This window comes from Marmota flaviventris, chromosome 1 (genome assembly GCF_047511675.1).
Source record: "Marmota flaviventris isolate mMarFla1 chromosome 1, mMarFla1.hap1, whole genome shotgun sequence".
Classification (NCBI taxonomy): domain Eukaryota; kingdom Metazoa; phylum Chordata; class Mammalia; order Rodentia; family Sciuridae; genus Marmota; species Marmota flaviventris.
Genome location: NC_092498.1, coordinates 43,967,098 through 44,088,993, shown reverse-complemented (window position 1 = coordinate 44,088,993; position 121,896 = coordinate 43,967,098). Strand labels below are relative to the sequence as shown.

The 121,896-nt window shown below is 37.9% G+C and overlaps 2 protein-coding genes across 2 annotated transcripts; both read right to left on the bottom strand.

The window, feature by feature from the left end:
* Positions 1 to 19,812: 19,812 nt before the first annotated feature.
* Cav1 (caveolin 1) lies at positions 19,813 to 52,383 on the bottom strand. Its single transcript, XM_027926483.3, has 3 exons — positions 52,275 to 52,383; positions 50,740 to 50,904; positions 19,813 to 22,050 (listed from the first exon to the last, which is right to left on the bottom strand). The coding sequence occupies exons 1-3, from the start codon at positions 52,302 to 52,304 to the stop codon at positions 21,709 to 21,711; spliced, it is 537 nt and encodes a 178-aa protein (XP_027782284.3). The 5' UTR covers positions 52,305 to 52,383; the 3' UTR covers positions 19,813 to 21,708.
* An 18,204-nt stretch (positions 52,384 to 70,587) lies between these two features.
* Positions 70,588 to 78,402, bottom strand: Cav2 (caveolin 2). Its single transcript, XM_027926485.2, has 3 exons — positions 78,061 to 78,402; positions 77,553 to 77,740; positions 70,588 to 73,018 (listed from the first exon to the last, which is right to left on the bottom strand). The coding sequence occupies exons 1-3, from the start codon at positions 78,208 to 78,210 to the stop codon at positions 72,868 to 72,870; spliced, it is 489 nt and encodes a 162-aa protein (XP_027782286.1). The 5' UTR covers positions 78,211 to 78,402; the 3' UTR covers positions 70,588 to 72,867.
* Positions 78,403 to 121,896: the final 43,494 nt, after the last annotated feature.

Below are 121,896 nucleotides of genomic sequence, written 5' to 3'. Positions count from 1 at the left end.
CCACTCCCCACTCCCGGCCCCAGAAGCACCCTTCCACCAACTTGAGAGCTGGCTATGTATACTTGTTCTCTGTCCCTTGGGTGGGATAATTCTGCCACATGTGGTCTTCCCCTCAGTTTTCCCATGTATATGAGCTAGCTGCTCCCCTTCATGTATCACTTTCCTAGTTCCCACCTAATATTCCCTTCTCTTCTCAAATGGACCACTTGCCTGTGGATCTTTGCTTCAGGGTCGGTTTCTGGAAGGATACAAACTAAGACTACACTTTTCCAGAAAATGTCCTGGGCTGCATGAGGGGATTATTCTTACACTTTAATATTTCCACAGGCAGATGTTTTGGGATCCTGATAAAATTTACTCCAAACATTTCTCCCTAGTTAAATCTTGATAGGTATGTAGGATTTTCCATTAGAATTTTATTACACTTTACTTGGGATCCAAAGAAAATTTATTTTCAAATAAATTATGGCAGTAGTCTAAATTTTTTTGATATTGTCTTTCGTACTAAATATGCTTTATGTTGCAATATTACACACATTGTGACTTGTTAGTCTTATTAAACTCATCCTATTACCCTTGCAATCTGGGATCTACTCAGATATTTCTCTCTTCTTTCTTCTTCCCTCCCCTTCTCCCCTTTCTTTTTAAATCTTTTCTCCTCATTTTCAGGTAGTCATTACCCAGTAAATCAATTTCACAATTCTATAACAGGTGCTGTGATCTAAATGTGTCCCCTCCAAATTTGTATGTTAAAATTTCAACCCTCAAGACAATGATATTAGGAAGCAGAGACTTATGGAGGTGATTAGGTCATAAGAACCCTCAAAATGGATTGGTGCCCTTATAAAAATGTCCTGAAAAAAAAAAAAAAAACTAGCTCCCTTGCAACCTCCTCTGCCATGTGAGGACACAGTGTCCTCACAGTGACATCGCCAGAAAAACTCCTGGTACCTTAATCTTGGACTTCTCAGCTTCTTACAAATTTTTGTTATTTATAAGACACTCAATTTATGATATTTTTGTTATAGCACCTGAATAGACTAAATAAAAAGTCAACACTCAGAATTTGATCAACATTAGATAAAGAAGACAAAAAACAGGGCAGCCAAACTGGATTCTCAAAGAAAGAACATTTTCAAAAAGGGAGTTGTAAAGTATTTTTTGTTTTTGGTCGTAGATATTACTGCATAGCACTGAGAGCTATGCTGTGATATTTATTACTATTCTCTGCTTCTAGAAGAAAAAAAAAAGTCAATACATTGAAGTACCAGGATGTTCAGCTCCCATCTGGGTATTTTTCCAACTGTCCCCATTCTGGGGAAAAGAAACTGGCAGATTGGAGGACCCTGAATGTTTGGAACAGCACTCCTGGGTCTATAGTTGTTCTTAAGGTTGGCGCATGTGTGTTCTGGCTGTCTGGAAAAACCAGGAGCTGGGTGTGTGTAAGCTGTGTACCCACAATGATTTTGCACGTGTGGTATCTAAAGTCGGCTTGATGGCTTGTTTGTTTGGGAGACCTAGAGGAAAGACAATGACGGGAAACACTGAACTCCAAGGTCAACCTCTGTATCCTGTAAGAAGCAAGAGTTCAAACCTTTCAGCCGTTCACAGGAAGAACTCTTCTGAAGGGAAAGCAGCCCTATTATATTCTCTGTGAACTATTTTATGATCCTTTCACACTAACAGAAAGCTTTGTGTGTGTATTTTAGAGCATACCCCTTTCATAATGGCTGGCGAAGAAGTTCAAGCTCCAGGGATCCTCAGCCAGTGTCTGCAGGAACTTAACCAGGCTTCTGATTATAACCCATTTTCGATGGACACAGAAAGTTTGCTGGGTAACAACCACAGATTCTAGAAGTAAATATTCATTGGTGAAATGAGTAGTGATAAACATATGTAGATTAGCAGGAAATATTATGTAGGCACTTCTGCCCTTGTATAAACACAGGGAGTATGAATCTAGGGAGAGCTTCCCCGACTCCTCCCTTCACTTGGATATTTTTGGACCTTGGCTTCATTCAAAAGTGCAACAGGGGAGCCTATGATTTGACTTCTGATCAGAATTCATCAGGATATTTATGCACTGCCTTGAGGAACCTTTTCGTGCATGATATTGCCTGGGACTCCATTGTGCTTACTGTTTTGGAGCCTACTTTGAATATTTGAACACATGACATCCTTGGTCTCAAATATGCCTTCTGGATAGTATGTCAACCAGTAATGAGATTGTGGAGGAGAAGAATTCTAATTCTCATCTGTTCCTAGCTGCTAGAGATGATCAACATTTGCCAGAGGAACCTAAAATTCATGAACAGAAAAATTTGCTTTAGTTGGTTCCCTAGGTACACTCCCTTGATCTAAGAAAAATTGCTTGTGAGTTAGAGAGAAACGCTGGTCTTTTGAACACAACCTAGCGAGTGTAACCAGACTTAGTCCTCCCAGTTCTACAGGGTTGGGGGTTGTGACAAAGGGTGAGTCAAAAGTCCACCTCATGATAGTTCCTGTAAAAAAATGTAGAGTGGAAGGCAGCCTGCTTTGAATCACAGTCATCAAGAGGCAGGCAATATGATTTTTCTTTTAAAACACAGGATATGAGTAATATTACATTTCTTTCCTTTCTCTAAATAAAATGAATATGCTGCAAGCCTTCATTTGGCCTGACTAGTGGAAAGGTCAAGATTTATCATGGTGCTGTCTTTCATGGTGCCATGAGGATGCCAATATCTGATCCCCAAAGACCACTGTTGAAGTGCTCAGACTTCAAAGCTGAACTCTTCTTTAAAGATGGAGGCTCAGTTGGGGCTTCCATCCTGGAACACTGAGGTTATTGCCAAGGCTCCATGGGAACTCTAGGTGGCTGTTTCCTACTGGGGTCTCCTTGTTTCTTGGGTTACTAAAAGGGATCAGGGCACAGGCTGCTAGTGCTTATGGAGTTCAGGTGGCTTTGTTGTCTTCCCAGTTTTGAAGGATGCTACCCAGATTGCTCTTTGGTCTTGCTTTTCCATTTCTTCCATTTATTTGAGAGGTCTTTAGAAACACAATGGGAACTGTTCCTCTCAGAAGGGTGACTGGGAAAAACACTAGGTCAACACTAGCTACGAAAAGGGTCTCTATGGTGTAATTCACTTGTGCTGACAGAACCACATAATTGAGTGCCCAGTGCTTTGTAGCTGAGAGCTATTTGGCAGGATGCAGGTTTATGGAGGGATTGGGCATTTGTAACCATTCAATTCAAACTATAATATGTTGAGCATCATTTTAGACTCTATTGCTCTGTGTCCAACATAGTAGCCATGAGACACAAGGAGTGACTTAAATTTAAATTAATTGAAACAAAATTTGTTTCTCAGTCACAGCCACATTTTAAATGCTTAGCAACCACATGTAACTGGTGGTTGTTATTGAAATGTGTATTTATAATCTAAAGAAAAAAAAGTTTCAAAAAACTTTCTGTTTCTTATAATAGCAATAGAGTATCTCCATTATCATAAAAAGTTTTACTGGACACCACTACTCCAGAGTTAAAATGATATCAAAGAACCAGGCTTGGTCCTTCCATTTGAAAAACTTGTAATTATTGTGTGCCTATGACAGAACTTAGTGTTATAATAGGGTGCCTTCTATATAGTGGTAAACTCTACAATAGGGTATCAGTTTAATTTAGCAAATATTTCTTCTGCCAGTCATTATACTAAGTTCTATGAATATAATTATGCCCAAATTCCGGCCTCTACCCCCTGGGAGTTTATAGTTCAATAGAGATAAGAATAGAATGTCTCAAGGCCTGGGGGACCAAAGCAACTTTCTTTGCCTGGGAAAGTTACAAGAGGCAAACACAATTATGCCCATTTCTTCCTTCTTCTCTGTCATCAACATACATGCCTTGTTTCTTGAACAACACAGAAAATACTTTAATAACTGTATTATGTAATAAGCAATTATTATAATTTTACATGGACATTCTCAAAGCACTGGGCTCCATTTGCTCTATTTTCTAAATGAGCGTGGACCACAGGGTGGGAACCGTGACAACTCCCAAATTTGCTTAGCAACATTAATCATAGGGCAGGCAATTAGACCTCATGCCAATGATGTTTCTCACTGCACTCTGTTGCTTAAAGCTGAGAGAACCTCCCTTCCGGCCCCTGCCCTCACCACAGGTCAGGTGGAGGAAACATTTATGCCTCATAATGGTCCCACAGTTCTCAGGGTGCCCAACAGCAATCTTTTATTGAAACTCTGGTAGCAGCTATTTTCTGTCTCTTCTTCCTTTAGCATGTTTCATTTGAATTGCACAGATAATGAAATAGTTATGTCATTTACAGTAGGATATCTCATTTTTTTTTTCTGAGTAGTGACTATTGGCTGTGTTTTCTTGTATGATAGAGACATCTATTTATTGACTGAATTATGGGGCCAAGGGGGAGCTCCCCATTGCCACGGGGGCTGGGGCCAAGGATTTAACCCTCAGGTTCCTTCCTCAATGACATTAATGTTCCTCTACTGGGTGGAGGTTGCTCAGGAGTGAAAGCAAAACTCTGTGGAGACAGAAGGCTATTTTAAGCTGGTTTCTTTCCTCACTGTAGTGATCTTGGATAGTTCCTTCTTTTCTTCATGTTTGTGCCTTTGCCTTCGCAATGGATACAGATGCAGCATTTATGCTACTTGCTATATAACTTAAAGTTTTTGCAATCTTGGTTGTTACAGAGAGACAAGACAGCTTAATCCCTCAACTTGAAGTTATTGCCTGTTCCACTACCGTCTCAATGAATTACCCTGGGTAGGTCATTTATCCTTGTTGACTTACTCTTCCCATCTGTAAAGGGGGTTAGGAGTTGTCCCTGTTATGATTTAGCTATGAGAGTCCCCCAAAATCTCACGTGTGAGACTATGCAAGAAAGTTCAGAGGTGAAATGATTGTGTTAGGAAAGCCTTAACCTAATCAGTGCATTGATCCTCTGATAATGATTATCTGGGTAGTAATTTGTAGGGCAGGCCCCAAATGGTCATAGTTATGCTCCTTCACTAAGGCTTCCAGCAGGCTGTTTTTAGTGGGTAGTCAAGGTCATAAACACTCTGATTCAGCATATGCAGTCAACGTCATAATCATTTGCTCGTGAGCATGTACACACAGATGTAAGCTGTTGGCAGTGTTCCTCCTTTGTCTGGAGTGTATATCAAAGAGGCCTATAGAAATGGCTCAAGTGGGGCTGGATTTGTGACTCAGTGATAGAGCACTCACCTAGCACATGCGAGGCCCTGGGTTCGATCCTTAGCACTACACAGAAGTAAATAAAATAAAGGTATTGTGTCCAACTACAATATATATATATATATATATATATATATATATATATATATATATATATATATAACTGAGGGCTGAAGCTAGAGCTCAGGGTTGGCTAGGGGTTATTATTGCCTCAGAATAAACCATGTTTATTATTCTAATGAGCAAACAAAAAAAAGTCTAGTCTGCAAAGAGAAGCATGAGAAAGGATTGGACATGTTACGAAAAATAGAAAAGTGACCCTGTTACTTTAGCCAGTGAGATAGGGTCAAGGAGTGAAGGGCTGCCTACAATGTTCTTTTTTATTTATTTTAAAAATTTATTTATTCTAATCTGTTATATATGATATCAGAATGTAAATTTAATTCATATTACACAAATAGAGCACAATTTTTCATGTCTCTGGTTGTACACAAAATAGAGTCACACCATTTGTGTTTTCATACATGTATTTAGGATAATGATGTCCTTCTCATTCCACCATCTTTTTACCCCCGTGCCCCCCTTCTTCTCCCTCTCCCCTTTGCCCTATCTAGAGTTTCTCCATTTCTCCCATGCTCCACCCCCATCCCCATTATGAATCAGCATCCTTATATCAGAGAAAACATTTGGCATTTGTTTTTTGGGATTTAGCATTACATTCTCCAAGTACATCCATTTACCTGCAGATGCCATGATTTTATTCTCTTTTAATGCTGAATAATATTTCATTGTGTATATATATACCACGTTTTCTTTATCCATTCATCTACTGCAGGGCAACTAGGTTGGTTCCACAATTTAGCTATTGTGAATTGTGGCTATAAACATTGATGTGGCTGCATCACTTTAGTATGCTGTTTTTAAGTCCTTTGGGTATAGACTGAGGAGTGGAATAGCTGGGTCAAATGGTAGTTCTATTCTCATTTTTTAGAAGAATCTTCATACTGCTTTCCATATTGGCTGCACCAGTTTGTAGTCCCGCCTGCAATGTATGTGTGTGCCTTTCTCCCCACATCCTCACCAACATTTATTGTTGTTTGTATTCTTGATAACTGCCATTCTGACTGGCATGAGATGAAATCTTAGAGTAGTTATAATTTGCATTCTCTAATTGCTAGAGATGTTGAACATTTTTTCATATATTTGTTGATTGATTGTATATCACCTTCTGAAAAGTTCAGTTCTTTGGCCCATTTATTGATTGGGTTATTTGTTTTTTGGTGTTAAGATTTTTGAGTTCTTTATGTATTCTAGAGATTAGTGCTCTCTCTAATGTGTGTGTGGTAAAATAGAGAGCCATTTTGTAGGCTCTCATTCACTTCACTGATTGTTTCTTTGCCTGCAATGTTCTAAGTCCCATATTTATTTTATTTTATTTTTTTTTAATTTTTTTTTATTTTTAATTTTTTATTGTTGGCTGTTCAAAACATTACATAGTTCTTGATATATCATATTTCACACTTTGATTCAAGTGGGTTATGAGCTCCCATTTTTACCCCATATACAGATTGCAGAATCACATCAGTTACACATCCATTGATTTACATATTGCCATAGTAGTGTCTGTTGTGTTCTGCTGCCTTTCCTATCCTCTACTATCCCCCCTCCCCTCCCCTCCCCTCCCCTCTTCTCTCTCTGCCCCCTCTACTGACATTCGTTTGTCCCCCTTGTATTATTTTTCCCCTTCCCCTCACTTCCTCTTGTATGTACTTTTGTATAACTCTGAGGGTCTCCTTCCATTTCCATGCATTTTCCCTTCTCTCTCCCTTTCCCTCCCACCTCTCATCCCTGTTTAATGTTAATCTTCTTCTCATGCTCTTCGACCCTACTCTGTTCTTAGTTACTCTCCTTATATCAAAGAAGACATTTGGCATTTGTTTTTTAGGGATTGGCTAGCTTCACTTAGGATAATCTGCTCTAATGCCATCCATTTCCCTGTAAATTCTATGATTTTGTCATTTTTTAATGCAGAGTAATACTCCATTGTGTATAAATGCCACATTTTTTTTATCCATTCATCCATTGAAGGGCATCTAGGTTGGTTCCACAGTCTAGCTATTGTGAATTGTGCTGCTATGAACATCAATGTAGCAGTGTCCCTGTAGCATGCTCTTTTTAGGTCTTTAGGGAATAGACCGAGAAGGGGAATAGCTGGGTCAAATGGTGGCTCCATTCCCAGCTTTCCAAGAAATCTCCATACTGCTTTCCAAATTGGCTGCACCAATTTGCAGTCCCACCAGCAATGTACAAGTGTACCCTTTTCCCCACATCCTCGCCAGCACTTGTTGTTGTTTGACTTCATAATGGCTGCCAATCTAACTGGAGTGAGATGGTATCTTTGGGTGGTTTTGATTTGCATTTCTCTGACTGCTAGAGATGGTGAGCATTTTTTCATGTACTTGTTGATTGATTGTATGTCCTCCTCTGAGAAGTGTCTGTTCAGGTCCTTGGCCCATTTGTTGATTGGGTTGTTTGTTCTCTTATTGTCTAATTTTTTGAGTTCTTTGTATACTCTGGATATTAGGGCTCTATCTGAAGTGTGAGGAGTAAAGATTTGTTCCCAGGATGTAGGCTCTCTATTTACCTCTCTTATTGTATCTTTTGCTGAGAAAAAACTTTTTAGTTTGAGTAAGTCCCATTTGTTGATTCTAGTTATTAACTTTTGTGCTATGGGTGTCCTATTGAGGAATTTGGAGCCCGACCCCACAGTATGTAGATCGTAGCCAACTTTTTCTTCTATCAGACGGCGTGTCTCTGATTTGATATCAAGCTCCTTGATCCATTTTGAATTCACTTTTGTGCATGGCGAGAGAAAGGGATTCAGTTTCATTTTGTTGCATATGGATTTCCAGTTTTCCCAGCACCATTTGTTGAAGATGCTATCCTTCCTCCATTGCATGCTTTTAGCCCCTTTATCAAATATAAGGTAGTTGAAGTTTTGTGGATTGGTTTCTGTGTCCTCTATTCTGTACCATTGGTCCACCCGCCTGTTTTGGTACCAGTACCATGCTGTTTTTGTTACTATTGCTCTGTAGTATAGTTTGAAGTCTGGTATCGCTATACCGCCTGATTCACACTTCCTGCTTAGCATTGTTTTTGCTATTCTGGGTCTTTTATTTTTCCATATGAATTTCATGATTGCTTTCTCTATTTCTACAAGAAATGCCGTTGGGATTTTGATTGGCATTGCATTAAACCTATAGAGAACTTTTGGTAATATTGCCATTTTGATGATGTTAGTTCTGCCTATCCATGAACAGGGTATATTTTTCCATCTTCTAAGATCTTCTTCTATTTCTCTCTTTAGGGTTCTGTAGTTTTCATTGTATAAGTCTTTCACCTCTTTTGTTAGGTTGATTCCCAAATATTTTATTTTTTTGAAGATATTGTGAATGGAGTGGTTGTCCTCATTTCCATTTCAGAGGATTTGTCGCTGATATACAGGAATGCCTTTGATTTATGCGTGTTGATTTTATATCCTGCCACTTTGCTGAATTCATTTATTAGCTCTAATAGTTTCTTTGTAGACCCTTTTGGGTCTGCTAGGTATAGAATCATGTCATCTGCAAATAGTGATAATTTAAGTTCTTCTTTTCCTATTTTGATGCCTTTAATTTCTTTGGTCTGTCTAATTGCTCTGGCCAGTGTTTCGAGAACTATGTTGAACAGAAGTGGTGAGAGGGGGCATCCCTGGCTTGTTCCAGATCTTAGAGGGAATGCCTTCAATTTTTCTCCATTCAGAATGATACTAGCCTGAGGCTTAGCATAGATTGCTTTTACAATATTGAGGTATGTTCCTGTTATCCCTAGTTTTTCTAGAGTTTTGAACATAAAGGGATGCTGTACTTTGTCGAATTCTTTTTCCGCATCTATCGAGATGATCATATGGTTCTTATTTTTAAGTCTATTGATGTGGTGAATAACATTTATTGATTTCCGTATATTGAACCAGCCTTGCATCCCAGGGATGAATCCTACTTGATCATGGTGCACAATTTTTTTGATATGTTTTTGTATCCGAGTCGCCAGAATTTTATTGAGGATTTTTGCATCTAGGTTCATTAGAGATATTGGTCTGTAGTTTTCTTTCTTTGAAGTGTCTTTGTCTGGTTTAGGTATCAGGGTGATGTTGGCCTCGTAAAATGAATTTGGAAGTTCTCCCTCTTTTTCTATTTCCCGAAGTAGCTTGAAAAGTATTGGTATTAGTTCCTCTTTAAAGGTTTTGTAAAACTCTGCTGTATACCCATCCGGTCCTGGGCTTTTCTTAGTTGGTAGTCTTTTGATGGTTTCTTCTATTTCCTCAATTGATATTGGTCTGTTTAGGTTGTCTATATCCTCCTGACTCAATCTGGGCAGATCATATGACTTAAGAAATTTATCTATGCCTTCACTATCTTCTAATTTATTGGAGTATAAGGATTCAAAATAATTTTTGATTATCTTCTGTATTTCTGAAGTGTCTGTTGTGATATTGCCTCTTTCATCCCGTATGTTAGTAATTTGAGTTCTCTCTCTTCTTCTCTTCGCTAGCATGGCTAAGGGTCTGTCGATTTTGTTTATTTTTTCAAAGAACCAACTTTTAGTTTTGTCAATTTTTTCAATTGTTTCTTTTGTTTCGATTTCATTAATTTCAGCTCTGATTTTAATTATTTCTTGCCTTCTACTTCTTTTGCTGTTGTTTTGCTCTTCTTTTTCTAGGATTTTGAGATGAAGTATGAGATCATTTATTTGTTGGTTTTTTCTTTTTTTAAGGAATGAACTCCAAGCAATGAATTTTCCTCTTAGAACTGCTTTCAATGTGTCCCATAGATTCCGATATGTTGTGTCTGTGTTTTCATTAATCTCTAAGAATTTTTTAATTTCCTCCTTGATGTCTTCTATAACCCATTGATCATTCAGTAACCTATTGTTCATTCTCCAAGTGATGTATTCTTTTTCCTTCCTTCTTTTATCGTTGATTTTCAGTTCCATTCCATTATGATCAGATAGGATGCATGGTATTATCTCTACTCCTTTATATTGTCTAAGAGTTTCCCTGTGACATAATATATCCATATTTATTTTAGACATTTTCATTGGCACCCGTCTAATGAGGTGGAAGCATTATGGCCACTGAGTTGGAGCACATAGTCAGTTCTAGGTCTTACGTAGGAGCACACAGCTGGTTCTTAAGTTGGTTGGGCATTTGATGATAGGTTCCTGCTTATAAGTTCAAAGTCTTTTCTGCTACACAATGGCTGATTGTTTGCTTTTTATTATTGTTTAAGGTTAAAGTTTGAAAATGAAATAAGATCTGAAGAAAATGTTCTAGTCCAATGTAAAGATGGAAGGCCGATACTTTATTTGTAATTTGCCTGAGCAATATTTAACAGCATCCCAGATATCTGTCTGAATGCCAAAGGGCTTGCTGTTAAATTTATTTTCTCCTCAGGAATGTAAATGACACTACCACGTTTTCCCTACTCATCCCACTCAAGTCATTACTCATTTCTGTTAGAACAAGAGTGTGAGAATTTGCAAGACTATCCTGTATTTTAATTGGTATTTACTCATGGTTTTAATAGATATTTTTTGTGTTTGGTCATCTACTCTGTTAAGCCTGTATCTTCAAAAAATATTAAAGTGTATTTGAGTGCTAATGATGAAAGCAAGCAGCAATGTTTTGTTTAAGATCTAAGGTGGTATAAAATATGCATTTTTTTATTTCCCTGGGTCAATCAGTGGTTTTCAAATTTGTTTGGCAATGGAACTATTTAGTCAAATAAAATGCAGTGCTGAAAATTAATAAGAAAATAATTTAAACAAGAACTTGTCTACTTAAGGGAAAATAGTAGACACCATTTCTTTGATCTTTACCCCTCATCACTTCTGCCTTCTCAGGGGATTTTAAAGTTACTATCTTAAACTATAAAATTTACTGTCAAAAATAGCAGAATATGAAGTCCATCCTGAAGCATATTCATAGTGCTTCACTGAACTCCACCAAGGCAGAGGCCTTTGTATTGTTCATCTTTATCTTATTTTTCTATTCCCTATAGTAATTGCTCCATATAAGTTCCTGTTGGAGGAATAGCATGAACAACTTTGTTAACAGCACCATACACTGGAGAATACATTATTTACTTGGCTTTTAACCACTTACTCCTCTTTTTTCCCCCACTGATGACATACAATGATGACTGTAAAATGGTGCAGTCCTGAGCACTTAGTGAGTATCCCTATAGAGAGGAGCTCTTTTTTTCCCATGTTTTTTTAGTTGTAGATAGACCTTTATTTTATTTATTTACATGTGGTGTTGAGAATCCAACCTAGTGCCTCACTCATGCCAGGCAAATGAGCTACCGCTGAGCCCCAGCCCCAGCCCCAAAGAGGAACTTTGAGTGTTAAGTGCATTAGGTAATCAAGAGTATGTTATTTAACCTCTCTGAACTTTTGTTTCCTAATCTCTAGAACAGAGCAATAGTATCCACTTGATCTAGAAAATAATATATAGGACATAGGGTTGTTGGTAGTAATATTTGTCAACTGTTTAACACACTGCCTGGTATATGGTCTGAGTTCAATAAATGAAAGGTTTTTTAATATATATTTTTAGAGCAATATGAAAGGCAATGAAGAAAAAAATCACTGTGAAAATGCTAAGTCTGTGTCAAGCCAAATTATATCCATCAATATACATACTGTATTATGTAGTCAGAGTGCTTGGTTGTGCTATACAGTCAACACAGCTTTCTGTTTTAGAGTTTTCAGGTAATTAAAATCTTACCTTTTCCAAGAGGTTGTGCAATGTGATAGGGAATTTAAGAAATTTCCTCTAGAAAGAATGTTGGTTGATGCCTGGGATAGTTATTATCTCATTAATAGTTGGCATCACATAATAACTGCAGGAAGAAGTAGGCTTCTTTGTTGGCCATTCAGAGAGCAGCTCACACTGCCAGCTGTTGCTTTCTTTTTTTTTTTCTTAATAACTGCCTTCTTCCTGTTGCAAATACCTTCCCCTTATTGCCAATTTTCACTTGTTTCACTGAAATTCTAGGTAGGTGTCCATTTTTTCCCCTTTGGCATATATATTATTCAACTTTCTATAGAATCAAATCTCTTCTCTGAGTAGATTTAATTTTCAACTTACTCCATGTCTAACTGTTCTCATTCCTCTCTCATCACAATAAAAAAAATTCCTACTTCCTTAGTTGTAACTTTGTAGCTCTGTGGAAGTCAGAGTGACTCATTGCATAGTGGAATTGATGAAGTCAACAGCTGCTGGAAAAACATCTTTTTCCCTAATAGCTGTATCAACATGTGTTTGCTATTATTCAAGTAAGAAAAGTACGTATATCAAACATCCATGTTAGTTCTTGCTAGAATCTTTGTTAGGGAAACTTATGTTTTGATTATAACGAAATATTCAGATGGGTACAATTGAGACACTCTGTTGGATAACAAAATTATGGAGAAATATTGTGATGTAGAAGAAGAAAAACAAGTGATAGATGTGTTGCTGACAATACTGCAGCTTATTTCAGAACTGGTTAGATGACTTTCTTCATGACATTATTAGAGGTTAAAGCAAAAATTCGACAGTTTGTGCCTGCATAGACCCTGGGTGGTCTGACTATCCATCCATACTTCTGTTCAACAAACATTAGTTTTTTGTTATGGTAAAATCTCTGCCTCATGGAGCTTAAATCCTAAAGGGGGAATAGACTAAAAGAATACAAACAGTCAAGTAAAATAATTGATATATTCTGTGATGGAAAAAAAAAGAGGCTAAGATACAGATTAAGAAAGAATGACTTGCTTCAGGTAAGGAAGACCTGAAAGAGCTCTGAGAGGTGACATTGAGGTTGGGCCTAAAGGATGAGAGGGAGCTAAGAAAGAGAGAAAGGTGAAGGAGCTTCTCAGTCACAGGGAGCAGCTGTGCAAAGTTCTGTGACCAGAAAAGGCGTAGCATGCTCTTGGGACTGAAAAAGGATCAGTGGGTCTGGTGTACAGATGGTGAGGATGTGCAAGAGAGAGCGAAGGGCAGAGACTGGACCACATAAGACTTTATAGGTCTTGGTACAGGTATTCAATTTTATACTGAGTGCAATAATATGTCATCAGAGGATTTTCTGCTATAGTATATGTCTGTGTGTGTGTGTGTGTGTGTGTGTGTGTGTGTGTGTGTACATGCATGGGGCAATTTATGTTTCTGTGTAATAAATGACTAAATGAGTTGGGTACAGAGCAAAAGTGGAAATAGACTAGCTAGGACAGACCAGGATTTGAATGACAAATGTTCACACTGAGGTAGTAGCTGTAGAAATGAGGCAAGAATGCCAAAGCAAGATGTGTCATGGAGATGGAACTAATGGAATTTGCTGGATTGGCAATAGGGATCATGGCAAGAATATTTCAGGGAAACTCCTAGATTTGGGGCTTGAGTAACTGCCTAGATTACCAAACAATTTAAAATTATGTAGAATATTTTGCAGGATGGAGGAAGCATCAACAAAATAGTTTTGAATAGGATATAGGAGAAATATCTGTGAAACATCCAAGGAGAGAGAGAGTCCAGAGGTCACATGGATAAAGGGACAGGAAAAGGTTTAGGATGAAGCCTGGGGAATTTTCAACATATATGGTAATGTAGAGGACCTTTGAGGAACAAATTATCTCAGAAAGAGAACAACAAACTGGATTACAAATACCATCAGAAGCAGACATATTTAGAACAGAAGGACCAAAAATTTGTATTGTCTAAAATGAACACTTTGAGAAAAGGAAATATAATAGAGTAACAGTATGAAATAATAAAAGAAATCACAAAATAATTATGTATAACATTAGAATAAAAAATATAAGAGTTGAAGAAACCTAATAGATCGGATAAAAGTGACATAAAATCAGGTTAAGAATGAATTAGTTCACTGTAAGACCAGATTGAGAGTCCTAGGAAATGTGAATGTTCAGAGGCAGAGATAATATAAGTACTAACTTGTTTGTTTTTGATTTGCGTTTTTCTTTTCTTTATTTCATTTTTTGGTCCCAGGAATTGACCCCAGGGCACTTAGCCATTGAGCCACATCCACATTCCCAGACCTTTTTATTTTTAATTTTGAAATAGGGTCTCACCAAGTTGCTTAGAGCCTCATTAAGTTTCTGAGGCTGGCTTTGAACTTCTGATCTTCCTGCCTCAGCCTCCCAAGAAGTACCAGATACTTTGGGAACCACTGAAGGAGAAAATATAAAAATGGAGAGAAGAAAACATTTGAAGAAGAAATATGGAGAAATATTTCTAAAAGAACAACTATAGACTGAAATAGTCTACAGAGGACTAAATGGGAAATACAGATCTCTTTTTTTTAAAAAATCACACATAGATACACTTTTTAAATCATACACTAAGATATAAAAATATCATAGACAAGGAGAAAATGATAAATGACACAAATGACCTAAGTCTTTTAAATAGTGATGCCAAATGCCAGATGCAGTGCAATAATCTTTTTAAAATACTGAAAGAATTTGAAGATAGAGTTTTACAAGTAACTAATTTGTCATTCAATGTGTGACCACAATAAAATATTCTGAGACATACAAAGCTTTCCAATCAAGAGACTCCCACTGAAAATACCTTTAGAGTAAGTGGCAAAAAAGAACAAACAGAGAGAGAGAGAGAGAGAGAGAGAGAGAGAGAGAGAGAGAGAGAGAGAGAGGAAGGAAGGGAAGAAAAAGAAAATACATCAATTAACTCAGGAAACCTTGGTAGACTTGCCATTTTCTGAAGGAAAAAAAAGCTAATATTAAGAAAATGAAGAAAGCATATCACTTCCCCATTTGGTATATTCAAAATATCTCTCAATTAAGCTTCTGGATAGTGTCAGCATGATTGGCATTGCTAGTGTAGGAAGGCCAATGTCATAAATGTGTGCTAAAATTCTCATATAATTAGAGTAATATATATAATCAGAAAGTATCAAAAAGAAAAAAAAAACTAGAACACTGGCAATAAAAATAAGAAAATAGAAAAAAATATCAATAATCTTAAATTTATTTATAATAGACTGAATTTACTACTTAAAGAACAGACTATCAGGATAAAATACACACTCTAACTTTGTACTGTTTATAAAAAACCCATAAAGCATAAGGAAGTAGGGAAGGTTGTGCAGGACCCAGATGCCATTCACCCAGCAGTGTCTCTGATTGGCATGCTGAGTGATTCGGTGTGTAGTGGTAGAGTACACTGTCAGTACTGCTGTGGATGACAGCCTTAGGGATAAAATACTGAGAAAAACATATTAGAACAGTGCTGATGTAACTAGAAGTAAGCTGATATAGTCACATAAATATCTAGGGAAATAAATTTAGGAAAAAGCAATTAATTAAAGATAGAAAGACTCACTAATCAATTCATAAGTAAGATACAATATTTCTGAGGAGGTACCAAGTGAAGTAGTTTATATATTCTCTGTATACATAGATATACACACACATGTTCATGTGTGCATATATGTGTGTATGTCACCATTGTAGTTATTTGATTTGGGGATGAATTCTTAGGTGTTAATGATAATGATAATTAAATAACAAAATAAAGAAATCAAATCAAATATAGCCTCCTGAGGAACAATAATGGTATTGATTTCTGATATACATTATGTCTAGGAACCTGGAGTAAAATGTTATTTTAAAAACCTAGGTGGCTTAAAAATATGATGCTAGCTAGGGTAATTTAATAATGTCTAGATAATGTCTACAGATAATTTTTCTAAGAAGTTTGCCTGTAAAAGAACATAAAGAAAATAGTTGATGATCAGAGAAGGGTCTGAGGACAAGAAAAGTATTTTTTTTAAAAGAGAAATATAGACACATGATGTTTGTAGGCAAAATCAAACAATCCAGAACACAGGGAGGGGTTGGTTGTAAAGAAGTTAAAGGAGATAACCAAGGGAGCAAAGATCTTGGGGAAATGAAGAATAGGACTTGGGTACCTATGAAAGAATTGGCTTTTGGTATGAGAGGGAATCATCCATTTTAGCAGAAGGGAAATAGACGATGGGAGCAAATCTAAGTAGATTGTTGTGCATTCTGGGAGGAGAGAGTTTGCACTGATGTTTGTATTATGGACTCAAGCAAGTTGGGTAAAAAATAACACCTACAGAAATTCATTATCATTCAAGGAATTGGCAAATTTAAGGTATGAAAGTCAAGTAAAGAACGGAGATTTCTAGAGAAAAAAAATAGCAGTTCTGAGTGTTAATGGTAAAATGGTTCTATCAGTTATCTGTTTTTTTTTTTTTTTGGTCTAAATAAATATAAACATTATGGTTCAGTTCAAAATGGGTGTTTCTTCTATCAGTGAAATATCTGCCCTGGAGTTTGTACATCAACTAATGTTAATCATTTTATATTCTTAGAAGTCATTAAGCTATGTGACAAAATATACACTCTTATGAAACATTTTTGTGTTGTAAAATCTTTTATTTAAATCTATAAATCAATGATTTTGATAAGTTTGTGAGCAGTTTTAGTTTTATATTCTAAATGTAAAATGTTTTGATTTGCATTTTAATTACCACCTATGTTTTTAACTATTACTTATTCTCAGTAGAGATACTCCTTGCTCTCTGCTTTTTGGCATTACCGCTAACTGTATGGTTTGGTATCCTGGTTCAGCTCCCAGACCCTGGACTTAGACTCCATGGATTCAAAACCCAGACTTTACTGGCTGTGTGACTTTGGGCAAAGTACTTGATTCCTCTGAGCCTCAGTTTCCTAATATGTAAAGTTGGAATGATAATGATAATACATATCATTTGAGGTTATTGGGAGGATTATGTGAATTAATACATTTAAAATGCATAAACTTGGCACTTAGAAAATATTACAAGTTTTAGTTGCTATTACTTCACTGTTGAGAAAGTTTACTCCAACTTTGCTCACACTACTTGCTTATTATACATTCAAAGTGGATGAAATGATTCTACAAGTTTGTGGGAACAGGAATCTTCATGAAGAGGAAGAAGGCTGAGAGCTCAGAAGCCACATAAAGTTAGGTGGAGGAGTGGGAGGAGCAGAGCATTGATACTGAACACACAAGTCCAAGACCACTTATTTATGAGAGCTGGTGACACAATACAACACTCTAAATCTTATTTGTAAAGTGAGAATATCAATACCTATTTTGAAATCTTACACACATACAATAATGCCTATAAAGTAGACAGAAACTTAGAAATAATTCAACAATTTAAAGCCCTACCCCATCCCCATTTTTAAGAAACAACAACAACAAATTAGTAGCATATTTCACATATAATTTTTATCTTTCCTTTTTTGGTTAAGATTATCAAGACTATATTTTCATGTGGTTATTCTATTACATAAGATACCAAAAAGCTAAAAGTAGTCTGTTAAGTTCATACACCAAAATTTATTTAACTGACTCCCTGTGTTTGTATATTTATGTTGTTTCCAACTTATTATACTATTGACAACCAAATAACAAACATCTATAATGATGAATCTTGGTATGCCTTTGTTACTTTTATTTAGTAAATAAAATTGTAATTTTATAAAAATTTAATTTTATAAATTTTATAGAACTTAACTGTCCACCAGTGACCTTCAAAAAAGTCATGGATGAAGGCATTGCCTTTCTCATCCTCACCAGTATGAACATTACCTTTATTTCAATCACTGCATACGTAGGTGAGAATAGTATCCCATTGCTCTGATGTTATTACCTCCTAATAAGGTTTTCATGTGATTGTCATGCATGTCCTTTTGTAGATTATCTTTTTATATCTTTGCCTATTTTTTTCTATTGACAACATCTTTTTCTTAATTTATGAAAACTATATTTTAAGTATATTATAATGCGTTGCATGATATAAGTTTCTCAAATGCTTTCTTTTACCACGTTCTATCATTTCTTTTGTATTTGTTTCTACAGTTTTTGGTATAGCAGTACAACATTTTTATGTATTCATAAAATGAATTTTTTATGGCTTAACATTTTGTATTATGTTAAGAGTGTCTTTCTTTACTCTCCCTTCTCTAATTTTAGCATGTGGATAACTTAAAAACCAGAACATTTGAATATCAGCACTCATATGCAGGCAAGTGAAAATCAGCTATTCAAATATAGCCCCATTCTGCTGAACTGATGTGTATTATTATGTTAACTGACATTTATTAAATGTGTGACGAATGCAGCTGTGATCACCAATACAGAGATAAGTCCTCCAAAATCACCTAATTATTTTTTTGTGCATCCAGAGTTGGAACTGTTTCCTGTGTATGGCTGAATCACAATATAAATAAGTCCTAATTTTGTTAATATATATTCATTTAGAGACTCAAGTAATAAAACCAAAAGAGAATCCTTGTTTATATTCACTTCACTTATTCTGCTTGAACTAGAGATGTAACTTCAGCCTGGATCTCAAATGCTGCCATGAGCAGAGACTCAGAGGCATGTCTTCATGTGCATCTGGAAAAGGAATTGTTGGGTAAAAACAAATCCCAGAGTGAGTTACCAACACAGAAGTCTCAGTATTTCCTTGGTAGTCCAGAGAAAGGATGAACTCTGTAAATTGTGTGAAATAAATTTCAGAGTGAGAGAAATTAGAAGATCTCCTTTGCAAAATTTGGTTTGGAAAACATTATTCTGGATATTTCTTGAGTGTGTTTTTGAGTGAAAATTACATTTAAATTGATAGACTGAGTAAAGCAAATGCCCTGCCTAATGTGAGCACACTTCACCCAAGTTGAAGGTCAGAGAAGAACAAAGACCAGCCCTCTCCCACGTCAGAACTTATGCTTCATTGCCCTCAAACTGGGACATCAGTTTTTTCCTGCCATTAGATTCAAGTGAAAAATAGGGTTTTCCTGGGTCTTGAGCCTGCCAGACTTTGACCTGGACCTTCAGTGTCAGCTGTCCTGAATCTTCAGCTTGCTGGCTTACACTGTAGATTTTACAGTTTGTTGGCTTCCATAATCCTAGAGCCTAGACTTAATACTAAATCTCTTGCTCCCTATTTTTATCTCGGTTGTTTCTAAGTTCTATGGGTTTTGTTTTTCTGGAGAACTTTGACTAATAACAGAAGTCCTGAATATAAACTTAGCCAAGGATCAAAATAAATGATTACCTTTTGATAAATCCCAGTTAAGCCCTGGCAAAATTCAAGGCATTGCCTCCTAAATGCAAATTGTGTCCTTAACCAAATGACTGTGTTAATATCCAACACACAAGGTTGTTGAGGGCTCATATTAGATAATAGATAATAAAACATTAAGCCAACTGCTAAAAAAGTCTTTGTTATTAATTACAATTTTATCTGAAGTAACTCATGAATGGCAATGACCTTAGCAAAAAGATCCCAACTAAATGATTGGTAATAATTGAAAAGTAGAAGACCATTACTTGCCCCCCTCCAATACAGTACTAGCATGTGCACATGCACAACACACATGCTCACTACATACAAACACACAGACACAAACACACTGACACACAAAACCCTGTTTTGAGGAAAAAATAAAGTTGATGGTTTAACTGTTAAATGTTTTTATTTGTGCAGATTTGTAACTTTTATAGGACATGCAGGATAAAAAAGTGTAAAATATATCAGTAAGCATATAAAATTTCAGCAATTTTTCAGACCAGCAATTAATTTGCATGAGGGACTAAGCCTCTATACAGAACAGACATGTCTTGGGATATACAGTATACAAACTGAATCATAAAGCCGTTTCCCAAATGATTTTCCTCAAATAAAGATAAAAATATCTTTACACTTAAAAAGTATGCAGTATAGTATATTTTTTCAGTTATGTACACTGCTTAAAAGAAAAAAAAAAACTATGTCCACGCCAGTGTCTGTTTTAAATGCAAACGATCATAGTAGGTAACAGATTGGTAATAAAACTGTCAAGAAAATTGGAAGAGGCAAAAAAAAAAAAAATCAAGCAGAGTTCCAATAAGTGTATGAAAATAAAAAATAAAAGCGTAACTGGAGGTTAAAAAAAAAATTTTCCAGCAGCAGAAATGCAATATGAGCAGGAGGAATAAAAAGCTTTTGGAGGTACCAGGCAGCTTTCTGTATGAGTCAGGTTTACAGGTGAAATTCCTCAGTTTGAGTTCAGAAGAACTTGAACTTATTCCAGCAAAATTACCTCAATCTTTTATTACTGCCTCCTCCCCCATCTTCTCTCTGAGCAAAATGATGCTTGGATTAGGTCCAAGGCTCCTGGCAGGGGGAGGGGCCGAGTGTCACAGCGTAGCAGATGGTTGCAAGGCTTTACTCAGAAGGGGTCATGTTTGCAGCCGCACTGACAGTCTCACACAATGGCCTCCATTTTGACAGCCCTTCCCCAGAGGCCCACTGATCAGCTGAAAAGGGAACACAATGTTGAGCCACTAAACCACCCTAGTGATGGATTAGTTTGGATTCAGGAAAGCGTGATTATTCTTGAAAATAAATGAAGCTGAATAGACATGCTGACCTCATTCAGCTGATGAGAGGCAGGGAAAGCTGGCGTCTACTCCTGCCAGCCCAGAGAGGGCTCAGCCCCATTCGTCCACTTTCATTCATTTTATCGGGCTAATGTTGACCATACTTGACATGGATAAAGATGCTACATGATCGAGTGCAGACAGGAGCTTCCCCAGGTTCTGCATCTCAGAGTCAGAAACAAGTATAGGGAGCTAGGCAATGGGTTTTCTTTCTAATTTTGGTCTTCAGGGAGGCTGCTGATCTAATGACAGTTGATGAGTTAGATCCTACTTGAAAAGGACCGTGTGACAAACAGGAAGGCACTTAGGTTTTGTTATCTCTACAACAAATACTGAGGCACAGAAAATTTCAAGAAGAAGGAATGAGTGGGGTCATGTCAATGCAGAAGATTATGCTTTCTAACTTGATAGGGATCACTAGATCCAATCGGATTACTAAGATGAATGGCAGCAATTCATTAACTCCTCATGATGGGGAGAAAGTGTGCTTAAAATCAGCCCACATACTTGTACACTCATGGCCACAGCCTGGAATTCTTTCCTCCTTATAAAATGATCAATATTTTAAGAATAGGCACTTGAGGTTATTGGTTCTCTTTTATCCCCTCCTGAGTTCTTCATATTTCTGTCAAATTATCTTTCAACAATATGTTCATATGTTAGCCAATAAACCAATGATCCACTTGCAAATCAAAAGGTCAGAAAAAAACTGGAATGGTTTTAAAAAAAATTCAGATCACCAAAAATAGATGAAATAGCTCAGAAGAGACAAATAACAGTTATGAAAACTGAGAAAGTGATTTCTTTGTTCTGAACCATGATAAATCATTCATAAATTGTTGCACTAGCAACTTGAAACTTGGGATTGGCACCAGGAAAATCACAAGGAAAAAAAAAGGAATAATGAATACTTTTATCCTTGAAATGTCATTTATATTTCTTTCTGCGTGTTGATGCGGATATTGCTGAATATTTTGCCAATGGCTTCAAAGAGTGGATCACAGAAGGTGTGGATGTAGATGGAATAAACACGGCTGATGCACTGAATCTCAATCAGGAAACTCTTAATGCACGGTACAACTGCCCAGATGTGCAGGAAAGAGAGAATGGCAAAGTAAATGCCCCAGATGAGTGCCATCGGGATGCCAAAAATGGTGGACAGTAAGCGGTAAAACCAGTATTTTGTCACAGTGAAGGTAGTGAAGCTGGCTTTCCAGATGCCATCGAAACTGTGTGTCCCTTCTGGTTCTGCAATCACATCTTCAAAGTCGATCTAAAAGAAAGACGTTAAAGAATATGAGCATGCGACAGAAGAAAACACTACTCAGAATTTATACACATTTATTAGTTCTGTTCTAGTCCTTTGTGAGACGCTTGAAAGCAAGCAGCAGCAACAGCATCACTTAGAACTCATAGGGAAAACATATTTGGGGTCTACTTTGACCTTATTGTAGCTATAGTGGAGCTTAATAGCATTTTAACATGTTCCCCAGGTATTATTTTACCATACCAAAGGTTGAAAACTACTACTGCTCTCGGAACAACCAAGTGGATGCGATTAAATATCTTGCTTAAAATTCAAACCCAGTGACATGGATAAGGTCACTGGGAACTCAGTAAAATACAAAGAACATGATTAATTAGTTTGGAATTAATTTATGACTCTTCAAACACCATTAGCAGAGTTCCTTCAGGAAATGAGATCATTGTGAGCTTCGAGGCACAGAAAAGTCCTCATGGGATGGTGAGACTTGAACAGGGCTTGGGAAGTGGGGTATGATTTGGAGAGGAAGGAAGAAGGGCCTTGGAAATGTTGTGAGCGAGATCCCAGGAAATAGCTAGGGTGAGGACAGTGAGCACCACAGTCAGAGTAGAATGGTGTGATCAAGCATGGAAAGACAGGTTGAGGCAGGACTTCATACTGTGAGGTCTACTGGGGATGTCGGACGGAGCAGGGAAGCACAGCCTCAGTCAGTGCAAGGCAGAGAGACTGAAGCAACAGCCAAAGTTGGGGACAGTAGGGTCGAGCTGGAAAATGGCCATAAAAACAAACAAATAAACAAAGGAAAGAAAAGAAGGGATTCCAGGGATATTGAGGGAAGAATTCATACGTCTTAGTTACTTCAAAGAGGTGGGTGGGACTCACATGAGCTTTGAGCTTCTGATCTGAGGACAGAGGCGACGTTAAGTAGTACATTAGAAAAAGAAGGTAGTCAAAAAAAGGGGGGGGGGGAGGGAAAAATATAACCAGAGGTTAACTTTTGAATTAAATAAATTAAGAGTGAAGTTTTGGATAATGAAAGATATGATTATCAGTGATCCACCCCTAATGAATCCTATAGATGTCCTTTCGGGTGGGCTTTAGGAAGTAAGGAAATGAGTTTGCAGTTGCAGGAAACTTAGAGCCAGTAAATTCTTCTCTAATGCATCATCTGCATGTATGTCTTCTGGGGTTTCAAACCCATCAGAGATGGTAGCTTATTGGAATTTTGTAAAAGAAGAAGGGCAAAGGCCACTTAAGCACACAGCAAAGGAGGAACTCAGAATAAAAACTTTCTCAATAGTATCCTCTTGTGGGTACCTAATCACCTATGCAATTAGTTTTTAGAATTTGTATTAACCAAACTAGAATTAACTAATGCAGAATTAAACACAAAATTATCAACAGAAATGTAGGGCAGCACCAGCTCAGGTACTTGTGGGTGGCAGCTATCTGAAGGGATCTAATGTAATCTGGAATCCAAACAAGTCAATGAGATCCAGTCAAGCTCAGGATTAGGGAATGAGGACTTGGATGACTCTAAGGAGCTGCTCAGTGCCAAAGAGTCACCTTTGATTCAACACAATAAAATGTCTTTTGGAAAAAGTACATGATGCTTACCAATTTTGAAGCTTTATTTTCTAGAACATTCTGTTTCTTGATCTATTGCCCAATTTCCTAATAGTGTAATATGCAAAAATGGTATGGTTATAATTCTGTACATGAAGTTAAATAGATTTATTATCATTCTAATATTTCTTTGTCCATTTTGATCAGATTTTTTATTTATTTTTACTTTTTTTTACTTGTGTTTTTTAAAAGGTTGTAGGAAACGTGGCAAATTGGATCAACATTTTAATGATATTTCTATGTGACTTTGATAATTGTCTGTAATGAGGTTTTGTTCTGACACTGCATTCTTCCCAAAGTTTTAAACAATAAACTTGTGATTTTCCTTTAAACCCTCACATTTTCATTTTTTATGAAATTATTTTGTAAGAGAATTTAATGAAGTCAAAATTAATGTATTAGAAGATCTTTCTTGACATGGGGTCACAGGATGAGCAATGGTTAATCACAAATACCCTGAGATGGGTATAGAAATTTTGAGTGTACAAAGTGAAAAGGAGCATTACTTTTATTACAGAATAAAGCAAACTACCAAAGAAAGCTAAGAAGTGGTTTACTGGAGAGAGGCAATTCCTTGCTTCTACAAAGCAGACTCTCAGCAGGTCTGCATTGAGAGTCTCTTGCAAGGAAAGGAATCATTCCTAACATTTGCTGACAGGTTATTAGAATCAACTGTTCTTGATATAACTCATAGAAAGTCTACAATAAATTATTTCCATTTCATAAAAAATGTGAGGTTTCAAATGTTAATGAATTTCACAGGCAAATAAGAAGCTTAAATCTGGTCTAAAATAAACCACTGCTTTGGTTAATACCACACTTTACAAAAACATTTTTTCATGTTTTCTCTAAGGTGAGCATGGTATTTCATAGTAATTAAAAGGCACACAGATTTTTAAAAAAAGACTTTGCTGGATTTAACCCTTTGGGAACTAATAATCCTTCTAGCATGACCTGTGAGGACAGTATTACACCTTGTACACAAATAATCCATGTCATATAAACATATTCAGTTTTTGAAGACATCTATGAACATATGAGGATACAAAGTATTTCTTGACAATAATTTTTCCAAACATAAATATAAATACTTCTTTCAATGATCATATTGGAAATTCAAATGCTTTCTTTTAAGTTACTTAGTAAACTTTGGGGTGTCTGTATTTTCAGTACTTTCCAGAAAGAGTTAGTGAGCATCATTTGTCTCAAAAATCCAAGTGAATTTAGAGCAGGTCTCCAGGGCTAGACAGCAATAAGACCAAAATAACATGTTATATAAATATATTCAGTTAGTTGCTGCTTTTGCCTTGAAAATTTGAGGTAGTTTAAAACAATATTAAAAGTACAGCTGGAAAAATAAAGCAAAGCAGCTTGAAGAGACACAATGAAGATAGAGGGAAAACTTGGTTTCACTCTACCTCCTTTTCCACACCAAAAGGTTTCTGTGAAGAGTGCAGGAGGGAATGCACATGAACTACTCAATATGGGCACAGTGCATTGCAGTATACAAAATGCCCAGTAAGTAGCAATGTTAACAATTACTTGCCCTGGATGCCTAGGTTTTTTAATGGACTGTATTTTCAGAGATTCTCAGTTGCAAAGCACACAGTGGCTTAGAATTCAACCCCATAACTGACTCAAGACCACTAACTTGCATCTGCAATCATCTTCATCTCAGTCCTCTGAGACACCTGTCATTATTCCCCTTTTTACAGATGAAGGTACTGATGGAGGTTAAGAAATTGCTCAATATCACCCAGATGCTAGGCAGCAAAGCTTAGCCTTGGCATATTTCAAGTCTCCACCTTTTGCTTCTGTATCCCTAGGGCCCTTACAATGATACTCATGGTTTAAATTTCACCCAGCTAGATGGGTTTCCTAAAACATCACATTTTTGATTATTAAAAGAATGACTCTTGCTAATATTTCCACTTTAAGTCAGGACACCTAGTAACTAGGATGTTTTGCAGTTGTGGTGCTGATCCTATTTCTATGGCTCTGCACAGTATATTCTCACAATCCTGGGCACTGAGCCAGGGACTCTCACTCTAATTGGCAGATATGGAAACTGAGGCACAGGATGATTAAAATGCACCAGACATTCTCAAGGTCCCAAGTGAGTCAGTGGAAAAGCTGAAATTAGAACTCACAATTCCCAGGACCACGTCCAGCCTTCTGCACCACATTGTTTCCTTAGGAACTCATTCCACCCCCTCCCTGTACCTTCTCTGCCTATCCCATTCATTTCTCTACTTTCTCATACATGTATTGTCTTTAAGGCATGGACTTGAAAGTTATCTCTGCACAAGCTTAGGAGTACTATTCTTTTCACAATGTAAACACAGGCATATTTGTACATCACCTAGAATGAAGAAAACTGGGAAGAATATTTTTAGAAATATTTTCATTGTACATTTTGATTTGCATTCAAAATGCACTGAACCCAATAAAGTTCTGCTAACTGAACACTTATGTCATCAAAGGCAGTTCCAAATCCCACCTCAATCAAAGCACAGTTATTTCAGTAGGTTCATAGATATTTAAAGCTAAAAGGATCCTTAAAGAAGTGGAGTCCTGTTTGAGATAGAGAAACTGTTGACCACAGCTGTCACTTGCCTGAGTTAAGGATACCTTCCCATTTAAAGGCAGACCCAAGATTGGAACTGAGGCTCAGGAACTCTCCTGTGCTTTCCTATTACTGCTGCTGTCCCACATATGCCCCAACAGTCTTGCTGCTATGTTCTGTGGACCACGTGAAAGGAAACTAGGTTTGCATCTGAACTTCAACATCATCTTGCTCTCAAGAGACCCCACAGGTCTATCTGTTGAGTGATTGATAGTGCCTCTTTTTGCCAGTCCCCAGTGTGTTCATTGCCTTACGTGCAGCATCAGCTTGATTAATCTCTCATCAAAACAATCATGATAAGTTCTGTTTCCTAGGGGACTCATTCCAGTTGCCTACAAGTTGCCCCCTGAAGAAGTACTTTCTGTTTACTGAGATCTGGAGTACAATAAGAATTAGAAATGTGCTTAAAAACAAAACAAAACCAAAGCCCAATAGGTGTAGATTCCTGTAATTTCTCAGAATGGGAATGGGATGCCTCCAATGAAGCTGAGCTGCTCTTCCCAAGAACTGATTTTCTGTTCCACAGTCTATGGAACAAGTGCTCTTCTGGCAAGAATCATTATGCAGACCTAAAGACCAAAAGCATGAACGTGCTTCAGTGATATTTTTGTCTCAATAGATGCTTTATAAGGAGGCAACAGTTTATATTACTAGATTTTTATAAATGATGTCAAATACCTTTGTACAGCACTGGCTTATGATGCTTCAATTTCAGAAACATAAGTTAACAAAAAAAATCTAGCAGCAGATGTCAAGAAAAGCAATCTGTCTTGTTGTGTTTTGATAATACTTGGCTTGTGCAGTAAATCTCAGAAGATTTCATCCTGTTAAATGTTATCTGAAGGCAATATTTTAAAACAGTTTATATGTACACAGGATTAAAAGAAGCACAGTCATTTTTTATCTCAAAATATGGACATTTTATTTCTGAATAAGGAATTTTCAAGAAGGAAACTTTAAATAAATCTAAGATTTCAGACACAGTGATGCTTACACATTCTGTTTCTATAGGTAAATATCTTTTCAGTCTCAGTGGAAACTGTGATTGTGTTGGAACATATGAAATGTATTATATTAGATCATAATTAAACACTTTTGGGCTGCACTGAATATATAGAACATATTTTTAAAATACTGAAGATATTTATTGAAGACTATCTGCCAGCATTCACATTCCCATTTCTGTGCTACAGATTCCTAATTGACTCAGGTAATTGGAATAATCCTTTGATCTCATAGGAAATCATGGCTGATTTATACTTAACATTGTCACTTAGTCCTTTTGGTGAATCATTGGTTCAGTGTAGACATGTGACTTTATTTTGACCGATGATATTTCAGAGTAAGACTGGTGGGTGGGACTTGCTTCCTTATGAAAAGAGGCTTTTTGCCCCTTTCTTTTTGCTTAGAATTGGGTGTGCTGCCTGGGTGAAGAAAGTCATCTTGTGACCATGGGGTGACTTTTTTGTATGATTAAAAGGATAAGAGATTAGAAGAATTGCAGCTTTTGTGATTATCAAGATACCAAAATAATGCAGCAATGTGGGTCCCCTGACTTCTTAAGTGACACATACACACTTATTTTTAGTTACCTGTGGCTGGAACTATTCCTAGAACACCCTTTCCAGTTGGTTAACATAGTGTACACCTCTCCTTGTTTAGAAATATGGGTCCCATTTCTGACCTCATCATTTCCTTCCAACACTACTAGACTCTTTCCTCACAATAAGCTGCCTAATCTGTATCAGGACATGTTTGCTTTACATAGTTTTAGGAAAGCATGAGTAGGCTAACAAACTATGTGTGAAACTGTTTAATATATATATTTTTTTCATCTAGAAAAGTACATTTAGATGTGTTAGGCAGCAACTAAGGAGTGTCTCAATGATTCCCTTTCCTGGAATTCATGCCCTGTGTAAAGCCCTCCCCTTGAGTGTGGGCTAGAATTAGTGATTTACTTATCAATAATAAAACATGGCAATTGCAATGGGGTGTCACCTCCAAGATGACATTACAAATGTCTGGGTATCTGTCTTGCTTGCCTATCTTGCTGTCCAGTTTATTCTGCTGGAAGCCAGCTGCCATGATGATGCCCTGTGGAGAGGTCCATGTGGAGAGGAAGTAAAGGAAGCCAACAGCCATGGAGTCACCAAGGCCCTCAGTGCTACTGCCTAACAGGAACTGAATCCACTATGTGAGGGAGCCCTGGCATAGTAAATCCTCTCTCAACTCTCCTTTGAGAGGACCCCAGCCTTGACACTTGGATTGTAGCCCTATGAGAGACACTGAGCAACTACTCAGCCAAGTCATGCTGATTCCTGATACAAAGAATATATAAGATGATGAATGCTTGTCATTCTATGTCACAAAATTTTGGGGATAAATTTGTTATGCAGCTAGAGACAAAGAATAGAATTACAAAACAAATCACTTTGATTATCATTTCTTATTTTCTATTTTATGTGCTTACAGAAAAGATCTGAGGCAAAGTCCGGAAATAAAAGGACACATAGCATTTTCAACTTTCTATAATTCACACCAAACATAATATTAGAAAAAATTTAGGCTATTTTCTAGTGTTTGTGTAGCACTGTTCACCCATATACCTCAAATAACTTGGTTTTATAACCAGATATGCTGCAAAAATTAAGAGCCACCTCCATCTAGAAAATCTATCACCAAATTTAGGCTCTTAAATATATTGCTCCTGAAGGCATAATATAAGGTTCTTACTTCTCAGGAATTCTTGACAAGAGAATTGTGTGACAAAAGAACCAGACAAGGAAGGATGTACGTTAAAAATGCAGATTCTCAGGCTTCACTTGAGACTCAACTCAGACTCTCTGTGGTGGGGCCTGCGGATCTGTATTTTTAACAAGATTTCTCTCCTTTCTCATGCAGTAGACTATGCTAGTGTATGCCATGGCTTTTCAGATTTAATGACAGTTCCTTTTTGTCTATGCCACTCTCTCTACTCCATGCCTCACAGCCCTGGGTTTCATCCTGCTTCTTCCTAGGACATCATTGTGTGCTGGATGGCATCTGGATTCTAATGGATAAAGGAATGGAAATGCTCTTGGAAAAGCTTTTCCTCATTTCAACCTACAAATGTTTGTTTTTGGACAAGGATAAACGACCATTATTTATTATGAAAAACACTCAGACAATAGAATTCCTAAAATAAATAATGATTTATTTTCATTATTCTACACTCAGTATAAACAAATGCATGTTTTTAAAAATCAAATATGTATTTCTAAAATCCTAATGTATGTACTAAACCCAGTCAAATGGAGAGAGGGTCTAAATCAATTTCCAATTCCTTTCTCTGTTCCCACACATATTTCCAACATGTTGAGCTGCCTTTGAAGCTGATGGAATAAATGTTGTGCAGGAGTGTGTGGGTGCAGGGAGCGTTGAGAAACAGCACAATTAAATGTTACCAGAACACAAGAACTTGGCTCTAAAACCCATGTGTTCTCAGGGATGAACTTTACTGGGCCAAACTGGCACTGTTGGGGAGAGGCTGCTGTGTTCTTACAGCTTGTACTGAAAGCAGGAGGCCTGGAATGAATTGTTTGTCCCTGTGAGTACAGAGATCTCAGTGTGATCCACCCGAAGTTTTAGGAAGGATAGAAGTCTGAGTCTGTTCACATTGATATGTGTTCTTGGACTTGAAGGCTGGCTACCTTGAAGTGGTAGATACTAGGCCACTTCATCCTACAGAAGATTGCTTCTTAGGGAGGAAGTGAGAAGGATCCTTTGCTAACTAGGGCTTCAAATAGAAGAGGGCAGAAAGGTGGGTATTTATCTACCTCTGTAAGCGAGTGAAAAGTTTTGGGGTGGGAGATGTAGGATGTGGAGGAAGCTGCAGTCTCAGGCCTGGGCCTCCCACTTGGGCCCAGTATGTCTCCCTTTGGACTGAGTTGTTTCTTGTTGCTTCTCAGTCATCATGGAGGCTTGGAATAATATTTTACATTTATAATGCCCAATTTCCCTTGTCTGCTTCTCTTTACAAACTTAATAAGTTCTAGGTTATCTTCACAATCCGAATGGTGTACAGCATCTTATTTCCCATTAAGACTATGGAAAGGTCAGAAGTAATAAGTGACTAGACCAAGACCAGGACTTAGAGCAGAGCCTGTGTCTATTGAAACCATCTGCTGTCTTCCATAATGCTTAGCAGTGCCACGTACATGGGAATTAGCAAATAAACATTTCTTGGTTGCATCATATTTTTTTTTGAAAAGATGAAGGGATACATGGCATTTCACTAGTCATATTATCCCTTAAGAATTCTTTGCCAGGTATCACAAATGTAATTTTATTTATCTTTTTATTTTTTGGATCCTTTTTTATTCCAAATGACTTTCTTGTTCACCATAGTTTTATACCATCACCATTCTCAACAGGAAATAGAGGTTGGAGACTTGGTCAGCCTGGGAAGCCCACACACAGAGAAGCACGTGATTTAAGCTCCAAGTGTCACCTTTAAGGAAAAATGATTTTGAAAATACAGATTAAAGTATGTTTTTAACTTGATTAGGTTTTGTCCCAGTGATCTGAATAATTATGATTGTGTAGCCCTGGCCTGAAAGCACTGGATTGTGAGAAGGATGGAGCCCCAGGGAGGAGGTAGAAGAAGCAGCCAGGCCCAGTCCTGTTGGGGAAGGGCTAAGGAAAGACAGTGAACTTGTCCTTTGGTGCCTTTAGCCTCCACTTTTCTTCACATCTTCTGTGTGTGTATGTGTGTGTGTGTCTGTGTGCGCGCGCATGCACACAAAGGCATGTCTGTATGCATGCATGTGACCTACTGTGGGCAAAAAGGTCCATAGGAAATTTGTACTTTAGAATGAATTTAGGTGCCTCTCTTCAGTCTTGTGCAGGGAAAGCAGAGGATCCTCTCTAGTTATCTTTTTGTGTCATTAATGGGCTGCAAGCAACAGTGTGGTGTATATACTCTGGGGCAAGAGAATTTTTCAGAGGTCTTGGAATTGCAATAATTTACATTATTAAGTACTATATGTCTCTAAGATGTGAATACCTAGAAGATAGGTCCTATTTTGTCCATTTTACAAAATGGACAAAACCCCCCAAATGTTGTTCTATTACTTGCACCTAGACTTCCCAACCAAACTAACAGAAAATGCATCTGCTGAATTATCAGTTGACTATTTCCACAGGAAAGGGCGTGTGATCATGCAGGAGGAAGGAGGAAGGGGCTGCTCTCAACCCTCCACTTTTAGCTTTACTTCCCTATGACCTCACTCTTCTCTGGCCAGGACTGTTGGATCATTTGACTTTGACCTTATTCTTAGGACAATGGTTCTCAAATATTATTAGCATATTGAAGAATTTTCTGAAGATACCTGTTAAAATACAGATTCCTGGACCTTGAGTTTGAATCAGTTGTCTGCGGACAGGATCCAAGTAGCTGTCCCTCCTTCCCTCTATGATCTGGATCTTAAATGATCCCAAAGGCTCACAGGCTAAAGGCTTGGGGGCCAACTTGAAGTGCTATTTGGAGTGGTGAAACCTTTAGGAGCTAGAGGCTACTGTGAGGAAGTTAGGCCCTTGAAGAGTGGGAAATCCCACTCCTTTCCTCTTTTCTTTGCCTCCTGGCCACCATGAGGTGAACAACCTCCTCTACCACATGCTTCCCACCATGATATACTGTGCTGCCACAGCCCCCAAGCCACAAGTCCAAGCGACCATGGAGTAAAATCACTGAAATCTGAGCCCCAAATAAACCTTTTCACCTTTAAGTTATTTATTCCAGTTATTTTGTCACAGTGATGGAAAGCTAACTAACACATTTCCCCATAAGGACACTTTGAGAAATGAAGTTTAGCTTAGGCTTCATTCTCTGCTAGGCAAAAGCATCTACAAAACCTGACTCCCAGATCTGAGTGAGTATGATATGTGACTGTCTTGCTTTAGAAAGGACTTAGAAATGCCATGTGAGCTCTTGGTTAACAGCGTAGAGCTGAGTTTGAATTCCTGCTCTGCAGTGCTCTCTCAGATAAATGACTAACCAATTTTGTGCCTTGGTTTCTTATTTGTAAAAATGTGAATAAAATGGTACCAGCCTCCTAGGGCTGGACTGAATTTTATATGTGTTAGCTTATGTAAACTGTTTAGAACAATGTCTGTGACACCAGGAGTTCTGACCCAAGAGCCCTGGCCAGGAGTAGTAGGGAAATGTCAGGCACTTCAGTAACAGTACTGGGAAAATGGAGAAGATATTGTGGAAAAAGAACCTTTTGGCATTCTTAAAATTCTTCCACATAGGTGGCTTCTTATTTTGTGTTCTGCTTTTAAATGAGCAAGAAGAATTAGTTTACCACCAGCAAGTCAATTACCCCTCTAGAGTTTGATACCATGAAGTACACAGTAGCCAAGTATGCCTCAAGGCAGAAGATGCTCTGGCGAATGATTGCACAGATGTGTCAGAGAAACTGATGGCAATACCAAATACATGGGCTCTCTTTGTTTTGGATTATTTCTCTTTCTCTCTCTCTCTCTCTCTTTTCTTTTTATCTTACTTCTTTTTTCTTTTTTCCTCTGCAGGCAGACATCAGATTTCTCCATCTTTTTCTTTTCTTAGGAGGGAGTATGAATTATTCTGGGGTTCAGAACACACTTTGAAAATTGAAGAGGGTTCAGAACACACTTTGAAAATTGAAGCTGAATCTCTCTGTTCTGATAACATGGATACACCTTCCTAGTTTTATATCCTATTTTGCATTGAATTGTGTTGCTGCCACAGCTCTATTGAAGTCCTAATCCCCACTGATCATGTGACTTTATTTGTTCACAGGGTCATTATGGATGTCATTTGTTAAGATGACATTATACTGAGTAAGGTGGGCCTTCACTTACTATGACTGGAATTCTTATGAGAAGATGGCCATATGAAAACACAGAGGAGAAGACCATGTGACAACTGAGGCAGAGACTGGAGTAGTGATCCCAGGCATGCCAAAGGTCCCTAGCAAACACCAGAAGCTAAGAGACGAGGAAGAGTCCTCCATAAGTTTCAGAGGGAGTGTGGCCCTTATGACCTCAAGATTCTGGAGTTCTGGGCATCCAAATGATGATACCAAAAGTTTCTGTGGCTCTTAGATACCCAGTGTGTGACATTTTGGAGGGAAGCCCCAGGTGATATATACAGATCCCCTTTGAAGTTGCTTGAACCTATCTTCATTGAAAGAGTTTTGGGGTTCCAGAGTATTTTTATGCCTCTTCCTGCAGGCTGCCCACCCTTTCTTAGGACAATCCTGGGTGGGAACCTAAAGCTATACTTGGTGTACTGTATACCAGCTGAGCAGGAGCCTTCTTTGGGAACTTGGTCCCTCTTGTCCACACAACTTCGGTTTTCATTATCACGAAAAATGTCCCATTGTAGATGAATCTGTATGAAGCAGGCTGCACATCTCTGGATTCCTTCTTCTTTTCTTTCTTTCTTTTTTTTTTCCTCCACAGCCTTCTGGTATCTATTTGGTGGCACTTGTTGATGTTGAGTGTCACCAAACAAGTGACATAGAACAGAACAGTGTAAAAATAGGCTGAGCGAGGGCCAGCGATAGGAACATGGAGTTTCGGTGATGAGTCAGTGAACTTGGAGAGAGAGAAGTGATACCTTGGTGGCACTTGTCTTTGCCATCCTTGAAGAGGAATAACTATGGCCCTTCAGAGTATTGAAGGTTCTGTCCCAGGGAGAAAATACTGCCTCATGTAATGCATGGAAATCTTTTTTTTGTTTTGTTTTCTAAATATGCAATTAAGGGATTCATCCAGAAGTCTGGTTTGCTCACTGAATTCTGTGTTTACACTTAGGAGTTTGTTATTCTTTAACCCTCTGGGCATGTCATGGACAGATATGAATGATTACCACACTGAAGAAAATATAAGCTGTATTTTATCAGAAACACAAGAAAATATCTTCACTATTTTCAAGCTACACATTGGTCTGCAATCACGTTTCTTTGAACCAGAGCTTTTTAAACACCATTAACATCTTTCGGTTTCTACATTACACTTCCTGGTGGCAGAGGTTGCTTCCTACCATTCAGTTAAGTGAAACTAGGGTTGTTAACAGCATTCGTCTTACCTCATTGCTGGGATATTTTTCCCTGCAGTGCTTCGAGTCTGTTTATTAAACAAATAGAAAATAAATAAAATAAATCTCTGAACACTGCTTGGAAAGAGGGGATAAGATATACACCAGGGCTCTTGCCATGTCTAAGCAAGGATAAGCTTGGCCCATTGTACAAGACTATCTGATACTCCATGTAAGGTGACTATTAGGACACAGTCCACAACTTCTACAGTACAGTTTCTTAACCTGGGCACTACTGGCATTTGGGGCCAGACAATCCTTTTGTTGGAGAATGAGCAAAGGGTCACTGTGCTGTGTGGATTCTACAATGATTATCAGCCTCTCTGGCCTCTACTCACTGGATGTCAGTCGCATCTTCCAAATTATGACACTAAAAATGTCTCAGCACTGTCACATGTCCTCTTGGAGGGGAGGCAAAATTGCACCTGGCTGAGAACCCTGCTCTAGAAAATCATAATATGATGTAATGAGACAGGACCCTATGTTTAAAAATATCTAGATCCTAGAATGATTGCTTATGTTTCACAGGGACTTTGGGTTTACACTATAGTGACCCTATTCATTCATTCATTCAATATTTGGAATGTACCTACTCTTTGGGGATGTAATAAGTTAGATAAGAAGGCAGGACCAGCTCAGGGTTGAAGGGCTGGCTATGGCTATGTTTTCACAAGGCAGTGCAAATAAAACAAAGATGGCTTTTGGCTTTTCAAACTCACCCAGGAATCATTACCATGGAGGGCAGGGTCCTCGGTCTGGGATGCATTCCCTTATTTTTTAAAAAATATTTTTAGTTGTGGGCAGTCACAATGCCTTTATTTTATTCATTTATTTTTATGTGGTGCTAAGGATGGAACCCAGGGCCTCACATGTGCTAGGCTAGTGCTCTACCACTAAGCCACAACCTCAGCAACATTCCCTTATTTTTAATGTAAGAGATGGAGTCATTTCCTTTTTAATTAGTTATACATGCCTGGCTTCACAAATCACTGCCTTCTAGAATTCTGACTGGAATCTTGAATATTCTCTCAGGACAATGCCGCAAGCCCTTTCCTGCCTCAGAGTTACCCACTTGTTCTAGGTTTGGCTTGGAACACTCCTGCAATGTTTCAAGCCATTTCTCCTCACCTGGCTAACTCTGAGTTATTTGTAATGTCTTAACCTAAATGTTCTTTCTTCACAATCTTTTTTCTAACTCCCACCCTCTTTTCTCACCTGGACCTTTCCTTTGTCCAGCCTATCACATATGTGATATATTTTTGATTGTGTGTGGTTATTATTTCTGTTAACAAATACACTTCTGAAATGTAGTAGTACTAAGTGAATATTGCTGAATACATGAATGGCTTAGTGAATGCAGCCATTTGTTAAGTTATCTCTACCTCTTTCTTCTATTTACAAGAGCACCATCCCGATAATATCTCCTTTAGGGAAGAGAGCTCTGAATGTGTTCTTCTCTGGCTCAAGGATTAATAATTCATTCCTTGATTGTATCTATTTTGTCTAACCCAGGCATGATTTTCATAAAAGAACGAATAAAGGGTGACTAATCACAAGGAAGATAGTCTACAGTTTTTGCTTATCATAAAATTTGTATTCAAACCTACAGATTTTTGACACAGCTTTGCTCGAAGAGATGATAGGTTCCAAAGAGTGTGCAGGAGGCCTGGAATTCAGACATCATGTTTACCTTCAGAATCATACAGCTGGGATGCTAAGTGATGTGATTAAAATCATACAGAGCCCTAAAGGCCAAACTTTATATGGGTCAGAGAGAAACAAATTTTACAGCTGGGCAATGGGAAAATGTGACTCAAAGTAATAGTGCTTCTGCCTGGTCGCTCTTAGTCATCTGATCCTATTGCTCACAGATGGGCTGTTAAAAGAACTTCGTGAACATGGCCACATGATCTAGGTGAATTTGACAACTGTCGTCATCTGAGCATTTTCTATTAGTTAGGCTTTTTTCAAACTATTGCTCTAATTGAAGTTGCAAGTAATTACACATTTCTCTGTTATGTGAATTAAGGTGAATTGGCAGGTTGCAAAAACAATAAAAATACTGTAAGTTTGTAGCCAGCTTTGGAACTGACTTTCTGGTCCTCTTGGAACTTAAACCTTCAATTTGAAGGCAAGGACAATAAAAGGAAAGACTACACAGTACTGACCTCAGATCAGAGGAGGAAATGGACTCCAGTGCTTGATCCTCTTTAGTGTCAAATGCTCACTTGTGGTACATTTGCATACAGAGGTCCATCTGTAAGCTCAGTATTTCAAAGATGACTTAATTAAATCCCACAGTCTGAATATTAAAAGTGAGGAATGCCAGCCAGTAAAATGTAGGAAAAGAGTAATAAAAAATGCCATTGAGGAGAAGTCCTGTCATTCTCCCTGTGTGGGTCCAATGCACTTTTATGCTTCCATCTTTTATGAACACTGGTCCAGTGGAATCCATTTTAGAAATGAAAGCAACTTGGAGATTGTATACCTCTGCATTTTGATTGTTGTGAGTGAAGACACTGCTGTCTAGGGAGTACACATGACTTTTCAAGGTCCAAGGTAATCCTGGAGATCTGGCCCAAGAGGGGACTAAAATTCAGATTTACTCTGAGGCTCGGTTTCCCTATCTGTTCTGAGGAGTGATCCACATCAGTAAAGTACTTCCCAATGACATGGTGTCGCTTCTCTGCCAGGTACTAGACAGATGAGTGACAACCTTCCTGTTCCTGAGTTCCCCAGAACTGCTGGCACTGCAGGGATTTTGCAGCACCTTTAGGAGAAAAACCAGTGCCTATTGCCAGCTTCATTTCCAGTATCCCTGATGCACGAACACAGATATGCCAAGTGGGTGGGTTGAACCAGCAGAACTTTTTCTTATGGAGAATAAAAAGAACAGGGAAAGATAAGGGAGAAACAACAGAGCTGGATCACAAAGGTAATATGAGCTTTATTCTATATACAAAGTATCTTTCATGCAGTTGCTACAGGAGAGTTCCAGAAATTATTTTTCAATAGGAATCTGTGTGACAAATATCAAATTCCAATGAAAATGCTAAGACCACCCCCTGCCCCGTGAGGACCTAATAAAGTAATAATTACACCCCACTGTGATTCTTATGGTCCTGAAGGTCTTATCATGATACAGTTTTATTATTTATTTATCATTAAATTATTATTATTTTATCAAATTATTATTATTATTTATTTTATTATTAATTTACTATTAAGAAATTCTGACTGAGAGTCTACACCAAATTGAATTCTGGCTTTATATTTGCAGTACCTGGGAGCTAAAAAAATTAAAATAAGTGAATCTGGGTCCCACCATAGACAATTACATCAGAGCTTCTAGGGATAAGTATGCATAGCAGTATTTGAAAATGTTCCCCAGATGATGTGCAGGCAGGATGAGGAGCCACTAGTCTAAATTTGCAGAATGGCCACCCTTTGCAGAAACTACAATCTCTCACGGGTTTATATCACAATGGGGTTTATACAAGCTGCAGAGTCCTGTGAATATGTAGTGTGTAGGAGGAGTGGATGGGCAGGCTTGCCATAAAGATAACGTTTCATGCTGACCTTTCAGTACATACAATGCATGTATTTTTCAGCATTTTTGTTTCCAATGTTTACCACTAGCATTCTGAACTGCTGATTAAAACAGTGCTACATCAACTCTCCTTTGCCCCCTACAAACCAGATATCCTGCTGGATTAGAGAAAAGTGTTCATATGCATGTCTGTGTTTCATGAGGGTGTGTGTAAGGGTTGCTATAGACTGAATAATAACTGGTAGAAGTGTTGGGGAGTTGTACATGTAAGGAAGTTAACACTCAACAATTACCAAACAACCTCTTTTGACTTTTTCTGGATTAACTACTCTTGTTACTTGAAAGAATTTTCCCCACATAACAGTACTTTTTTTTTTTTTTTTTTTAAGTTGAGTACATTAGCCCTCCCCTTAGTTCTTATCCTGAATGGTGACTGTGTCAGAGCAATGTTTTCTTGTAAATCTTGTGATAACCTGGCAATAACCAAAGGCAGTTGTTGGTCTGGTCCACATTCCTTTGCAACCCTTGCAACAAGTCATCTAGACAAGCAGTGTTACCCCAGCGCCACGTGGGGATTTCTCTATCACCTGCACTTTGTTCTCCCCAGGGCTTCTCCAGAATCTCTGCCTTCTCATAAGATCAAAACAGAAGCCCATTTATAATGAGTCTGAAGATAGCAAGTTGGAGAACCTTGTGTGTTACATTATTTTTTAGATTCTTCATTGTTTTCTTTAAAATATCAGTAGCCAGGCTCTGGAGTATATGCTTGTAGTCTCAGCTAAACAGAAGGCTGAGGATCACAAATTTGAGGCCAGCAACTTAGTGAGATACTATCTCAAAATAAAATCTAAAAAAGGATGAGGGTGTATCTCAGTGGTAGAGCACCTCTGGATTCAATCCCCAGTATTGTAAAAATAAATGAATGAATTAATTAAATAAATAAAGTATCATTCTATTATAGAGATTAATGTTTAAGAACAATGACAAACTTAGTTTGGGTTTCCCATTGTCTAAGGGTTGTGCGGTGGGGATTCATCTAAGGATTTATTTACAATAGTGCTTTTCAACCCAGAGATCTTGGTTGTTTGGAATTATTATAAAGAGTTTCCTTTTCTATTATGTTCATCAGGTATCTTGGTTTTCCACATTATAGGCTTTCTCCAAAATGACATTCATCTCTTGATATTTTCTTATTTTTTATGTTTACCTATTTATTTCCTACTTAGCATCTATATATTTTATTTCTAATTCTTTAATATTACTGCAATTTGTATGGGTCTTTATCTTATTTTTAATGGGCTATTTATAATTCATAAGTCACTTTGATATTATTTTTATCGTAGATGTTAACAAGGTCATGTTAATTGGTGTCATTTGTAAGTTGAGAGTCCTCTTAACTTGTTCACTCTGGTCTCTGATAAAATAGTAAATGTGCTAGGACTGTGGTCCTGGCTGTATGTTAAAAACCAAGTCACACCTAAAACTGACATTACACATCGTCACTCTTTTCTGATGACGGCTTCCTAGTCCTACCTATTCTTGACTGAATAACAACCCAGATATTTATACTTAGCCTGTTGATAGGGAAACTATTTGAGGTCAAATCTTTGAGTCTTACTTGTATACACATTATAGTGAATCCATTCCTATCATAGGAGAATAGAGAAGGAAGCCTTCTGGAAAAAGAGCTAACATTCATTTCAGTTGGCACAGACATCAGTAATAAATGAAAGTTATCTGATCCCTTCTAGAGACACTTAAATGTTTTGCCTGCCTTGTTTTTCTTGTCTTTTTTCCCTAAAAAGAGATCTGAGATCTGTAAGAGACCACCTTGGAGGTGGAAAGAAGCCTCCCAGCAAGTAAAATCTCAGATGTCTGTGTACTTAACATTTAGAAGTAGTAAAGCCAAAGAGAAAGAAGAAGCTTGCATTTTCCAAAACAGTTTTCTCCCCTAGGTATGGAAGAGTTTGGAATTTTCTTTAGGGCTGTCGCCTAATCTAGTCATTTCTCTGAATCTTGCCATTTTGGAGGGACAGATAGTGTATTCCATCAGGGAGTCCTTCCATCCCTTTATGACAAGTGAGTTCTCAGGTGGCCTGAGATCCAACCCCAGCCTGCACACATCTCATTCTAGTCTCATTAGATGGACAATGCTAAGCCAGAGTGGATGGCATCCTGGGAATTTACCACAATACTCAAGAGATTAGCTTTATCTTCCAGGGCCCCAGGAGCTTATTACCAGAAGGCTGAAAAGAGATGTACTTGGGTCTTCTTAAGACTGGGGATTTAAAAACAATTTAAAAAATGAATATTCTAAATATATAACACACACGAACATGCTTTTTCCCTTATGTATGTAGAGTGAATATTCTTTATATTTTTATTTATGTTTTGGATTTTTAAAAAGTCTTTAAATATGGCCAATAGAGAGAAAAAAAGCAAAGGAAATGATTCAATAATGTAGTCTATTGAGCCCTTTTGTTCACTTACAAAGCAATTTCAGAATGTTGATTCAATTCAGACTCCATTTTCTGATGGCTACCTCCATGGGATCCTGGGTTCTCCTGTGGGCACTGGGCAGCTACAGAGTAAAGAAAAATTGTCCCACTAGGAAGGACATGTACAGAAGTAGGGAGGGAAGGGGGAAAGAGGAAAGTGGATAATGAAGGACAATAAAGCAGAATAGCTGGATAAATGCTACAGCCAAGATAAAATCCAAATGTAGTGGGAAAAAAATAGAAGAGATGGCTGATTCTGAGGAGGCCCAGATAGCAGAGACCAGCCTGGCAGATGGCTGTGGCTTCGAAGGTAGGACTCATGACCTGCTCTGTGACTAATAAGGAATCCATGTTTCCTAAATACCGGTTGAGTCCATGGCCCTACCAACCTGAATGCCCCCAATCTCATCTAAATACTGGTCAAGTGTATTCTCTGAACAGTGCATGGGAATGACCCACATTCTCAGACCTTCTTAACTAGACGAATAAAAGCTAATCCAGGGATGGGGTTGTGGCTCAGTGGTAGAGCACTTGCCTCATATGTGTGAGACACTGGGTTCAATTCTCAGCACCTATAAATAAATGAATAAAGTAAATGTCCATCAACAACTAAAAAACATATTTTAAAAAAAAAAGCGAACCCAAAGTGGTTCGGTGCATCAGCGGCACATCACAATTTCTCTTCCTATTTAAAAGCCTGATTCTCAGGATCAAGTGAAGAAGAAAGTGTTGTTGAGATAACAAATATTGTTAGTGATGAAATCTGGTGAATACAATTCCCATTCCTTGACATATTTTGGTAGGCTCATTTCTACCCCTGCATCACTGCTAATAATGTAGAAAAGGCAGGCAGTAAGTTATGATTGATGGAACTTTTCAAGTATTCTTCTGAGAGATTAATGATGCATTATGAAATGCACTGTTCAGTCTGTCTTTGCTTCTGGTGTTTGTTTTTTAGAACAAATATGTAATTTCTAGGGAAGAAGTCTTGGAGAAACTGCTTGAGGGATTCAATAGGCCTTTCTCTCACCAGCAGAAAACTAAGGTTTCCCCCAATTGCTTCCTGTTTTTACAATGGAAGGTTTGGTGGCAAGAATGTCTGTAGAAACTGAACTGACAAACTGAGTACATTCAAAGAAGCTGATTAGTTCCTGTTGGGACCTGCTGTGTTCCCTCACACTTACCCTCCCTGCAACCCTGCAAGATCAGCCCCACCCCAGATGCCCGGACCAAGCAGGGTGATCTGGGCCCTTTAAAGAGTCAGGTAATTCATGTGTCACTTAGTAACTTATCTGGTTCCTCTTCTCATCCCTGAGACACACCCCATTCTGGTCTGTGGAACTTATCTTCCCAGCCTCTATTTTCCTTGACATCTGGGGTTTTACGTTGGTCTTTCTCCTCCTTCCCCACCTACCTGCTAGGATGTGGAGTCTGATTCTAGGCTCACAAACCTGTTTCTCCCAACACAAACCATGGCGGGAATCCCTGCTGCCATTTGCTGTCTGACGAATGTGAGAGCAGTGGTACATCTTTTAGCAATCTGGACTGTGCCTCATTACAGGGAGTTATGGTCAAGAAGCCGGGCTTTCAAATTTCACTGTCTGAGTTCAAACCCTGCTTCCCCCACTTTCTACCTGTGTAATTGAGCAACTGGCTAATCCTAAGTTTCCAAACCTGCAAAATGAATAGGATGGTGATGCTAATAATAGTACCCAGCACATGGGCCCACTGAAGGAGTCATTAAACAACCTGTGTTACCAACCCAGCCTGTAGGAAGTGTTGCAGGAAGCATCCCACGTCCTGTCTCACTCCACTTGCACTTCTAACATCATACACTGAAGCTGGTCATTGAAAGGCTGTATCCCTTCTGGACACTCCCTGTCCCAGAAACCCCTCAGGGGGTCACTGCTGCCTACAAAGAGACAAATGCCTTGGCTGGGCAAAGGAGGTCTTTGCTGATCTGGTTCCCACTTGTGTCCCTGACATAGTCACTCTGACCTGCTGCTAATATTCAGCATGTGCCAGGCTCCCTTATCTTTCTGGTTGCTCCTGCTGCTCTTTCCACTGGGATCACTTTCTTTGTGAATATATGTTTGGCTTTGAAGCTGAAAACTCTCTGCCTTGTGCCCAATTGGGGCCCATCTTTTAGCTGCACGATCTCATTCAGATTTATTTACATGTATGTTTCCCCACTAAATTCTAAACCCTATGGGGAGTAGGAGCTGTAATTTAACTACTCAGTCTATACCTGAGTCTGATCAGGTCCTTGGTCATGGCAGAAGTGTGCAAAGAAATGGAAGAGGTTGAATCCTGGAGTTGGGATGTGTGTAGCCCAGTACAGCACAAAGCAGATAGCAGGCCAGGGACAAGGGCCTCATGAAACTTTCTTCATCTTTGCTTCTTTGCTTCCCAATCTCCTACTTTTTCACTGTTTGGGCTCAGAATCTTTTCATTACTCATTGTAAATGAGAAAATGTGATTGTGTTTGATAGCTGTGACATATATGACCCAGTGCAATCTCTAGACACCATTTATCATTTTACATAAAATCCATCAATGTCCATCTGTATTGCAAAGGCCTTACTTGGATCAGAAAAGGTTTATATACTGAATGAAATTCAGCTTTTAAAAGTTTAACTTTTAAATTGCTATGAAATAGAATATTAAGCATATTTAGTTGCCATCAAAATTCACTTAAACCACCTCAAAAATTAAAAATGCCTGGCTCTTAATTGCCAAAACAGCTAACAATGGTTAAGGGAAAACTTGGTTGGTTGTGTATTTTGGAATATTTACTTCCCTGTCATGAAATAATGACCAAACAAGAGACAACATCTCAAGATTCAATAAAGAAAACAAGATGTATTTTATATCTGAACCATCAACACGTTTCCTGTGAGAGGCAGGAAATATGTATTCTGTGCAGGTGTAAATCTGTTCTACCAACTAATTCCCTTGGTAGTTGCATAGTACATGGATCATGCAGATTTCCTTTAAGACAGAACACTTCCCCCACCGTGAACAATGGTTCATGTGAAAGCATGCCATTTTATGTTTCCTGGACTCACTGAAAAAAAAATAGTTAAAACTATTTTAAACATTTTAATCTTTGATGGAGTAGCTGACAAACATGAGATGGAAGGATGTCAGTCTTATTAACCCTGTGTTTCAGGGAAAGAAACTAAGGGTGGAGGGTAGAGTAGACAGCCTGATTGCTGTGATGAAACATCCGAGAGGGTAGCACTAGAGAATGAGGTGGGGAAGAAAGAGGCATGTGGTGCCTGGTACATGGAAATTCTGTAGCTTCTTTCTAAAAATGAGTGTGAGTAGAGATTTCTGGTGTGCTCCAAGTGCAACAATCAGTAACAGGTCATTCATTGCCAATCCACTTGTGACCATTATTTTTTCTTCCAAACTGTGACATTTCTGAATGTGAAAGGGGCACTATGGGAGTTACTTGGTGCCTATATGGAACAACCTAGAACATATGGCCACCCTACTCCTCAGTCACCCTGAGGCTTCAAGCCTGCAGTTGGCTTTAAGCCCAAATGGCCTAAGAGATGGAGGACCATTGAGCAAGATTGATTTGGGAACCCTTCATGGTGTTTCAAAATTCTCTGGAGGATTTAAAATAGTCCAACCCTCAAACCGTGTTCTGGCAGGGAATACAGCTATATCTCTACCATATGACTCATCTGTTCTCTTAGAGTGGAATCCACAGGGTGTGTATCTTTAAACCAACCTTGGTACAATCATTTCTAAATCTACATGACTACACTTAAGTGTCATCATTTAATGAATGATCATTTGAAGCTCTGAAAAATAAAGATAATCAGAGTCCACTCTAGATCTTCCAAACTAATAGATTTGGGGTAGGCCCCTGAATCCATATTTTTTAAAACTCCTTTGGCCATTCTGATTCCTAGAAAAATTTAAGAATCCTCTTGGGTTTGTAAAGAGGTTATGGGGTTTAAAAAGGCTGCAAATTTCAAATTGTCAACGGGAAGATAAAAGGTTGATTAGAAGAAAAAGTATTTTTTTCTTTTAATAAGCATGGATGCATGTCATTATTGACTAAATTTGAATACGGAAGAGAAAATATTAAAGGAACTGAAATGTTTCCCACAATTTAATTACAATTTTTATAGAACTAAAATAGGAGCAAATTGTTTAAAATAATAGAGGTTCCTTATTTTGCTTTGTTTACTGGCATAAACCATCCTCTAAGTTCTGCTCTTTCTCCACTGCAAACCCCGGCCAGAGGATCACAGGTCAGTGCATGGAGTCCCATCTCTCAGGGACCAGCTGTCTCTGGCATTTCATTATATAAAACTTATTTTTAAAGTAGGGCAAACTAAAAAGCAGTCTCATTTGGAGTATGAAAGTGTTGGCTATTCTGTGGAATTGAGTGGGCAGGATGCATAAGCAGGTGGCTTTTTGAAATTACTGGACTTTCCAGGTGCTGCTCACTATTGCAGCTGTTCATATTTTAACTCTCTTAAAATGTAGCCAACAGCCTGTTAACTGAAAGAATATCTTGCATCATGAACCTTTTCATAATTGAAAGACATTTGGTGTACCTTGTCTTAAATTCTAATAAATAGTATGAAATTATACTTAGTTAAAAATCAAAATTGAGCTAGTTCCTCACTGTTTTCCAGAGCTAAGAGATAGAGAAATTTTTTTTTCTTTTAATAAGCATGGATGCATGTCCTTATTGATTAAAGTTGAAAGCATGTCTGATGCTTAAGAATGAATGATGTGTCCCCCATTGCAATGTCATTCTTAGCTCAGTAATGTGAAAACAATCTTCTACCAAAGATGACCATGCTATTTTATAGGCAAGGGATTCTGAATTCCATGCATGATTTCTTGTGTGACAGAATATCAATTTCCATCTTGAGAAGTTATCTCCTAAACAAACAAACAAGCAAGCAAAACCAATGTCAATTCCAATAAAAGAGAATATTAACATGGTACCAAGGACTTTGATACAATCTGATATTTTAAATCATATGCTTTGGGGATAAGTATATAAGATAAACATAATTTTATAAGTGATGATAATGCTGACATTAATCACCAAATTCTGTAGAACATGTTTCAGTTGAAAGGAAACATAGAGGCATTAGGTTATTATGTTAAAACCAAAACTGATCTGATTGCCTTGTAGCATAGCATGCACCCTTCCTCCATGGCTAAGGAATATTTTGGGGGACCTGATATGGTGCCTTATGCCTGTAATCCCAGCAACTCAGGAGGCTAAGACAGGAGGATCACAAGTTCAAGGTCAGCCTCAGTAATTTAGTGAAACTCTAAGTAATTTAGCGAGATCTTGTCTCAAAAAAGGAAACTAAAAGGACTGTAGATGTAGCTAAGTGGTAAAGAATCTCTGGGTTTAATCCCCCGTACAAAAAGAAAAACGAATATTTTTTGTCTGTATACTTAAGAATCATTACATTCAAGCTTTATAAAATAAAGTTACATATTTTTATTTTTCAACAAAGACCTCCTCCCAGATGTTCTGATTTGTCTCAGTGCTAATCTCAGACTCATCAAAACTAATTTCTCCCTATGACAATAATCCATGATGAATCAATCACATTGTCTTGTCTATTCTTCCTTCATGATATACTTCGAAATAACTGTTTTGAGCAGTAACTATTTGAAAAAAATGGCTAAAATTTTAAGCTGCGTTAGCTCTTAACTTCTATTAAGGTCAAAAAGGAGAAATTGGAGGCCAGACTGATAACCACTATGTTCCCTAAAATTCTTAAAATGCTTATAGGGTTCAATCCTCAATGCATGCCCTAATCTTTTCATCTCACATCTGGACCCTGGTACAATTGTAGATGGTCCTCCAATTACCATGGGGTTCCATAAATCCATTTTAAGTCCAAAGTGTCATAAGTTTAAAATGCATTTAACACATCTAACCTACCAAGTATCATTTTTTTTTTTAAGCCACATAGTACACTGTAGAATATCTGTCATTTCCCCTTGTGGTCTTATGGCTGACTGGGAGCTGTGGCTCACTGCCACCGCCCAATATCACAAGAGAGCATTGTACTACATTTTGCCAGCCTGGGAAAAGGTCAAAATTCGAAGTACACTTTCTACTGAATGTGTGTTGCTTTCACACCATTAGAAAGCCAAATAATCATGTTGAATTATTGTAAGTCAGGGACCATCTGTACATCTTGACTCTTTTACTTATCCAGAATGGTTATCTTTCATCATATCCTTTGCCTTCATAAGCATCATCTTCCAAAAAGCCCACCTTCACCATGCCAAACCTGGGCGTAATGTATTCTAGAGATTCTCACATCTGATGTGAGAAAGTTCAAACACCATAAATACTGGCTTCAGTACTCTGGCATTTGTCCGGGATCAATCCTTTTATTTTTATCACCTACCCCTCTGTCACATAAATTCCCAAATTCCAATCAAAATGGGTTACCAAAACTTCCCTGTGTGTGACATTCCTATCGCCATGCCTTGATCACTTAGAATGGGGTCTTCTGATTGGCTCAGCTATTTGCATTCCATCTATTCCCCACAACCCAACTCAGATTGCACCTCTTTTGTGCCCCCTCCATTAAACCATCTACAGTGCATTCTCTGCACCCATTACCCTGTTCACAGCAGGGTCTAACATTTACTATCAATACCATTCACTGAATATCAATACTGAATATTGCATAATATTCAGTATTATTTACTTTTGATTTATTGTAGTATGTCTCTGGTCTGTTTCTAAAATGATAATGAGAAGGTTTAGTGTCGAGATCTAATAAAACAATATGCCAGTTATAAAAGAAAGTGAAAATACAAAATGTGGAAGAGGGTAACCTGGGTTAATCAAATTTCAAATCTAGCTATGTCAAGGCAAAACTAAAGGACCCATTGTTATTTGGCAGAGACTTATCATTGTGATTGGGAGTATCATTTCACTAACTGTGATAACTGCGATTGTTGGGCTTTATTTTAGGAATCATGTAGCAAAGCATATACTCTAGATTCCATAAGATAGCCTAACAGTTTGATGAATAAATTTATTGATGATTAATGTGACATCAGAATCATCAACTTGAAGCCATTTTCTTAACTGATGTGATTCTGCAATCTGTATATGGGGTAAAAATGGGAGCTCATAACCCACTTGAATCAAATTGTGAAATATGATATATCAAGAACTATGTAATGTTTTGAACAGCCAACAATAAAAAATTAAAAAAAAAAGAAAAAAAAAAGAAATTCCAAATAAGTACATAATGAATACAGAAAAGAAAATGTGAACATAAAACAAAAACAAAAACAAAACCCAGAAATCTCAGGAAGAGAATGAAATCTCTGAGATTGTTCCCACTTCAATCAGTGGAAATTTAAGAAAATATTCACAATCACAATATTTTTGGATAAATGTTTGTATATCATACTGTGGAGCAGCAAACTTAGAAGATAAAATAATTTTATTGGAAATAAATTGTACTCTTTAATTTCTAGCAGATAAATAAATAAATTGTTCATTTAATTTCTAGCACCTTCTTGAAATACAAACTTACAGCATTCACAAGTTTTTTTTTTCCTTCCTAAATAGTTGTTTTACGGGACTGAACGAATATGTACAGAACACAATGTTGTTCTTTATATTTTATATCGGGTTTCATTTCTTCTATATCTAGAGTTGTTACTTCGTAGTATGGGGACATTTTAAAAATGTATGTTACACTCTAGTAGGACACACTATCCAATAGAGTTTTCTGTGGTGAATGACATGTTATACATCTTGTGACCAACTGATAGAGAAATGTAATACATCCATGCTTCTATACTCACAAACTGAGCCCTTGAAATATACCTAGTATGACTGAGGAACTGAATTTTACATTTCACTTAATATTAATATGTGAAATTCAAATTGAAATAGCCATAGTGACTGGTAACTACCTTATTGGATAGACCAGTTTTTATAGGCTGTTTGCTTCTAGAACAGAACTTTCCTTACTTGGTTGGTACTTTTAATAGTAGATTCCACCAATACTGTCTCTTTATCATTGTGTGAGGCTATGAACTACCATTTATTCATGGTAAAGTTTTAGATGTCTTTATAATTAAGAATAATTATTTATTATTTAAGAAATTGATGTCAAAAGTAAAATTTAGGGAAATGTATTATTTACCATCATGGTAACAGGGAGAGGATCTTCCCTATTTTATCATTACATTTGAGCTTGGACTCAAAGATAAAACTTTATAAAACATAAGTCTTCATAAGTATAGGTAGGTCCCCTTCCACCACCCACTGTTTGGGCCTAGTTTACATCTGTGGCCTCTGTATCTCTGCAGGGCATTCTCTGAAGTCAATCCTTCTAGGTGGGGCATCTGAGTTAGTGATCCTGCCAAATTCTTCTCAAGGTAGATTTTTCTTGTCTGACTTTCTTGTTTTGCTCTTAGCTCTATGAGCAAGTGGGCAGGGTTTGGTTTCTTTAGGCCAGCAGGAGCTTGCTTTAGCTCTTCTTTTAATTTCTTTAATTTGAGGATCTCCACACTTACTTTTTGAAATGCTGTTTTGTAAACCGCTATTTCCTCCAAGCCTGTTATGCCTTTTTTCCATCTGTGTTGAAGCCTCTTTTCCCAGTGGGGCCTTTCTTTCTCAACTTAGTCATGCTATGTGTGGAGACCCACATCCACACTGCTGGCCTCTCTGACTCATCCCGCGAGGCTGGTTTGCTCCAGGGAATCCCGTTCACAGTGCAGTGGAACAACAGGGAGGATCCAGTGAAGAGAGCCCTTTCTCAAATCTGCCTCTTTTCCTGGCAACTCTCCCTCTTGTCCAAAGCTACAGGAGAAGGAAAAAAAAAAAGGAAAAATGCCCTCTCCCCTTTAAGGTAATGTGATTAGCAAAAAGTTTTTAGCAATTCTAACTCCCAGTTTATAAGGTACTTTTGTTGTTGCTGGGGCTCTCAAAAACTCCATAATCTGGCTAATAGAAAAATCTGTGAATGCTCCAATTTTCCTTTTTCCTCTACCAGCAAGCCAAGCAAGTCAATTCTGACAGCTATACTTTCCTTCCAGTTACAGATGAAACTGTTCCCCCTATTGAAATGCATTATTCATAACTGTGAACAGTCTCTGCGGCTCCTCCCATCCATAGATGGAAAGCAGGTGGGTGGGTGGAAATTGCTCATCCACCTCATTGGCTGCTCTGAGGTTGTTCAGAACTTCAACTTCATATTCTCCCTAGAGGCCAGGATTTTCCTTGGCCTTCCCTGGCCCCTCAAAGAAATCCTTTGCCAGGAATGGCTCAAATCCATGATTTCCCAATCCAAATGGGTTCAGACAATAAATTCCTCCCACTGAATTTGTTAAAAAGGTCAAAGTTGAATAACATCATGATAATAAAAAACTGACCACTGTGTCAGATTCAAGTTTGGCCAATAATCCAGACAATTAATCTATTTTCAATGCCACCAAGCACATCCTGAAAGTATAACAAGGAACCATAATTCAAACGTCCTGCTAGCTCAGGGCAGGCTGACCCAGGTCATCACTGAAGAGGCAACTTTTCACACCTAACTAGAAGTATCCAGAGGCAAAATCAAGAGGTGGGCATTATTTTTGGTTTTATAAACTGGATTACTTCTGCACAAGTGCCACTTTCTTCTATTTAGAATATCTTTCTAGTTAAAATTCCTAGTTACCATATCTTTCATATGTACATACAATATCACATAAAATTTATAAATATATAACTTTTGTCAGTCCTCAGCATTTCTATCATTTTTTATTTTTATTTTTAAGAGAATCAGTTCAGGTTATTTTAGCTGGAGGAACATGCCCATTCTGACTCTTGCCTTTGGCACAATTATTTTATTGCTTTAATTCAATGTGCAAAGGGGACTCATCATTAGAATTTCAACCTGAGAATGCAGTCCAATCATCCTCCCCTACCAAGAAGTGTGGGCCCCTCTGTGATTGAGGTCAGGAGGTTTATTTGTCAGGAGAAATGTGTAGTTACGCGAACTCCTACAAAACTCCTTTTAGCTAAATTCCAACTGAACTAACCAGCAGGAGGAAGGAGGGAGATGTGACATTTCTGAGGACCACAGGAGTTCCCACAAACCAAGCCCAGAAAACGGTGTGTGTGTGTGTGTGTGTGTGTGTGTGTGTAAGTTAGAGAAGGATGCACAGCTGCTTGCCAGAGAAGGGCAGTGGGCCCTTGACAGCGGCCTCCCGCGGGCACATCGCATAGTCTCTGGCCAACTGGACTTACCTTGACCACGTCGTCGTTGAGATGCTTGGGGTCGCGGTTGACCAGGTCGATCTCCTTGGTGTGCGCGTCGTACACTTGCTTCTCGTTCATCTCGTCTGCCATGGCCTTGTTGTTGGGCTTGTAGATGTTGCCCTGCTCCCGGATGGGAACAGTGTAGAGATGTCCCTGCGGAGGGCCAGAAGGGGGAGGGTGGCAACCGCGATTGGAAGAAAAAAAATCAAAAGGAAAAACAAACGTCAGAAGTCAGCCTGGCGGCGGAGCAAAACTCGAGCTCAAAATCGAACTAACCGCTTGAACAGCTACTGCTTCGCTCACAGAAAACTCCTGCGCACTGCAAGCTTTTTAAGAGGATCGAGGAGAGGACACCACACCCCTCGGTACCAGGCAGGGAGCGCCTGCCTCCCCCGCCCGCCACCAGGGGTCAGGGCGAGCCCCGGCCTGCGCCCGCCCTGCCTGCGGAACCCGTGGGGACCACCGGAGAGGACGTCTACCTTTTCTTCTGACCCTTTTTCAGCCACTCCACCCTCGCCCCTAGTACTTCACCTGCTCCATTTTCCTGTCCCGGGCCCACTACCCCTGCCCCCATAACCCCTTCCAGCTTTATCCCTAAGATCCAACTGAATCTCCTGAAGTGTCCCACATTCGATGCTTCTTGGCTGCGTCCCCCTCGCACCTGCCGCCGTTCCTCACCCCTCTCTCTACTTTGTATCTCCATGGCTACCCCACCCCACTTCCGCGATGGTAAAAATCCCGCATACACCTACCTCTGGGAAGAACCATATGCCAAACCCCCTAAACTCCCTACAACTCTATCTCACCTGCACGACTGACCCGACCCACCCTCAGGTCCCTTCCAGGCTGCCGGTGGGTAGCTGAACAGAGGCTGCGTTTGGGAAAACGTGGTCTTCACACCCAGGCTGAGCCGGAGCGCGGAGAGACGACTGCGGGTGGGGGTAGCTGGGGGAAGGGAGATTCTTCCCACCCGCAATGTGCACCTCTGCACACCTCTGCAGCCTTGGAGATAGGGAAAGAGTTCTTGAGATGGCCCAAGAACTTAGGAAATCGCAAACACTCGTGCGCCCGCGCGTCTCCTCCCCGGCCAGCCGGTCCAGACGCCTGGCAGGGACTGTCCTAAGAACTAAGGGTAAATGACCCCCAACCCTGCGCTCCAGTTCCCCGCCTTCCACACCGTAGCGGATAGATTTCTGGGGCCCCGTGTCAAGGGAGCACCCTGGACCCATCCGGGAACCTGCCTTCGGCCGGCAGATCCAACTTCAGGACCTCGACCCCCCTTTCCGTGGTCTCCTTACTCAGGGGCTCCCTTGATGCCCTCCCCAATAGGAAAATATAAAACATTCCTGGCTTCTTTTCACCTCCCCGCCCAGGCCCATTCCTTGGCGGTGCCAACCAGAGAGGAGTGCTCCGAAGTGGAGAGGGCTAGGGCGAGAAAAGCAGCCGGAATATTTGGAGTGGGAGATAGTAGAAGCAGGCACTCCACGCGCACCCAGGGCCGGCGCGCCCACACCCAAGCCTACCTCGGAGTCTACGTATTTGCCCCCCGACATGCTGCCGCGTGGCTGGATTGCAGGCTGTGAGGAGGTTTCCCTGGGCTGTAATTTAAGGGAACTAAGGAAGGAAGATCTTGTATTGTATGGGGGGGAAAAAGGCGCTGGCGGGGGGCGGTGGCTGGGAGGGAGCCTCCTGGCTGCCCGCCAGGGGTTTGTTCTGTTCGCAGTTGGCCGGGACGTGCGCTGCGCTGGGTCTAGGCACATCCCCAAAGTTCTGGCAGCAGAGGGCGGGGAGCGCCCACAGCTAGCCCAGAGCAAGTGAGAAAGCCTTTCACCCGCGCCAGGCTGTTTGGGCAGATATTTTAGACCTGGGGCAACATTTTCCCAGCTATGAACCGCGGAGAGGCATCCTGGGGAGGGCGAATATTTTCGCCGTGCATCATCTCAGCAGGGGTGGAGGAGCCCAGTAATCTAGAGATGCCCTGTATGAGCAACCGGGCGGCAGATTGTGTTTTGCCCTGTGCTAAAATTTTTTCCCCTCACCCATGTTTCATTGCCTTCTAAGACACTTTTGTTATCCTTTTTCACAGAAGAAGAGATGAAAAAAGGCTCAGAGCCTTTAGGTACATTTCACATCTAAACACGAGGAAGGAATCTGTGTGGGTGCCTGTGTGAGGTATGCTTTTGGTGACATCCAGTCTGTGTGGATGGAAACTTGGAGACAGATGCAGGCACGCAAAATTGAACGTTTCTCATTCGCTTCTTCCGAACTCTTCGAAAATAGTGGAAATGTTTAACTTTGCTATAATTTTATTACTGATCTTTTCTGGAACAAAAGATATTCATACTAACAGGTTATGCCATATTTATTAAACATATTGAATAGTTACATTTGTAGAAAAATTTAATTAGAGCCTCAAGTTTAATACTAAGGAGGGTTTACTTTTAAAAATGTGCTTGGATGTAAGCAGAGATTTGATTTTTCTACAAAGTGACTAGATTTTTTTTTTAAGTATTAGCAATTAAAATGTCGGTTTTTGAATTTGGGATCCCTCTTTTTTACTTTATTAAAAAGCAGCACAAGAAAAATTAAATAGTGATCAGTGATTTTACTTTTTTTACTATAAGCATTCAGAAAATTCACTAATCAAAGGAAAGGGTGTTTTACCTAAGGATCCATATGCAAAAACTTGAAATAAAAAACTGAGGTACCCATGAAGTCTCACAGGTTAAATTTAAAATACTGGCTGTCCAGAAAGGGGAATATGAAATTGGAAAGAGGAGATGAGAAGAAGGAATAGAAAATGGAACACTAAAAATATTAATTATCTAGTTGGAAAGAAGACATAAAGATGAGGGAACTATAAAGGACAGGCTATTGTTGATAGCAAAAAGGCAATCCATTTTTTGAATTAATTATTTTGTTAAACATATAACAATTATACACATTAATGGGGCACAGTGTGACAATTCAACACATACATACGCCATGCACTGATCAAGTCAGGGTAATTAGCATTAAGTTTTGTTAAAAAAGAAAAAAAAGGATCAGTTTTAACTTGGAATGGCAAAGAAAATGTCAATGTCACAACCGTTGGAAGACTTTGTGCCGGCTATCCACTTTTAGAAGACAAAAGCTGTTCTAAAAATTGAGTTTTCTTAGTTACATTTCTTCCAAATTGCCTTTCTTAATTCTTTGAACGAATGGTGTGTTCCCAAAGGATTGCAGCTAGTTCAATGTGTTACGAAGTACCTAGCTCACCTCTGAAGATTGTTCAAAGATTGCTGTTTGTGTGTAAATATTCTTTTATAAATGAGTGCTGCAAAGAGTTGGGTTCTGTTCTATGGAAAAATGTGGACACCATTTCCCATCTATTGTTATTCAGTTTTCAGCTATGATGAGTAATCTTAAATGAAAAAGTCAACAGGAATGCAGAGAGAGCTCGTCCTGCATTCCAGCAAGGAAAGGACTTTCTGGGGAGGCCCTTGAGTGAATGCTTAACCAGTACTGGGCAGAGGGAAAGCAGCTTTGCTAGGGAAGCCCAAGTCAATAGAATCAACAGCAGCACATGTAATCATAAGGATCAGTGAAGCATTGTCAATGCCAAAATGAATTCCTAATGAATGGAAAAATCACACACTGTTTAAGTAACCTGCCTCAACAAGAAGCTGGCACCCAAAAGAAACACATCCTGTTCTGGATATAATAGCTGACTTGGAGAGAGTTCCAACTTCATGAAAAATAAAGATGAAGAACTTTGTTAGCATAGGTACAAGATTTGAAATGAATAGAGGATGTAAACAATTTTTTTCTTTGATACCCACACAGACAACTAGGCTTGGAGGCAAGTCAATAACTTTCTCCGAATCATTTACTAAAATGGGTAGATGGCAACTCATTTTCCCCCTTTTTTTTCTTTTTTCTTTTCAGAAGCAGAATTAAAAGTCAGCTCACGGATTATATGTGGTTAGAAATAAAGAAAAAGAAATAGGACCCAGTTATCTAAGCCAACCATCTGAGAGATGAAAAAGCTAAGGTTTACATACAACTGAAAGTATTTGTTCCTAAGAAGTTTTGTTGAATAATGGAACATTTTGAAGTGGATAAATAACTGATACAACCTGTTAACTTCTGGGACACGGGACTCTTTAAGTAGGCTAGTCAGAGCTGGCTTGTGGCAAAATGGTGAATTTAGTTACTTCTGTTTTTCCTCTCGTTTCCTGCTCCTTGTTCCCTTCTATTGGCCTTGTTTCCTCTTCCCATTCCTACTATCATGGTTCTTTTCATATCTCAGCTAGCTTCGTCTCATTCTCACTTTAGGATTGAAGCCTAAGTTCTGACCACTTACACTGCTATCAATGGTTTTAGGAAGCAGGCATCTTTTCAGCACTTCCCAACACTCAGAATCCTGTGACCCCCCCTTACCCCCAAACATGTCTTTGTCAGTGAGAGCCTCCTACCTCAGCCTCCGAGTTGCTGGGATTATAGGAGTGCACCACTGTGTCCAGCCAGAAAGGGATTGTAGTGTGGATTATAATACAGGTTATGTCTAGGTGTGATGTAAATCTTATTTTTTAACAACCAGTATGGCAAAGCTGGTCACCAATCTAAGGTAGCACTGGGGCTTGCCTTAGAATACTCTGGTTAGTTGCTGAATCATCAGGAAGTTGGGCTCCCTCAGGAGAAGGGCAGGGAGTACATGTCAGAAAATTGACTGTTTACACACAAGTGCATAAATGGGTCGATATTTTTATAATTTCTGTGTTCAGCTGAATATTCATTCTATTTATCACCATCACCCCCTCATACAGCTGTTCCTCTTTTACCCCCATCCACCAATTCCACAGAGGCCTTCTTCCCATATCTCACCATTGTATATACGGAGAGTAATGGCTTTCTCACAGAAGAGTTCCCACATCACCTGAGCTCTTCCTACCCCTGTCTGGTTTGAAGGCACAAATAAATTCTTCCTTTGGTTGGGCCCTCCCATTTTGAGTATTTTAAATATTTTTCAATTTATTTTCTTCAAAAAACATGCAAACAACTATTACTATATATTTTTTAAAAGTCTTCTGATCAAGATGCCTAGAGTATACTATTTCCATACAATTTCTTTAAGCTAGCTTAATTTTTCTTATTTAAAATGGAAAATGTCATTGATTTCTACTCATTGGGGCACTATGAGCATTTTTTAATGAGATGATACAGTTAAAGCACTGAGATTACTACCCTAATTATGATAAATGCTAGGGATAAGGGAACACATTTAAGTCCACAAATTTAGGACATGACTAAACATGTATTTCACAGTATTTTAAATCATAAAATAGTTTAACCATCCAAAATATAGCAAATAGTAGGAGGAACACCTACCATTAAGTCTGATCAGACACAATCATTTTGCCTTCTTTCTTTTCTTTAGGGGAGTATCAGGGATTGAACTCAGAGGCACTCGACCACTGAGCCACATACCCAGCCCTATTTTGTATTTTATTTAGAGACAGGGTCTCACTGAGTTGCTAAGTGCCTCGCTTTTGCTGAGGCTGGCTTTGAACTTGTGACCCTCCTGCTTCAGCTTCCTGAGCTGCTGGGATTACAGGCGTGTGCCACCTTGCTTGGCTTGCCTTATTGCTGACTTGCTTTAGAGTTTTCTTAATAGAAAACATCATAGATGTTCTAAAAGTTCTTTATGACTGCAACTCTCTGTTTCTATAACAGAATCTGCTTTCTTTTCCATATCCTCATTCTTTCAGAATCTTCATCTCAGTCAATTCCCAGTTTCTTCCATTTTGTCAGCATCACATCTAAATTCCAGGGACTTATGAAATGCCCAGGGATCTCAGGATGGGTCTGTGGAGGAGAGTTTCCTATTTCACTCTGCATCTTGGCATCTACTAATAAGCACTTCAACTTGTCTATTCTGAGACATTAGTTCATTTGGAGACCAAAATATTGTCCTTCATGCTTCTTTGATATGTCCTTTGGACTCTGCTATAGTTTGGAACTAGTGTCCTACAAAGGCCCATGTGAAAAAGGCATAGTCCCCAGGGTGGTGCTCCTGGGAGGTGGTAGAAACTTTAAGAGGTGGGGACTAGTGGGAGGCCTTTAGGTCTTTGGGGTATGCCCTTGAAAAGAATCGTGCTATCCCAGTCTCTCTCTCTCTCTCTCTCTCTCTCTCTCTCTCTCTCTCTCCCCCCACCCTTGGTCATCAGTTAACTAGTTTGGCTCTGCTAAGTCTCTCACCATGATGTGCTGCTTGCCACAGGCTCAAAAGCAATGGGGCCAAATAATCAGGGATGGAAATCTCCAAATTAGTGAGCCAAACTAAACCTTTTCTCTTTATAGGTTGATTATCCCAGGTGTTTGTTACAGTGATGAAACGCAGACTAACACAGGACCAGAGATGCTTTCTTGGTCCCCCTGCCTCTTGTTTGGGGCTCTGTGGAAATCTGATGAACCTGGGTGGGCAGATCTGATGCAGTATCATGGAGACTCCCATGGCAAGTGTGTTACAGAGAGCAGCCAATCCCTAAGAACTGCTGTGGTACAGAGAAACTTTAGAGTGTTGCTACTTGAGTGGAACTTATCCAGAAATTAGATATGAGGTATCCCCCCAAAAGCTTATGTGTGAGACAATGCAAGAAAGCTTAGAGATGAAATGATTGGGTTATGAGATTCTTAACCTAATCAGTGCATTAATCCACTGATAGGGATTAACTGGATGGTTAACTGTAGGCAGGCAGGGTGGGGCTGGAGGAGGTGGATCACTGGGTGCGTGCGTTTCGGATATATATTTTGTCCTTGGTGAGGGGAGTCTCTCCCTCTGCTTCCTGGCTCCATGTCCTGAGTCGCTTTCCTTCGTCAGACTTTTTCACTATGATTTCTGCCTCTCCTCTTGTCCCAAAGAATGGAGCTTGGCAGTCTATGGACTAAGACCTCTGAAACTGTGAGCCCCAAACTTCTTCTCTAATTGTTCTTGTCAGGTCTTTTGGTCACCGCATCACGAAAGCTGACTACAACTGAGTCATTAGTATCTTCATTCTCTGAGCCTTCTAAATTATTTGGAACCTTGCTTACAGGCACACACTTGTTAAAATTGCTTTGCTTTCTTCCCATGTTTATTTTCCTTTAGTAGGTAGCCTGTTCTTCCATCTCCCAACAATATGTGCCATCAATCCCCAGGATCAAGACTTTGGGATTGGAGAGGAGCCTTTTTCGGCTATAATAATTCTTCTCTCATGTGCAAGTGTGGGTGGGGAAGGGGAAAGCTCCAGGGACAATCAGAAAAGGACATCAGTAAATTATTCAAAAGTAGGACCCTTCCTTAGTTTCCTTCTAACCAAATCCTGCCCAAATTCTGCCAGTAACATCTCTAGGATCTATGTAGTGTTTCTGAATTATAGTCAATCTTGAACTCAAATTCCAAATATATAATTTTAGAACTTTTGTCAATATTTACTTCACTGATAGCATTGCATTAAGACTTTTTATCCTTCCAATTAACTCAAAATACTGGTAATGGAATAAGATGTTCATCCTCTAGCTTTCCTTGTCTTAGTTTATAATTTTCTTATCAAATCTTTTGTTTTTTAATTCCAAGTCAATCTGACTGGTTGAAATTCTTGTGTTTGTAATAAAATAAATTCTTTGGAAGACTTCAAGTAGCAAATCCTATGTAGAAAGTGAAATCCTTTTTAGTCTCCTCATGAAAATTGGTGGAGTATGTCACAAGATCATGAGGCCAATAATCCAGATGTGGCCTCATAGCCCTGCCTACATGATATATCACAACAGCTAGTTGAAAATGAAAGTTGAAATGAACCAATGTGTTTTTTTGTCATTGTATGTTTATCGCATATAGAAAACTAAATTTTAGGCTACATCAATCAATTATTGTTATAGTAATACTTAATAAACAAACGACTACCAAACTCAGTAGCTTTAAACAACCATCATTTCTTCTCTCTTCTCTATGGGTTGAGTGGATGGAAGTTTGACTGACTTTGGCTGGAGGAGCTCCACTGCTCACTGTTCTCTATGTCCTTCATCCTTCTTGGCCAAGCAAGCATAGGTAATGTTCCGCTCATGCTCCAAGACTAGCCAAGGCACAAGGGACAAGAAAAAATATTCAAGGTGTCTAAAAGCCTAGAATTGGAATGCTACACTGTCACTTTGCTATGTTCCCTTGGCCAGCACTAGCCACGTGGCCCAGCCTAAGTCAAAGGGTAGGGAAAAAAATTGCCACCAGTGTTGAAAGATGGCAAGGGTGTGAATGAGGCAAAGTGTGAAGAGCTCAAACCTATATCAAAGGTGAGTGATCATTAGAGATTGGTTTTGGCTTTGATTTTCAATTTTAATCTAATTTTTGATATACCTTAAATACTTTCCTTTAAACTAAATAATCCTGATCTAAAATTTAAACTTGTATTTGAAGATTCCCTAATATGATGCTTGACAGAGGGCATCAAGGAGGGCTCATAAAGGTCACCCATCCATTGTCTGGCCTTAAAGCGCAAGGTGATTTTTCAAGACAGGTGACAATTTATCCTACATTTTAAAAACTAGCCATTCCTTTACAAGTCTTGCTTGGTGAAGCCTAAACTAGTGTTTGGTTCAGGTTAGCTGAGAGCGAAACTTTTGAGTGTTAACTTCTGTAGTTCAGTATTTTCTGACTAAAATTATTGTTTCAAATGTATTATTTCCCCTCCCTGCCTTTTAAAGATGAATTGGCAGAGCACAGGTGAATGTCCCAGGACAAAATTGAATACTGCCACAGAAAGTGCTGCAGTCTTTCTCTGGCTTCTTCAGTTTGAAATTAAATCTCATCCTAATGACATAAAAGAAATCAAACGAGCTGCTGTGAGATAGGGACACTGACTGACACCAGGACTGAGAAACAAATGCCCAGTGGCAGAATCTTCCTGCACCATTCGTATTGGCACAGGTGCTATGAAGTGTCATCGTAGCTATTGTTCTGCAATCATTCTGGATTTAGAACTAAGGTTGATGAAACTCATTACTATCTTTGAAAATCTAGCAAATTTTGTTTTTCTAAAAGTAGGATCTCAAGATTTACAGCCTCGCTTTTTTAGTCTGCAAATTTTTATTCTTTGAGATAACTGGTTTCTTTCACAAATTCCATTTAATATAAAATAGTAGAAGCGATTTTACTTATCAACATAAAAGAAAATCCAAATACAGGGAAAATGCTAAATGGAAGGCAACCTAAATTTCATTGAGTTCTTATATTTGTGCTTGAAGTCCATACAAAATCCAAGATTCAATTCATGATCTCATCCTGATGACATAAAATAAATCAAACGAGCTGCCATGAGATTGGGTTCTCTACTTAATCTATTTTAATAACTGGAGTATAATAGCCCTTCCCAAAGATTTCTACCACTCTTTAAGATGGGAAGTCTTAGACCAAACTTAAAGCCAAATACTAATGTCATCAAAGGGCAATGTATTTAGAAAGCATGAAAGGAGAGAAAAATAAATATTTGACTCATTCTTTCATCTGAGTAGATTTATATCAATAATAAAAATAAAAATTATAGTTTTATGCAAGAGAAGATTGAAGATACTATAAGTAAGCCTTGGGCATGGCAATTTTTAGAAAAAATGGTAATAAGAGATGTAGCAAATTAATATATTACATCTGGTTGAGAGATGTAGAATATTTATATATGCAATAGCAACTGCATTTATTCCTATTTCAGCAAAATATATGTGATACCCTTTAAAAATATGGATACCCCATAAATGCTATCCAATCTATGACTCTCAAATCTAACAGGAGAACAAAACATAATGTAATATATGATATAATGTATTGTAATATAATACAGTATAATTAAATTAGTATCTGAGATATACTCTATTTTATAGTATACTAGCAGAACTTTTAATAGCATGTTAAAAAAAAAAAAACACTTTTTAAACAAATAATTCAATTTAAAAATTCCACTTTGACCATAATGAAATGATAAAGAATAAAAACTACATGAGTTCCTGAATATTACCACAAAATTGTAAGGAGATATTACATATACTTCTATATTGTTCTTAAGCTAATGTAAATATTTGGGAGGAGTCCTCTACAAAAGCCTTTTGTTTTGTAACCCATCTGGCTTGAAGTCAGAGCTCCATTATTTAACAAAGGAAATTCTCTTTCCTTTTGGTCCTTTCCCTAGTAAATAAACGATTTACCAGGAGTTGATCTGACCTAAGGGAAATTTATCTCTATACTACTTTATTCAGCAATGATGCTTAATCATGAGGCATTTCACTCTTTAAAAAGTATATAGAAGTGGATTTTTTCACTATTTCCAGAGAAAATATGCCTTTGCAAGGTCAGCTTTTGTTCATCCTAGAGGCTAGGGTGCAATTCTGCACTACTGGTTTTTACCTGCAATGGATTCTGCTTACTTCAGAGGGAATGTGAATGTGTTCTAAAGCAGGTGTAAGGAACTGGAGGGTTTTTTTTTTTTTAATATATAGAGTTTTAGTTGTAGATGAACACAATTCCTTTATTTTACTTATTTATGTGATGCTGAGGATTGAACCCAGCGCCTCACGTGGGCTAGGCAAGTACTTTACAAATGAGCCCCAGCCCCACTCCCAGGAACTGGAGTTTTTGAACAGCCTGCTCAGTCTTTTTATAAGTCCAACCAAACAAATGAATACTGTCAGGATCTGCTCTTCTCTCTCATCTTCTCTCTTTCCATGTCTGACTCAAGCTAATTACTAGGGCCCTGTTACAGCCTCAAAGGGCAGCTCAGGGACTTGCAGCCTTGGCATCACTTGAGAACTTGTTAGAAATACAGACTCTCAGGGACAATCCCAGATTTACTGATTTCAGCTTGATCTTTTAGCAAGATCCCCAGGGTTATTCATATGCATGTTATCGTTGAGAAGCAGTGATGTACAGGAAACTTGAAAACTTTAAACTGAAAGGAGTTTAAAAAGGCAGAAGTTATGGCAGCAAACGCCACTCTTCTACATAAGAACCATGGATGAAGGGGAGAAAACTCACTAAAACACACATAAAAGGGTCTTCATATTATGGACAAAAAATAACTGCAGCCTGGATGACTTAGAGGGAATTCCACTCAACAACAGGAAATAACCTACCATTAAAGTATTTGTAAGCAAATTGAAGGAAGCATCATTTACAGGGGGAAACCCTACAGGTTAAGTTGGCCAAGTTGCTTGCAGGGAACTGGAAGTTCTTTCCATTTCTATAAAGTGAAGTCTTCTTGGAATGTGAAATCAGGAATTACAGACTGGGCAGCAGCCAAGCTGTTTTTTTTTTTTTAATATACAAAAGGGCCTGAACTATATTGAATATTCCCATTAGCCATACTTAAAAAGTATTTGTCATCCAAAGAGTTTAGGCAGCATCAACTAATTTTTTTAAGACCACAAAGTAATTTCTTGCAGACTGCTTCAAAGTAGCCCAAACCCATCCTGCACCTTGAAGAGTCTCATGCTTTGTGAACTTCATTGCAAACTTCAGGGCTGAGAGATTTTCCTTTTCAATTCTGAACTTTTCTTCATGGAAATCTTTGAATCAATCCTTAGTTCATTGTGTAGCATAGAGCATGGGCTGCACTGTATCTGTCCCAGGTAGATTACTGCTGGCCATTGCCAAAGTTCTTCCAGGAAAATTATTTCACAGTATTCTTTTTACTTTTCCCTCTTATTTGAATATACTTTTGTTACAATGTTTGTGTGTGCATGCCATGCGTGTGTGTGTATGTGTGTGTGTGTGTGTGTGTGTGTATGCACATGTATGCCTACACTAATGGGCTTTCTCTCCCCTTAGGGAGGAAAAGAATAGTTTTAATAAAATCCATTCTTGGGCTGGGGATGTGGCTCAAGTGGTGGCGCGCTCGCCTGGCATGCGGGCGGCCCAGGTTTGATCCTCAGCACCACATACAAACAAAGATGTTGTGTCCGCCGAAAACTAAAAAATAAATATTAAAAGAAAATTCTCTCTCTCTTTTCCCTCTCTCTCTCTCTCTCTCTCTCTAAAAAAGTCCATTCTTTGCACTTTTTCATGTTTCATGTTATCCTTCAGCAACATCTGCAACAAATAATGCCAACAACTCTGTTGCTTTTTCAGGGGTTTCATTTTCAAATATTTAGTAATCATAGGATCTTTCTCTTGTCTAAATAAAATGTGTATGAGTGATTCAGTTGATTGCTCATGTGTTTCTCTGGATGATAACATAATTTTCTGGTTTTATATTCAGTGCTTTGCTTCTGTCCTCTTTCAATACCCCATCTCATTCTCTCTCCTGTAGGACCCCTGCATGTGCAGCATGTGACATCTAACTCTAATATGTGCTATACCTGAGGCCGCCTCAAAAACCTGGTAACAACCTGGAGAGAAAGGGTTGGATGCATCTTATGCATCTTTTCATGTATTTCAGTGTTGTCATTTCCTACGTTAAATATTCTTCTCTTTTTTGATATTGGTTGGTTTACAGCTATCACTTTGTGAGAGAATGTGTGTAAAACCTATTTACTATTGTAGAAATATTCATTTGGTGATTTTTAAAAAATTTTTGTATGTGGTAGCTTATAAACTTGAATTAGAAAAAAAATATTAACCTTTGTTAGATACTTTAAGACAAAGTTCTAAAGAAATCACATTATGGGGTTCAATTAGTTTACTTTATCTGATAGCAAAGTATTGTAAAAGCTCTTTCAAAGCCATCTAACATATTAAATTTGTAGGAATGGGTGAGAATGGGGATGAGGAGAAAGAGAAAAAGAGAAGGGTGCATGGATCTGGGCTAGTCATTGACAATGTTGGAAAGTATAATCTTGCCTGATGATAGTGAAACTGGAGTTTTGAGATGAGGTTGGATTCACCGCTTCTATTGGTGGTTAGAGTTTGTGCTAGCTGCAGATTTTTGCAGCTGAAATAGCCGCTTTAGTGTTAACAGCTACACACACCAGGCGATATCCACGGACATCAGCCTCAAGTGTCGCAGCCTATAACACTGGACTTTTCTTGCTACTATCATCAATGTGTTGCAGTTCTTGATGTCACAGCACACCCCAGGAACCCAGCCAATTTCCTTCTGGGTTCTTGTCTTACAAATTTGAAAAATAAAATCCATGGCAATCACAGAAGGGAAGAACAAACTGAGTAGGATTTATTTAAGTGAGAAGAGATAGAATTTCTGCCATGCAGAAGGGGGTCAGATAGTAGGAAAACCCATTTTGGTGTGTTAGCTTAGGAGCTTATATATGGTTTGGGGTAGATCACGGAGCAAAATCTATGTTAATTGAAAAAGGCATTGGAAAAGTATCTTCCTCCATATTCTTTAGTCTGAGTTTTAATCCTTCCTCTAAATCCATCTGGGATCACTCCCACCTTCCGTTTTCCTGCTTATGGGACAAAGGAGCTGGCGTTGTAGTGTTCACACAGGCAAGCCTCATGGTCTTTTGCATTTGAAAGAGGCCTTGATAGTATCCATCAATATTTCTACAGGTTAGCCTCTTGGTGTTGTTTCTGCATTTGAACAAGCCTTCAGTTGGGACCCATCACTTCTGATTGCTGACTATTGACTCTTCAACAGGAGTCCATCATAATCACTACTGCAAAGCACAGCATTACTGTATTACATGTAATTGAAAAATTAGAGTAAAAGATAAGTATAGGAATCACAGTATTCATTATCACTATAGAAAAATGCTCATTAAACTTTTATATATGTAAAATGGGATACTATAGCATTGTTCTATAATACCACCTAATAACTTAGTAAAATTACATATATATTAAATCTTACTGATATATACATAGCAATACTGATTTCATGTAGCGAAACTATCTCTCACACACACTGCTGTTGCAATTCTAAATTATACACACCTGTGGAAAAGCAGTGTGGTAATACACAACTAAGCCATTAATATGATTGTATATGGCAATCCAGCCCTGTTTTTAAAGTTTTATCATGATTGAATTATTCTACAGTGAAAAAAAAATTCATAAATGGATTTTCTTGGAATTTCCAAGATAACATAACTGACAATAATGGATTAAACATTAAAAGGTAGATAGACTGAAAATACATTTCTAACCAGAGGAAGAAAGGCATAAAATATAGATTCTATCTTGAAAGAGATATGTTAAATCTAAACAGAAAGTATTAGTACAATTATTAATATTTTCTGCACCAAAGTGTCAGTCATGAGGAGAAATATTATTGTCCTTGTGATACATATTAGAGAAGACTGTGATGGTAGTGAAATTTTTATGAAATTTATTTAAAAAATAGGAGTATTAGCATTTGTAAAATACTTTTCTGACATTAGCTGCAATATATAAGGTCTAGAACTGAGATGGTAAAGGGAAAGAAAGAGAGGATGTGCCCGGAAATTTAGGGGAGGGACTCAGGGACTAGAAATGCAGAGTGAGGAGGGTCAGGGAGCCCAGATGCCAGCATGGGAGAAGTCTTACTTCTGAGTCAAGGAATTGGCCTCATTGATGGGAGAATAAAAACAAGATACTTTTCAGATACAGGGAAGGAGGTATGATTGAATGATTACAAAAAAGATTTGGGCTGGAAGGGAGAACAAGTCTCGGGCACAAATCCTAGGGAAAGTTAGAAAATGAGCGCCACAGTGATTAAGCATGTAGACTCTGGTGACAGATTGTCTTTGCTTAAATCCCAGCTCCTAGTGTGATCTTGGGTAACATCCTCCACTTCAGAGCATCAGTTTTATCATCTGAGATGTGGGGATGTAAACCACCCCCCACCCCCCCAGCCCCGTCATAGGGTTGCCGTGCAGATTAAATAAGTGTCCAGCAGGTCATCAGTGCTCCACAAATGCACCTGCTCTTTTTGTTGTTGGTACTGAGATCTGAATTTTCCCAGTTAGATGATCCACACAGGATCAATCACTTTCCTCCCCAGTAGTGTAAGTGTGCTAATCTTTGCCATTTGCCTCCCTGAGAAATGGCATGCTCATCCCTTCAACTTTCCAATTGACTCCTTGTTCACTGTCCCAGTTAGCTGAGACAGCAGTTGGCTGGAACTGATGTTCCATTTAGTCAGAGAAGCAGGACCTGCTTTCTGTCCTTCTCTCCCCTTTTGTTACTGGTCGGTGCTCAGTGACAAGTGACTGGGAGGCAGGCAAAGAAAAGAATGCTCCAAAGATGACCTGTTGCTCTCTTCTCTTCCTGATCCATTTATGTCTGAGAGAAGTATTTGCCCTTGGCTACGTGCTGTTTCTCACTCTGAGTCACGTCTCTTCCTTTCTCTCATCATTCCCCACCCCTACCTTTTCCTATAATGGCAAAATGACTTCTCCAGCCGTGCAGCCAAGCTGAGTGACCTAACACGTCCAAATGCAGGCAGATAGGTGTCCCTGTCCTATTTTTGGATAATTGTTGAAGTGGTGTCCTCTGATTTTTCTGACTGCTCTGTGGTGTCCTTTCTTTGCACGGACACAGCAGCAGTCAATAGCAGAGAGGGGCAAGGTGAAAGAGACACAGGTGGTCACAGTTATAGTTCAGTTTTCAGCTTCAGTTTTGCTCTCTGAGCTGTCTTTAGGGTACATGGTTCCAGCAGAGCCCTCAATGCCCCCCTCCCGGGGTCCTTTTCGTTCAATAAGACAAAAGCCACTCTCCTCTGTGGAGATAAAGAAGTCTTTGCTGACTTCAACTCCCTCCATGCCTGTTCAGTTTGTGTTGACCCCTGCTCTAGGGATTCGAGGCAGGGGGGTCCAAAAGCAAAGCTGTGAGAGGTGAAGGTCATGTCATTGGAGCCTCCTGTTTTCCATTCTCTGTCCCAGCTTTCCCCTGGGTAGCATCTCTTTTAATCTGTGTGTGATGCCCTCACACTGCACTCAGGGCCCCGAAACACAGGTACCCATACAGGTTCAATATCCCCTTCAGGCCATCCATTCAGACTAAAGTAAAAGATGACTGCTGATCAATTGAAATGTTACCCCACTCAAGGGTACTTTGCACTTAAAAATCATTAAGGGATAAGGTTTCTGTGATAGCATTTTGGATATTAATCCAAAGAAAAAAGCTGAAAAGTGAGTAAAAAAATGATTTGAAATATGATGGAGATTTTTCTCACTTTGGTATTTGGGGGTGAAGAGAGAGAAGACATTGGGATAATTAGATTATAGTAGTGCAGATTATTTTTATTTCTAAAGTACATAGCCTGAATATCTACTATACCTGTGTATCTGAATATCTAGTAGACCATGTCCTCTGCCTCCTCCTTTGTCAGCCTGCCCTCCATACATGCACACACCTTAAGGGGAAGAATATATTGAATCCTGACTGTGATGAAGCTCTAGGTCCCTTTTTTTTTCCTTCTTAGCTTTATAAGGCAGTGTGTAACCCTGTAAAAATCCTGTAAGCTCTTGTTATCTTAAACATTTTACAATGATAAAGTTGTAAACTAAAGAAGTGACCCATCATTTGTATTTTTTTTCCTCCATCGAGATTTAATTTGTCCTGGAATTCAAATGAGACAAACATGAGCCCTTGTTTTCTGAAATGTAAAACTCTATAGAAACAACATTTCAATAGCATACATTTCAAAGTGAGAGACAGGCTAGTGAAAGAAATGGCAACATTCTAAGAAGCATACAAGTTATGTTACCATATGATTTTTCTAAGTGCTAGGATTTCCTAACCCAGGAACTCTGAAAATAAATTTCAGATAAGAGATTGGAAACAAAAGTCAGGCATTGATCCAGAGGATGAAATACACCTATATACTTTACATAAGTTTCAATTTTCCTGCCTTCATGGTTTATGAGTCAGAAAATGGTGAGAAGGAAAATCGTATTCAAATCACTATATTTCAGACCCGTTTTATAAATGAAAAAAAAAAAATTGAGTGTCATTTGTACCTGTACTTCTATAATCATTCCAAGTTTTCTTCAGCTGTTTATTTTATTGTTCATTCAGAAATTATTAATTATACTTATTAAGTACTGAGTACCAATATATACCTGGGGAGATGAGGTCATTTTTGGATTTCAAAGACTATAATCTATAGGAGTGGTCTTCATATACAATTTTATATATTAAGACACAGAAAAGGTATTTAATGTGGAGAAATTTTGGAACCATGCCAGGATTTAGGTAGGCCTTGGGGAAGAGTTGCTGGCATGTGGCAGGAGAGAGTGGGATTACATAAAAGAAGCACAAGTTTTCAAAAAAGGCTATAGAAGAATCACTAACAGTGACAGCAGACTGATAGTGAAGGCCTTGTATATGTTGCTCAAGAGTTTGGATGACCATTTTAAGGGAAATGACATGGAAGTTTTGAGAGAATCACTTTATTTTTTTTAAGAGAAAGAGGGATTATAGATCATATTGAAGGTAGCAAGTGTGGCTGGTTAGGAGGCTCTGGCAAGTAGACAAGCCAAAGATAAAGACTGTGATGAGCATGGCAGTTGCATTAGTCAGCTTTCTTTTGTTGTAACAAAATACCTGAGATAAATCAGCTTAAAGAAGGAAAGATTTGTTTTGGCTCACAGTTTTAGAGGTTCAAGTCCATGGTCACTTAGCCTTATTGTCTTTGGGACTGGGTCAAGGCAGAACATCATGGTGGAAGCATGTTGTGGAGGAAACTACTCACCTCACAATGGTAGGTTAGCACCATCTTAGCATCATCTCTCATCAAGAATGGCCAAAACATTGGCCATTACAACAAGCCACTCAAACACTTCGAGGCCTAGGAATGGTGACTAATCCTCATAGAAGTGCAATGGTATTAGATTGGAAGGATCCTGAAGGATGTGAAGGAACTATACAGCCTTATATTGGATCATTTTCCTATAAATTTATGGGGACGAGATGTCCTAGATCAATTAGGTTTGACATTAACAAATAACATCAATTCAAATGTGCCCACTATTATGGCTAGACAAGGTTTTAGGAAAGGAAAAGGATTAGGAAAAAAAGGACAAAGTATAGTGGCACCAATACAAATAGATCAAGAAATAGATAGACATGGATTGGGTTTTCAGGAGGGGTCACTGAGACAATAAAAATTACTTGGAAATCAGAAAGACCAGTATGGGTTCCTCAGTGGCTCCTGACTAGAGAAAAGATACAAGCAGCCCATGACCTGGTCAAACAACAATTAGCGGAGGGACATATACAACCTTCCGTATCTCCCCATATGGGCCACCAAATGCCGCAGTCTGGCTGGGCACAAATAACCGAGCCGCCACAAAGCACTTGCATGTTCAAACAGGAAACTTTATTGCAGCACTCCATGCACACTTCCCGGGAACCCTCTCACCCTCCATGGGGCTCTGTGCGCACCCTCTGGGAACCCCACGAGAACTCAACCGGGAACTCCAAAGTAGCAGGCACCCGAGGCAGCAAGAGCCGCCCTATTGCCGAACAGCAAAGGTCTATATACAACTGAATACACAGCTTAACTTAACCATCATCATCTCAATGGCTCACTGGCATCACCTCTCAACCACTCCCTTCTGGCAAAATGCCATGCGTCATCCCGACTGGCTGTGGCCCTCAACAGTAAAAAGAAACAAAAAGAGAGACAGAAAGGGGCCATGGTCCCAATATCTCCTTCAAGGGTATACCCCAGTGACCCAATTTCCTTCCCCTAGGCCCTACTTCCTGAAAAGTTCCATCACCTCCCCAAAGTTCCCCAGACTGGCAACCAAGCCTTTAGTATATGAGTCATTAGGGGACATTTAAGGTTCAAACCAAAACAGTGCTATAGCAACAAGTTTGGTAGAAAAATCTTTGAATTTATCCAAAGTAATTTAAAATATAGATTTGTATGTTATTTTTAGGAAAAAAAATATAGAACTGACAAAAACCTAAGAATTACTGTCACGAAGAGTCAAAGTCCTATATACCCTCTAACAATCGCTGGAAGAGAGAAAAATAAATGTATTATATTTAATGAATTCATAACATGCCAACATCTTAATTGACAGGAAATTCATTGCCTTGTTTTTTTGTTTTTTTTGAAGTTCCTGAATTGAGCAGCTAGATTGGTTAAAAAAGACATGGTAAAATCTGTACCCTACTTAAGTCATAGAAAAACCATGAGATGGAAAGTTCTTGAGATATCATTTTGCTAAAGATAAGAAAACTGAGACCCAAAGGTTAAAACCATTTTCAGGAGTGACACACCTTGGATTGGAATCCAGAGGTCTGACTTTGTGCTTGGCGTTCTTCATTACAATACAAAAATTTCCCAAGATATTGAAATAAGTTAGTGGGATGCAAATGACCATTGAAAAGAGCAAGTTTTAAAGTTCTTTGAAGCTATAAAGAACATGTTAAGAAGCCAAACACCTGCTTTATTATTAAAGGTTGGTCATTTTCCCAGATTAACTGACCACAAGAAAATCTATGCCAATACCAGCAACTACTTGTCACACACTTGATTTCCAAAAATAATTTTGGACTTTGGTCTGGCTTCATGATACAGGTATGTAAATCCATGTGATTTATATTGTTATTACTTTCATACTTAAAAAATTAGAAACAGAAATATTATTTTATTTAGGATTAGCAAGAAGAGACTTTATAAAGATGAAAGATGGTGGGTTTATGAGTAAGTGATTTCATATTACTTATCAAGTGTTAGAAAAATTTATGTGGAATCTCTTTAAGGGCTAGGAAAACAAAGAATAAATTCCTATCTTGTAATTTTTAAAAATATATTTCTGAATAAGCAATAACTCATGTATTTATTAATTTTGAGTTTTTAATAAGTTAAAATTAGCTTGATGTGTTTCTTACTGACCAATTCCATGTTTAATGCAATAAATGCAATAAAAGCAATGCACATATTTATGAGTTTTTAGAAAGTTTATTATGGACAATGAGGAAGTCTCCCCGTCTTCTTCCTGCCCCAAATAAAAGAATCAACATGTTTGCATTTGAAACTTTGATTCACTTTATCCAAAACTTGTTTTTTTGGTTTTTTTTGGTACTGGGGATTGAACCCAGAGATGCTTTACTACTGAGCTACATCTCCAGCCATTTTTATTTTTTATGTTGAGACAGGGCCTTGCTAAGTTGCTTAGGGCCTCACTAAGTTTGGAGGCTGGTCTCAAACTTGCCATCCTCCTGTCTTAGCCTCCTGAGTCACTGGGATTATAGGTGTGTGCCATCTTGCCCAGTTTTATCCAAAATTTGAATTTTTGAATTTCATGAAGTGAAATACTTCATGAAAACTCTCAATAAAAATTCATTTTGAAAGTAAGCAATACTGTTCAGAAATGAAGAAATCATATCACTTATACATTATTATAATTATATAATTTTTATATATTTTGGCTTTAAAACTTGCCAATAAGTATTTGAAAGGATTGAAGCTTGTGACTTACTAAAATAGATATTTTATTAATCAATTATTTTGAAGCAATCAAAGTATCTAAATGTTTAAAAAAATTTAAATACAAAGCATATAAAGTCATGAGACTGATTGACCTTTTAAACTAACACAGTAAAATCTTTATAGTCAAATGAGTGACAGTGCTTTAAAGTCATGATCATGAGATTTTTCTAAGGATGCTACAAAGTCCTCACATGGTTTTGAAATGTCTTTTATATAACTACCTTCAAAAGGATAGGAACGTCCTAATTTAATCATTCTCTTGATTTGGTTCCCAATAGTATTCCAGTTCAATCATCCTTTGTATTTATCAGAACTGGCAATATGGGAAAGATTTGTCATTTAAAAGGATATTCAAAAGAATGTTATTTTAATTTCGATGGTGGTTCTGAAATTTGAGTATTTACACACTTTTAAGATATGTAAATTATAGTAGCTACTCACCCTGTAGACAGTTTTTGTACATTTATCATTTTAGTATGAAACTTTTAAAGTAACAGTAACTTATAACACTAAAATAGGACTCTATGGCTCAAAAACAATAATTGAATATGGTATTACAAAATCTACATTAGAGAATATCTTAAAAGTTTGTAGCTGTTAATTTTTAACTAATTCATGTAGCTTAGTATCAAGGACCCCCAAATTGAACAACTCTCCCATAAATCTTTCTATATGAATCATTTAGTAGAAATTTATTGTAGGATCAGAATAGCCTGTATCATAAAATGTTACTAAATAGCACCAACATTATTTGAAAGTAAAATGAAACATTCATAGAAAAGCAGAATTAAATTTGCAATTATAAGATTAAATTTGCAACTATAAAAGAGAAAGCATCTTCTAGATAAGATAGCAATTAGATAGGAATTATCTTAAAATCATAGCCAGATCAATATCAGTCATAAAACATTTCAGGATTTTGCTTGAAAAAGTTAGAAAGGAAAACCTTAAATTCCTTCCCAAAGAGACATATAAATGCTTACATAATCAAGACAGTGCAATCTTACCAATGAAGTTACTTTGTAGGAGATACATTTACTTTTTCTATATATTAGTTCAACAAGATAATATAATAAAAATGCTTTAAAGCAATTTGATTAGAGCAACATTTACATTAAGTACAAAATATACAGTAAAATGAAATATCTTGTTAAATAGGTCTATAATGTAACAATATCTGAAAGGAGCACATTTTCATGAATCTATTTTCACATTTATTTATTATATTTGATAATTACTATCATCATTATATTCTTTTGCTATTTCAGTTTCTAGGATCTTATTATAGGTTATCTCTAGGTATCCTTATATCTGTAAAAGTAATAGAAAAAGTATTACTCCCATAGTAAAAAAAACATATGTGTATAAGAAATCCCACATTTTACGAGCTGTTGTATACAAAGCTATTGTAGTGTTTTGAGAGAAGTGTTCCTTGATCACAAGTTAGTCAGTATAAAATGTGTACCTTTTTACAAAGTAAAAACTGTCTCCCTTTAAAATTAAATGTTGTCAGCCTAGTGTATAATTCTGGTTATAAAATTAGACATGAAATTCTTGGCTCTTAATTAGAAAAGCATAACTTGCCAATAGCTGTTTCCAAATGTGGGTGCCCATCTTAATAGTTTTCTTAATTAGAACAGTTGAGCAACGAAGAGAACAGTAGTGCTTTTATGTTACAACGACAAAGAAGTATTACAGTATTCAAATCTCCAGACAGCAGTTTAAATGCTCAGTCCTTGCTCAGTTGCAAATTGACAGAAGAGAAGCAGCGTCCAATGCTTGTATACAATGGGGCAATGATAACATCTGTCACACTCTTCCATATTGTCTGCACTGAAGGTAGAACCATCAGGCAGGTCTTTACAAAAGGCATTATAATCCTGGAATGGAGGAAGAGGAATGTGTAAGGATTATTCGTGTTATCAAATAAGACCAATGACTCTCGTACATGTGTGAAAAGATACAATAAAGATGAGACTCACTTAAATTTGTCAAATAATTCAAAATAAATGGACAATGACCATAGTGATGAGAAGCACAAAAAATAAGTGGCTTAAAAAATAAAAGAGGCTACTCATACTCTTGCTAAATGCTATCCAAAACAGGGCAACACAAATAAACAAATAGTTTATTTATCTTTCTGATCTCTGCCCCTAAACATTAACCTGCCCAACATGCCTTGTTTCTCTGAGGTTCTACATAATGACTGCCTCTCCTGGTGCCTAATCCTCCTTCCCTTCCCCCTGGACCAGGTAAAGTTGCATACTCTCTCTCTGTGCATCTATAGTACTGAAACACACTTGCTAATCCTGATATTTATCAAAAGGTATCATAAATAGATGCTTATATTTCTGGCTTTTCTTCTGGAATATAAGTTCTTTAAGTGACTTGACCTTTCATAAATATTTGAACAGAAATAAAATTTTGCATTCTATTATGCTCCATATTGTTAATTATGCTTCATATTATTAATTTTCATAGCAATTATACACATTAAGGCTGTGTGGTATAGTTAAATTAGCCCTGAAATTGACATTAGTATCTTAGACAAGAAAAAAAATGAGCCTTTCCTCAAATTACTTTTGCACATCTTTAAAAAAAAAAATAGCTTAATATTCTTAAATTCCTCAGGATAGTGAATTTTCTATGTAATATTTGAATGATTTTTTTTTTTTTGTAGTGCTCTTTGAGTACAAAAGTATGTGAATTCTTAGGCATTGTTGGTAGCTTTAATGGAAACTCTATTATTTACCTGGGTGGGTACAAAGAAGTGAGGTTGATTTTCTTGGTTTGCTGTTAAAATGTGATTTAAAGGTATGCTGCACTTAGTTCAGAAGAGTCAATCAGCAATTTTCTGATTGGTATATATTGAGAGTACTAAATTATTCAGATTGCCTAACTACACGGACTATATTTATCTTGTGTTTTATTGGAAGTGCTAAATATTTGAAGCAATCTCATAAGAAAATTATTTATGAATTATTTCAAAGCTAATCAGTTGAGTAAAAACTTGAATAATGACAAACTTTGACCTTTTATCTCATTTTGTTTCTCACTTGATATGTGGGGCCTTGGGCACACTGCCACAAATAAGAGAGAAGAGGAAATCCTACAGAACTGGTTATCATAGTAGGTTCTTAATGTGTCCTTGAGATGTCCATATGATGTGATCTAGAATGAATAATAAATAGGCCTGTTTTGAAGACAGAATATATAAGGAAAACAACTAGAATAAAATAATCTTGAATTGATAAATTCTAAGACTGAAGTTTAGATCAGAAAGTTTCCTAACCAAATCCATTTCATTTAAAATAAAATATACTTTCCACTTTTTCTCAGGCTAAAAAAATTCCCACCCCCCCCTCCCATAACTCTTTAGAGCTCCATGTCCTCAAAAGGAATTAAGCACTAACAACAATGGATTTTTCAGTTTAAGGATGTGATGTACTCATTTTAACTTTATTTTCTTCAAATTATCATTCTTTCCTTTTGGATAAGAGAGTCCAATAATCCTTGAATATGAAACTTCAATTATGTTTTCAATATTGTAAATAGTTTTTCTTTAAAACTATACACAATTTGTAATGACCCCAAATTTGTAGAGGCTCAGTGTAGTCAAGCAGACCTTTCTGATAAAAAATTTACAATGTATAAGAATATTTTTTTCTTCCAATGGATAATCTGGCCCTAAGTCAGGATCTTTATTCAGCTTTTATTAACTATAGTGTTATTCAGACTGTACTGTCACAGAAATTTTCTGTAATTTAAAATATCACCTAGAAATGAGATCACTACCATTGCATTTTTGTCAGTAAACATCCATTTGCATTTTACCCCAGCAAAAATTAGAGTATAGATGCTCCAATCACATTTCTTTGTTAATGATCCACTTATGTCCAAAGACCTTATTTGCCAAATGATAGCTATATATGTCCAACCGTGGTACCAAATCAAATCAATTCACTGGTCATTTATGATCTGTACTTCTGGTAAAGGGTCTTATATCACTAGACTTCTGGTTCTTTATTTTTGTTGTTGTTATTTGTTTACAAAATTTGAAATCAAAGTGTGCACAGTGGCATGCACCTACAGTCCCAGTTACTCAGGAAGCTGAGGCAGGAGGATCACTTGAGACGTGAGGTTCAAGGCTAGCCTAGGCAACATAGTGAGACTCCATCTCAAAAAAGGAAAAAAAAAAATCTAAATCTACATGTGTGGTGACATTGTGGTTTGGTTTAAAGTGCCACTAATGCATATTGTCTTAGCTTTGGACACCATCAATCTCTTAGTAAAACTGTGTACAATCCCTTGCTTTAAAAGATGGAGAAAGAGAAGAAGAAAGCTTACCTAAATGGGTTTGCTCTCCTATATAGCCTCTCATCTATCTGGTCTTGTGTGTCATGGGGATGTAATCCAATAATGATAAATCTATTTGATCAAGGCATAAACTAACAATTAAGCATTTTTGCTTGAAACTACTCCTCTACTTACAATCATGGCTTCCTGATGACAAATGTATGACAGTTAAATATTAATATCCCACATGAATGTAATTTGAAAAACAAGTGAAGTTAAATAATATGGGTTTTTTTTTTTGTGTGTGTGTGTGTGTGTGTGTGGTTAAAATGTATGTGAGTTGATGATTCACCAATGGAAGCACTACACAAAAAACACCTACCATTCTTAGGAGAGCCAGGTGGAGAGAGGCATCATTTAGTTAATTATATAGTATTATAGTATTACTTGTATCTTTCCACCATTTAGTAAATGAAAACCTTTCCTTTTTTCCAATTCTTCCACAAAAGCTCTGGGAAAGCCTAGCTTTGCCAACTATAAATATGGCACTCCGTATTTCCAAATAGCGTCATAATGTGCATTTCACACTATTCTCTGTGTCACTCAGTTTTCCATATTTTTGAAATGAAAAATTGACATCGAAGTTAAGATGTCTAGTTTTAGTTAATTAAGAATCCCAAATTTTATTTGCTGATTTAGACACCTACAAAAAAAAAAGTCCATGTGTATGTGAATATCAAATACGAGATAACTATACATCTGGCCTTTGTGGATCTGCACATGTATAAAGGCCAAGATCTTCATTTCTGTGTCAATCTTTCAACACTTTCCAAGTAATGGCTTACAACCTTCCATGGTTAAATCTGGACTTTCTTTATTTATCTGGTGAATTTTTACTTCTTTTAAAGGCCTTCTTAGACTTCTTTCCCTCACAAAGCTTTTCCTGTTTCCTCCTGTTTCCCATTAGAGTTAACTACATTCTCTCAGCATTCACATCTTTACCTAGCCAGCTGCCTTGATACTCTGTGGGTGGCTGGAGGAAGATCCTATGATCAGTGTCCAGCACAAACTAAGCACTCAATAAATTTAGTCTGTGGAACAAACCAATTACCTAACTGAGCAAAGAAACTGAGATAGAGATGGTAGGAAGGTATGAAAAAATAATTTGGTAAATTCTAGCAATGAACAGTGTGGCAACATCATGTAAGTGGTAACCCCATGAAGGCCTCTGGGGTTGCAAGTGTTTCATTAGGACTGCCTGAGGCACCAGTTTGACTGCTGCTGTGATGTTGGGGATGATCTTCCTCTCAGAATAAAGTGGATATCCTTTAACTCAATAATAAAACTTGGTGAACTATGATGCCTTTAAAAATTTTAAACCTTTAAAAATAGTCCAAAGTTCTATTGTGCATTTTGAGTGTAAGTTACTCAAAACATCCTATGGATGTCCAGTGTGTTTCCCTATTTCTTTTCTTTCTAACTATCTGCTGTTGATTATGTTTATTCCTCACAAGTGAAAAAGTAATTTGATGGCTTTCTCATTTCATTATCTCGCACCTTGAGTTCTCTTCTGGTCCTGTTCTTGCCATTTGTCAAGTACGATTGGAGCAGCTCTTCCAGAGCTGTTTAACTAGGCCTCATTTCCCTGGGCAATTATATTGTCACTGACATTCTGCTCAGAGATCACTTTTGTTTACCCCAAGAACAGGTGGTGACTGAATAAAAGGCAAGGAAAGAAAGAAGAGCCCTGCCCAGAACCACAGGTACAAGTCAGAACAGGACCCCAGAGCAGCCTGTGGCCGGAAGCATGCTTGCAGGTCCCCACCTCTGGTACTCAATTCAGCCTCATTCATATATGTGAAGGAAAATCACATCCGGGAAAGGGGTTCATTCTTCCTTCTGATTAAAATACCAGTCTGAACTGTTATTCTAAAGCAAGTAAGCTGCCTTTCAGGGCCTTTCAGTTTTGCTACTGCTTTGGAAACAGATGCTTGTTCTTTCCTCTACAAACCAGCCTGGGAGAAAGGAAGGGGTTTGGCGCGGGGCGGAGGGCTGTCAGGTGGCACAAAACATCACTACTTTGCAGAAATCCGGTCCACCCAGTGTGCCCCTTCTCACCAGATGTGCAGACAGCTGAGTGTGGCAAAGAGAATTCCCGCAGCAAAGGCCAAGGGGATGGCCAGGAACACGGTCAGGAATTTGTAGATCACGTATTTGCTGATTTCAAAGAGGGCATGGCTGCAGATCCACACCTTGTCGAAGGAGTGCGTAGTCACAGGCTCTGCGATCACATCCTCAAAGCCTAGCTGCGGGGCAAGACGTAGGGACCCGAAATGTCACCCAACCTGTCGCCCCTGGAACGGCAAGCGCTAAGGGGCGGGAGAGGCAAGAAGGACTAGACTCAACCCACCTTTTCTTAGGGTCACATAAGAATCTGTCTGAGGATTCTTGGCTATGCAGGGAGCCGGGTGGCGGAGGGGCAGGGCCAGGATACCGGTCCTGAACTATGCGTGGTGGACCCGGGCGAGGGTTGGGTGGGGCGGGGCGGGGCAGAGGCGTCCGCACTCGTGGCGGTGGGGAGGGGGACAAGCCTCCCGTCCAGGTTAAGACCCTCCCGGAGCTTCACCTTGAGATGGGAATTAAGCCGGTGGGGATCCCGGTCCTGGCCCGAGTCTACGAACTTCTCGGGGTCTGCGTAGTCGACGCTGCTGTGGTGGCTGTAGGCGTCGTCGTCCATGAAGAGCTGCACGTCCGCCTTCTCGGTCTCCAGCCCCATTGTGGCTCGGTGCGCGGCGGCTGCGGCGGGGCTGGCTCGGTGCAGCTCCGGGCCGCGCAGCCACCCCTTTCCGTCGCGCTCGGCCCCGCCCCGCCTCGGCTCGCCTGGCCCTGCGCGGCCCCGGCGGCGGCTGCTTCCCGCTGCGGGTTCTCACTCCCGGCTCCTGCAGACCCGAGCCCCGCCCTGCTGCCCGGCTTGGGGGATGGGGATCGGCCGCTCCCGCTGGGTCCGGCCTGAGCGCCGGGAATCCTCCCAGCAAGTCGTGTTCCTGTCCTGTCCTGCCCAGTGGGGCGAAGTGTGTCAGCGGGGCGAGGCAAGGAGCGCCTCCTGGGCTAGGTTTTTGGAGGCCAAACTGTGATGCTTAAGCTGGCAGGTTGTCTCAGGGACTATGAACTTACTGATTGTAGACGGCGACCAGGTTAACAGTGGGGAAGAGTCGGGTGTGGAATCAGAGGGTCTAACTTCACCCTAACCTGTCTTTACTCCGTGTGTTTTGGCCCAGTTGTGTCACCTGCTTCAGAGTTTGGGTGTGTGAAAATTAAACGTTAATTTATGCAAAACTCTTATATGGTCCCTATCTCACAGTATGCTTCCAATCAATGTTGCTGCGCTGTATTGAGCGGTAAATATCCATAATCCACCTGATTGCCAGAGGACCCCACAGGTGCATCAGCCATCCCAGCGCCCACAGAGTGTGTGAGCCTGCTGGAGAGGCAGGGAGTGGTTGTGTTGCCTACTTGAGACTTCTAGACTCCAGGAGTTTGCAACTTCATATACCAAGGGGAGGTCTGTTCTCACCCCCAAACTACAATTCTTAATTTTTCTTTGAAAACGCTGCTGAAGATTTCGGGAACCCTTAAGATTCAGACAGATCTGTAATTGCTTGTAAAAAAAAACAAAACAAAACAAACAAACAAACAAACAAAAAACACAAAAACACGTAAAAACAGAACCCTAAGCATAAAATCACATTGCTGTAGATGAACCGGCTTACTGGCCATTCAAATGCTTTCAGAAGGAAGGAGTTGGTAGCTGGACTGAGGAAAGGTGTTCTGCATGTGATCACCTGGGGTTCCTGGCCCAGAGGCTGTACCACCATGAAAGCCACTGGTGGGCTCTCCTCATGGAGCTTCCATGCTGTCCAGGTGACATTCTACCTGAACTGGGGCTCCCCTCTGTGAAATTGTTACTGGCACAGAATATGCCCATCAGCAGTCCCCAGTTGCTGGGTATATCAGCATCCATAAGTATCTGGTTGGTTTGGCAGCGCCTTTATAATCTAGTGAACTTAAAAGTGTGTTTGGGGAGGAAGAAGACAGTGAACATTTGCCAAAAGCAAAATAATGTCTCTAGACTTATGGGGCTGCCTACAGCTTGCCCAGAGCACAAGACATAGTAGGCAAGCATTAAGTGTTGCCATTTCAGCGTGTTTGGAGCCTGCTGCACATATCAAAACCCCTTAAGGGAACTGGAGTTGATGAATTACTTCTAAAAGGAAAAGACTATTTTTGGAATAATAAAAATTACCAAAAGAGAAAAGGAACTGAGTGGATAAAAATATCTTGGAGCCCAAATTCTGAATTACTAATAATTAAATAAAAAGTTTACTCACTACCACTGTTAGGTATGGATGGCAGTGTTGCAGCTGGGCAAGAGTATTAAGTGCAGTAGTGTTGAATTCTGGGCCACTGTGCCCCTCCTCTGTCTGCCCATTACCATTCCCTTCCTTCTTACTTTTCTGATTTTATTTGTGTTGGGTTAGAACTAAAGTGATGACTTACACATTCTACTTACTGTTTTTTTTTTTTTTTTTTTTTTTCAGTACTTCACTTACCTCCTCCATTCACCCAGGCTGATTGACAACCTGAGATTTAGATATTTTCTAGAATTGCTACCCAAGAATTGTTTCCCAAAGTGAATAGAGGACAGGAATCCTTGAGGGAGTTTGTAATGTTGATTACCAGGAAATAGAAGAGAGAGTTTGTAGCCAAATAATATTTTGTAAAAAACAAAACAACAACAACAAAAAAAAAACAACAGTTTTCTTCAAAACTATAATCCCAGATTTTGAAATATTTTACCAAAGAAGAAAGTCACTCCTTCAAGGCTAGAGTGGGCCTAAGCAGTGGCTGGAAAGCTGGCACCAGGGCTTCTTCCCTTGTAATTCCTGGTCTTCTGATCACATTTGCATTTCTAGTGCAGTTACTAGGAAGTTTGGGAGAGTTATCACAAATAATTGACTCATTTTTCAGGCAGTGGAGCCAGGAGGCCAATGAGGAGGTGAAATTAGCATGATCTTAACAGGACAGTTTAAATTTATTTATAAGATAAAGATATCATGAAAAGGCATCTTTAAAACATAAGCCATATGAAATCCATCTAGATTTGTTGTATATAGCATAGAAGTTAAAAGGAGAATTCATCTTTAATTTATTACAAATTCTTTTTTTTTTGAGAGAATTTTTTTTAATATTTATTTATTTTTTGGTGGACACAGCATCTTTATTTTATGTTTATGTGGTGCTGAGGATCGAACCCAGCGCCCCACGCATGCCAGGTGAGCATGCTACCACTTGAGCCACATTCCCAGCCCACATTTCTTAATGAACACTTCCTTCTCCCATGGACTGGGGTCTATGTAAGTCTTTTATTTTGATGAGTATTTTCCCATTTCCTCTAATACATAAGTTTTTTTTGAGTGGAGCCTTAAAATTTATTTTCCTTTCCTATTAGTAATGCTCAGATAATGGCAGCTGCTGCTGTTCTGGGCTTAAACCAGAGAGATTTCCAAATGATAACCAACCTTACTAACCTGGTAGTCAGCAAATGGCATTCCATCCCTACTAGCTTGATGGGAGATTTTCTAAAGGAAAAACAGAGGAAGTTGAGTACACCCAGTATCTCCCAGACTGCTCTCTAATAGAAAGAACTCAAAAAAATTCATAATAAATTTATGCAGGTATATTAATCTTCTGGCTATTATCACATATCTTAGTTTCTGACAAGAGGTTTTTAGATGGTGTAGTTTTAGATGGTGTATTAATATGTTTGAGGAATAGCAATTGATAATAAATTAATATTTGTGAGTAGAATAAATTATAACCATTTCATTTCTTGATTTTCTTATTTAAGACAAGTCATTTTTCTGCCTCATTGAAAATTGTGTGTGAATCTTCTTATGAGTAAAAACACCTAATTTCCCCCTTTGGTTTGTTCTCAAATCACACATCTTGTTCTCTGAAGAGTTTATATTCAATTTTAGTCAGGGTTTGTTTTTTAAGCTGCCTTTGGGCATATTGGTTATTAATGGAAATAATAGCTTCTTGATCTTACCATATAGTTAAATAATATTTAAAGTATTTAAGTTAAACCAGGGTTTTTCAACCTTGATTCCATTGACATTTTGGTCTAAATCATTCTTTGTTGTAAGCGGTTGTCCATTGCACTGCAGAATATTTAGCAATATTCCTGGCTTTTATCCACTAAATGACAAGCATACTCCCGAGTCACGACAACCAAAAATGTTTCCAGACATTGCCAAACATCCCGTGGGACCCCAAATCACCTTTCTCCTCCTTCTTTGGGCTGAGAACAACTGAAACAGCACCACTGAAACACTGTTATGCGAATGGAAAAAATTAAGATCTAGCTGTACATTTATAATCCCACACTTAAAATGACGCTCAAAACTGTGATACCATTTTATCGGAAATTCCAGGGTTTTTTGAAGTTTAGCTTAAGGATATTTATCTGTGCTGTAAAATTTTCAATAGAACCAGTTGTCATTGATGAACTGTAAAATTTTAATATGCTGATATAAATTATGGGGTATTTATTTATGTTCCATCAAGAGAGAGATAAAAAGAGAGAGAGAGAGAGAGAAAAAAAAAAAAAGCACTTGCCAAGCCCTGTCTACTAGGACTGTTTAAATGATTTTATCTGGAAAATCATGGATTTGGGACTTCTTGATGCACAAGATTCCATCTTAGGGATATATAAAAATCAAGGCTTTTCAACAAACCTCAGCACTGAGTAGCTTTTCCCAACCTGATAGGTGACCATAAGGGAGAAATCCATAGACTTAGTAGAGGAAGACCCAGACAGGTGCTTACTAGGTCCTTTAAGCTTCTCTCTCAGGCTTGCTATGGACAGCAAGGACAAAACCATGTACCTTGTCAGAGGATGGGGGATGGTTGGAGGGTGAGGGTTAAGCAGGGAAGAGATGAAAAGATGCAATAATAAAGAAGAAGCAGGGCTCAGGGAATTATACAAGGAATATGCAGATCTCACTGTGCCACAGAGTGTCTCATACATGAAACAACAGATGTCTCTGAATTTCTCAAGTTTTGTGCCCTACCCCAAAGTTTAAAGGAACAGATAAAAAATGTCTATTAATAGTTATTCAATAATCAAGTTTGTGAAGTGGTGCCAGGTAGTCATATGTTATTTAATGAAAGTTTCTTCATTTTTTTCTCCTGCATGCCTCTTTTCTTTTTATCCACATTCTGTGTAAAGTAAGCCTTGCACCAGTGAACCAGGAATTTCTAGTTTAATATTAAGACACAGTAGCTTGTTTGTAATTGGTGCCAGCTTAATTTTCTGGCTGTTTCAAATAGCACCTCCTCTGGCCAAAACTGTTTTCATACACAAGAATTTGCAGAATTACCTGGGTTTGGGAATGCTTGGCTATATATGTGTATTAAGAATTTTAATGCAAAAAAAAGAGTGCATGTATAATGGCATAATTTGGCGTGAACATACTTTATATACAGTGTTAAGAAAAATTGTGCTGTATATGGGTAATAATGAGTGTAATGAATTCATTATTGTCATGTATCTAAAATATAAATGAAAAAAAAATTAAAAAATAGCCAAGAGGGGAAGAAGGTATACTCTTGAAAAGTCTGTGTTCATGATTAAAGCTGATGGAATAGTCATTCTAATCTCATTCAAAACATTGTATGACAATTAATTTTAGATTTATTTTATCCTGTTTTCCGTAAGTAAAGGATGTTCCTGTTTAAATCTTTTGAGTATCCCATTCATTTCTGGAATACTGTATATATAAATCAGACATATCTGTAGGACTTAACATTTTATCTTCCTGGAACATGAGATAGGCATTCATTAACTTTTGGTGAGCACTAATTTTCAAGTTCAACTCTTTAATAACTACAACTTCCTCTATGTTCATATGGGAACATAATTTCAGAGTTAAATGCTTTTCAAACACCAACTAAAATGTGCACAAGATTACTCGTTGCTAAAACAACTGATCTAGTGGTTGCCTTCTTGATTTGGGATTTCATTTTGGACAAAAAACTGTTCTAGCTCAGTTTGAAGCTGTTGTGTTCTGTAGTAATTTTTCTTTTTGCAAACGTTATTCTACTTTCATTTAAAGTTATTGCCAACTTCTAAAAATAACATAAGTGATCAACATTAGCCAAGAAAGAAAAAGGCTGAGAAGATTTTCTTTTAAAAACAAGTTTTAGCCTCCTTCATATTTCTAGTAGAAAAATAAGGGCAGAGTATAGAATGCCTTCCACCTGGGTCAGTGAATGACTTGTGTTAGTGTCTATCGTGTCTATCAGTTGACCTTTAATACTTGAGAGAATCATTTGTGAGGAGAGCTAAAGGAAACTTCACAGAGCGGATGGAAGACTGGAAAGCTGCCAAGGGGTTGGGCAGAAGAATTTTTAGATTATATTTTTCTATCAATAAATATCTGGGAAGAATTTTGTTTCCAGAGAGTTTACTAAAAAAAAAAAAAAAAAAAAAAAATTCTATTTCTGTTCCATGGTGACACAAAACTGTAAGGCAGATTTCTATAGTACATAAGGGCATAAAATAAATTAGGCAATTTAGGTGTCTGTATTCATTCTTTGGGGGCCACTAGAGCCCAGTGATGGCCTTGCGATTTGCTAACTGCTTATGAAATTCCTAATTTCTTGATTAGAACAATTGGAGGGCTAGCACTAGAGGTAGATAATAAAGAAGTTACTCTATCAAATACATTATAATTAAACATATGGACATCCTTAGTGTCTGAATGAGGCAATGCTTCTCCAGTTATATAATTAGAGAATGGATAAACATCTTATTTCAAAAGCAATTTTAGTAGATATCTGCATTTTCATATAAAAGGAGGTGAATTCTTCAATGTCTTTAGAACATTTTCATCACACAAATAGCCTCAAAAGAAACCACAAACTTTTCATTAGAATACCCAGTGTTTTTCTACAACATCTGTATTTATGTTGCTATCTTTCTTTTGGGAAGTCATAACAATTATTTTTCAAATACAGTGACATCCCCCTCCCTTAATAATAGTGAATGACTATAAAATTCTAATTGCCGCTTATTATCAGTCTATATTCATTCATACAATTACACATTTAACTAAAAATTAAGTCTTTTTGCTTAATAAAATTATTGTGGTTCTTGGAAACTCTTGGATAAACAAGTTGCTGGAAATAAACTTAAGATAGTAAAACACTGTGGTCCTGAAAAACTGCACACTACTTTATTTGGAAATAGTAGAATTTGCAGAATGTAGCTGTAAAGGGCAGGCTGCTCAAATTACTTAGTTCTGAAGACTTTTATTATGAAAGCAAAGTATTTTCTGAAGGAGTAGAGCACAAATAGCTAAATGTTTTGGACAAAAAATAGAGTTATTATTTTATCATGTTTGAAAAGCCTTTCCAATCTCACCGTTTTCGTATTGCAAGTCTTTTTCATTAAAAACATAGCATAATAGACGAAATGAGTGGTGACAAAAGAAAGACTGATTGGTTTTAATTATTTATAATTATAGAATGCTGGAAGAATAAGGCCAATAGGCTCCAATAAGGTGCAGGGTGATAATTTAAGGTATTACTGATATTAGGAGGCTGATTTATAGTGGGGTAGGAAGAGGGAGAATGGGAGGAATAGAGGAACTCTAGATAGGACAGAGGGGTGGGAGGGAAAGGGAGAGGGTATGGGGTTAGAAATGATGGTGGAAAGTAATGGACAAAGTACAGGTATAAAGACATGAATTGATGTGAATATACTTTGTATACAACCAGAAATATGAAAAATTGTGCTCTTTATGTGTAATAAGAATTGTAATGCATTCCACCATCATATATTTTAAAAATTAATACCCCCCCCCCATGCTTTAGAAATCAACACTTCTGCCATGGATCTATTTTCCCCTGTATTTTTTCAGTGTTTTTTTTGTTCCTTCCAGGAAAAGAGTTTGCATGATGGAAATGTTTCATTTTTCTTCTTCTTTCCTCCCTGACCTCCTCTTTCTTGTTTTTTTTTTTTCCTTTTTCCAAAGTATTACTTGTCCCCATCACAGTCTTGCTAACTCATAGTATCTGAGATCTGAAAAGAATTTGGAGTTTCTAGACCAATGATCCACCCATCCATGAATATTTTTGTTATAGGCTCTGCTAGAACATTGTAGCAATGAGAAATTGGTTTATAAACAACCCAAGTATCATTTTTAAGAATGTTCTTCATTATTTTGTACCAGGACCTATCTCTCTAAAATTCTTCCAATCTATCTATCTAGTTATACATTCATCATCTATCCATCTATCTTAATTCTGCCTCTTTGTTTTTTAAAGAAAAAAGTGTTCAAGCTTGGTTCTTGAGTTGTCTCAAGATAGTATTTTTTAATTTTTTTTTTTTTTGGTACCAAGGATTGAACCTAGCAGCACTCAACCACTAAGCCATATCTCCAGACATTTTTATTTTTTTATTTTGCAAAAGGGTCTTGCTAAGTTGCTTAGGGCTTTGCTAAATTGCTGAGGCTGGCTTTGAACTTGTGATCCTCCTGCCTCAGCCTCCTGAGTCACTGTGATTCCAAGTGAGTGTCACTGCCTCCAGGTCCAAAGGTAGTTTTTAAACACCAAGACCTCAATTAAAATCTCTAAGTCTTCTGTAATTTAATTAGGTCACACTCGTAGTATAACATGAACCTAGGACACTGACTGCTTATTTCTATTAAATTTTATCATTCTTCAATTTCTTATTTTTGACACTATTTTCATTGTAATTTTACTGTTAATTTGAGTTTGTTTACACATTTATCCATAGTCATTGATCAAATGTAGACTAAAGGTAAGGTTGAGAACAGAGTTATAAAGCATTTGATTCAGTGGTTATAAATACAAAGTATATGCTCATGATTTCTAAATTTATGCTTCTATATGTGCTTTCCCCAAACTTCAAATAAATTTATCCTGCTGACAACTTTGACATCTTAAATTTCATATGTTCAAACCCAGCTCTTGACTTCTATCCCCAAATCAAATTCTCTTGTCATTCTCATCAGATAGGTGATCAAACTCAGAACTCAGAAGTCAGAACTAATTTCTATTCCTCTCACTGCTTCCTTCCCTTTCAGGTCTGTTAGTCCCACATCTCTAAGCAATGCTTTTCCCTTCTTCCATTTTTTTTTTCTTCCCCTCCTGGTCTAGGTTCAGCTCTCACTAGCACCAATTCCACAAACTGCATGTTTAACTCCACTTCCACTCTGCTCCCAGACATCGCTTTCTCCATCCAATAGCCGAAGGATCTTGTAAGAATGCAAAATTTCATCAATATTTTTGTTAAAGTATAGTCTATATAGTCATAGAAAAGAGACCAGTAAAGTCATCACAAGGAAAGTATATGCTCTAGTTTCCACTCAGATCAAGCAACAGAACACGATCAGGCCTCAGAAGGCTGTCTCATGCCCATCTTCAACTACCCAGAACTTCCTCCTCAAAATTAACTACAATCCTAATATTTAACATGATACATTAAATTTGCGTATTTTAAATTTAACTTGTGGGGGATTGCATGCACTCCTCTAGATGGGGTCTAGCTCATTGTAGTAAACGTGTTTGTGAAATTCATCTGGGTTGTATATTGGAGTAGTTCTTTCATTTTCATTTCATCTCATTTCATTACTGTTTGGTGTTTCATTTTATGAACAAACCACAATTTATTTATCCATTCTAATGTGGAGGGAACATGGGTTGCTTCCTGTTTGAGGCTGCTATGAATTATAGCAATACTAGAAATATTTCTGACTATGTCCTTTGCTGCAGATGTATATCCATTTCTTTTGGGTTTCTAACAAAGAATAGAGAAGGTTCTTTACGTTAAAGGGTAGCTATGTTTTCAATTATAGCAGATCCCTTCAGTTTTACATGGTGATTATACAATTAACACTTTCAGTAGGAGTGAAGGAGGGTTCCAGTCATTCCATCTCTTCACTCTGTGCAGATATCTTTGATTCCAAATAGCACAACCAATTTTAAAAGGTTAAGTAATTCACCAAATAGAGGAAAATATTAAGGTTGTCAATATCCAAAGTAAAAGTATACACATATCGGCTGTCATTTAAAAATCATAAGGTACGTGAAAAGCAGAATTAGGTACTGTTTGAGACAGATATTCTTTCCAACGACTCGGTTACTTGCTGGGGAACATACACTCAGGAAAACATAGAGTCAAAATCATCAATCTTGCTAAAATGATTGGTGACTGAAAAATGTATTTTACTCATTTTCCTTGTCTGCCTTCTTGGAAGAGACAATATCAAATCTTACAGGGGATTTCTTGTATTCAAACAACGTCCTTCTCATGAATCAGTAGATTATTTTTTGAGTATGTTAACACATCCTGTCTCACAATTCTTCATTTACAATTCTATTTTTCTTGTCTTTCCTGTCTCTTTTATCTTACTTCTCACCTGTCTTAGATCATCTCCAAACATATATGTTCCCTTTTAGGTTAACTACATACAATTAAAAAAAAACCTTTAGCATGTTTACAAATCTATGATTTTGATGTATAGTGGTGACAGATGAGGAGTATATATCTAATTCTTTAGTGGTTCTGATTAACCTTCATGGTGTAAATCCAGTTTTAGCATCTCAAGTCCAAAGTAAAACATGTTTGAAAGTGAAGGAGGGGGCCCTGTTAATGGTTACATCAGGTAAGCCAGCCTACGCAGGGATGGTCCTGGGCAAGCTGGACCCCTTGCCATCCTAGCTTGATACATACAGACCATTCTCCTTCCTGTCCAGGGGCTAGGGATGGTAGACCATCGCATCTGTCTTAAAGGGATATAAGTTGTTCAGGAGACCAAGAAAAGGAGAAATCTGCCTCCCACTCCAGCCAAAGTATGATGTAGCAAGAAAAAAGGGAAAAAAAATCAAGTTTGTGGTTAACTTTTAAATTATGTTCTAAAACTCAGTAGCTGTATAATTTTGTTAGTCTATCTCTTTTATCCTAGGGTTCTTCATTGTAAAATGGCAATGATGTAAGAAGGAAGCAAAAATGCTCTAGAATGCGCTTAACTGTGATTCCAGAAAAGATTCATTTTAGTCTCCATAGAGGGTCAATACCTGCAGATAAAAAGGCAACCAAAGGGAAAGTTGGCAGCCTCATGCTAAATACAGTGCAGTTCTCTCATCTAACTCATAATTCTTAATACTGCATACATTTTTAAGGTTTTCCTCCAAATGCATAAACGTTTGCTCCTAAGGATTCTCCTGTGAGTCAGGTGATTGCTATTATTCCCATATCAGAAACAAACAAACAAAAAAACCGAGGCTCCGAGAAGTTCATAGATGTGACAAAGTTTGCATGGTTGTTGAACGCAAATCCCAGGATGTAAACCCAAGTCTCTTAACACTGGTGGGGGACCAGCCAGTGAGATAGCTCACAAATTTAGAAATCATTTAATAAAATATTCAAGGTATGTTTTCCTGATGATATGCTCAGCTTTATTTTTTGATTCAAGTGAGGTGTTGATTAAAGTTCTGGAAGCGGCTCAAGAATAAAATCACTAACTTCATTATCTGCATGTGGATTTCATATTTTATGGCTATTCTCACACAAATGTTCATTTCTGTAGTTGCTTTCTCCTGACTACTAGAAATACCCCAGATATTTTTATTTCAGTCCTCTTCAGTGAGAATATTATGCTGTGGGAGTGCTGATATTCTATCCAAGAAGGAACTAATTACGATTTGTGATTAAAAGCACATAAGTTATTTCAAAGGCAAATAAAAAAGTAAATTATGGGCCAATTATTGCTTAGGATTACTCTTTACTTTTTTGGTTGATAGCCCAAGAACGCTAGAATTAATGTTCTAAATAGTCAGGATTTTGCTACTTCAACAAACAAAAAGAAGTGAGGGAAAATGGTGGGCAATGTTCAAGTCAATAGGAGTGGCACATGGCTCTCTAAGGGTAGTGGACTGACTACCCTTATGAATGTGGAAGCTACCCACATGCTACTGCAGGTTCTACCCAAATAGCTGACATGCCTCAGAAAATACCAAACTGAAAGAGTGAACTAATATGTATATAATTTGCATGATTTAGAAGCATGGGCTAAACAAAAATTGGAATCCATTCCATGTGGAAAAATTTTGGACATATTTGTAAGTTTCTTTTTTTATATTTTCTTTCTTCAGGATGCTGAGGATGGAAACCAGGGCCTGTTGGATAGTAAGCAACTGCTCTAACATTGAGCTACATATTCAACACATCCCTTTTTTGTAATAATAGCTTAATTGTGCTAAAATTCACATACCATGCAATTTACAAATCTGAAGTATATGATTCAATAGTTTTTAGCATATTAACAGAGTTGTGCAATCTTTACCACAATTAATGTTACAATATTTTCATTACCCTCAAACCTTGGATCCATTAGCTATCCACCTCCAACTCCTCAGCTCCCCCTGGCCTAGGCAACTAGTGGGCTACTCTCTGTCTCCATAGATTTGCTTATTCTGGGCACTTTATATAAATGAGTTCACACAATGTGTGGTCATTAGTTTCTGGTGTCTTTAGCCATTCATCTGTTGAAGGGCACCTAGGTTGGTTCCATAGTTTAGCTATTGTGAATTGTGCTGCTGTAAACATTGATGTGGCTGCAACACTGTAGTATATATATTTTAAATCATTTAGATAGATACTGAGGAGTGGGATAACTGGGTCAAATGTTGGTTCCATTCCTAGTTTTTGAGGAATCTCCATACTGCTTTCCAGAATGGTTTGGTGCAAATTTTTTTTTGTGTGTGTGTAGACATATGGTTTTATTTCTCTTGGCTATGTCTGTAGGTGTGGAATTGCTGGGTCATATGGCACTATGTTTCATGTTTTGAGGAGCTGCTAGACTGTTTTGCAAAGTGACTATTTCATTTTTACATTGCCACCAACAGTGTATAAGGATTCCAGTTTCTTCACATCTTCATTAAGTCTTATTCCTGTCTTTTTGACTACAATTATTCTAGTGCATATGAAATTATATTTCACTAATTTACATTTTCCTGATGGTTAATTTCAGTTTTCATATTTTGTCCACAATGTTATCCCATATATGTGTCATTTGGAATTCCAAATTCAAAGTTGAATAATTTTCTTCTAAAGTGTTTTCTCCACTGTGAAAATTCTTAGTTCATTTCAAATAATTTACATTTCATGGTTGTCTTTCCCCTGGATTTGTCATATGGCAATTAAATTATAGTACATTGCCTTGGTAGTCATAAGTTTTTTTATGAGCAATGTATCATTTTTCTCCCCAAAGACAGTAACTCATAAGGGATAACATCTATGTGTCTTGTTTACTCTGAGACACTATCAAGATCAAATAAAAGTGGATCACGTGATTTGGGCTCAATAAAAATTTGTTTATTGACTGGTTCAGTTAATTTCTGATTTTTACTGGTCTGACTGAAATTCAGAATTAAAAACAAGATAACTGAACAAATATCTACAAAAAATAAAATTAAAATATATGAGTAACTGGATTTTACCAAATTAATTTTGATTCCTAGGTTAACAGACTAAGTAAAACAGCATCCCTAAACCAAGAGGTTGGCAATCCCTTAGGGTGTTGGGGTGTTGAACAGGGCCCTGAACTGTGGAGTTACATGGAGAATTCTTCTCATCTCTTTAAATGAATAAATAGATTAACAGCCACAGATGCTGCTGGGGACATTTGGAGGCTTTCTAAGGATTATGTGAGAAAAAGTAGTTTTGAGGAAATCAGCTTTCATTTATTTCACTCCCATTTGTACTCTTTAAATTAACTTGCCTGTGATCTGTGATTTTCCTTTCCCACCTTTCCTTTTAGAATTGTACCTTTCCCAATTTATGCCAAAGAAATGCAGACTCATCCTGACCTGCCACTCTTGCTATAAAAAGCCTCCCTAGAAGGGAGTAAAAAAAAAGGGAGAGTCAAAATCCTGAAGGCAGCAAGTTTTCTTCAGCCAAGGCACCATAAGACTGTTCCTCTCCATCTCTTTAAGATGATCATGTCCAATACACTTTTCTTTTATGTTTACTAATTATTCACCAAAATTTGTGAAATATTCATATTTTTCTTGATCAATTATATACCATTATTTTTTAGATTTATTTTTTAATTGACAAATAAAATGTACTATGAATGCTTTTAATAGTAATCTCTATTATTTATCATTATACACTCCTAATATTGCAATAATACCTCACCTCAGAAGAAAACCTATAATTCTTCGATGTTTAAGACCACAGGCAATAAAAATTATTTTATAGGCAGGTGTTGTGTTGCACACCTGGCATCCCAGAAGCTCGGGAGTCTGAAGCAGGAGGATCACAAGTTCAAAACCAGTGTCAGGCCCTAAGCAACTCAGCAAGACCCTGCCTCTAAAATAAAAAAATGGTTGGGGATGTGGATGTGGCCCTGGGTTCAACTCCTGATACACAAAAAGAAAAAAAGAAAGAAAGGAAGAAAGAAAAAGAAACCACAATAATAACAACCAAAACCACAATTTTTTTTTTCTGAATTCTTTCAAGATACATTGAGGAAAAAAAAAAGGAGAAGGAAGACAATGAGGAGGAGAGGGAGAAAGAGTAGAAGAAGATTGCTCTAGGGTTCTTTCTAGTCCCTCAGGCTTCACTGTCCTCTTCTTCTTTTGAAACTTGGTTTCCTCTGTTATGCTATCCATGAAATTAAATGTGGATCTGATTTTACATTAAAATCTTGCTGGGGAATATTAGGGAGCAGATAGAGCTTGCAGCTGCTCTTGGACTCTGAGCACATTATCTTTTGGACGTCATCTGGGGAGATGCTTCTTAAAGATTCCAGTGAAACATGAACCAAGCCTGCTTTTCAGGACCTTCTTTGAAAGCTCTTTATCTCTTCCAGTATGATTTTCCTCATTTCTAAATAATGTTTTTGGTCAATAAATTAAAAACATTTTAATAACTTATTTTCAAGTTAAAATAAAAAAAATTATGTCTAAGTTGGAGCAAGTAAAATTTCAGAAATGTGGCTGACATTTAAATATTTGTGTGTGTTGCAAGTCGGTAAGTATATTGTAATGTTTGTTTTGGCAGCTGAGAAGCAAAGCTTACACTGTGGGTAAGATTTTCGTCTTTTCAAGCCAAATATGGTCAGTTTTTAACTCTTAACAATATCCATCCATATATAGGTTTCTACTTATAGCGTAACTTGGATTTATCACTTGTATTAGTTGCTCCACCATGGAACAGAGTTGGATCTTCTTGCCCTTGACCCTTTCTTGGGTTCAGCACTTGTCCCTCTCTCTCTCTGGGACCTAGGCTCATAACAAATTAGGCTAATAGATAGGGATCTTTGGTAAGATGGAGAAAGGAGACAGGAAATCTGTATGCTCCCAGGGTCTTGGGGGTGTCTTAAGGAAAGTATACCAAGTTACTATTTTCCAGGGTGTGAGATGGGTAAGGGGAAACACCAACAATAGAGGGGTCATCACCATCCACAGGCTTGAAATGCAAGGGAAGGGCTAGTGTACAGAACCCAGGGGCTACATGACTGTGTACAGCTACTGTAGAGCCCTGGGAGAATAAAGCCAAGATTCGTTTTGATCTTGGGCTGATCTTCTGCAGGTGCCTCCAACTGGTCAAATCCAGCTAGAAGATGCAGGACAGGGATACCCTAGATGCAGTGTATAAGACTAGCTCTCTGAGGCAAAGAACAGGGTGGGGAAAGATACAGAATATATTTGAAAAACAACTAGAGAATGCTCAGTAGGATAACTGTTTTGGTCAGGTCCCTCCGCCCTCCCACCCCCCGCCCCCCGCCCCACCACACTGTCACAAAAAGACCTGTCAAGAATAATTTTAGAGGAGGAAAAGTTTATTTGGCACTCACAGTTTCAGAGGTTTCAGTCCACAGACCGACTCCATTGTTCTGGGACCCAGATGAATCAGAACATCAAGGCAGAAGAGTGTGACAGAGGAAAACAGCTCAGGACAAGAAAATCAGAAAGCAGAGGAAACATTCACTCATCAGGGACAAAAAAATACCCTGAAAGCATGACCCCAGAGACCCACATTCTCCAGCCACACCCTACTCACTTATATCTCCTTTTCAATTAATCCATTTGAATGGATTAATGCACTAATTAAGTCAAGGCTCTCAAAACCTGATTGGGTCACCTCTGTAACTTTCTTGCATTATCTCACACATGAGCTTTGGGGGCACCTCATATCTAAACCATAACATTGATGATAACAATACTTATAAGCCATTCAGTGTCAAATAAAGTTGTACCTTGTTGATGAATTGTTCCTAAGTTTCTCAAGGGATTGGGGAGTATTCGGGAGTGAATGTTTTTAACTCCTCCAAATAAGTATATTGAGTCTTCAACCTCCCATATAAAGGCATTAGGAGATGGGGATTTGGGGAGGTGATTAGGTTTAGATGAGGTCCTCAGGGTAGAGATCCATGATGGACTAGGGCTCTTCTAAGAAGAGGAAGGGGCACTAAGAGTGTCCTCTCTCATTGAATGTGTTGATGCAGGAAGAAGGTGAATACAGGAGGACCAGGAAGAGGGCCTTCACCAAGAGACTATGCTGATGCCCTGATCTCGACCTGCAGCCTATAGAACTGTGAGAAAATCAACATTTGTTGCTTAAGCCCCCCAGTCTATGGCATTTTGTTATGGCAGACAGAACAGAGGGGGACAAGGGGTTTGGAAGTCTTAGAGCTGTCCTCTTCTGCACAACTTACAGTATTCCTTGTCTGAGAGCCAGTGCCCTGGGGAAGTTACAGGGGCAAAAGAACTTTTAGACAGACAGTGTGGTCTGATGAGGGAATTGACAAAGAACTGAGCTCTTCATTTTCTCAAGATTCTGCTTCATCACCCAACTGCCAAGTTTTCTTTCTCATAAGGGAATCTTCTTTTCCCTCTTTACAAACACTACAGGCATTGCTATGAGATTTCTCTCTCTCTCTCTCTCTCCTCTCTCTCTCTCTCTCTCTCTCTCTCTCTCACACACACACACACACACACACACACACATTTTCTGAATATTGGTTATTAACTTTACTGAATTTTCACCTAAAACACAGGCTTTATTTCAAAGCATTTATAAACATTTTTTTCTATCCATATCTCTTCGAAGTCTTATGCCATGGTATCCAAACTATGTAATTCAAGACTATATTTAACTATATTTAACTTCAGATCAAAACTTAATACTATTAATAGTAGTATATGTGTTTATAAATAGATAATTTTAGAAAAAGTAACAAGCAAGGAAATATGATTTCTTGAATAAATAAATACTTGGCCCTTTATAATGTTTTTATAAAGAAAAATGGGTTTAATAGAAATGGAAGAAATGCTGTTAAGAAGGCTGCCCAGTTATGAATTTTTGAATATTCTCTATCCAGAGAAAGTGGGAGAAAGGTTTATTTGTGAGGATATACAAACTGGACCTCTTATGCAGTGGAAGGATGTGATAGTGGGGGCTGTGAGGCAAGAGACAGTGAAGAATCAGGAGATTGGACTATTAGGATGTTAATGGAAGAGGTTATTTTGTTAAAAGCAGAGTATCTGCAGCAATTTTCATTCATGAGAATAAAAGTGTATATAGTTGGAGAACAACTATGCAGCCATTGTTTGCTTGGAAAGCATATTACAAGACAGAGAAGCTACCTATGACGAACTGACAAGAAACCGTAAGATGCAATAAAATCTCACATTGAAGTAGAAGAGGGAAAAAAACCTAAGTAAAGAATGTGTACCACACAATGAACTGTGATATTAAGCCTCCATGGCTGCAGCAAAGGAAATAAAAAGAGCATAACCAAAGAAAATGAAACCAGAGCTAAAAAGACGAGAGATAAAAACAAAACAAAACTTGAGAAAATAGGGACAGAATTTTAAAAACAGCAAAAAACAAGAGCGGTTTAAAGCTGGATTTGGTGCAAAATGATCAATAAAAATGAAATCATCTACCATTTTGGTGGGGGAATGGTGGTAAGTTAGCCAATGCTAAGAAGATGCTGACCTGCCAGATCATATATGTCAAGGAAGAAAAAAAAAAGAGCCTGTTTAAGCCCTTGACAAATAAAGAGAAAGTATGGGGATGAAAGCAGGTATTTAAGAAATGATTTATTTTTTGAGCTATAACCCACATAGTAAAGTGCACAGACCTCAAGTGTAGAGTTTGGTGGATCCCAACTGGGTCTAATCAAGATACAGAACATTGCCATCATTCTGGGTTTCCTGTGCCCCTTTCTCATCTCCATGCATTCTCCACTGCTAAGGAAATGGTGGTTTGTATGGCAACTCTTATCACATACATTAGTTTGTCTGATTCTTGAACCTGTACAAATGGAATTCTATGGCACAAGCTCTTTTTGTCTGGCTTCTTTTGCTTAAGGCATTTTTGAAGATGTGCCTGTATTGTTTTAAGAAGAGCTGGGTTTGGGTCCCAGCTCAAATACTTTGGTTGTGTGATTGCCACAAAGAATTCAAGTCCTACAGAGGAAAGGGATTTTTATCTGTTTTGTTCAGTGTCCCTAATTGCCATTCCTAATTGCCTAGACTAGAACCTGATAGATGCTAATTTCTAAAGTATAAAATGAAAATAAAAGGAATAGTTTATGTACATGCTTCATGGAATCTGTGAGGCATTAATAAGGGGAACTATTAGGAATGGGGTGTGGATTCAGAGAACAGTAGCCAGGTCCGTCTTTCCACTCTAGGAAATCTGAATGGTGTGTTTTCATATTGTCCAGCTTTAGATGTGGATGGGTTAGAAGAGGTACTCCAAACTGCATGGTCAATGGGATGAGCAAAACTTAGTTTAACCCAGCAGCTGGTCCTGAGGAGAAAGGTAGAGGAACAGTGAAAGGTAAGGAAGAATGGTAATCTGGATGTGTGGGTTGAGGAGGAGGAACCAGTCTTCTCAGGGTTGAAATAGGAAATAGGAAATAGCTGAAAGAGACTTCACATATGCTTTATGCTTAATGAAGCTAATTGAACAACCAGGTTGAATATACTTAATTATATTGAATTTGAGTCTTTTTTAATGTGGCAAAATAACTGTACACTTAAAAATGCTTGAATGAGCTGGGCACTCTGGTGCACACCTGTAATCCCAGCAGCTCTGGAGGCTGAGGCAGGAGGAGAGTGAGTTCAAAGCCAACCTCAGCAAAAGTGAGGCACAAAGCAACTCAGTGAGACCCTGTCTCTAAATAAAATACAAAATAGGGCTAGGAATGTGGCTCAGGGTTCAAGTGCCTCTGAGTTCAATCCCTGTTAACACCCCCTACCTCAAAAACAAACAAACAAAAAAACCAAACAAAAACAAAATGCTTGAATGTGATGTACTAGAATCTGGAGAAAAGGTGTCAAAGAGAATTAAAAGGAGAAAGATCACAAATCCATTTTAGTGGTGTGAAAAAAGTGTTCCATAAAAGCTTGGTGAATAAGAATCTTGAAAAATGTAAGGGAACTATTTATCATTTTCTTCTTTTTTCTTTTTTTAAACTTCTATAGGCATTCACTTATATACACCCAGCTAGCTGCATTTTCCTGAAGATTGGTTTATATTTTATGTGTTTTGTTGGTTGATATGTTTGTTAATCCCCCCAAAGAGTACTTTAAACTATCTGAAAATGTAAATTTGATCATGTACTTTTGGTGGTTACATTTATATACTTTGTGATTGTGACAAATGATGCAGGTTCATCTGATCATGCCCAGGAACAGAGGGTTCCCAACTGTGTTCTTGACCTCTCATTCCTGGGTGAACTTAGAGTGCTTGTGTTGGTGATCATGTTTTTCTTATCAATTATTTTGGCTTTTAGTATGATTGTACTATGCTTACTTACATTCGAGGTGCGAGTTAGGATGCACATGATCAAAGCATGATATATTCAACTATGGAAATGTCCAGTGAAATTCATTAATATATTAATCTATATAATTACAATGTATTAATAATTATCATAAAAATAAATATGAAGAAATATAACATGAAGAACATCATAAATATTCATTTTCTTAAATCCTAATGATTTTGATTAAGTCATTTACTTGAAAAAAAAGACTATTTTTTTTTAGGGGGCAGTTTTTATTTACCAAATCATGAGCTGGGCATAGTTGGTATATCCCTATAATCCTAACTATTTATGAAGCTGAAGCAAGTGGATCACAAATTTGATGCCAACCTGGATAACATAGCAAGATCCCCATTTTTAAAACAAAACCAAAGCAAAAAAGAAAAACAAATCATTGCTGACACTAATAGGAGAAGTGTTATTTTAAAAAGATTCTTATGAATTATAATTATTCTGAAAGCTGTGTAAATGCTTTGTACAACTGATGTTAAATATTCTCCATATTTTACATACCATGGTAGAAAACAAGTTTTAGCTACTTTAACTCCTGACATTGTAGAATTTACTATATGGTTCTCCAGAAGTTATTTTCCCTGGTATGTTTTCTTTGAAATGTTTTCCAACATTTCTTTTTTTGCCCTCTAACTTTTACATGCTGTATATAATCCATTATAATCACTTATTTAAAAATGACATCTTACTAAGTATCCAAACTGCTTATATTAAACGTTTTAAAATGGCAATTATTTTAGGATATTTTAGATTCCTGGAGATTTTGAAAATATAAAAGAGACTTAAAAGAGAAAAGTATATTTATTATGAAAATATGTAAATAGACTATGTCAATATTATTTTGATGGCCTCTGAAATTTCAATGAGTATTTAATGCTGTATTAAATTTTTTCACTGTCTGGATTGGATATTTCTGGAATATGCAACATCCATAATCCTCATTTCACTCCACACCAAAATATAGTAGTACATGAACACACATACACACACACACACACACACACACACACACACCAGTGTGTGTATAGTCCTGATGTGCATGAAGCTTCTGTTTGCTGTTAAACTCTGAGTTTGATTGAGGGTAATGTCACAAGAAATTGGCTAAGAAGGAGAGTGAAATGGGTAGCATGGTACACATTTCCAATCCAGATTTTTGGATTGGAATTGAGCCTTTAGAGTTAGGAAGGAAAAACTAGAAGCTGCAAGAACTGTTTGTATGAAAGTCTTTGCAACATTGTGGGCATGTTGGAGCTTCTTTGTGTTTCATTCTCCAAGCTTTTTCATGGAGTCCAGACCTACTTCAACATTCCAAACTTTAATGGCTTTAAGTGCTTCAGAATTCAATATACATGGGACAGATTTTGGGTTTGTTGGCATTATCATGGTTGGCAATTGCCAGATTAATTCAGTAAGCCTCCATGAAATGGAGACAGTGGATATTGGATGCTACTAGGTGACTACAGCTATGGATCTTGGCCAAATGGAAACATTGGTGGAGTCCATTTGGGAGTATTAGAATTAATCAAAGAATGCTTTGAATTGGTTAGCATTCTCAATAGAATCAACACAATTTGGATATGTGTCTATGTGAATATATACTGATGAAAAAGCAATGATTTGGTTTTACTATACTATATGCATGTGTCAGTATGTGATATAAAAATTATTAATTTCTTTGGATTAAGAAAAATATTATAAAATTACTTTCAAATTAATTTCAAATTGTTATATTTGTTGATATATGGAATTACTGAACTTGATGTAGTCAGAGATGGCTATCTGCAACCAGTTATAAGATGACAGTAAATGCCTTTGTTGAAACATTCCAGTTGTAGTTACAGCACATTGTTCCAGGTAGCAATTTCGGAAAAAAGCTTCCATATAAGTCCCATCGTGTCTAAGTCTACGCTTAGCTTATCATCCCACCTAGGAGTAAATCCTGTCCCAGAGCTATGTCAAAAAACAAGGTGTCAGGGCTGGGGTTGTGGCTCAGTAGTACAGTGCTCACCTGGCATGTGTGAAGCACTAGATTCAATCCTCAGTACCACATTAAAAAAAATTAATTAAATAAAGGTATTGTGTCCGTGTGTGTGTGTGTGTGTGTGTATATATATATATATATATATATATATATATATATATATATATATTAATAAAACAAAATGGCAAAGACATGTTCTCATCTTCCATAGTAAAAAAAATAGACAAATGAAAAAAAATAGTAATGTAGCAATGGCTCTCCTCGAACAAAGAAAAGGTGAGTGGCACCCTCAGCACTTATATGCTCACTCATAACTTTGTTGCAACTTCATAGTATAGAATACCTAATCAGAATGTATTACCATATAGGAGTGACAAAGGGGCTAACATGTAAGTGGGAAACTAACAGAGGATATGTAAGGCATTGCCCCACTGAGCTTCGGGCTCAGCCTTTGAATGCAAATCTGCTGGGTCAAAGCCAGTACTAATAAACACTGCTTTGGTGGCACAGGCTGTAATCCCAGCATCTTAGGAGGCTGAGACAGGAGTATTGAGAGTTCAAACCTAGCCTCAGCAACAGTGAGGTGCTAAGCAACTCAGTGAGACCTTGTCTCTAAATAAAATACAAAATAGGGCTGGGGATGTGAGTTCAATCCCTGGTAGCAAAAACAAACAAACAAAAACCCCCTGTCTCTCTGTGAGAGAATCCTGCAATATTTCATGGGGGCTTGTGTCCATGATTCAGAGATGACGATTTAACCTCCCTTGCACCTGGGTGCAAGCCCTGGGACTCTGGGAGAGGTGACCTTGCCTAGTGCCAGTGGACCAATTGATCTGTAGGGGACCAGCCCTTCTTAAATGCTGGGACAAGGACACTGGGAGCATAAAGGAATCTGGTGGGGTCCAGGAACCAGCACTCATTCCTCAAAAGGCACAAATTGGGATCCAGAGGCACCTGAAGACACTTCTAAAGTATGGACTCCTCTACCCTGCCAGTTGTCCTAGAACACACCTCTCCTGAAGCCCAGAAGCTGGGAATAGACAACTATCAGCTGGTTCAGAACCTATGAGCAGAAAACCAGGCCACTGTTACACTGCTGTTATTTCTGCTGAGGCTGCCTTCTTCACACATGTGGACTTCAAGGATGCCATCTTCAGTATCTGCCTGGCCCCAGAGTCAACAAATCTTCACTTTCTAGTAGGAAAATCCTGAGAACAGAGACAAAGTCTGGCTGATGTGGACTAGACTGCCTCAATGATTTAAAAATTCTCCAACCATTTTTAGCACCATGTTAGCCTCTGATTTAAAAGACTTCCTAGGGGACCAACACAGCTATACACTGCTCCAATATGTGGACAACCTACTGCTAGCTGGACAGACACAGGATTGTGTGGAAGGAAGAAAGAACTCTTCACCCTCTTATGGGAAGATGGTTACAAGGTTTCAAGGAAAAAGGCCCAAATATATCAAGAGAAAGTCAAATACCTCATTTTTCACCATCCCAATCACTACATCAATTTGACTTGGAGAGAAAACTGGTCATCTGCTCAATCTCGGTTCTGTCAACCCCATGCCAGGTTAGGTAATTCCTTTGGGCCATAGGTTTCTATAGAGTCTGGATACCTACCTTTTCTATCTTGGCAAAACCCCTTTATGAGGCCACATAGGGGGTAGAAAGAGAAACTTTGTTATGGGAATGAGCCCAGTAAAAGGTCATTGAGGGGATTAAGCAGGCCCTCACCAACAAGCCCATCTTGGGACTTCCAGACATGTCCAAGCCTTTCTTCTTGTATGTACATGAGTGTACTGGCATTGCAGTGGGGGTCCTGACCCAAATGCTGAGGTCATAGTATTGTCCAGTGGCATACCTCTCTGTTTAGTATGCAACTTGACTCTCTCTCTCCCAAGGCTGGCCACACTGTCTATGAGCACTTGTGGCCATGGCCCTTTTAGTGTCAGAGGCTGACAAACCTACTGTGGGACAAGCATTAATGGTCTGAGTGCCATACTGAGTATTGACATTAATGGAGTATAAGAGGAAATATTGATTGATTAATTCCCATAAGGTCAGATGTCAGGGAACATCAGACAAAAACCTGGGCATCCACCTGGAAGCAGCCGGGACCTTAAATCCTGAGACCCTATTGTCTGTTGGGCCAAGTCAACCAGATCATGACAGTCATGGACAAAGCATTTTCCAGCTGACCAGACTTAACAGACCAGCCTCTCAAGGATTCCAATGCTGAGTATTTCTCTGATGGTAGCAGTTTTGTGGAAGAGGGAGAATGCCTTGCTGGGTACTTTATGGTAACCCTAAAATCCACCATGGAGGCAAAACCTCTGCCAAAAGGAACCTCAGCACAAAAAGTAGAACTTAACACACTGACCTGAGACCTTCAACTGGCAGCAGGGATACATGTTAATATAGACACAGACTCTAAATATGCCATTACCATCCTCCATGTGCACAAAACTTTGTATAAAGAAAGAACCTAATCAACTCAGGAGGAAAAGACATAAAATACAGCAAAGAAGTCCTTGAACTCTTACATTCTGTTTGGGCTCCTAAAAAGGTGATAGTCATGCAATGTTGGGGACATCAAATGAGGAAATGCCATGGGTCGGTGGGGAAACCATAAAGTAGACCAAGAGGCAAAGCTCCCAACCTCCAAAGGGTCAGCAGATCAACAGCCCTGACTACCGCCCTATTCCCTAGACCAGTGGCACAATGGGACACCAATTACTCGCAACATGAGAATACCGTTTTTAAACTGAAAATGGGAGCTACCTCCCAGGTCGATGGTGGAGATTTAAAGATGGCTGAATAGCAATTCCCAAGCCTGTAGCCCCAGCCTTTGTCAAGCAGTTCCACTCTGAGAACCACATTTCCTGGACAGCTCTTGAGACCACATTGGGCTGACAATTCCACATTCTCCAGCTCTCTAGTATAGCCCTAGTGGTGCATGAACAATGTGAAAAATGTTCCCCAAATAACTCACATCAGGGACTTAAGGTCTCCCCTGGGGTGCGAAATGTTGGACAGGCCACATTGGAAAATATAGTTGTGGACTTCGCTAAGCTTCCCTGAGTCTGAGACTGTAAGTATTTGCTAGGCTTTGTGTGTATTTTCTCAGGCTAGATAGAGGGCTTCTCTTTTTGCACAGAAAAGTTACATGAAGTGGCTGTATCTCTCCTAAAGGAAATCATCCTCTGGTTTGGAATCCCAATCACCATGGGATTGGATAATGGGCCAACATTTGTGGCTGAAGTGGTGTAATTGATGGCAAGGGGGCTGAAGATCACCTGAAAGTTACACACTGCAAAGCATCCTCAGAGCTCTAGGAAGTTGCAGTGAATGATCTGAACTCTAGAGTTACAACTAAGCAAACTGTGTCAGGAAACCCAATTACACTGGGACCAGGTGTTGCCAATTGCTTCTTTGAAGATTAGATCTAACCCTATTAGACAGGAAACTCCCTTTATGAGATTCTTTATGGATACATTCCTCCCATTATATGGTGTATACTAGGAGATCTAAAAGAATTAGGCAACGTTATTCTAAGGCAGCAGATGCAAGTTCTTGGCTCAGCCCTTACCACTATTCCCTTACCATTATACACCATTGGGTTAAGGAACAACTATCTGTGAGCCTAAGCATACCTTTAAACCAGGAGATGCTGTATGGGTAAAAGAATAGAATGTCTAACTCCTAACACCTCTTTGAAAGGGTCTGTTCACTGTTATTTTTTTTCATCCCTACTGCAGTGAAAGTAGCCAGGGTGGTCCCTTGGACTCATGATAGCAGAGTAAAACCAGTTTTCATGACTGGGAATGCATTCCTGATCCAGCTGCACCATGTAAATTGGCCATCTGAAAAAAGTGAGCCACATCCTGCAACACCCCTCCAGAATGGCAGCCTGCTTTAGTCACCCTAGAAGCTGAATAATCTACGCCCACTAGAAGTTTGAAGAATTAATTAATTGCCTGCTGGGGTAAACAGATTATTTTTTGATTCTGACATTGGTCTCTTCACTGTAATGTTTTGGCACTGTCAACCTTCACCCCTCTCTATTGACACCATCTTAGCTTTAGGATTAGCAGAGACTGCTCTGGCTGACCGGCACTGGGTTGAAAAGCTTCTATTAGCAGCTTTTACTTCCTTTTGATAGAATATTTTGTTGCTATTGGCTGGGTCTAAACTGGATCCCATCTGTAGACTTTAGTCCTTCATCCTGTGACCTAGGCCTTCATATGACCCAATCAGGCCAAGGCCTTGCCAGAACCCTAATTTATCACACCATTTCTCCTATCGAGGAACAATTTCAGGGACATGTAAAGATAATAAGACTATTGATTCTACCTGACAACAGGGAAATCAATACACATTTCAATCCCCAGTATGCCCCAACTGAGGAATGGCTAGAGGTCTGAAGCAGTGACTATATGGGTCAAATAATTAACCGAACCCAAATTATTGACCCCAAGCAGCCAGCGTCAGTCCTCTTTGACACATGAAAAGCTGTTGATAAGTACTGGCCCTGCTGGTTGCCAAAGGCTTGTGGACAGCTATCCTGGGAAGGGAATGCAGACTTAATGGGCAATCCTCAACTCAACTCCCATGCACCAATATCAATGATTACTGACCTACCTGGAGCAGTGTATCATGGCCACCTGTAAAGGGAAAGATAATACAGCACTCCTCCAAAAGGAGTTGCCACCTGTAGCTATAGGTCAAGAACCTGTAACCCATTAATTTTACTATCCTTAACCCAGAAGACTCGAGGTGGAAAAATGATCACAAAAGACATTTGAGTAAAACAGTTGTTAACTTCACTCATTGGCATTTTATCTGGTGCAGGCTGATTTTCTATATGAATGTGACTAAGACCAGTTTTCCATTAGGGTCATGGCACTTATGCCTCACAAAACTAACTCAGATTTAGAGTCAGAGGAATGTGAATATCTTAACGATATATTCTTTTTTAATTGAGTTTATAATTACTGGCCCACATAAAAGTGGGACTAAGATGGATCCCACCATCTTGATGCTAAGGCAAAAATATCTATGTAGGGATATGGTTGGGGAAGTGGTAACCAGAGTTATTGGGCAGAAACCGCCACAGTTTTTAATTTGATGAGTGTTTTAGTCAGCTTTTTAGCTGCTGTGACTAAAGGACACATTGTAGAGGAGAAAAGGTTTATTCAGGGGCTCACGGTTTCAGAGGTCTCCATCCATAGACAGCAGTCTCCATTCCTTGGGGCTCCAAATGAGGCTGAACATCATGGCAGAGTGTGTGGTAGAGGGAAGCAGCTCACATCATGATCAGGAAGGAGAGAGAGAGAGAGAGAGAGAGAGAGAGAGAGAGAGAGAGAGAGAGAGAGAGAGAGAATCTACTCTCCAGATAGAAAATATATACCCCACAGCCTCGCCCAATTCCCACCTCCTCCACCACACCCTACCACTTCAGTTACCACTCAGTTAATCCCTATCAGGGGATTAATTCACTGATTGGACTAAGACTCTTGCAACCCAAACATTTCTCCCTCTGAACTTTCTTGCATTGTCTCACACGTGAGCGTTTGGGTGACACCTCACATCGAAACCATAACATTGAGTTATATCGAATTTATTTTTAGTTCAAATCTATGTCTCTTCCTTACTAATCCCTTACCCTTGTTATGAAGTCAGAACCCATTTTCCTTTTGTGCTCTGAAGTCTACAATAACAACTTTGTTACACACACACACACACACACACACACACACATTTTCTGTATATGCTTGCACAAAAGGGTTGAAATTTTGAATTTCTGTGTTTACCCGTAGTGTCTCATGCTGAGTGTGGCTCAAAGATGGAGCTTAATAAATGTGAATCAAGTTCATGACAAGACTAAAAGTATGAGTCTAGACATAGAGCTATTATAAACATGATGATTATAGAATGCCAGATTTGGAACCTCTGGAAGGCTATGATATGCCTCCCTTCTCAAATCCAGAATTTCATGGATCAAATATATGTCACTATTAGAAATGCAAATGCAAAAATATAAAATACTATCTTTCTGGAAGTGTATTACTTAGACTTTGGCGTTTATTTATATTTAAGCTATTTTTTACTGAAGTTTTACTGTGTTATACTCTGATTGATAGAAAGTCAACATGTCTTTTGATTTTTCAGTCACCTTAGATCACAGATATTTGATTTTGATATGTTAGTATTTTTTAATATTCACTCTCATTGCTTAACTTTGATGACAGAAAATAGTTTGCTTTTCCTTATTTTTCATTTTGTCTAATAATAACTGTATGGAGTAAATTAAATTGAGTTTTTTCATATGGGGGGAAAATTTTAATGAGCAATTTCAAATACATTTGCATGTGGCCAACATATTTAAAATCCTCATTTGCTTTTTACTTTAATCTGGGATATAAGAAAGGCATCATAGAAGCAGAATCTTAACAGATGCACAGTCTTCACATGTGGTTTATGAGCATGGATCACTAATACCAAGCTGTTTATTATTTCCATCTGTTATGGAAACTTTGATGAATAAAGTTAGAACATGAGACAATTGAAGCTTTTCCCCAAATAAGCAATTTATATCATGGTACAAAGCTAAACATGCAAATATATTTGGGACATATCACTATATTATATTGGCCTTAACTCTTTTTCTACCTACATCAAAATTCTCTGATAAATTCAATTGCTAAAACTAATGAAATGGAACTTCTAGAACGTGTTATTTAGATATTTAAACCTGAGTAGAATCATGCGCATTAGATAGGCTTTTACCTAACACCAGTATGAAGCTATAAGGTTTAACTAATAACTTCAGAAAACTATAATAACTGAAAAACTTTTACTTTATCTTTATCTTTTTGGATACACTTACTAATTGAAGTATCTTTGACATGTTCCACATTGTCTAAGAGTTCAGATTTTTGCTTGTGAACCGTAAAAACATCTGTAAAATGTAAAAGCATCTCCTACTTTAACCAATCCAGTAAATATTTATTATCTCCTTTAGGGGACATATAATGTTCTAGGTGTTGGTGTTGCATAATGGAAAAGAACTGCATCTTCTGAATCAAATCACTTCATCATTTACCCTTTTACCTAATAACATTTGTATACTCTTCTGTAATAATTGATATCTTTCTAATATAAAGTAAATTAATTCTCTCAGTCCTAGACTGCCACCCAGGATCTTAACAATCTATTGACATATCTGTTGCCTTGGGAATTATCATTTCCTTTTGGGGCAAAACTGAACAGTACATAGAGTTGTGTGTGTGTGTGTGTGTGTGTGTGTGTGCTCGCGCATGCGCGCATATATGTGAAGGTGTATTTTCTCGATTAATTAAAATTGACAATAATTGGCCATCCAACTCTATGAATAGGTGGAACTTTTCTAAATTTTTGGACTTATGAAAACTATTTTTCCTTAAATGAGTAAATGCTATTTTATGAGTCTGCCATGTTCTGGAAAATCAAACTATTTCTGCTGCTTATAGTTTCAAGACATATCCAAGGCATACTACTAATCATAGAATCATAAAATTATCCAGAGCATTCCTGTATGGTAGTAATCTGTACCTGGAGGCCTGAAGGGAAGGATTTTAAAGGCCATGTGGAAACTTACTGATATCATTTCTATTGCCCAAAGAAAAGAAGAAAGTGAAATAGAATTGCCAGTGGAGCCTCTCTCTAGTCTTGTCCACACATCTTTTATGAAAAACAGTCCGTTCTTCCACTCCAGACCTTTTAACAGGATAACAGTTGACCAACTGCCAGACTTTATTGGCCAGAATGAAACCACACATCACTATGTCATAATAGTCCTCAATAGGAGTTGCTGCTTTACTCTCGCAGGCAGTGTTAGAGATGAATCTGCCTTACTTCTTCACCTTGAATAGCAAGCTCAATTGGTAACACTGAGCATGTAGAGATATCTGAGAACTTTCACTTTTCTCAAATGCACTTAAAATTCTTATAAACACAATACACTCCCATGTTTAAAAGCACAAACAGAAGAGGTCACAAGTAAAATAATTTGCTCTTTGCCTCCTTTATTTCTATATATAACTCTATTCCCTAGGGGCAACAGTTTTTTTTTCCCACTTTAAATTTTTTCATTTTAAACTTCGTTGCTAGTTAATGTCATCAATCTACATGCTATGTCTAATATGTCACTCTTGCACTTTCAATATGCATTTTCCCCTGAGATGTTATTTACTGACTTTCTGGCATAATAGTCAAGATTTAGCTGGATCACCCCCTGCAAGCCCTTCTCAACCTCACCTCCACCTGCTAGTTTTGTGACAGCATTGCTTCAGATCTAATTATGGCTTCAATGGTTATCTGGTTATTTACTGATTATAGATGGGATCTCTAGTCTTCTCGGTCCATAAAGGTCCATTATTACCTCTACTCTTGCTTTAAATGCTCTTTCCTGTTTCCATTTCCCAAATTATACCAGCCTTTCAAATTATACTTGTCAAGGTTAAAAGCATTTGCATTCTGTTCTGCACCTGTATTTAACACCTTCCTGATGTATTTATGTAGGTGGATTATATTGAAAATATATATTGAAAATATCTGGACTGTAACAATTTTTCTGGCCAATTTTGCTAGTTATCCCACCTCATTCCACTTTTTGTCTCCTGAAAATTTTGTTGATAACTGTTATTTGCTGATGGTCCATCTCTGGTTCCTTTTGTCTTTGTGACTTTGTGCTTTCTTCGTTTCCTTACTTTTAATAAGGTCTAGAAGAAGTAAGAGGATAAACAAATGCCCTATGTCCACTGTCTTGCACCAGAAGTTTCTTTCTAACTTGCATTTTCTTTTGTGGTACACATGCAATGAAAGTGTTATACCAACAATAATTTAGCTAGGCCTCTGTATTTCCAGGAATGAAATATGGGGACTATATTTTACATATAGCATTGTCTTTCTATTTCCGTAGTTAATATTTTATTACTGCTTTAAATTTAGGCAGGAAAATGTTCTAATCAAAACAGAAACAGCAAATTGGAAAGGCAAATATATACTTTTAAAAAAGCACATAAAAATGACCATTGATTTTAATTCAGTCTTTCTACCCTGATCCACTTTAAAAATATTGAGACAAAACCATTTTTTAAAAAGTACTGTCATGATATCTTATTCTTTATTTAGTCTCCTTTTCCATTACAGTTTATGGTACTCCTGGCAGGCAATTGCAGGTTTTGATATCTTTATCTGCACTGCAGGATAAGATAGTAACTTGCTTTCCTCTTGCTTCTGCCTTCTGTAAAGCTTGATTTGCAGTTTTAATAACTCCTTGGAACAAGTTTCTCTACAACATAAACATATATTCCTGTTTATTCATAGTGACAGATTTGTTATTGTTGTATTATAAAAACAATTGTGGTTCTAGATAAAATACACAAAGTCTAAGGGATCAACTTAACTATAATGTATATATAATTCAAGGTCCCAAGAATTGTGCTGCACAGAATTTATCTAGCCTAAAACAGTTGTCTATAATAAAAGCAATGTCTGCTCAAATCCCTTTTATAAGTATGTAAAATTATACCTCCATCTTTTCTTCCTGAACCCTAACAGTACAATTCTTTTTTATAGTATTCTCATTATCACTTTGTAGGCCTAAGCCATGCCTCGATGCATCCTCATGCCCTCATGCCACCTGCCTTGAATTGGACTGAAGGTGGCCTTCTGAAAAGCTAACTCATGAGAGAGAGAGAGAGAGAGAGAGAGAGAGAGAGAGAGAGAGAGAGAGAGAGAGAGAAAATCTCAATATGAAGGGCTCTGGCTTGGAGGGGAGGCAGTGAGGGCTAGTCCTGGCTTAGACCCTCACTGGCTGGGTAAACACTGACCTTCAACACTTGACTTACCTTCTCAAAGACTGAAATGGAAATAAAGAATACAAACTTCACAGAGCTGCCAAGAGGTTAAAATAAATCAATGCATGGAAAACTGCAAAATGCTTTTTAAGTATACATTAACTGTTATTTATTTTTATTCTTACTGGCTTGACTTGTTAATGATTCAAAAGCATTAATCCTGCTTGAGCACACAGGAATAATTATGCATGAATTTCTCCTTAAAATTTTGAGGCTTAAAAAATGCATTTTGAGGATAACTTTTCAATGTGAAAAATTTTGCCATGTTTTACTTTATAGACATGATTTGTACTTTAGGATTTAGGAATTGTTTACAGACAGAAATGTTACGTCCAACTTTTTTCTTTTCTCTATTAGGCTGTCAACTTTGTATATAGCTTATTTATATCCAAGTCCCTGTTTTTGTTACAGCGCCTTCAGTAGCTTAACAGAGATTTGTTTCATAAGACCAGAGGTTGCAAGTTAAACCTGTTTCACTCTAACCTGACATAGCAAAAAAATAAAAAAATAAAAAAATTGAAGACTCAATTTTAGTTCTGACTCTATCACTAGCTTTTGTTATGACATAGGACACTTTATTTATTCATCAATTCATATGTGTTTATCTATACTCTGTTCCAGGAACTAAAGAGAAAAATAGACTCTCTTTCCTTAGAAAATAAATAGCACGTTTTGAAAAGGCTGACCAACCAAACTCCAATGTATGTGACAATATGTACGAAATACTACTACTCACACATCACCCAAAGGAGAATACCATGCACACAGGAGGTCTCCTGGTGAAAGGAATATTTGTGCACTGTTGGGTAGAATGGTACAGAAACAGATGGGATACATGGGCAGGGGTGTATCCAAGTTTAGTGGGGCCTGAAATTCATACAATTTTTTTTTTTTTAGAGGAGAGATGGGAACTCATTAAGAAAAAAATGTTTAATTAAGTTCCTGACTTTGGAAGGGAACTATGAAGGTCGTGTTGGTCCAGCTTCATTGACTACATGAAGACCTACCACTATGGGTAGTGGGGAAATGTAGGAAATATGCTGGAGTCAGAGACTTAACAGCTAGCTTTGTGTCCCAGCTAGGGACACAGGCTGTGAATAGTGGAGGGAAAAGTCACTGGAGGAAGAGGAGACAGGGTCCTTTATATTTAGGACCTAGATGTTCTTCTCCTAGGAGCCTATCTAAATATTATGGGCAATAGCTGAGGTACTTTTTTTCCTCTTTTAAAAAATGTTCTAATTATGCTAAAGTAATCATAATATAATTTACCATTTTAGCTGTTTTTAAACTTACAGTTCAGTCGCGTTAGGTTTATTTACATTGTGGTGCACTAATCTCTAGAACTCTTTTCATCTTGCAAAACTGAATCTGTATACCCATTAAATAGCTCCCCAACTGCCTTGTCCTTCCAGCCTCTGTAATAACCATTGTACTTTCTATAAACTTGATTCTCAAAGGTCCTCATTGAAGTGGAATCATACAGAACTTGTCCTTTTTGACTGGCTTATTTCATTAGCATTCCATCCTCCAGTACAATTATACTGTACCATGTGTCAGAATTCCTTCTTTCTAAAGGCTGAATAATATACTCCTGTATATGTGCACCACATTGTGTATATGCATTCATCCTTTGTTGGACACTAGGGTTCTTCCATCTTTTGACTATTGTGAACAATGCTACTCTGTACAGGGGTGTACAAAAATGTCTTAGAGATCCTGCTTTCAATTCTTTTGGGAGTATACCTGGAAGCAGAATTGCTGAATTTTATGGTAACTATTGTAAAAATTTTGAAGAACTACCACATTGGTTCCTACCGTTTCTGTACCATTCTACCCAACAGTGCACAAAAGTTCAGATTTCTCTGGGACCTCACCAGTAGTTGTTAAGTTTTTTGAATAGTAGCCATCCAAATGTTTGTGAAATGATACAACTGAAAGATCTTAAGTAGTTTATAATTCAATAAAATATGTTTTCTTGGGAAGATCATGGAGGCAGCAGTAGAGAGAAGGAATGGTGGTAATTTAAACCTGAAGCAGGAGGAAGGGCTGGGAGAGGATTTCCACCTACTCAGTCTGGGGAAGGAAAAGGAAGGTAGAAAGAGCAGGATGAATTCTTACCCATTCAATCGATCAGGCAGATGGGTGGGTGCTGCTTTTTTTTTGGGGGGGGACAATAAGAAATTAAGAGAGATGGGTATGGTGGAAGGGAATACAGTAGGGGACAGTAAAGTTTGATTGGAAGTGACAGGGAAGGTAAGCTGAAGCAGATAGGAGAGAAGACTTTTTATGCTTTGAAACTCAGTACAGTACCTTTAGGTTTTAAAATAAATGACAACCCTGTGCAAGCTGACTGATATCAGTGTCCTCCACATGGACATTTTAAAACCTTCCATACTTGATCTATTCTAAATGTAATTGGCATGAAGGAAGGACTGAGTACCACTGACATCCTTTCTATTTCACATTTTTATAAGAAAATGTTTATGAATTTTTAAGAAAGATTGATTTGTTCCTAGAATTTTACAACTTACATTCAAGGACTGGCTTTACTTTTGATCTTGTCTGGTGGCCCCTTTGGTATGGATTAGTTTGTCAATGGGATGTATAAGAAAGGCAGCTGGTGAACAAATTATCCCTTCTAATGTGTTTCCAAAGTTTGGATTACTCAATGTCCTTGGAAAAAGGTCCTCATGAGTTCATCTAAAACAATGCCAAAAGAGTTCTCATGTTTCTAGCTTGATTCTTCAAAGACAAAGCATTTTTTTTGCATTTGTATGTATTATCTTAAGTATTATTTTCCCTATTATAAAGGGGGGTACATTATTTTCATATATGAATGTGGGCACTGAGATAGAAATTATTGAAGTGTGAGGATGTCTTTCTTATGTGTGTTTTTTAGTGGTTCATACTATGAATGATTCAGGTCATTAAGAAGCCTCTTATAATAACATGAATTTTAACTTTAGGCCAAAATTATCTATTTGTATGTTTTTCAAGTCTTAATTATTTAATGCATAAAGTAGGCTGACTATAGGCAAAGATGGCAAAGTGGAATTTGGGGGCAATTTACTTTCTTATTGTGTCTAATCCTCAACTCCCGCATTCTTGGTGGCCTTATGCTTTTGTTTCTATGCAAGCACACACTCTTTCTAGCAGTGTCCCGTGCCGTACCCATTGTACCCACAATGGTGCAATGATACTAGGTCTTCCTCTTTTAGGAATATGTTCATCCTGGTCATTATCTGATACCGGTAACCTGACCAAAGAAAACAGATGGTTTCAATGTAAAAGAGAGAGAGCTTTTTAAGTGTGCTATCCCCCTAGGTATATTCATATTCTTATATACTAATGTTTGGAAAGAAAATGATTTCCTCGTTTTAGTAGGGAACTTGCTGCCTGAAATGAGGATGTATTTGTAGTAGGAAGCACTTCTACTTATAGTATTATATAGCCAACATTGAATTGCATGGGTGGGACTAACTATGTGTGAAGTTTTAAGAAATTTTGTTATATGATATTAGGACATGGATACAGAGATTGGTGTTAGTAATGTTAATAGTATGTTTTCTCTTTTTGGCTCCACCTGTAAGAGAATCGTGTATTTGCTAACATAGCTTTCTTAATTTTGGGGATTTGTATTGAATCTATTATCTTGGTTTCTGGCTTTTTGTGCCATGGAATCATAGAATGGGAAAGGGATAAGCAAGGCAGGGGCATTGGTAATAAAATAATTTATTCAAGGGGAACAAAAAAATAATTGAGGAGAAAGCAAAGAATGGAGAGAAAGGCATGGAGCCATCTAGATTTTTTTTTTTCTGGAGGCTGGATTTTAGTTGCAGTTGAAAAGAGAAAGAGAGACTGAAAAATTAAGACAGAAACTGGGTATAGAGGAAACAGATAAAAATGGAGCAAATGAATTTGAAGAAGTGTTGCTGTAGGTAATGATTGAACAACTTTTCTGTCTTTGAAAAGGGAAAGCAAATATTGAAATTACCTTGTATAAATGCACCATTTTTTTTTGTCTTTTTAATCTGGTATTTTTCTTATGCTAAACTGGAATCAACCATTCCTCCAAGAATTAACATTTACTCTTAATGGAGAATTGTGTTTCAAAACAGAATATCATGCTAAGTGAAATAAGCCAATCCCACAAAACCAAAGGCCAGATGTTTTCTCTGATATGTGGATGCTAATTCACAATAAGGTGAGGGGGAAGGGTGGGGGGAACGCTAGGGAAGGATAGTGTTACCTTAGATTAGGTAGAGGGAAGTGATGTGTGGGGAGGGGAGGGGATGTGGGGATAGGAAAGATTATAGAATAGAAACAGACATTATTACTGTATGTATATATGTGACTGCATGACCAATATGATTCTGCAACATGTACACTCAGAAAAATAAAAAATTATATCCCATTTATGTGTGATATATCAAAGTGCATAAATGCATTCTACTGTCATGTATAACTAATTAAAACAAAACAAACAAACAAAAACAGATCTGGGTGTTGCATGTGCTCGTGCTATTGGGGTATCTTGTTTCTTGACTCTTTCAGCAGATAGAGCTGGAAGTAGGTCATATACACAGTGTTCCCCCACACATACATACGTATATGCACAATATACCCTACATCTAATTCTATTTTTATCTATATATTTATAATTAAAGCTTTGAATTCAACCTGCACCTCCAATTCCAATCCAACACCATGGGGTTTGCTCTAGCGTTCTTCCTTCCCATGTTCAATTTCTGTTTTCTGACAGTGAGAAACATGCTTCCTAAGTTCACAGTTTTTGCTTTCTGGATCAATTCCCTTGCATGTAACTAACCTGGCTGTATGGGGGCCAATTTGCTACTCTAGGCCCCACTTCACATTGGGTTGCACAGGTCCTTGACCCAAAGAGAAAACTGAAAGTTTTGAAGTAAAAGAAAGCAAAAGTTCATAAACCCTTCAAAATTATCTACAAGTGTTGCCATTCCTCCAGTGTCAATGTTCCAAGAGAAAAATTATTTATTGCCCAGTGTAATGGTTAATTTGAATTTTCAACTTGATTGAATTATGAGATACCAAGGATTATGGGTATATTAATGAGGGTGTGTCTAGGAATGATTGGCATATGACGTAGTCAACTGAAATGGAGACCCTCCTTAAGCATGGGCACCACCAACCAATAGTATGATGACTTGGATGGAATAAAAGTTGGAAGAACAATGAAGCAGCAGCAGATACAAACTCTATTATTCTTGAATGGGTTCTTGATTGCTGCTGTCATCCTCTGAGGATATTGGATTCTACTTCTTCACTCTTCAAAAGTGGACTCTGACAGTGATTCTACAGAAAGCTTAGGTCTCAGACTAGGGTAGCACTTTTATCCCTCTTGTTCTGGGGCTTCAGCCTCTTGGACTGTACAGCTACTGGTTCTCCCAACTTGCCAGCCTACATACAGCCATTGTGAACTATCCAGTGTCTGGTCCCTTAAACCAACCTAATAATCCCCTTTTTATAATTATACTTCCTGTTGATTCTGTTCCTCTAGAGAACCCAGACTAATACATCCAGTTTTTCTTTCTGGTTGAGTTTCATGATTGACAACTGTCTGTTCTTTCCATTGCAAATATATACAATTCTGACAATTATATAGACATTTGAGCATTGTAAGAAGTATATAAATTATACATAACACTATTGCATGAAGAAATGCTTTCTAAATTGTATGCAATAATTTGAAATATAACTTTTAGAATACCATTTGTGTGTGGCCACTTGTTCCTTCTGTACATTTTAAAGTCATGTCCTACAAGTCAGGATTGCTTCTTGAGGGTGCCAGTAGTTTGGTGATCACCTGAATGCAGGAAAACTAGGAGGCTATGTGTATTTCTCCAACCCAAAATACCCCAACCTGGGTAGCTATACTAGTTAAAGGAACATAAATCCTTACACTCCATGTATCAATGAACTGGAAGAGGTTCTATAACGTTAATCTAGGGAATTTAGATATCTTTTCTAATGTATCTAAAATGGACTCTTTGTATAATATACCTAGATGTAAGGTGACTTGCTGAGTTTATAGAACCTTTATATATTTGGCATGAATTTGGGAAATTGTTCCCTTTCATTCCCTTTCTCCCTCCTTTCTCATATTATAATTATTTAATTTATCTATCTATTGATCTATTAATTATCTCTCTCTTTTAGCTACTCTCCCACAGATATTTGATGTTCTGTTAAATGTATAAAATATTATTTCTGTTTTTCTTCAGACTAGATAACTTTTTATTAGTTTACATTGAAGCTCACTGACTCCTTTCATGTCTAATCTGCTCATAAACCAATCCTGTGAAGTTTTATTTTAGCCATGTAGTTTATTGTAATAAAATTTCTATGTGGTACTTTTTTTTTTTATTGTTTCTAGTTCTTTGTTGAGATTTCTTACATTTTTTTTTCATTCATCCTGAGCATATTTTACTTTATTAAGGATGGTTATATTACCTGCTTTAAAGTTCTTGTCTGCTAACTTCAACATCTGGATCATCTCAGGGTCTCTCTGTCTCCACTGATTGTATTTTTTTTTCTTTTTTGACTATGCATCATATTTTCCTGTTTCTTTGTAAACCCAGTCATTCTGAATTACATTATGGACTTTTTGAATGATATCTTCTAGAGACTCTGGGATTGTCTCATATTCCTTAGATAAGTAATTATATGTTTACTTTTTTGTGTGGTGTTGGTATTGAACCCAGGATCTTACACATGCTAGGCAAACACTTTACCACTGATCTATATCCCTATACCCACCCCCCTTTTTTTTAGTTTTAGCAGGCAATAAACTGGACTTAGATTCCAAGCTGGGAATCAGCTGAAGTACCTACTCAGTTCTTATAGCCTAAGTGGGCTATTGGAATATGTCCTGTGCATACATACTGCAAGTTTGGCCAGAGGCTGGGGTCATTTAGGAAAATAATTTGGAGCTTCAGCTCACTTGCTCTCTCCTTCCCAGAATTTCTCACTCTCTGTTCAGCTGCTGTGGTCACTTGAACTCTTTCCTCTAATTTCTTATATCAGAAAGCTTGTAGGATTTTATCAAAGGTCTGGGTAGCCAGCATTGAGTCATACTGGGCCCTGTTGTCAGACAAAAGGTTTAAAAATCGGGAAACTTACCCAGTGCTGATTGCTGATGCCATCTGCAGATTCTCCCCCTTGTCCAGACTCTACTTGCTATGGATAGTTCTCCATATCTTAAGTTTTTTTTTTTTTAAATAATTTGCTCAGAGTGTTCAGTTGTTATCTGTAGGAGGACTGAACTAGTAGTGGTACAACAGCTATCACCAGAAAGAGAATCCTATAGAGCTAATTATCATTGACAGAGCTAAAGGAATTAATTTGCTTCTATAATTAATGTTAGATCCTAAAAGGTAAATAACAAATGTTATATGCTCAATTTATTTACTTCACAAGTATGGAGTTCATCATTCATGACTAGTTGTTGCTGAAGGTCTAGGAATTGCAGCTATGCTCAGATTTAGAGTTAGCTCATTTAACATGTTTGTGTATTTACTCTGGGTATTATAGTATTAAAGGATGATTCACTGCACCATAACACTTAGCAGCCCGTGGCCAGGTGTAGCTAGTGGGGTAGTGGGCCACACAGGTAGACCATGTCTCCACCATCACAGAAGGTTCTGCTGGCAATGCTGACCTGGATGGTGCACACAATGGTGAAAACACAACTATGAAAAGGAACCCTGTGCTGAAGAGAAGGTGGAAATCCCTCGGTTGTGAACTCCTGACTTTCCTGTCTCATGGGTAAAATGGGGTAGGCATCAATTTCCTTGTTCTTTTTCTTATCATACAAATAAAAAAAATTCAATATTGACTAAGTTGAAAGTATAAAGAGCTACTTTGACATAGAAATTCACTTCCAAACAGAAATAATATTTGGTTATCCTAATTTTTCTGTTGCAGGTCATCTTTTCCTCTGAATCTTTCAATAAGCAACAAATGCATCTACTGAGAGTCTCACAAACATCTATTACGATTTTACATATTAAAATGCTCAGTCAGTAAGTAAATATTAAAAATTCCTTTAAATAAAAAAATAGTAAGTTTACAGAAACACAGATGCTCCCCACCCAGGGTGATAAAAATGTAACACTTTAATGTAGAGCAACTAATTTCAGCTATTAGGAAACCCAGGGAATCCCGTCCTTTTACAAAAATATTTTCACACTCCCTTTGAAAAGCAGAGTGGGAAAATGCTGTGGAAATGAGTCTTTCCTGTTTCAGCCACATGTGGATAATCATTCTGCTGCTGTCCAAAACAAGTAAGGTTGGAAAATTCTTTTAAAGAGCTCCCTGTAGCTGTATATCAAAGGAAATTAGCATGTTTCTGGAAGTATTGTATTTCTGGTTTGAGAGGGACTTAGGAGGAGGACTGCAGTTATTGTCCCAAAATACAATGATTTGAACCTTTAGGTTCTCCCTGTAGATTCTTCCTCTTTTATATGATAACTACATTATAAGCAAAGGATATTTTTGGGACAAGTTCACTTCATTTCCTTGAGGCCAAAGGCCTTCCCTGGGCAAAACATGTTCCTCATATATGACAATTATAGATCTGAAGGTTTAGAAGGTCAGTCCATTCTGTTTCCAGAAAGGGCTAATGATGCCTATGCCAGTGACCTCAGCAAGAGGTGAGCATTTGAAAGGTAAAAAACAACAAGAAAGTGATTCTGCACCTGGTGTTCAGAATCATGACCATGGGACTTCCTCACTCATGAGTCACTCCCTTAGAAAAGGACATGCTCACTCCAGGGCTAAATCAACAAGCTCACAGATCATTGAAACAGTTTTCCTGTAATGTGAAGGAGAACAAGGAAGTGTAATGATGAAGTAGCACTCATCCAAAGTAAAATAGATCCATGTTAAGGAAAAATATGACAACCTGTGAATTAAAAAAAAAAAAGTGTGTCTGGGAGATACTTCTGTATAGAATAAGGAAGTTTAAGCCATGGATGTGCATGTTTTTTTTTTTTTTTTAGACTTATAATGCAAGTCACCTTTAAATAGAAAATAAAAACAAACAAAAAATTGAATTGTTACAAGAATATAAAATGGCAGGGGCCAGGGGACTGGGTAAAAAATGGGGAGGGTTAGTCCCAGAAAGAGATCTTGGCCAGAGTTAGGAAGATGCACTGTTTTGTAGATGCTGATAATTTGAAAGGGAGCTTGGAATCTGAGTGAGGTGAAAGAGGCAGAGGGATATGAATATTTTTCCACCAACACTCCTAGATCAGGAATTTAGGTGACTAACGTATGATACATAACTGGTTTTTGATGAATCTAAAAAGATGTGACTAATTCCTATTTAACTCTTTTTTGTGCTTCATTTCTGTTCATGAAAGAAAAACAATGCCTTTTCAACGTCTAGTATTAGAAAAGCTTCCCACAGGGAATAATTTTTTTTAAAGTGCATATTTGTTTACTATCCTTACTTGTTCACAAGTGAAGCCTGCCTGGCTTTGCTCCTCATCTATTATGAGACTACAGATCAGCTACCTAGCTTTATTTGTCTTGGTACCCCCCCCGCCCCACCAATCAAATGGAGATCCTAATAGCATTTATGACAGACATTGTTATAAAGACCAAGTGAGGTAAAGTAGATAAAGTACTTGAGCACAGGGTCTAGAATGTAAATAAGTCCACAATCAATGGATGTTGTTCAAATTATCACTGTCCTTAAAACCACAGCAACATTCCTAGGGAACAAAATGGTGTTCTACATAGGATGTCATATGAATGGGAAACAATAGTGTGACAAAAAGAGACTAAATACTGGTGTTCATCCAGGTGTGGCTGGTAATGAATTCTATACTTGTGAATTTCTGGTACAGAAACTGAACAATCACTGAACAACTGAACCAACACATTTCCCAATAAATTTATACTTCTGCTGTATGAATGCCATTTTGTTGAGCAGTATTGTCCAGGAGAACTTTCTCTGATGATGGAAATATTTTATTTTTCTCTATCCATTAGAGTGGCCTCTTGCATTATGTGATTATTGAGTATTTTGAATATAGCTAGTATAACTGAGGAACAGATATTTTATTTTAAATTTAAATAACCACATGTGACTGTGGCTACCATTTTGAGCATCACTCTTATGGAGATATAAATGAACAACATATAAAAATCCTATATTAAGTCAAACTTCTTATTTCAACATTTTGTGTTGCTCAAAAAATTAAATTAAAAAGGAGGTAAGTTTAAGTGCCTTGAATCATCCTTTAATACTAAATACACAAACATGTTAAATGAGCTAACTTTAAGCCTGAGCATAGCTGCAATTCCTTCAGCAATAACTAGTCATTAAGGATGAACTCCATACTTGTTGAGTAAGTAAATTGAGCATATAACATTTGTTATTTACCTTTTAGGATCTAATATTAGTTAGAACACTAGAACACAGCATTCATTGCACTTAATTTAAAGAAATAAATCCACAACAGAATACAGAGCAGGTCAGATGCTTCAATAAAAATGACAATAAGAGGACCTGTGTTTGTTTAACCAATTGATATTAATTTCCCAGAGTACATTAAATGATATTATGCATGATTTACATTTCCAGACAGAATAAAATATGACAATGAGGTGCAAAAAAAAACAAAACAAAACAGAGCATTCATATTGCTCATGTTAAAATCTGCCTCCAGCTATCTGTGTAGTTGAGTAATCTTATTATTTAGTCTCTCTATGCCTCAGTTTATTCATTTGTAAAATGGGAACTAAAACAAGTGCTTATTTCACAATGTTTTTACAAGAGTTAAATGAGTTAATATATATCAAATGCTTAAAAAGTACATACAATATAGTAAGTACTAAACAGGTAAGAACCAATGTCAAAACAACTGGGCATTGGAATTTAAAAGTAGGAAATCTCAATCATTGTTTCTGGTAGGCGCAAAGGTTAATCTGAACGTTGTACTAGGTGAATGTCCAGGTCTTCCAAGTATGAGAGTATGAGATTTCAGATAAAAACAACACTTGATATTTTAGTTTGGGCCAAAATGTCTGGCTATGAAACTATCTCCTGGGACACTACATAGTTTGCTATACCCACATAAGAAGTATTGTTCAATCTTTTTAAACATTAACATAAATATGTGAGATGACTTTAATATACCATCATGCTCTCAGGATCAAATGAACCCACAGATTGGTGTTATGTAGTTTCATGCTGCTCTTTATAATCTTTCAAAACCACTGAGAAGGGAAGTAGATACTTCCCGTGATCTGTATCAGTTTAAAAAATGTATTCATGGAAAGCACTAGGACACATTTCATCTCTTTGTCCTTTTTCCTTTTCAGGATGTCCATGACTCTCATGTTCACACCTACCCTGTGGGACCAGCACTAATTTAACAAAATTTCTTCTATGGCACTTCCACATTAAGTCTGAACTTTCTGGCTTGGCCCATTTGGTCTGGGTAGACTGAAGTACCTTGTACTTTCTGAGTCAGTGTGCCAGGCTGTGTCACGCCTCTGTTGCTACACATATTGTAGTCCCATTCCTCTTCATTGAGAGTCATGGATTCCCCTCTACCTACTACCAATATGCCTGACAAATTCCATTTCATCCTGGAACAAATTTTTCTCTCTGATCCTCCCCTGTTTTCTTGCTCTGGTCTACGAAATACTTTATTGCATGGTAGCACTTAACATAGTGACCTACAGTTGTAATTTTTTTCCTGAACGAGTCCCTGTGCTTCAATGCTATAACTTAGTTATGGGACTCAGATGGCCACTCCAATAAGGATGTGCCTTGTAGATGGAGCCTGGGTCTCTTTTGTTTATTAACCTAAGAGCTTAGAACAATATGTGGCTTACTGCAGTTGTTATTAAATAAATATATCTGTATATCCGATATCTTCCATATAAAAGGAACTTTATATGTGCCGAATGACTAAATGATTCAGAAGTTTTAGGCTCAGGGGCTGTGGATGTACGTCAGTGATGGACCACTTTCTCAACATACATGAGGCCCTGGATTCAATCCCCAGCATCAATCAAGCACACGTGTGTGCTCAGTCACGCATTCACACACACACACACACACACACACACACAGAACTGCTGTAGGTGCAGTCCAGAATCTACTGAAAGTCCATATTTCATCTGAGGAATTAATCTGGCTATAAAATTTGCAGTGAAATTTACAAATGGAATCACTATCCCATATACTTTAGATAATGCAAATATAAATAATTGAACAATAGATTCTGTAGGACCAGAATTAAGAGGGGCTTTGAAAATGTGTTAAGCACTGTTTTAGGCAACTGCTGTATATTAATTCATTTTATTAATTCATTATTTCTAACTCATAACATTGTGAAGTAAGCATTATTTTCAGTCCCCATTTTGTAAATGACAAAACTGAATCACAGCAAGTCTCCATGACTTCTTAAAGTCAAACAAAACTAAAGGGTGCAGATCTGAAATGTCAACCTAGGTAGTGTGGTCCCAAAGTCCCTTTTTAAAATCTAGATATTAACTATCCCTTTCTGATGCTTTAGTCCCTACCTGTGGGGATGATTTCAGTTGTAAGTTATAGAAAGCC

Coding starts and splice junctions, on each gene's coding strand:
- Cav1 (XM_027926483.3), bottom strand. CDS start 52,304: ATGTCGGGGGGCAAATACGTAGACTCCGAG. Junction 50,905..52,274: donor GCAAATACGTAGACTCCGAG/GTAGGCTTGGGT, acceptor GGCCCTCCGCAG/GGACATCTCTACACTGTTCC. Junction 22,051..50,739: donor TCAACGACGACGTGGTCAAG/GTAAGTCCAGTT, acceptor TCTTTCTTTTAG/ATCGACTTTGAAGATGTGAT.
- Cav2 (XM_027926485.2), bottom strand. CDS start 78,210: ATGGGGCTGGAGACCGAGAAGGCGGACGTGCAGCTCTTCATGGACGAC. Junction 77,741..78,060: donor GGCTTAATTCCCATCTCAAG/GTGAAGCTCCGG, acceptor CTTGCCCCGCAG/CTAGGCTTTGAGGATGTGAT. Junction 73,019..77,552: donor CTCAGCTGTCTGCACATCTG/GTGAGAAGGGGC, acceptor CCTCCATTCCAG/GATTATAATGCCTTTTGTAA.